The following is a 121896-nucleotide window of genomic DNA, read 5'->3' on the forward strand; positions in this document are numbered from 1 at the left end:
AGACATATTCCAATTTAGAGGTTGAAATAACAGTTAAAGAAAGCAGGATAAATTGGGAATTAGTGTGTGTGTGTATGTGTGTGTATGTGTGTGCGCGGTGTGTGATTCTATTAGAATTAAATTAAAGCATTTGATAGAGTGTAATATCAGTTGGTAGTGGGAGTCTAACTTAAGTGGATTTATAATGTCCAACAATCAGTCTATTGACAAGACACTCCCATTGGCTTTAATACTTTTACATTTATTCTTGGTGAGAAAGAGAATCATGACCTTCTTGATATTTTATTTCAGAACTGTTCTTCTAAAATTGGATCTGTCCAGCTTTATTCCTAGCCAGTCTACCCACAGATCCTGTTAAAGCAAATGTATTATCTCTGGTATGAGGTCCAAATACTCTACAGACATTTTATTTCAAGGTTTCTATGCTCTCCTGAAGACCTGGCTCCTAAAGTCCTAAAGTTCTAAGTCCCCAAAGTGAAGACAGCAGCCAGACTCATGGGTATTTGAGTCATGATGGGTGCTGAGAGTGCCGAATTTAGTTGGTTAATGTGACAGCAATTTAATGAAAAGAATCACTAATTTGGGGAGGTAAGGATTATCTAAAGAGAATCAAATATGGAGAAAACAACCTTTATTAGAAAACAAATACATATAGGTTATAGATCTTGTTTTATTTGCCTGGGCGTTAGCTTATAGAATAAAGTCAGGGAGACGGGGAGGTAAGGCTTCCCTTCTGGCCAGAGGACATCTCATCTAGCTGCTCTTTAATGGAACCATCCTTGTCTTTAATCCCGTGTCACACTGACCACTGTCTGAGGTATAGTGCAATGGTTAAGAGCATAGGTTCTGCAGCTAGACTGCCTGTGTTCAAATTTTGTCTCTGTTGCTTCCAAGCTGTGTGACCTTAGGCAGATAACTAAACCGCTCAGAACCTCAGGTTCATCCACTGTAAACAAAAAGGGGGGCAGCAATAATATCCATCTCTCTCTTTTTTCTTTCTTTTTGTTATTAAATGAGTTCATAAATATAAAGCAATTACAACAGAGCCTGGGACATATTAATAGCTCAATATATGGTAAGCCATTGCTATTGCTACCACTGTCGTTTCCTTCTTTCATTTGACTTCTTAACAAGAATTCAAAAGCCAATGTTAGAGAAAGCCCAAATTGAAGAACCAGACAAAGTAAGAAAATCATAGGCAATTTTTAAAAATTAAAATATTTACTAATTTTAACCATTTCTAAGTTAAATGCCGTTTTCTGCCTTTGTGTTCATTGCTCAGAACTATTCTGTGAATTCTGCTCATGCAAAAGTCATGGTTTATCTTATTGTCTAACTTAGATGGATGGACAGCCAAGAACTGTGGCATAAACTTTTTTCCAGGGACAGAATGAATCCTCCAGCTGGATTAAAGATGCCCTTCTATGTTGGAATGCTTTATCTTAGTATTTTTTATGATTGGTTCAGTTTACCAGAGAAAGGATGCCAGTTGGGTGGCTTTTATGGAAAAGGTGAGCTTCTGCTAAAGACACTCAATAACCTTTCACCTGACCTTTGCAGATCACTGGCTCCTGTATTACCCTTTCCAAGCAGTGTCTCCTTTATCTAACTTTTGCTCCCATACTCCCAGGCCCTTTTCATCTAATTTATAAGATGTACAAAGCATACATCAGTTTGTAATGGTCCCTGTGATTTCAGTATAGATGACTACTTCTCACGCATTAAATAGTGTTCCATAAAAGTATGTGTAAATGAAATAAAATGTGACTCTACTGGGGGATTTTAATGCTTCAACTATTGCAAGTCTTTCTTCTTTCAATGTGCCCTGTCTCACTTGTTCCATTACATCATGGAGACATGCAAAGTGAAAATTGCCCAGCATATTTTCCCTTCTGAGAAAATAATGGAGAAATTTCTGAGTTGCTGAGATTATTGGAATGTCTATCACCTAAGAGCTAGTGTTGCCAGTGGGACCAACGGTGTGAGACAGAGAGGGAGGGCAGAAGCAGGGAGAATGTTTAGTATCTAATTTATGTAATTCATTTTTATAACATGAAAACAGCCTAGATATTTAGCTAACAAAAGTTGATGTGACTCCTCTTAAAACTACAGATACACAGTACTCTTCCTATGAATATGAAACCATGAAAGATAGGGAGGTTCAAAATAGTTTGGAGTTTGTGGATGAAGCTTTTTAGTATTGGTATATGCAGCATTTTCAAAAAAGTTAGTATGGCTCTGTTTTAGTTTTGGAATGTATTGACCTTAATGGAATAAAATAACATTTAGTCATTTTTCATATAGTCTGGTGGCAAAAGGGAAATCTTTCTTTGTTGACCTTTGAAGGAATAAAAATCTACACATTTTAATGGCTTTGCGCTAACCTGTGGCTATATAGTTTTAAACTTTTATTAAAGTACTAATAAGTTAAATAATTATACCATTTTGTGCAAATTAAGTATGCCCTTTCCTTTTCAGCTTTTATTTTCCAAATTGTCTAGCACTTCCATCCCATGATATTCCAAACTTAAGGACACCAATCCAGGATGCCCAGTGACTCAGCAGAATAAGAAAAACGTCATTGGAGGCCAGTGACAATCCAGGGTATGATAGAAAGACAAAGCGCCTCTCCATCCAACCCCAGGAACATAAGTAAGGGGTCTCAAGTATTCAAATTACATCCTGGGAAAGGCACCAGAAATGGGCAGTGGTGAGATGACTTCTGAAGAGTGTGAGCAACAGCTATGGTTGATAATATAACCTTTAAAATGACTGAATATAAATCCAAAGCAGCCTTTTAAATAACAAGAGACTGGATTCCTCCTATTTAAAAAGCTTATTTTTGAGGGATCACATGTTAGTGGTAGTGATGTAGGGAATTCATGTAAAGGGTTGAAGATGGGGTGGATTTGCTAGACATCTGTAAAAATTCAAGGCTGCAAAGGTAAAGAAAATGGTCAATTATAGGGTTAGTTAACTATAAAAATAAAATTACTTTTTTGGTCATCTAAGTCAACGTATATAAATATTAGCCCAGTATAGATAGAAATATTGACAGAGCTTTCTTACTGGTGTTTCAGACTAGAAAAATAATACTGGCTTCATCTGCAAGATTTATAGGAAAGAGTGTAAGTTTCCAACCAGAGAGACTGAGCAAAGATAGAATGATAGGAATGTTTACATTAATAAGGGGGAGGGGGGGAGGGAGTATCCTCTGAACAGAAATTGCTTGTATTTTCATGAGTATAACCAGTAATTTATAAGAGAAGTCTTTTATTTTATTTATTTTAATTGGATTTATTGGGGTGACATTGGCTAATAAAATTATATAGGTTTCAGGTGTACAATTCTATAATACATCGACTACATATTGCATTGTGGGCTCACCACCCCAGGTCAAGTCTCCTGTCACCATTTACCCACCTATACCCTCTTCTATCTCCCCCCACCCCCTTCCCCTCTGGTAATCACCAGGTGCAAAAGAAGTCTTAAGAAGAGGGATTGGGGGGTGGCTAAATGACACAGTTTTAGTAAAATGTGACCAGCACTGCAGTATTCATCCATCTGGTGGATGAAGAGGGAAACATCCTGCCAGAGGCTTTCGAATGAGGAACTGCCTAGTAAGGGAGACAGTAACTATCTGTTATTAAATAGAGCTCAAACAATCCCATAATCTAGGTCTTGAATCTAGATGGGAAATGTCTGAATACTGCACCTGGATTCACCAGCTATTTTTAGGATTCAGAGCAGGGGAAATTGTTTTTATCTTGGGACTTATATTGATCCTGATTTAATGCTTTGTACTCCAGGGCTCCCAGAAAGAGGTAACACTTAAGAGCTACAAGAAGTAACATCATTTCCTGGTCTTGTCCAGAGTTCCTTTTTCTATAGCTCTACATCAAGGGATAGGAATATAAAGAAGGAAGCCTTTTCTTCCAAAGAGTAACCCAATAGAGAGTAGTTTCTGGGTCCTTGAAACTCTTGACAGTTACATTAAAACACTTAGCAATTTGATCTTTCTTTAAAAATACCCCCAGACCTTCTGGAAGATGAGAGATCTAATTGCAGTTTAGTCATCCAATAACTCCCAGAAAGCCAGCTGAGAATTCTATTCAATGTAGTCCTTTAAAAGCCTAAAGCGCTTTATGGAAACTGATTAGCTATTTTCTGTTTCTATTACAAACCAAATAGAGGGGGGGAAAGAAAAGCAAACCTCCAGGCACGAAGTAATCAGCATAATTTGAATCTTCAATATTTTCCCACCTTCAATATCTTTTACTTGTCTGGCCCACTTCCACCTTTCTTCTCTGTCATTCGCCAGTTTCCTCTCAGGTATACCACTGGACTTGAACTCTCAGAAGTAGCTTAAATGGGACCATTTTGTTTTGCACAAATTCAAGAAGGAAGAAGATTTGCCTTTTACAAAAGGAACTTTTATTAACATTTAATGGGAAATTTAAGTGATTCTGTATTGACCAAATGTAGAGTTGACCAAAAGGTGGTAGTATGGCTGGCAGAGCTTGCAAGATCTTGCCCTGTTTTCCTGTCTTAGACACAGTCTTTTTTCATGACCAGATGAAATTGTTCAGATTGCTATGATAAGACAGACATAGACTGTCTCCCTTGTCATATTGAGGCTTTTTTGTTTGTTTGTTTGTTTGTTTTTGATTTTGTATCAGAATGGCCACTTTGGTTCTAGGCTCTGTTGAGCTCCTGATCTACATTATCTTTGATTCTTGACTGTGATCTGACTTTTCCTTGGGTATCTGAATGAAAAAGGCACATATCTGGCCCCGAATAATGCTTTCTGAGATTCTGAAGCATCTCACACACCATTTATCCTTGCTGTTTGCCCTTTTGAATATTATTCAAGTTCTAGAGCCACTGGAGTTTCATGTTTTCTTGCATTTTGAATTTCTGTCCTGTCCAGTCTACTGAAACAATCTTCAGAGGCCAGTTATTAAGGTTATTTCTACCAGTAACAATTTACTTCCCATCGATGTTAGCAACCCAGTTCACCTTAGAGTCAGTTTTTAGTAAGTAGCCTCAGGCACGATACCTGTGATTTTTTTCCCCCTGCTATGGTTAAAAGGCCTCTTCCTATTATAAAGCTATTGCTGAATTTTAGGTTGTCTGAGGACTTTTGCTCAATGAATATGCACATAGATATTGTTGCTTATTTCCCCATATATAATAACCTTAAGTTAATTACCCTTTTATAATCTTGCCATAACCCCCAAATCTAGCATGGACCAAAAAAAATCATATCCTTTTCTTCGGTCAGGTGATATTTGAAATGCCTATTAGATCCCTGTAGAAATAAATATACAAGATTGAAATTCACTGCATTAATCAAAACTTGTGTCAGATTTTACTTTTCGAAGATGGCAGCAACAATCTCTCCCATCCCACAAGCTCTTCCCTATTTTGATCTTGGCAGTACACCCATCTAGAAGTGGAGCTATGTCTCTTCTTAAATATTGGCAGGCTTGTGACTTGCTTGTAATCAATAGCATGGGATGAAAGTGGTGCACATGACTTGTGAGGCTGGATAAGAAAAGGGAATGCAATTCTGCCTGTTCCTTAGAACACTCACTCTTAATGCCCTGAGCCACCAGGTAAAAAGTCCCAGTACCCTGAGGCTGACATGCCCTGAGGAAGTCAAGACACAGTCATTGGTCCTGGTCTTCTAATCCAAACATGTGAGTGATCAAACTGTCAGATGATTCCAGCCCTCAGGCTGCAAGTGATCCCCAGCCTGCAAATCATCCCAGCAGGGGAAAGCCTTCCTCTCTGTGCCCTTTCCAAGCTCCGGACGCACAGAGTATGTGAGCATAATAACAAAGCTGCTATTTTATGCCACTAAACTTGGAGCTTTTATCACTCCAAATGGTAACTGAAACAACTGGGGGTATAAACTCTGGAGTTCACAACACACATTTCATTTAAAGCTCTGGGACTAGATAGAATAAAAGATGGTCAGTGTCGGCAGAGAAAGACTAAGCAGAGCAGATTTAGAAGGAAAAGCCGGTGGGCTGGAAGGAGCACAGGGATGGTGTGGTGTCATGGAAGTCCAAGTAAGAGAACTGAGATTGGAAGTCGTGCATTTTTTGGTTTTTTTGGTGCTGAGACCACGAGTATGAATGCCATTTCTTCCCTTCCATCAGAGTGATTGACTTCAGTGATTGACTTCAGTAGGATTGAAGAAAAAAATCATTGAAGTTGAGAGATCAAATAAAAAAAACTTTTAAATATATACTTAAATAATTAGACTTCAGATCATTTATGTTTAGCATCAGTATCTTCTGGTTGTAATTTTCATTATTTATGTGTAATCCAAATGATAGATAGGCTTCCCATTCTTTCAAGATCTAGGTTAAATGAACTTAAGATCCTTTCCTAAACTTTCTATGGATTTTCAGGGACTTATGTTCTCATGGCCACTACCTCCATTCAAATATATGATAAAAAATGAACTAAATCTATTGTAAAATTACTATAGTCAAAAGAATATGGTGTTGACTGAGGAACAGACCTTCACATATGCAGCACTCTATATTCTGTGCGGCTATCACACGGGAACATTTAGTGTTAGTCTCCTGCTCAAGTGTCCAGTGACTCTCCATTGTCGATGGTAGTGCTGTCCATGAGAACATTTATGATGACAGAAAAATCCTATAACGTGTGCTGTCCAGTAGGGTGGCCACTAGCTACATGTGGCTATTGGGCATTTGAAACATGGCTCATGAAACTAAGGTACTGAATTTTGTGCTTAATTTCAATTAGTTGAAATGTAAATGTCACCAGTGGTTTGTGGCTACTGCACTGGGCAGCACGTTCTATAATGCCCTTATCAAGCATTTCAGATCCTTCATAATTTTATCTCAGACAACCTGAGCTCTGGCCCTATAGGGCTTAAGAATAAAAACTGAAAGAGGGTGGTACTGTAAACTCATGAAAGGAAAGTCTAAAAGCATGGCTCACCTGACACGTGGGACCACAGGTCCTACCTCTCATTTGTTTACATATAATCAACCCTATTCTTATCAAAAGCACAGCTTCTGGTTAAAAGCCATTTAGCCAGTTCCGCATCTTCCTTTTCCAGCTTGTGCTTTTGGTTATTGCAGGCATGTTAGTTGGGGGGAAGGAAGATAAATGTGCGACTATAGAGTGTGAATACGGTCTTATGATTCATTAACCTTTTATGATGCTTATATTAGGGGAATGGACAGGGCGGGACTAGAGGCCCTTTTGGCCAGCCAATATTAGGTTCTACTGCCTTCCATTTGATACATATTTACTTCCAGTTGTTTGGCAGCAGGACTCAACTAATTAACATCTCTGGAAGAGAGTTTATGGGGCCTGTTGAGATACTCAAAGATGACATTTTAAATGATTTTTTTGGTACCCTTGTCTTTCATTTATATAGACAATCAAGCATTATGTCTTTTGGACAAATACGTTCATGCTTTCTAATGGTCTTATATGTAAAGAATGCAAAGGACATAGATATTTGGTCTTGTTGTATATGTGATAGGTTTGCGATTCTATTTCCCTGAATACTTTTACTTTCAAAATTTCTATGTTGGTAATCGCTCTCCAGGGATTGTGCACTTACGAGTGCAAATGGCCCCCTGGTTGTTATAAAATAAAAACTAGCTCTTCCTGGGCAGGCAAAACGTTTCCAGTGAAGTGATTTCCTTTCTTACATTAGATAACAAAGATTGGATTTTTCTAAATGTTTTGTCTATGCAACAACATCTTTAACACTTTGTTTTAAAGGATCTTGGCCTTGTAAAGTGTGCTCACTAAATGGCTATGTTTTTCTTTTTCCTTTGAACCAGTGTAAGCTTTTTATAGCACCTGGTTCTTTGAAAAGCAGAACCCATGCCATACCTACTAGTTGGCACACTGCCAAGAAAGTCCTTTTGTGTGTGTTTGTGGTGAATCATTCACACTCCGTATTTTTATCAAAATTTCGCTGTTTGAAAACCTTGTTTTCCCTACTTTTTGTCTTCTGCTGACTCAGACTTTAGCGCTTTCATGTCTAGATTCTCTTTTCTTTCTTGTTTCTCATCATGTTCATTCAGAAGATGTTCTTTCTCTAGTTCCAAAATTTGTATTTCTATATTCTGTCAGTTTTCATCTTGAAACATACACACAGCAATATGCTCTGAATCATAAAATTCGGCATTAAATCCCTACACTTAGAAACCCCACAGATTCTCTGTACAGCTTTACCTGTGCTTCTGGTCCCATTTTCATTCAGTAAAAATTTATTAACATTTTAATTTCATTGGCCCTTGAAGGTTCTGGATGCAAGAAATGTAAAAATCAATGCTAAGTGACTTAAACAATAGTACACTTAACACCCCATGGATAAATATGAAAAGTATCCTGGCTTCAAGGTTAACTGAAGGAATACTTCAATAATGGTCTCAAGGACTCAGGTTCTTCCATCTTTCTCTTTAGCCATTCTTTTAAGTCAGTTTATTGAGGTATAATTTACATATAATACAACTCATAAATTTTAAGTGTACAATTAAATGAGTTTTGACAGATGTATAATCATGTAATCACTATATATAGTTTTACATTTCTCTTGGGTAAATACTTAGGAACAGGACCACTGGGTCATATGTTATTTATATGATTATACAAAACTGACAGTTTTTCAGTGGCTGTACCATTTTGGATCTTCACCAGCAATGTAAGAGAATTCCAGTTACTCCAAACACTTACCAAAACTTATCTTAACAGTGCTTTTTGAAGAGCAGTAAGTTTTTAGTTTTGATGAAGTTAATTTATCAGTTTCTTCTTTTAGGCTTTCAGCTTTTCTTTTTTTTTTTTTTTTTTTTGGTATATCCTAATTTTACAAATTCAAAGATCACAAAGATTTACCAAAACCAGAATTATAAAGACTATCTCCTAGGTTTTCTTCCAAAAATTTAAAAATTTTAGCTCTTATATTTAGATTTACATCTATATCAATTTCAAGACAATTTTTATGAGGTATATGAGTTAAGGGCTGAGGTTACAAATTTTGGTAGTCTAGGGACATTTTGGTGGTTATAACTTGCAGGGAAGGGAGTCCTGGGCAGGCCCGGGGTGCCTCTAAATAACCTACGATGAACGGAAGAGTCTACCTTGGACCATCTTCTCTTTCTCAACAAAGAATTACCTGGCCCAAATGTCAATAGTGCCAAGGTTGAAAACCACTGAGGACATAATAAGGACTGGCTAATGCTGATTGAGCTAGAATGACACTGAAATGTTTCGAGCAGAGAAATGATCTAATTTAAGCTTTTAAAAAGATCATGTGGCTGTTGTGAAAAGACTGAGGGGTTGATGGGTAGGGAATAGAATAGCCTTTAGGAGGGTACTGCAATTATCCAGGAAAGAAATGATGGTTTGGACCAGGGTGGTGAGGAGTGATGGATTCTGGATATGTTTTGAAGGTTGAGCTAACAGGACTTACTAACAATATTCCTCGTTAGTAAAATGCATATGTTGAAACCTAACCCCCACTGTGATGGTATCTGGAGATGAGACCTTTGGGAGTTGATTTGGTCATAAACTTCCCAGCCATCAGAAATGTGAGAAATACATTTTTGTTGTTTATATACCATGTAGTCTATGGTATTCTGTTTAGCAACCTGAAAGGACTGTGACACTAAAATACTGGGTATTTAGGTGTGAAAGAGAGGAGTATGTCCCCTCAAGAGTAATCTATCATGGCTGGTGCTGGAGCTAAATCTTCCCAAAGAAAGTAACTTGGAGAAATGGACAGAAACCTAAACAAATCTGGAACGTTTGGATAGGCAGCCAATAGTATCTGTTACATACAGATCTTATGGAAACAAGAATGGACGTTGTTGGATTTGTGAATGACTACCTCAAAGGGCACAATTACTCTACATAAAGACTGTGGAGTTTCTTTTAAAAATGTTTTAATGTTTTCATAGCCACAGCACGAAGTGCTTCTTAAGAAATGTCTCCTTATGTAATCTTTCACTTGGTGACAGTCTGAGGGATGTAGGAAGCCCTAAAACCTATTCCTTCAAAGTCATTCAAAGACTTTGATTTTCCTTTCAGTATTTGCATCCCAAGCACTGACTGACTTCCTACATAGGAACTTGATTTATTGCTTAATAATTGCTTTCTGAGCATGTTTTGTCTACCCCAAAATATTATAAGCTCTGAGTCATTATCTGTTAGAAACTACTTAATTGTCTCAATTATCGTAATAATCTTATAACTGGAACCTGACAAAGATCCTCTCCTTGACCAAACTCTAATTAGGCTTCCCTGAACTCTTCTTCAACTAGGCCTTGATTTTTAGACTTCCATGTTCTCTCTACAATTGTCCAATTTTAGCAATCATCCTGCTAGGTCAGTTTAGCCAGAATCCCCCATCCTCCATAACTGATTAGCTCTCAAATCCAGTGGAGATCTTCATCCCCTACAACCTCCCAGATGTCTGATCTCCCTGGCCTGCCACAGAATCCTCCCCTCATTCCTGCTGTTTCGTCTTAGTAATATTCTATCCACTGACTCCCACCTTGCTCCTTGGCTATAAATTCCCACTTTTTGTTGTTTTATTTGGAACTGGGGATAGCTCTTTCTCCTTTTGCAACAGTTTTGAATAAAATCTTCCTTACCATTTTAACAAGTGTCAGAAAAGTGTTTTTCTTTAACAAACCTTAAAACCCAAATAACTATGATTATTTCCATTTCACCTACAGCAAAATTGCAGTTTGTGAAGTAATTACATTTAATCAAGATTATCCAACTTGTAAATAGGGTGTTATTTATAAATAGCCAAGATATGGAAGCAACCCAAGTGCCCATCAATAGACAAGTGGACAAAAAAAAGTGGTAAGTATATACAATGGAATATTACTTGGCCATAAAAAGAATGAAATCTTACCATTTGTGAGAGCATGGATGGACCTACAGGGTATTACGCTAAGTGAAATAAATCAGACAGAGAAAGACAAACGCCGTATGATTTTACTTATAGGTGGAATCTAAAGAACAAAATAAACAAAAAAGAAACACACTCATAGATACAGAGAAGGGGCTGACAGTTGCCAGTAGGGGGGTTGAGGGCTGGGTGAAAAAGGTGAAGGGATTAACAAGTACAAATTGGTAGTTACAGAATAGTCCCAGGAATGTAAAGTACAGCATAGGGAATATAGTCAATAATATTGTAATAACTATATTGCCAGGTAGGTCCTGGAGACACCTGGGGGAAAACTTTGTAAAGTACTGTATGTGACTGTCTAACCGCTATGCTGTGCACCTGTAACTAATACAAAGTTCCACGGTCACAAATGCACGCCCGGCTGTTTCACACCGACCTTCCAGACTGCGGCGGGCGAGGGCGCAGGGCGCGAACGCAGCTCTCACGCCGCGTTTGGCTCCCCGGCGCCCTTTGCCTGGGCGGCCCGCAGCGCGCACAGGCCGCGGGAAGGCAGGCCCGGCCCCGGCCTCCGCCTGCCCGGGACCCCGCAGGCCCACGGCCGGCGCCTCCGCCCTGGGGAGGCGGTGCCCGCGCGCTGCGCCGCGGGCCGGGTGGCGACAGGTCGGTTTGGCCCCGTCCTGGGCCCGCCTCCCCGCGGGATTGGAGGCCCTCGGCCCCGCCCGGCCCAGACCGGCCCGCGGGAGCCGGCGCGCGCCGCGTGGACGCCCAGGCCTCGTCACCCCCTCCAGCGGCGGGTCCGGGGCTGGCCGCTCTGGCGGGACTCGCCACTTCCGCGGCCCGCATCTGTGCGCTGCGCCCCAGGCCCGGGAGGAGCAGCCTCCGGAGGGAGACGCCGGCCCGGGCGGGGTCCCTGCTTCCGCGGTTGGTGCCTCACTCTTCCCCAACTCGAGCGCCAACCCGGCGCCCCCTCCAACTCGCGCTCGCCCGCGGCGCCGGCGGGGAAGCGGGTACGGTTCCCTCTCTCCCGTCCCGAGAGAGCTCGAGACGGGCCGTTGGGCTGCAGGCGCGGGGGCCGGGGGCCGGGGGCCGCGCAGTGCGTGGGGGGGGGGGGGGTGCTGGGCCGCGCGCTCCCCCCGCCGCGGGCCCCGCGCCCAGTCCTCGCGAGCGTTCAGGCCGCTAGGTGCCCGTCCGTCCCGGAAGCTCCTGCTGCGCGCCTTTCTTCACAGCCCTGGAGGAAGCCGGGAGCAGGAGGGACCCGGGGGACCGGGATGTGCGTTTCAGAGTCAGTGACGCTTCGGGTCTCAAGTTCTGATGCCCCCAACTGTCTGTATCCTCTGTGGGCTTCTTTAGAATTGTTGCGCGGCTGGAGGTGGTTCTTTGGCGGGTTTAGGTTTGAAGCCGGCAGATACACTGTATATGAAGTGCCGGTCAAGGGGGCGCCCTCACGAAACTTTTTTTCACTTGAGGCTTATTCGCCCTCCGCCTGCCCAGCGTCCCCCGTGGCCCCCGCAGGAGGACAGGTGACTGTCATAAAGCTCTCACCCGCGCTCCTGGGCTCCACCAGGGACCTTGCTGCTGAGGAAATGACAGCGGGGCACTGGGCTGAAGTCAGTGAAGGGCAGAAAACCTATGAAAAGGAACTGAAACTTTCTCATTCGGAAGATGGGAAGGTGATCCAATGAGAACTTGACGTGAGCTTTCATTCAAAAGCACTCAACACATAAAGTTCTTCGGAAATATAGGATTGACGTTATCTTCGCATTTAAATTCGTTCCAGGCATATGTTCTGCCCCTCCCTCCCCTCCTCCCCAAGAAATTCTCTCTTCCAGCTCAAGATCTCTTGTGAAGTTCACTAACCTGCGTACAGTGATAATTAACTGATTAAAGTTGTGTGACTACTGTGGCGCCTGCGCTCTTGCCGTCGCAGCACCGCGCTAGTCTCTCAGGCGGGCGTTCTCCTTGGGGGGCGGGGAGGGACGGGGTGGAGAAACGGAGGAAGCAGGAAGAGTGTGCGGGCCTGGAACTCCGGGGGCCCAGCCTTCTGCTAAATTATAAACCGTGAGGCCTCTTCAACAAATACGCTGTCACTTGCTGTGTTTGGTGATGAGGAACGTTGCCATCTTGGTGGTTTTCCCAGTCCCTAGCTGTATTTTTTCCTAGTGACCCGGGACCTCATCTTTGACGCTTAGCATTCTCAATGAAAGGAGCACGTGAAACATTTTTTTCTCTTTGTCATCGGAAATTGTTAACTCAATTCTTAAGGTGTGACTAGATATTATAGACCCCAAAGGAATTTTGGAGATGTTAAGTTCAACAGGCTTGTTTTTTAAATACCAGCACCTCTTACATTTCAGTGTTATAATGTATGTGAATCTTCACTTTGAACAAACCCAATTGACTCCAGAATCCTAATTTCTAGAAACCTGGGAAAGTGCCCCATAGAAGACATTTTGAGAAATGTATTTTAACTGGAATTTTTTTTTCGCTGATGTTTTTATTTTTAACCACTGACCCTTCTGTCAGCAGAAGTGATGCCACCAAGAAGAAATGAGAAATACAAACTTCCTGTTCCGCTTCCAGAAGGCAAGGTTCTGGATGATATGGAAGGAAAGCAATGGGTGCTGGGCAAGATGATTGGTTCTGGAGGATTTGGATTGATATATTTAGGTAAAGTATAACTATAAATTACCATATATTCTTATGTATGTGACTAATATTTTGAAATTGAAACTTTGAAATAAAATTGAATAAATGTGTTTTATTAAGTGATATGAAGATAGTTAATGCTTAATAGAATCTTGGGCTCCTCATTAAACATTTCAAACTGTGGGGGAGGAAAGACTATCCCTCTGCCCTCCTAAGTTCTGTAGTTGGGTTTATGAAATGAATTGACAGGTAGGTTAACAGAAGAAAAGGTACACAAATTTATTAATTTTTAATGTTATGTACATGGGGATGTTATAGAAAAAAAAGTGAATGTCCCAAAAAGTAGTGAGATTTGAGAATCTATATACCATCTTAATAGGGAACAGGAGAAGGGATGTAGGCCACTTAAGGGAGAGTAGATGACTTTTAGGAAAGATGAATGAGCCCTTAGAAGAGTAGGTGGGGGATATGACAGTTTGTGACAAAGTTTGAGAGTGGTGTCAATTTCTAATCTCTTCTCCAGTGATAGTTTCTCCTGGCTGATGAAATTCCCCTGGAGGAGATTGATAACAATTGAGGTTTAATTGGGAAGATCTATGTTTAGGCAAATAATGGGAGAGCAGAGAAAGCCTCTCCCTGCATGTGCTGGTTTTCAAGTCCCTTCAGCTCATAATACAGTTAAACCTTGGACAACACGTGTTTGAATTGCATGGGTCCGCTTATACTGGAAATTTTTTCAATAAATACTATAAATGTATTTTTTCTTCCTTATGATTTTCTTGGACCCCACAGCTGATCAGACATACTTTTAGTTTTCTGTTTGAATTATTTGAGTAATTTCAAAGAACTACAGAAAAACATTGATTGCAATGATCTTATTCTCTTTTTAAAATGTAAATATTATATATGAGGATATGTATTTAAATTTAAGTAGATGTTTAAAGTTACTGTATGTCTATACACATAGCTATATCTGTACATATATATGTGCACATACTACTTGTGTGGTGAAAAAGAATTTGCTCAGGCATGTAACGTATTTGTGTCTTTTCAAATACAGAAATATTTTTGCTTCTTTCAGTCTAAGAAACATGCCACATATTTTTTACTTATTTTTTTCTCATTACCAAACAGTATTTGTTGTACAGCAATTTTCAAGGTTCTATATGTATGCAATACCTCCCACCATCTGAATTTTAGAACCTGAATCCTGGCAATATTAGCAAGTGAATACCAGTGGGGAAAGACCATTAAAAAAAGTGTAGCTATTTGAGGAAAAGGCTCCATACTTCCAAATCTATAATAAAGCTCTGTGTTCTTTGCAAATGTTGTCATTGTTCCATCACAAGTGGCACTCATGAATCATAGAATCAGCTTTTTAGTGAGATGCCATCAGCAATAACTTCATTAAACTAGTTTGTATTGATTCTTTTCAAAGCTATCTAAGCAAATCCTTAGGAAATTATATCATGCTTTTGCATTTTACCTTGGTTCTCATCACTTCTGTATATAAATGAAGAAGCTGGTAAATTCAACTTTTCCTTAATACCTTGTGTCCAGCTGCATTCATTTCTGCCACTGTTCTTTCCAGATACACTGTGTCGGCAGACACTTCATCAGCATTTGTTGCCTGAGGCTGAGGAGAAGCTGGCATCCATCTATGTCTAACTCATTGTACATGTACAACTGTCCTGTAGCTTTGAGACCAATAGCTAAGACCTTTCAGTGATCAGCAAAGGGCGGAGAAGTTTGTTGTGTAATCTTGGCTTGAAGAAAAATGTGCCTGGAGCAGTAATAGTCAAAGTTATAAGAGGGAAAAGTTTGAATACAAGAACAAAGCCAAGGTTCTTTTTTGTATATGAAAAGAGAGAGAGAAAAAAGGAAACTGGTTTAGGGGATGGGAAATATTGTGGTCATTTTAGTATAAAATAAGTGGAAAAGTTTCTAAAACTCTACAGGGAGAGAGAGAACTGAGTGTGAATTGTACCGTCATAGAATTGCATAAGTGAGAGCGTGGGTCTTGGTGTTTGGCAAATCTGGGTTGAATTCTGACCTTACTAAGCGTGACTTGAACCTAGTCACGAGTCTGTTTCTGTTTTGTGTCATTGGGATAATATTAATTGTGAGGATTGAGATAATGTTTTAAATAATTTAGGACTTGGGAAGCACTTAAATGCTTTAAAAGCACTTAAATTAATAAACAAATTAATTTGTGCATTTAATTAGAATTTCCCATTTTCAGTGATAATTGAACTCTTGGTTCAGTGTGTGGTGCCACGGGATGGCTGAGGGTAGTGACAGAGACATCTATTGAAGGGGTTTTACATTTATCCTGCCAAGGGTTGTGATGGATTTAGCTACTAATGTGGTATAACTAAGAACATAGAGAATGTCAGTGGAAGACTGTGACATTTTACTTACTGACTGATAACTCTTCTCACCCTTAAAGTTTACGATAGTAGCCACGATGACACAGTGGAAAGTTCTCATTTAAGCTATCTTACCTGCTCCAGATGTGAAAGCTAATGGGTCTCAGAAGTTAGTCAGAAATCGAGAAAAACAGAATCATAGGTAATAAACTTCAGCCAAAATTCCTTTGAAGACTTATATGGGTAAAAATAGAATCGATTTCTCTGTGGAAGTTTTAGTTTTTTGAAGTTGGGCATAGCGATGATTATTTCGCAGCTTTAGATTATCAAGCACAGAGTAGATGTTCAAGAGTGATTTGCCTGAGAGATTGAGACTGAGGTTGGGATATTTAACCCATACAAGCCAGTTTGCTGTAATCTCTTCCATAATTATAGGTGTCACCGTTAATTCCAGCCTGTAATCTTGGAGTCACAAGAAAAGCGGAAGCAAGTTAAATATGATGTCATCTGAGAGAATCTGTGTCTGCTTTATTGGTAGTGAGAATATATTACCATAACTAAAATGAACTCTAGTGGAGCCTTATGACTGAGCCCTTTATCTGTGGATAAGTATTTAGAATTCATCTAAGTGACCATCATTACATTTTTTGGGTCATGCTCTCCGATTAGCTCAATTTTGATCTTTAGAAACATAGAGGAAATGTTTTTTGAGGGGGTATGTGTATGAGGAAAGTGGGTAGGAATACTAGGATTTTTAGAAATTATCAAAATTTAACTCACTTATTTGATTATTAAGAAAACAGACTTCTACTTATGAAGAAATAGAAAAGTTTATGCCAATGTGGTTTTTACTTATTTTTTAGTCAGCTTTAATGGATTGATTTTTAAGATATGCAGAATAATGTCCAGAAGAGCCCTAGTGATAAGCTATCAACAAAGTGCACTTATTGGAGCACATATTGCTTCATTACACAGTGCTGTATTAAATGTTATTCTGGCAGAGTTTTACAGAGAAGGCTTTGAGATAAGCAGTTAGGCTCATGTGACACAGTGCAACATTATGGTGCCACCACAACTGTTACTAAGACATTTTGCAAATGATATAGTGGGGGTGAAAAGATGAAGGAAATAACATGAAACGAGGATACTTGTACTAGAAATTATATGTGATAAATTAGTTCACGGGTGATGGTGTAGCGAGATAACAGGTGAAATAAACTCAAACGAGGAAGGGATCACTTGGATTTTGTGAATTTAATAACTGGATCGTCCTATACATAAGAAATAAAAGTCCCTGGAAGTTGTATTTTAATTTTCCATGTGTTGTCCACAGGCTATTAAGCTTGAGTTTTTAAAGAGAGAGCACTGTTTATTTACCTATCAGTTAAGAAACCTAAGTATTTACAAAAGTTTGCCTTCTTTGTGTAAAAAAGGAGAGTTCTTCTAAGGCTTAGCCTTTGCTTGTATTTTTCATTTTTTTAAGTGCCCAACCTTTTTAACATATTTATATTATGGTTTTCATTTTCAACATTTTTGCTGTTAAACTCCCTTGCTTTAGGGAAGATCTACAAACTCTTCTGTTCTTCAGTGATTTATATATAATGTCTCTTCCACTGCACCTGTTACTATCTTGTAACTGTTTACAGTGGTCAAGGTTTTAAAATTTGAAACCTATTGCTATAAGGATGTGTCTTCTTCATGAAATGAGCTCACCTCTCTTGCCACACAATAAAAGAATTCTCAGTCTTTGAGAGCTTCTGGCTTCCTTATGAAATATGGATAGACTTTTGCTTCTGAAGTGTTTTCAGGGTTTTTCTTTAGATACAGAAGAAGAATAAATAGTAGGAGGTATGGTCCTTCTTCTAAGACATAAGAGTATCTGTGTTTATAAAATAAATGAAAAGTAAAATTCCAACACTCTAAATGGGAGAACTCATTAGAAATGAGCTACTTGGATGATGACAATTTGTCCACCATTCACATTTAACAGTGATACAAGAATGTTTATGGGTTTTATACTGCTTATGTCCTTGGTTCCGTAATTAGTGCTTCTTCAGAATGTTTGTCCCCTATAGCTCCATTCCATAGACTGAGTACACTTTGCAGTAGTCTAAGTGTAAGAGTATTTTAAGAGAAAAGAAAGAAAATTCAGCCGTTATTCCAAGACAGTTGTTGAAGATACCCATTATTTTTTTTAAAAGGATGGCCTTCACTTAGTCAGGTAGACTCTTTTTTTCTAACATTTCCAGTGAGAAAAAAGATTCCGTAGAATGACATCCATTGAAGGCCAGAAACATCTTCAGATGCAATGTGATCCCAAGCAATGAAGCATGTGGCCCTTCATTGGCATTATATGATAACAGGAGGATCTTCTGGCAGGAGAGCTGACTTTTGCTGCGTTCTGCATGCTGCCCCTCCAAACCCATCTTTGATTGGCACCTATGCCCTATTGAAACTGGCATCACACCTTCTGAGTGGGCATAGTGCCAGGCTAGCAGATGGGTATGGGCAAAAGCCTGCCAGAAACCCAGTATGTGCACCAAGTTTAAGTATCAGGGGCCCAAACTTCCATCCAGGGATATAAAAACTGCAGTCTGTTGAGAGCTTTTTGTGCTTAAGGTTAAAGGACATGCCATTTCTATTCTAGCTCAGAGGTTGATTAATTTTGAAAGTCAAACAGGAGCTCCTGTGTCTGTGTCAGGCAAAATTCTATCTTTGGTGCATGAGAATTACTACTACACGTAGGGAAGAGAAAGTATTGTAATGAAGTTTCCAAAGAGTTACTCTCCTGCAAGTGCCTCCAGCACTTAAGCAGCATGCATTCAGCTGAGATGAATATTTCTCTTCTCCAGCAGAGCCAGGTGCAATCAAAGCCAGATCTTCAACCTGCTGCAGCAAAGGACCCTAAATTTAGAAAGGGCAGACAAAGTTTGGAAGAACTCCGTGGTGGCAGCTCTCCCCATGAACTGATGAGACTTCACAAAAGTGTATAAAGGAGATGAAGGGAAATCTCCACAAATAAAAATGCTTCAGAATACTTCAGCCTGAAACAGAAAGATCTTTACCAAACCAAAGGAAAAGTTTAGTTCTTTCTCCTCAGTGCAGAAATTCTTCTGAATTTTATATCAATAAAAACTTAGTCTACCAAAATGTTAGAACCAACTTAATGCATAAGTAACAAAGCTTCCCATTCTAACATTTATTTCATTGCATGTCTATCATGTATATAAACTTCACTTCTTGAATAATGGATTTTGCATAAAATCTAGTTCTAAATATCATATTCCTTATGATCGTCTCACACCAACTACAGAACTAGACCAAAAAAAGAGGGCATCATTCCTTGTGATCACTTTAATCATATCCCCTAAATGCTCTTAAATTTACAGGAATGCCTGTAAGACCAGCTGTGGCCAAGAGAGGCTTTTCCTAATCGCCATATAGCCTTTGCTTTCTCTTTTCCACTGTGTAAACTTTATCTATGGAACAGATTCCACGAGACCGTTGTGAATACTTCAACGTATTCAAAACATATAACTGCCACAAATTAAACTACTAAAACTAAAGCTGGTGCATTGTAACTGCCAAGTGAAACTGGCACGTCCCTCTGTCAGACTGCGGGAGAGTGTGCCATACAGGCCTCAGAAAACACAATTCATCCAGAAGCACTCTTGTCACTTGCTCTGATATTAAACCAGAGAAAGTGACATTAATTAAAGAAGTGACACGAGCCAACAAAGGCAATGAAATTCTCAGCTTTGGCTCATGTGCAGACCTTAATCCAACTCGCTCTGCTTAGGTATTGTGGCCATTTCTGGAGAGTCCTGTGGCTACTTCCCCCCCCTCTTTTGCCCCCCCCTTCTGTCTTTCCATGCTGAAACATCATTTTCAAGCAACTAAAATTTCATAGCCAGTGTTGGACTAGCCAGTTGGTACACTGGTAGTCATTGCAGGGTTTCCCAAAATGGTAGTGTGATGGCATGTGATGCATTTACTGCACTTGGTAACTGCATGAGATGAACAGTCAGAGGCAGAGGAGAGTTGGTCTAATGAAAAGGCGAGCAGCAGCCACACAGAGCAGAGTCCCTAGGTTTGGTAGACTGGGAGTGAGGGGATCTGCTGCTAGGATCAGTTGTGAAAACACATGGCTGGTGGGCCTTATGGAAACTCCAGCATGCTAAAGAGGCAAGCAGGGGAGTAGTACCCACAGGTTTTCTTTCTCTTTGTTCTTCAGTGTGCTTTCTCACATGCTCATCCTGCTTCATATGATTGTTATTTGTATACTCCCCACCCTGCAACCAACATTAGACGATAAACTACTTGTAGGCATTTTCAGGGTGCTTAAACAAGGCCTTGCATGCAATAGTTTTCTAAAGTGAATGGGTTAAATTAACTCTAGAACTTGTTTGTTATGGAAGAATAATTTCCCCAGCAACATTCTGAGATGAAATTTTGTGCTATAACATGTGGTGTGAGGATGAGACACTGTACTTTTAGATTTAAAGACATTATTTAAAGAATTGAGGTGAGGAGGGAGAGAGAAGTATCTGTTTATTTTCTTTTCAAGCATAGTTTTTAAATACAAGAAGCCACGCACTTACTTCATAGATTATAGGATTTATTGGGAAAAGTCTCCTTTGCTCATGCATATAGTGCAGGGAGAGTTAAAAAATGGATATTGTATTAAGACTAAAACAGTTTTGTGTCTAGATTAAAACAGTTCTGCTGAGTAGCACTTATTTGAAGTAGACCTAATAGCAAGTATCAACTTGTGTGGAGGAAAGGGATGGCGTTTATTATTAAATGGATTGACTTGTAGGCATGTAACATGCATAAGAAATCCACTTTTCACAGAGTGTAAACACAACTTTAATGGGAAATAAATTATTGGAATTTCTTTTAAGTGAATGACAGGTTTGATGAAGAGTTTTGTACATAGTCAGAAGCTTTTGTTATGGTTGCTGGGCATAGGTATTTCATAGTGGAGAGCAGGAATTTTTATCTGTGTAATTAGTCATGAGGTTTAATGCACATTTTTCATACCGGGCAGACAATTGCTTCAAAGAGACAGCAGTGCTGCAAAGGAGCAAGGAAAGAAGGCCAAAGTTGACACACACGGAGGCAAAACAGTGTAGAAAAAAATCAACACGTTTTGCAAAATCAATCATTGAAAATGTGTCAGTGTTCAGGAGACTGTCTTTAATTTGCAATCCAAGTGAAAAAGAGTATTTAAATATGAGAGGCAGTATTATTGAGCCCAGCATGCCTGCTACCACTTGTTTGACTAGCTCAGAATAGAACACTGAGAGGCAAGGGCTCAAAGTTAAATGAACATTTATACATTTTAAAATCAAATGAAAGATTCAGAGTATATTCATGAATTAAAAAAAATTTTTTTTCAGAACCCTAAATTTAATCAGCTGGAATTACTTTTAAAGTGTCATTCTATTTAACTTTTGGGAATGATGAATTTGCCTTTTAATGGGGATGCTGTATTTTATCATGAAGATGAAACAAACTGTCTTTTGTTAATTATTCCCCACAGACACTGGCCATTTTTCTCTCCTATGCTTAGTGTGGAGTAAAGGCAGCTTCTGCAAATTTGTTTCAAGCAAGAGCAATCGGAAGCTACAACGTGTGTGAAATAAGCTCCTGGAGAGTGTAGCCTCCATTGTAGGCATTCCGAGGGCCACCTAATGAAATTCTTATAGGAAACGTTACCAAAGCTTCACTGAGGCAGCCGTGAACATAGAGCATAGAAAAGTAGAAAGGAATGAAAGGGCATCTCTGGTAGGGAGTAGCCGATGAGTCACATGTGTTTGTGGTATCTGATACCTATTAGGAACAGTTCTTGTCTTTTTTTTTTTTTTTTAGGGAACCGTCATCATCATCTACTACTAAAATTTTTTACTAGTGTGCCAAGCTCTGTGTTAAGTGCTTTACATGCATCATTTCATTTAATCCCCCCAGCAACTTAGTATGAAAGATTTTGAGGCCTTGGAGGTTAAGTAAGTTGCCTCCATGCCACAGTTTTAGTAATTGTCTCCATCTACTTTGAACTCAGATTTCTTTGCTCTACTGATTGATGTCCTTTGTCAAGAACACTTTGGATTAATTCTAGCCAGAGAAATAGTGGCAAATGACATGCTTATGACATCCTCGTTTCTAAAATAACAGTGAGATGTCTAATTGATAGTATTGGCAGCTAATTTGAGAAATCTGTTAGTGATGATGCTAATGGTGTCATTTTTATTCAGATTGACAACTCGAGGTGTGGAGCATCAGTGATATGTTTTTAATATTATTATGTTCATGAAATCTGTGAAAGAACATCTGATATTTATAGTAAATCTAATGTTAAGAACTAGAAAAATACATTAAAAATGTATGATACTTAGATCAAACAATATTTTTATGAAAAGTCAGAATGGACAACCAATAGTACATACAAACTGATGAGAAAAATTTGGTGGGTTTTCCTGCTTTTTTGAAGATGGGTAGATTTGTCTAGTTTATAGGGATTTTGTGTATTTGTTTTGAGTCTAATAAGCAACGGGAAGGTCAAAAGAGGCCTCTTCAAATCCCTATGGCACAGTTTTCATAAGCATCATGTAAAAATAGATATTTTTTCAAATACTGAATTATTCTTGACCATATCTTTTTTTATTGGATAATAATTTAAAGATACACCATTTAGAAATCTAGGTCTTTCAAAAAGTAAAACCAGCAACTACTTGGATAGACGGAATCTTGATAAACAAAATGTTTTCTTATAGAATTTGTTCAGATGCCAAAATATTTTATTTATAATAGAACTATAGTTTTTGAAAATTAGTCAAGTATTTCAAGATATATAATAGTCATGATTTATTACAGACCTCTGCATGATTTTATGGAAAAAATTATAACGTTTCATGTAGAGGCAAATTTTTAGGTATTTTTAATGGAGAAGAGATATTTATTAGCTAATATAATGCTAATTTTTATGCTAGATTATTTTTTCTTTGGTGTATATACATAGCAAGGGAAAAAAACGAACAAAGTATATTACATTGAATATGTGTTTTTGAGCACTTATGATATGAGGTTATAATTTTAATTTCTGGAGAATGTGAAGAAAAGCTATTCATTATACTTCATCTTTTTTCTAGTAAAGATCATGTGTTATAAGTCTAGCATAGATCTCTAATGTCAAGTGTGAAAATGTGAATATTACAGTTGAGATGGAGTATTACTTATGCAAACCTTCTATCTTACCAATTGTTAGGATGGTAGAAGGAAAAGTAGTAAAACCCACTAAAAAAATTCTCACACAATGCATCTCAAGAAAAGTGAGAAGAAAGCAAAACAGGTTGTGTATGTAATAGGCAAATGTTGCTCTGTGATACCAAGGGGAAGAAGAAAAATCGTATAGGATTTTATGATTTCAAAATTTCTACTCCAGCAGAAACTGGAGAACAGGCGCAAATGTTCTGAAATTATCTAGTTTAATGTAAATTGAATTCATTATGGAATCTTTATAAAAATAAGAGGTTTTTATTGGCATTAGAACTTTTTAGTTCCTCTGACCCTGAAAAGCTGTGAGATCCTGAAAGATGGTGAGAGATACAGAAACATGGGAACAGGATTTAAGAAAATAGTTGACTCAACTAAGCAAAGAATTAGTTGTGCTATCAATAAGCAAGCAAAGCAAATCTAAGTCACAGAAAAATAACATAAGAGATCATCAAGTAGAAAAAATAATGGTTCTATTATCTGTTTATGTAGTATATATATCTTTGGATAATAAGAATATCACATGAAAAGGTAAATACCTGTAAAATAGAGACCATAATGAAAGATACAAGAGAGATTTCCCATATTTGAATCCTAATTTCAGCATGAATATTAGAAAGTGTTTTGAAAAGTGAGGGTGGAGCTAAAGTTCTTATGTAGTGGGTTTTTAAACTTAAAATACAGAATTTACCATATCATTTCAGAAAGGGAGGTCAAGAACTACTTCAGACTTTAACTCATAGAATGAAAATAGAAAAGGTTCACGATAATTAAGAAATGTGGCTACTATTTCAATATGCTGTCTCCTAAGAGATAGAAGGAAACCTTTGAGGTCTTAGGAAATTCGATATGATTTCATAACAGATTAGCACAAAGATAAAGTAGACGTGAAAGTATATAACTGAAGGAGACTTACAAGAGATAATGAATTAAATTATTAAGAAAAGGTGATGATACAAAGTAAAAACAGGTTAGTAAAAATTGGACTTATGAATATAGAACTTCGTGATGCCGTTCCCATTTCTAAAGTATATTAATGAGAAAAAAAAAAAAGTATATTAATGAAAGTTGTTTAGGGAATATAGGGTTAAAAGTTTAAAAAGTTGCATTCTATATCAACCCTTTAGTCAAGCTCAAAATGTATTTAGGTAATAATACTAATAATGAAAACACCTGAATTAGAGTATATCACTGTTAAGAGTGTTTGAGAAATAGATAAATGAACTGAAAGATAGTCTCTTATAAAATGGAATAAAATGTGTAATATGTTGGACAACCAATAAGTAATTGGTGAAGGAGAAGCAAAGAAGAATAACAATAATATAAATTCATGGTGTTGGATTATAATATAATTGTCAGTTGCTACATTAGATAAAAACAGTCTGAAATCCTCCTTTAAAGAATATCATTGAAAGTAGGGTATCAGAGTCCCCTACTACTATTATATTGCTGTCTATTTCCCCTTTTAGTTTGGTTAATACTGGCTTTACATATTTAGGCACATCCATGTTGGGTACATAAATATTTACAATTTATACTCCCTTGATTAACTGATCCCTTTATTGTTATGTAAATGATATAAAATCTTTGTTCATTGTCTCATAACAGTTTTTGGTTTAAATTCTATTTTGTCAGAGATGAGTATAGCTTTTCCTGCATTACTCTGATTACCATTTACATAGAACATCGTTTTTCATTCTTTCACTTTTACTCTCTGTGTGTTTTTAAAGCTGATGTGAATCTCATGTAGGCATCACAGAATTGTGTCTTTTTTTCTTATCCAACCACTCTGTGTCTTTATTTGGAATATTAGTATATTTACATTTAAAGTAATTATTGATAGGTATGTGCTTACTATTGCCATTTTTGTAATTGTTTTTTGGTTGTTTTGTAGTATCTTTGTTTTTTTCTTCTCTTGCTGTCCTCATTTGTGATTTGATAATTTTTTTCATAGTGGTATGCTTTGATTTCTTTATCTTTTGTGCATCTACTATAAGTTTTTGTTTCATAATTACCATTCAGATAAAACATAACAATCTGTTTTAAGCTGATAATAGTTTAACTTTGAACACATACATAAGTTCTACATTTTTACACCCCCCTCCCTGCATTTTATATTTTCCTTTTCAAAATGTACATGTTTTTGTCCTGTGTATTTATTAAAAATTATTGTAGTTTTAAAATACTTTTGTCTTTTAACTTTTATACTAGTTATAAGTGATTTACCCACTATCTATATTAATGTATTTTGAATTTAACTGTATATTTACCTTTACTAGCTAGTTTTATACTTTCATATGTTTTTATTTTAATAATTCTCATTATTTCATGTCAGTTTAATAACTTATCTTAACATTTCTTTTAAGGCCAATCTAGTGGTTATAAATCTCTTCAGCTTTTGTTTGACTGGGAAACGCTTTCTCACCATTAATTCTGAAGAGCTTTGTCAATAGAGGATCCTTGGTTGGCAATTTTTTCCTTTGATCCCACTCTTTTCTGTCCTGCAAGGTTTCAGCTACAAGAAATCCACTGTTAGACTTATGGACTTTTTTTTGTGCATAACAAGTTGCTTTTCTCTTAATTCTTTTCTCTTTCTAAGATGTTGTCCTTGTCTGTAATTTTTGACAGTTTAATGGCAATGTGTCAGTGTGGGTCTCTTTGGATTAGCCTTATTTGGTACTAGGCTTCCTGGATCAGGATGTCTGTTCCTTTCCCCAAGCAGGGAAGGTTTTAGCCATTATTTCTTTGAATAAACTGCCTTTTTTTCTCACTTTTCTCTTTCTGGAACCTTTATAATGTGCATAATTGGTCTACTTGATGGTGTCCCATAAATCCCTTAAGCTTTATTCACTCTTTTTCATTTTGTTCCTCTGATTGTGTGAATTCTACTGCTTCGCCTTTGAGTTCATAGATCCTTTCTTTCACTTGAGTTAGTCTGCTGTTGAAACTCTTTATTAAATTTTCCAGTTCAGTTACTGTATGCTTCACTCTAAATTTGGTAATTTGTAATATTTTTTATCATTTCATTGAAATCTTGCTTTGTTTATGCATTGGCATCCTGACTTTGTTGTTTTCCTTATGAATCATTATTTTGAACTATCAGATAAATCACTTACCTCTTTTTCATAAGGATCTGTTTCTGGAGATTTCTCTTTTTCTTTTGTTTGGAACATATATATTTTTTTAATTTTCCTCAACTCTCTTCATCGTTTTCTGCATGTTAGGTAAAATACCCACTTCTCCCAGTCCTTCCAGTGGTCAGATGAACCTCATCAGCCAGCCTGGCCCAAACTCCTAGTTCTCTGTCAAACTTATGTGATTTTTTAAGCTGCCTTCCTTGTTCTTAGTAGAACTAGTACTTGAGGGTGTGCCAAGACCTGTCAGTATGGCTGAGGAGAGAGTCACAGTCAGCATCCCTTATTATATGTGTATTTTTTCATATGCCTGACATGTAGGAGTTGATCAGCTAATTTCTGAATCTCTTTCAGAGGGATTTGCTTCTTGTGTAACTACACATTCAATCAAGCTGTAACTTACCAAACTAGATCTCTTTCCCTCCATTGATAAATCCTGTCAGTTTCTGAAGTCTCTGGAATCTGTTCATTCTTTGTTATATCTAACATTGATGCTCTAGTCCAAGCTATAGTCCTCTCTTCTCTGATCTACCAAAATTAAATCCTTATTGACCTGTCAGTATCTACTGTGGTTCCCCTTCAGTCTGTTTTCCATAGTGCAGTCTGGTGATCTTTTCAGAATGCAAATCTAATTATGTGTTTCCTAGCTTCCATATATACCTCAAGCTTTTAAAAACCTTTCATTAGAAATTATTAACTAGATTTCCATCCAGCCCTTTACAATTTCTGCAACCAGTCTTGCTCGAGCATTTCCTTTTTATATAAATTAAATTATATATTCTCATAGCATCATCTACCTCTCCCTTTAACATTTATTATCATTACAGTTTTACATTTGTATACAAATATTTGATGAATGTCTGACTTCTCCACTGGACTATAAAAGCAGATACCATGTCTGTTTTCTGTGATCATTTAACTTCACTAGCTAGAATGTGGCTTGGCTTACAGTGGAAAATAAATATTTGTTTCATTAATTAACTGATTGATTACTGTAAAGAGAACTCCATGGTAACTAAGACAATTTATTTGTTTAACATCCATCTCCAAGAGCTTTCTAGTCAATTGATTTTGGATTTAGGCTCTCCAATATAATCTCACTTGGAAGTTTATAGACAACATTGTATAGCTGTGAAATGACAAGTACAGGGATGTTTTAAGTATATGTCAACACATGGTTATGTTCATGTGAAATAATGTGAAAGGAAGATTCAGATAGATGATACAGTGGTAGGGAATATACTGATTGAAATCGTCAAGGAGTAGGACTTTGGACTGGTTGGATATCTTTTTCCCCGATGGCAGCATTATACATTATTTACCTAGTTGAAATCCCCATTTTCCTTTTGTGCTTTTCTGCTTCTTACATCCTGTTTGGCTTAAAGATTTATTTGCTACTGTGGGCCACTTGCTTTTGGATAAGAGGCAGGAATTTTTTTACCAGCTTATACCTCAGAAAGCAAAGACCGTTGTCTAGTGTCCGTACTGTACTAAGTGGTCCAGTGTTAGGGCAGGGCAGTTTCTCCCCAGCCTTAGGGAACATCATACTAGTAAAAATAATTTATCATCAGATGGGAGGAAAGGCTATTCTCATCTCTTCTTTTATAGCAGGACTGGATCCCTTCTTCTGTGTATACTTTCTTTCCCCTTCCTTAGATGTGGATAATCCACTCCTCCTGCAATTCCCTTGGGATTATAGCATGAGTGAAAGTGAAATGACTTTATATGAATAAAGATGAAAATAGAGATTTAATTGATATAAGTTTAGTTTCTTTGCTACTGTAAAGAGGTCTGGGTTCACCATTTATCTGTAATATCCACTAAAGTTGAAGTAATAATTTCTTCAACTGGCTAATAGCATTGCTGACATCAAAATTTTGAAGACTGGTTAAGAAAATTGTGCATGTACACTTTATATACTTTAGTCAAGTTGTGATGTACTTTAAGGTACACTTTATATACTTTAGTCAAGTTGTGATGTACTTTTTACATCTGTCATGTGAATTAATAGAACAGTTGATGGAGTTAGGAGAAAGAAAAGGAAAAATGTTGGGAGTAGTGATAAGAGGACACAGCATTTTGGTAAACCTTAAGAATTTGATCTTGTTCCCATTCTAGGTGCTGATTTTCTATTGTATTCATATTAGTTTCGCCTTTTCCCCTTTCACTTTAAACATAGTCCTAATGCTTAACACAGTGCCTTGCGTATTCCAGCCTCTTGGTAAATAAATATCGGTTAGTTGGGTGAATGAAGGAATAAATGGATGAAGAGTGAACAGACGAATGACAAAATTCTAGACTTCACAATTCAAATAAGTACATACATCAACTTCCCTGATCAAGATTTGAAAGCAGAGGGATCTTTTAATAATTTAGATAATATAGAGGAAAGTATTGATTTGATCTAAAAATTTAACAATTGAGTTTTCAGAAATTGGATTACTGTGCCCAAAGTGCAAGTGGTAAACAATAAAATGAAGTAAGATAGCTTGAAATGAGCTTATATTATGAGATATGTATTCTTTAATGTTGGAATAATTGATGTCTAGGCTCAGAAGATAATTTTTAAAAGACTTTGCTCTTATTTTAACTTGGCTTATTTTAGAATTTTACCAAGTAGAAATTGGTTTGAACTTTCTACTTAAAATGAAGCAGTTTTTATTTCTGAATTATCATAGATTTTAATTTAGTAAGAGTGAATCAGTGGATTTTACTATATATCATTTATTGGGTTTAATGCTATATATCTAGAAAATATTTTTCCCTACATTTGGATCTGTGGGATTAATATCATTTGCTGGTTTTACTTGTTTGAATATTTGAATATGGTTTGTGGTAAAGAGTGTGGGCTATCGTGTCAGACAGATTTGAGTTTAAATCCCCAGTGTGCTACTTCTTAGCAAATTATTCAATTTGTCAAACCTTAGTAGAATCTTATGTAAAATGGAGATGATGCCTACTATTAAGAGGTTCTTGGGAGATATAATACACTAATATATGTGAAGTGCTTAGCACAGTGTCTGGAATATAGCAGGCATTCAGTAATTCGGAACAATCATTTTCCCCCGTTGTGTTTTGTTCTGCAGCTTTCCCCACAAATAAACCAGATAAAGATGCAAGACATGTAGTAAAAGTGGTAAGTATTGCTCCTAAATGTGTGTTTCACATATATTTGACTTTTTCTTTTCTGCTTTACTTTATTTTTGTAAAAATGTTTCTCATCATAGTTTTCATAATTTTACTTATGGTTAAACCTAATGTTATGATACAGTTTCACATTGTTAAAATGTAAAGACTAGAGAACTTTGTTCTTCTGTGTTAACACTCATAATCCTTGTACTGTGCAGCTATATATCCTCTCCTGCTCCCTCCCACACTTCCCATTTTCCTTTCTCTCTGCCCTAAATGGTATGGTCATTTCAGGTGGGGTGAGGTTTTATTTTTGTTTGTATCCCCTGTGCTTAGTGCAGTGGATGAAATATAGTGGATACTCAGGAAAGGTGTCACGTAGAATGAACCACCAGGTAGTCTGCAGTGTGCCATATCCCTGACGTGCAGGTTGGTACACATTGAGTGCCTGTGTATGTGTACAGTTCTCAGTGCTTTTAGTAAGTTCTTTCAAGAAGAAGACTACTTTCATGTGTAGGAGTGTATAGAGATAGCATTACAATATGTTAAATTTAAAAATGAGATTCTTCAAGTTTATTTAGTGCTCTTTTGGAGATTTTTTAGTGGAAATCTGCTGCCTGTGTTTTATAAGAAATGATTCAAGTACTATTGTATAATACATATGTATATTCATATTTTCACAGTTGCAATACCAATTTTATCTTTACAATTTTAAAAAAATAAAATTAATTGTTCTTTCTTTTATAGGAGTATCAAGAAAATGGCCCATTATTTTCAGAACTTAAATTTTACCAAAGAGCTGCCAAAAAAGAATGTAGTAAGTAAAATTAGCAAAGCAAGTTACTTCCATATATATGCTTGCTAAAGTGAGTGTAAATATTTTTGTCTTTTTCTAGCCTTCTGGAAAATTCTTTTCAATTAGAAATGTTATTGTAAAATGATTCAGTTAACTGTTAAAACATATAAAAAAGACAGATGGTGTACAAGTTTTGATATTATGTAATAATGGGTTATGCATTTCAAAGTTGTTTCTACTACTTTACATAAAATGTTGTGTTGTTGATCCAAGCTACCAAGAGTTCTCTAAGTGTAAAAGATAATAGGATGAAATTAATTTTTAAAAATCAAACCATTTGGATAGGAAGAATACAAGAAAAATAATTAAAATGGGCAGATATATAAACAAAAGGAATGATCTTAGAATGGATTAGGGTAAGGTGTATAGATATGATTAAATGTTAAGATTTAGAAATTAAGTTAAAAATGCTCAAATGTGAATGTCGGGAGGTTAATTGGAACTGAGTATCAGATATAAAAAGCTACCAATTAGAGGATTTGAATGTGAAGTGAATATGAGCAGAACTGAAGAATAAAAGCATTTAATAAGCACTGTAAGTTGTATATGGACTGAGTAAAGCTTTAAGGAAGCTGGTTTGAGTAACGACTTTATAGTCAAGGTCCTTTACATTATGCTTAGAAAAAAGAATGATGAGTCCTGCCTCAATAATTAACTTTTTTCTCCCTAATAAAACCTTCTAAGCATTAAGACTGTAGTCTTTACTGACTGTTTTAAGTATGTCAGGGTGACAAATAAAATTCATTAAACTTATTGTTTATCAGTAGAGATGTCTTAAACATTAAACATACATGGTAGAAAAGTGAAAAATTAAATAAGTTACCTGATTGTTTTAAGTGGATTTGATTTTTTTTAAAACTAAATTTAATCAAAACCATTTCTGTGTAATATGCTTTTAGAATACGATGATTTTTCTGCCCAATTTCTGTTATTTGACTACAGTGGCTTTAGATTTTTAAGTAATAAGGAAGAAAAAGCCATCTCTCTGCTGATCCTGTGGTGGTTAGCATGTTATATTTAAAAATTTAGCATATAAGGGAATTAATTTTTTTCATGAATAGAAACATTTGTGTATATGATAATGCATTTTATGACTGTGACTACTTTTGGTTATAATTTATTTAATTTGAAATTTCTCTATATGGCCTGACTGCCGTGGCTCAGTGGTTGAGCATCGACCTGTGATCCAGGAGATTGTGGTTTGATTCCCAGTCAGGGCATATGCCTGGGTTGCAGGCTCGATCCCCAGTAGGGGGTGTGCAGGAGATAGCTGATCAGTGACTCATCACTGACGTTTCTATCTCTCTTTCCCTCTCCCTTCCTCGCTCGGAAATCAATAAAAATATTTTTAAAAAAATAATAAAAAATAAAATTTATATGTATTTGTGTTAATTATAGTGATAAATGAAATTTGAAGCCATTAGATATATTTAATTTCTAAAAAAATTTTTTTAGGAAGGTCTAATTTTTATTTAGGTTAGCTAAATAGGTTTTAGCATTAATGTAAAAGTAAGAAATACCTTTATAAAAACTTTTTTTTTTCTGTTAAATTTGTCTTTGCAGTCAAAAAATGGATAGAACGAAAACAACTTGATTATTTAGGAATTCCTGTGTTTTATGGATCTGGTCTTACTGAATTCAATGGAAGAAGGTAAAATGGAATTATTATAATTAAATATCATCCAATCACTATTACTTATGTGGTCTCTTAATTATCTGTTGCTATATGACAAATTATCCAAACTGTAGTGGCTTCTAACAACAAACTGATATTATCTTAATTTCTGTGGGTCAGTTATCTGTACCTGGCTTAAGTGAATGGTTCTAGCTCAGGACTTCTTATGAGGATGTAGTCAGCTGTCTATTGGGCTGCAGTCATCTCAAGGCTAGACTGGGAAGGTTCTGCTTTAAAGGTCACTTATGTGGCTGTTGGCAGGCCTAAGATCTGCTTCTAAATGTACTCATGTAAGTGTTGGCAGTCCTCATAGTCTCACCATATAGGTCTCTCCGTAGGCTGCCCCATTGTGTTACAAAGACATGGCAGCTGGCTTCCCCTAAAGCAAATAACTGAAGAGAGGGAGGAAGAGAGCACATGCACATGCATACACACACACAAGCATGCATCCAAGAAGAAAGTCACAGTCTTTTTATGGTCTAATCTGAGAAGTAATAGCCTATCATTTCTACTGTATTCTCTTTTCGAGGAGCAAGTCACTAAATGTACCCCATACTCAAAAGACGAGAATTATGAAGTGCTATCTCTTGAAAAGAGGCAAAACAAATAATTTTTAGAAATAATTTTAAAACTACCAAATATAACTAATCATCATGTATAAATAAAAAACAAAATGAACAGTAGTCTTGTAACAAAGTAAAGGGCTGCCAAGAAGGGACTGAAGAGCTAATCAAGCTACATTCGTATCATGCAATATTATGCAGCTCATTAAGTAAATCAGTTAGAGCTATACCAGTTGCCTTGGAAGGATTTCACTGAGATGCTACTGAAAAACGTATGATGCAGTAAAGTGCATAAAATAAGATCACATTTTTATGGAAAAAAGACAAAGGTTTCTATATGCCTGTGTTTGTGTGTCTATACACAGATAGACTTAGACTAGGGTCCTATGTGGGTAAGTGAAGGGAAGAAAAGGGTAGAGGGTCCCAGACAGAAGAGAAGAAGGGTAGAGGGTGCCAGACAGAAGAAAGGGAAAAGTGCATTTCTAAAAAAGCATGTTTACAAATGTATAGAGACAGTAAATATGATTTTATAAGGTCAAAAACAAATATAAATATAATTTTATGTATAGACAGTTTGCTCAGGCTCTATGGTGAGAAGGTGATGGAGTCAAAATGAACTAGATTCAGGACTATTAGATTTAGAAAGACTTTTTTTCATGATCTCAGTGTGGGTGGTTCAGCCCAGCATTCTCCTCTAGGAAACTAACTGCAAAGTAAAATACTGAATAATATCTTTCTGCAAAAGGGCAGCATTATTAATGTACATTCATTCTCTCATGGTGCATATTGCATCGTTCTCTGTTGTTAGATTGGGTATATTTTTTCTTGTTTTAATTCATAACTAGAAAGTTTGAAACATTGCTATCTTAAGATCTCTTTTTTTAAGTTTGTTTTTTATTGTTGACAGTATTAAAGATGTCATCATCTTTTTACAGTTACAGATTTATGGTAATGGAAAGACTAGGAATGGATTTACAGAAGATCTCTGACCAGAATGGTACTTTTAAAAAGTCAACTGTCCTGCACCTAGGTGTTCGAATGGTAAGAAGGAATAACTTATTTCATGTGCTCTATTTTTAGATTATTTACTTGTTACAAATTGTTGCCCTTTGTGGAATTATCAGAGTGAAGGATTATTGCCCTAGAAATGTCAGTTATTGAGAGTAGAGGCTATTTTGGTGAAATTGATAACAGTGGGCTCTGTAAATGACAGAATGTGCTGTGTTTGGCTCTACAAACTCAATTAGGCATTGGTTCTACAGTCTGATTTTTCTGCACAGCTTTGTTTTACATATCAGAACAAGCTTGCATTGCTATACGAATAACATCTCTTTTGTCAGTTATATTTATAACAATGCAAACTACAGCAGATTATATTATTTTCCATACTAAACACATGATGGTATGGGGGTGCTATAAAGTTTTTATTGTGAGTTTGGGATAGTGGCAGTAATTAGTGTGGCAATGAATAATATATACTTTGCCAAATAAGAAGCAATGAAATCTTAATAGCACCCATGCACACATTTTGTTTATACCACATATTTGTCTTATCTTGTTTGTGTTTGGTTTGCCTAAGCTCCATTTTATTTTTTTCCATTTTAAATGGAATAAGACTATTTATGCCATGTTGGGATGTGGCAAGTAGAATTCATTAATTTTCCCATTTGTCCATTCATCCATCTAGCCAGCCAGCAAATGTTTATTGAGCACTGGATGTAGGTAACACGCAAGGCCCAAGGGATTCCAAGACGAAGCTAAGGTTTATTCTGTTACTACAGAGGGAGAATGCCTTTCTCTGTGCTCATGGACATGGTGTTTTGTCCTGCGGTCCCTGGAACTTGATTTATAATTATTCTTTGGATAAGGAATTGCTGAGCGGGCTTCTTAATTATTTCACTTTAGATCTCAGATTTTACTGTGTTTCTCCTCTTTGCACAGTATGATTTGGCCACCAGGCTCTCAGGAGCATAGGCATAGGTGCTGTTGAATCTTGGTTTCCTTTCGTCAGAAGTTCAGTTAAAACACTTGATATTTGAGGGTCATTTTATTCAACTTTTCCCAGGATGAGCAGCCAGGATATGTGATATTTAAGAAAAGATAAATAGCCTGGCTGGGCGTGGCTCAGCGGTTGAGCATCTGCCTATGATCCAGGTGATCAGGGTTCGAGTCCCGGTCAGGGCACATGCCCAGGTTGTGAGCTTGATCAGTGACTCTCTCATCATTGATGTTTCTGTCTCTCTCTCTCCCTCTCCTTTCCTCTCTCTGAAATCAATAAAGATATATTTAAAAAAAAAAAGAAAAAAAAAAAAGATAAATAAAGAATTGTGAAGTATGTCACTTTGTCATTGTTAATATGAAAAAATAAAATTACGTGTTATTCTAAACTCAAATGTGCAAGTTGATCATAGGTTCTAAATAGACATCGGTATAACCTTATGCAATTCTTTTCACAGTTGGATGTACTGGAATATATACATGAAAATGAATATGTTCATGGTGACATAAAAGCAGCAAATCTACTTTTGGGTTACAAAAATCCAGATCAGGTAAATATTAAGCTTTGCTTTCATAAAGAAAGGGTCCTCAGAGCACCATACTGAGATATTCAAGAAACAAACTCCTAACTGAGACAGGTTTACAAATGAGGACTTAATATGATGAATGTTGTAATTTATCTTACCTTGCTTATCTAGCTTAATGCACTAAACTAATAAGTAATTAAGATGGGGAACTTGAGACTCAGAAGGGTTAAATAATTTGTTAATGGGCAAATAGTTAAGAAGTGGCTGAATAGGAATTTGACCTTCTGAGCAAATACAAAGACCCGTCAATATCCAGTGGGAGAAGAGATGGATTTTATGCAGAGAAAAAAATAAAAAGCTATCACATTAGCTTCTCTACTATGTAAATAATTAAGTTTTAAATAGAGCAGCATTTCCAATATAACTTTCTTTGTTGATGGACATACTCTGTATATTACTGTCCAGTACCGTTGCCACTACCTGCATGTGGCCATTACACATTTAAAATGTGGCTACACCCCCAAATGCTGGCAGGAACTTGGAGCAACAGGAACTCTTACTCATTGCTGTTGGGAGTGCAGAATGGCTTGACCACTGTGGGAGATGATTTGGTGGTTTATTACAAAGTGAACATATTTTTAATATATGATCTAGCAGTTATACTCCTTGGTGTTTCCCCAAAGCTGAACACTTCAAACTATACAGAAACCTACACATAGATGTGTATAGCAGCTTTATTTGTAACTGCCAAAAAATGAAGCTACCAAGATGTCCTTTAATAAGTGAATGGATAAATAAACTGTGGCATGTCGAGATAGGGCAGTAATACTCAGTGTTAAGAAGAAATGAGCAAGACAGTGAACAGACGTGGAGGAACCATAAGTAGTGCATGTTACTAAATGAAAACCTGTATAACTCTAGTTACATAACATTTTAGAAAAGGCAAAACTATGGAGACATTAAAAAGATCAGTGACTGCCAAGAGTTAGAGGGGAGGGAGCGATGAATAGGTGGAGCACAGGATTTTTAGGGAAATGAAACTTCTGTATTATACTGCAGTGGCGTATACATGTCATTATACATTTGTCAAAGCCCACAGAATGTACAACATCAAGAGTGAACTCTGACGTATACTGTAAACTTTTGGTGACGATGTGTCAATGTAGAATTACCCGTTGTAACATATGTATACTGTGGTGTGGGATGTTGTTGGTGGGGGAGGCTGTTTTTGAGGTGGGGGGAGGTAGTGGGTATATGAGAACTCACTGTACTTTCTGCTCAGTTTTGCCTAAGTTGTTCTAAATTTACCAAAATTGAATCTAAAACTGTTCTAAAAAATTTTTAAAGTGATTCCATAATCAAGTTAGCACATTCATTGCCTTACATAGTTAACCTTTTTTCCATTTAGTTTTGTGGTAAGAACACTTAAGACGTACTCTTTTAGCAAATTTGAAGTATACAGCATTATTAACAATCATCGCCGTGCTATACATTAGATTCTCAGAACTTACTCATCTTCTAACTAAAAGCTTGTACCCTTTGCCCAGCATCTCCCCATTTCCTCCACCCCCCAGCCTCTGATAGCCACTGTTCTACTCTCTGGTTCTTTAAGTTTCACTTCTCCACATCCCGCATATAAGGAGATCATACAGTATTTGTCTTTCTGTGTCTGGCTTATTTCCTTAGCATATGTCCTCTGGGTTCTTTCATGGTGTCACGAATAACATATTTCTTTCTTTTTTACGGCTGAATAATATTCCACTGCACGTTATATATGTCACATTTTCTTGATTCATTTATCCATCAGTGGACACTAAGTTTTGTTTCCATGTCTTTTATGAATAATGATGCAGTAACATGGGAGTGCAGATATCTCTTCAAGATAGTGATTTCTTTAACTTTGGATATATACCAGAAGTGGGGTTGTTGGATCATATGGTAGTACTATTTTTTACATTTTTTTTGAGGAGCCTCCATATTGTTTTCTATAATAACTACTAATCTACATTCCCACCAGCAGTACACAGGGTTCCCTTTTCTCCACACCCTCACCAATCTTATCTCTTGTATTTTTGATAATAGCCACCCTAACAGGTGTGAGGTGATGTCTTATTGTGGCTTTGATTTTCATTTCTTGGCTATTAATAATGTTGAGCACCTTTTCATATACCTGTTGACCATTTGCATGTCTTCTTTAGGAAAATGTCACTCAGGTTCCTTGCCCAGTCTTTAATTGGGTTATTTGGGTTTGTTTTTGTTGTTGTTAATGAGTTCTTATGTATTTTGGCTATTAACCCCTTATTAGATATATGGTTTGTAAATATTTTCTCCCATTCCATAGATTGCCCTTTTTTTGTAGATGGTTTTCTTTGCTGTGTACAATTTTTTAGTTTGATGTAGTCTTACTTGTTTGTTTTGTTTTGTTGCTTTTGCTTTTGGTGTAAATTGCAAAAAATCATTGCTAAAACTTGTGTTTATAGATTGGAAGAATTAATATTATTAAAATAACCATACTACCCAAAGCAATCTACAGATTCAGTGCAATCCCTATCAAAATTTCAATGTCATTTTTTATAGAAATAGAAAATACAATCTTAAAATTTGTAAGGAACCACATAAAACCCTGAATAGTCAAAGAACTCTGGAGAAAGGAAAAAGCTGGGGACATTATAGTTCCTGATTTTAAACTATGTTACAATGCTAAAGTAATTAAAACAGTATGCTATTGGTATAAAAACAGACAGACCAATGGAACAGAACAGGGAGCTCAGAAATAAACCCAGGCATACAGGATCAAATGATCTTTGACCAGGGCACTAAGAATATACAGTGAGAAAGCTGGGTATCCACTTGCAAAAGAATGAAATTAAACTCTTATCTTACACTATACATAGAAATTAGCTCCAAGTGGATTAAAGACTTAAATGTAAGACCTGAAATGATAAAACTAGTAGAAAACATAAGGGAAAAGCTTAATGGTAATTAATTTAAATTTTAATAACCACGTGTGGCTAGTAGCCACCGTATTAGGAAAGATTTAAAAAGTTAAAAAAAATAGTCTTTAAAAGAAAGTTACAAAAAATATAGTTGAATGTTTAACTGAACTTTACATGAGGAAAGAAGTTTCTAAATGTACAACAGAAAAAAATCTTAGAAAATACTGAGAAGTTTCCAATTTTAAGCTGTCTGTATATTTTAAAAATTGAAAAAATAAAAGGCAAATGAGAAAGTGGGAACTTACATTACAACACATATTTGAGGATATATAGCAAGATCTAGAAAGTTAATAAAAACACCACATACTTTGTTAAAATAGTGACTAAAAGGAATGAATAGACAGAACAGAGAAGAAATAGGACTCTCCAAGAAATGGATGAGAAAAAGTTCACTATCACTAAAAACTAAGAGACAAGCAAATCAAAACAGTGAGGCAACATTTTAAAAGAACTTATCAGTTGGAAACTAACGAATCTCTGAGGGAAGGGGGCATTAACCAAAGAATTATATGTGTCCACACATAACCCATGGACACAGACAGTAGTGTGGTGAGGGCCTGGGGGTGCAGTGGGGGTGGGAGAGAGGGTCAGTGGGGTAAAAAGGGGACGTCTGTAATACTTTTAACAATAAAGGTAAAAAAAAAAAAAACAGTTGGGAAAGGTCTAAAAATAATAATCTGATTAGATCAAGGCTGATGAGATATAGAATGCCAGTGGGAATGTAAATCAGTGGGAGTAGAAGAAATTAAGTTAATGAAAGGGCAATTTGGCAATATGTATTAAGAGCCTTTACAAGTCTGCATACTTTTTTAAAGGATAGGTTTATTAATATGTAATTTACAAACAGTAATATTCACCCTTTCAAATATATAGTTTGATGTGTTTTGACACATGTATGTCATATAACCACCATTATAATCAAGATACAGAGCATTTCTGTCATTCTCAAAAGTTCTCTTATTTACTCCGCTGCAGTCAGTACCCTTGTCTCACCCCCAGTCCCTGGGAGTGATTTCTGCCCCGATATTTTTTGCATTTTTAGGGATGTCATATAAATTAAGTTACTGGATATGTACTCTTTTTTGTCTTGCTTCCTTCATTTAGCCAGATGTTTTTTATCTTTTATTTTGTTATTATTATTTTTAACCCCTCACCCTAGGATATTTTTTCCCGTTGTTTTTCAGAGAGAGTGGAAGGGAGAGACTTTGGAATATAATATAGTGTTGCCCAATTGATTGTTAGAAAGTTACGCTTATGGATTCTGATGTAGCATTTGGAAAATGAATGTGCTTTCTGATTTCATTGCTTATAATGGTATTACCAGGAATGATATTGAGTGGTGGTTTTGCCAACTAAGTACTACCCATTTAGTTGTGCCACCAGTGTCACTAGTGAAGCAAGTTGAACTGTTTTAAGTAAAGCAAGGTTTCTACACACTTTTTAATTTCAGTGGTGCAGGTGCTTTCACATATGGAACGCCACGCCTTGGTTGATCAGAAGCACATTGTTTTCGCACCAGCTTCTATTCCTCCTCTTACGTGAAGCCTTTCTTAATGGTTTTGGTCTCTACTGATCTCCTTTTGTGATTTCCTTTAGCTTCTAATGTGTACTTAAACACAGGAGCACTCAGGTCTCACTTGTCTGTGTTGTCTTATGTCCTGAACTAGAATGAACTCCTTGAGGCCTGTAGGTAGGTGCACTTCTTTCTTTTGTATTCCTCACAACACATAGCTTGGTGTCCTTTTGGAATAGTCCTTCAAGAAATACTTCACTGACTTCTCGGGACAGGAGGCCAGTCTCGATGCAGGTACCCGTCGTGTCACTTAGTGGCCGGACCCCACCACGCTTCAGGTTTTTCTGCCCCCAAACCGCCTGTTCAGTTGAAGAGGAGGCCTCAGAGATAGAGAAGGACAGTTTTTTCATGTCCGTATCTGGGGTGATAAATGTGACCTAGGAAACCTGTCATGACTTCAGGTTGTGCTGTACTGAAAGTCAGGAGATCCAGCTGTAGTCCCAGGTCTGATATTGAGCACGATTGCGGTCTTCAGCAAATGATTTAAATCTCTGTGGATTTTGGCTTTCTAGTGTATAAAATGTGGGATTTTGAATAGGTGATTTCAAAAGTCCCTCCTAGCTCTAAAATTCTGTGATTGTCTGCAAACGTCTTTTTCAAGCTCATTGCAGAAGGAAATGTTTCTAATAATGTTTCCTAGTGTCTTGCCTATTGTTGCATAGCTAAGGAAGTTAAAAAGTTTACATTTAGGCAAAATTTAATGTTCTGGGAGCAGTTGTAGCAACTGACCTGTATCTTGTGACAGATACTCACTTTTAGATTCCCTAGGATATCCGCAGGGTAGGGTCATAAGCCTCATTAAAGCTGTGTGTTCACTGTTTGCTAGAGGGAATTCTAACACAATCCATTTATCAATCACAGTTACTTGTAAGATGGAGTGTGAATGTGTTTGTAAGAATTTTACATGATATGTGTACATGATATGTTTACCATTTAGAGGTAGCATTTCCTTTGTCGAACACACATAAAATTTACTCCTGGTAACACATATGTCTGTATTTCATTATCTCCAGAGCAGTCCTCTATGTCTTAGCCTGATACTACTGTAATATTACTAGATGGCACAGCTGGTACAGCCACTTTATTTTTTTATTTTTTTAAAAATATATCTTTATTGATTTCAGAGAGAGGGAAGGCGAGGGAGAGAGAGAGATAGAAACATCAATGATGAGAGAGTCATTGATCGAGCCCGCAACCCGGGCATGTGCCCTGACTGGGAATCGAATGCCGATCGCCTGGATCCCAGGTCGACGCTCAACCACTGAGCCACGCCCAGCCTGGCTGGTATGGCCACTTTAAAGTGTTGTGATATCAGGTGGATAGGATTATACTCTGGATTCAATCACGGGGTTGTGTTTGTAGTAACTTGTTGCTCTCTTTGCCTCCCTTCCTTTGCTCACCAGTACCCTAGTCTATTCTCCCATTGCCTCCTGCCTGGACTGTTTATTATATTCTCCTAAATGGACTCTCTGCTTCCATTTACTCATGATGCTGCCACTGCTGATAATACTGTTCCTTGAAAAAACCTTCAGGGACTTCTGTTTGCCCAGCTTCTTGGTGTGGTTTCCAAAGCTTTCTGTACGCTGACGTTAACCAGACTTTCTCGCTTGTGTTGTGTCCAATAACCTCTCGGCTCCCAGCACACGCTGACCCATGCCCTGGCTTTCCTTCTTGTGTTATTTCTTCTTCCCTGTTTCCATTTGTGGAAATATTAGATATTTTTCAAGGCCCAACTCTTTTTTCTCTGAGGCCCCAATTAGAAATAACCTCTCCTTGCTCTAAAATACTATTAAATGTAAATCTAATATACTTTTGTGAGAGAACCTGTTACCTCTAGGCTTGTGGATGTGATTATGTCATCTCCCCTTCCTGTATGTGGGAAAGTACTCAGTCTTCCAGTCAAACTGATTGAGATTCAGATCTCAGCTTTGCCAGTTATTATAAGTTTATTCTGCACAGAGCACCTAACCTTACTCATCCTATTTTTCATCCTCGAGTATCTTAAAATAACTCCCTCGAGGGTCACGAGGGTCAAATGATTTGACTTCTGTAAAGCACTGAATGCTTTCACATAGCAGGTACAGTTGGCACTTGAACAGTGTGGGGCACTGACACCTCCTACCCCCGCTTCTGTGTAGTCGAAAATCTGCTTATGACTGTTGACTTCAAAACAAGAGCCTATTGTTGACCGGAAGACTTACTGATAACAGAAACAGTTGGTTAAGACATATTTTGTACGTTACATGTATTGTATACTGTACTCTTACAATAAAGTAAGCCAGGGAAAAGAAAATGTTATTTTATTAAGAAAATCATGAGAGAAAATACATAAACAGTATTTATTGAAAAACTGCATATAAGTGCACCTGCTTAGCTCAAACCTGTGTTGTTCAAGGGTCAACTATATTTAAAAAAATACACATTCATTTTTCTTTTTCTTTTTTAAATTTACAGTTGTCAGTAATTTATCATGCTTGGCACTCAGGTGTCTATTGAAAAGAATTTACGTCAGTTTGCCCAATTATCGTCAAATCAATAAAAATGTGTTTAAACCTACTATGTACAAGGCTTTAGATTGGGTGCTGTCTTGGATACAAATGTGTTATACAACATTGTCCTGGCCTCTTGTCCGCTAGGGGCTTACATCGTGTCAATGTGGGGCCAAGGCATAAATAAAAGAAGAGCAGAATAACTGTGCATTTTAAGATAGTAAATCCATGTGGACACAAATGAAAACTCAATCAATTGCCTTGTGATTAAAGGGACCCACATACCAGAGTAGGATTCAGGTATAAGGTGAGTCCAGGAGGTATAAATTGTGAATCCAGGAGGTGTGGTAGGAAATAGAGGAGAGCACTTGAGATGCCAAGTTGAAGACAGAGGCCCTTTCCATGCAAATCACTGCAAAGGAGAGTTATCTCAGGGCTTCTTTCATTGTTAGTTTCACTCATCCATTTGGGAAATTAAAGCAGTGTAAGAGCCTACAACGTTAGGAAGCAAAGGAGATGGGAAGTAAAGATTTAACTAAGTACAGAACTTGAGGATGTGGCATAAGTGGGCGCAAACCTAGCTAGGTAAAACAGCATGCTGATTTTTGAGACAGGCTTGTTTAGTATGGGAAAGTTATATTTCTCATGGTCATCAAAGGCAGCTTTGTTTTCATCTTCATTTGCTTAGGGTTTTTAATCAAGGCTATGATTTACAGGCCATCTGTGTCAGATCCAGTTCTCAGAGAAGCAGATGCTGAGATGAATTAGGAGTGCAAGGGCTTTAGGGGGAAGGGGGGAGTGTAGAGGAAGTATATTACCTATGAGAGAGAAAGGCGAAGCAGCAGGATTGGACGGAGAATGCTTTCAGAGTGGAATGTTGATATGACACTCGTGAAAGGAAAGGGGACAAGAAGGATTGAGCAGGGAGAGCTCAGTCTGTGATACAGTTCTAAGGCGTAGCTAGCCCATTAGAGAGCAGCAGAACAAAGAATGCCCACGAGAAGAATCTCTGATCAGATAGAATTGGCCACACAGAATCCCCACCATGATCATTGTTTGGCAGGAGCTGCTCAGGAAGAGAGTGGCCTCGGCTCACATGCTCTGGTGGTTCCTAATGGTCCTACCACCGGAGGTTTTCAGCTTATTGCACCCCTCATAGGTGAAAGGCCAGTTCTTTCTTGATGGGATTACACCTCAGTGGCTGCCACACTATCTTCAGTAATAAGATATTAAAATCAAAAGTCCATGAAAGCATTAGCTCAGATTAGGTGGTATTGGGGGGTACTAAGAAATTCATTAAAACAAAACCCTTTGTAGAAGCAGGACTTGGTGAGTGTTGGGTGACTTGGCATTATTTGGGTTTATTGCATTATTTTTCACCTATTAAATGTGGATAATGACACACATTATCTCTACCTATCTTACAGAGTTATAAAAAATAAAGCATATCTAAGGTGAGAAAAAAATGAGTTCCATGTAGAAATGCAAGGGGCAGTACAGTGTAATGAAAAGATCTATGGAAAGGGAAGCAGGTAGGGCTGTCCTTTTACTCCTGGAGAAAGGAAATGGTTACTAAATTCAGAAAAGTTGCATAAAAATAAAATCATTTAAAATGCATTAGGGAGCTAGATTTTATATCATCCTATGTCTAGTCTTATTATAATGCAAATAATCGTCCTTCACCTGATTGGTGAACTTGAGTTTCCAACTACAAGCTTCTAAAACGAGGCATATTACATGTATTTATACTTAAAGTAAAAAATATTAGTTGTTATTTTTTATTTCACAGGAAAAAAAAGGATAATATAAAAACAGTTAACTAAAACCAAGTTTTTCTCTAGATTAGAGGTTGGCAAACTTTTTCTGTAAAGAGCCAGGTAGTAAATATTTTAGGCCTTACGGGCTCTGGGGGCCACACATGGGTCTCTGTTGCCTATTCTTTTTCTGTTTTACAATCCTATAAAAATGCAGAAATTATTCATGGCTCAAGGGCATGCAAAACAGGGCCTAAACTGCAAACCCTACTGTAGATTAAGTTCTGCTTAGACTTATATTTTACTTCAACAAAATTTCAGAAATGAGCAGATTTCCAAATTGTTTGTTGTATAAAACAAACAAAAAAAAGACAATGGACTTCGAAGTCATATTGGCATGGATTTGAATCCTGTTTCTCTTCTTTACTAGCACATGGGCAAGTTATTTAATTACTCAGATGCTCAGCTTTCTCATATCTAGAATGAAACCAATGCTACCTGGCTGGGTGTTTGATAAGATTTAATGAAGTAATTTGTGAAAGGTATTTTGCTCAGTGATTATCACATAATTAGAACTTTAACAAATGTTACTTCCTTTTTACCTTCCTTATCATGTTTGACATTTCCTAGCCTTTTTTTTTCTTATTTTTAATTGTTCTAACACAATTCTAGACTGTATTTCTATTAAGTTATCTTTGTAGAAACTCTCACTTTGACCAAATTTGAGACAAAATAATTTGTCAATATTTTGATTAGTTTGTACAAATTATTGGTTTTACTTCCTTTTACATCATATCTCTACCCACCAAATGCAATCACTCCTAAATTTCTTTATTAGTGCTTCACAACCTGTCATTTAAAAATATTGATAGATTCTGGTAGTAAAACTTTCATGAGAATTTAATTCTCATTGAATCCATAAGAATATAAATATTTTCAATTATAGGCTTTACTAGTAGATAAAAGTCCAAACAACAACAACAAAAGATTTATATAGTGGGGTGAAGATAGATACTTGTTTGTTTTATTATTTTGTTTAGCAGCCTTCTGTGCTTATTTGACTTCTACCCACAACTCTGTTAAGACCACCAACTATGCACCCAATATCAGAACACTTAATAAATAAAGCATATACTAACAGATCTGAAAGGAAAAATAGACAGGAATACAATAATTGTCAGGGGCTTCAATACCCCACTTTCAACATGGATAGATTGTCCAGACAGAAAATTAATGGGGAAACATTGAACTTAAACTACATGTTAAACCAGATGGGCTTGATAGTCATACAATACATTCCATCCAACAACGACAGAATATACATTCTTCTCAAGTGTCATGGAGCAATCTTTAGAATGGATTGCCTTAGGCCACAGAACAAGTCTTAGCAAATTTAAGAGGATTGAAATCATATCAAGCATCTTTTCTAACCATAGTGGTATGAAACTTGAGATCAGTTACAAGAGGAAAACTGTAATATTCACAAGTATGTGGAGATGAAACAGTGTGCTCATGAACAACCAGTATATCAAAGAAGGAATCAAAAAGAAAATAAAAAAATACCTTCAGACAAATGGAAATGAAAACACAGAATTCTAAAATTTATGGGATGCAGCAAAAGCAGTTCTAAGAGGGAAGTTTATAGCAATAAACTCCTACATTAAGAATAAAGGAAGATCTCAAATAAAACAACCCAACTTTACACATAAAGGACATAGGAAAAGAACAAACTAAGCACAAAATAATTAAAAGGAAGGGAGTAATAAATTTCAGAATGAAAATAAGTGAAATAGAGACCAGTAAGACAATAGAAAAGATGAATGAGATTGTTAGCTGTTTTTTTCGAAACATAAACAAAATAGATAAACATTTAGCTAGACTAAGAAAAAAGGGAAGACTCAAATAAATGAAATCAGGAATGAGAGAAGAGATATTACAGCTGATAACACAAGTAAGAATCATAAGAAACTATTATGAACAGTTATCCGCCAACAAATTAGACAACTTAGAGGAAATGGATAAATTCCTAGAAACATACAACCTTCCAAGACTGAATCATGAAGAAATAAAAAAATCTGAGCAGAACAATTACCAGTAAGGAGATTTATCCAGTAATAATAAAACCTCTCAGCAAAGAAAAGGCCTTCTCTAGGACCTGGGAGTTATTCCTTTAAAATGTAATCTCTGAGAAACATAGTGCTCCTATCTCTTCAGTCTCTGAAGGAGGGTAGGAGCCTAAGCACCAACTAGCAAACGTAGATAACCTAGGCACATTGACCAACCTTCCCTAATGTCCTCCAGTACTTTTCACTAGCTTGCCCCAGGGCTTAAAAACTTCCCCATCTTTGTTTCAGTGGAGTTGAGTTTATCTCTCTCCCCTATTGCAATGGCCTTGAATAAAATCTTCCTTGTCTTTTTAACTTATGCAGTGCAATTTCCCTCCCACAGTGACTGAAAGTAAAAACTCTGGAGTCAGACTCTGGCTCCATTTTACTACCCAAGTCACATAACCTCACTGAGCCGCAGTTTGCATGAGTGAACTGGAGATGATAGTACCTACGTGCAGGATTTCTGTGAAGATGGGTTGGGTCAATGAATGTAAAGCTCTTAGCATGCTCTCATGTATACTAGGTACTCCATGAAGTTTAGGTCTTTTTGGCTAATGACTACATGAAAATATTCTTGATAGTTTTTGTTTGTTTTTAGTAAACTAGTGTATTTACTATACTGTTCCATTTGCTAAGTTATCAATATGTACATATCTGGGATATTTTCTTTGTAAGTGAAGCCTATCAATTTAGTTCTTGAAATAAAGATAAAAATGCATCATATATAGTGAAAGTAAGCAACCAGTTACAATCTCATCCTTAAGCCTAGTTACTTAGGGCAGAGGGATCAGTTACTTCTGAAGCCATCTGTGGGAGAAACAGCATCTGTGGGAGAGAGAGACAAAACTGAAATACCATGTTTTCAGACACTGTAGCAAGCTATGTTCTCCAACAAATGAAGAAAACTCTGTGCTGTTTCTATTTTGAAGTCCTAAAACCAAAAGGTTAAAGAAACTAAAAAATAAATACTAAATTTTAATAGATATATTTTAAAATACAAGTTGTTTTGTAATGCTCTCTTGCCTTGTAGCTACATCATGAAATGTTGCCTCAACCCCTAAATTAAAAAAAAAAAAAAAGTGAAACAACATGTTTTAAAAGTTGCAACTGCTTTTTTGTGGGGGTGAGCATGGTAAGATATAGTTGGCAACTACTGTATTTTGACTTCATGTCAGAATAAATATCGAGTCATAATAGTCCTCCCTATTCAATGTATGCCACATCTGTAAAACTACTTCTCCCTCCTCCAAAGTAATCTGAGAAAAATTCACTTGAATTGCCTTCTGACTTTTATCAACTTATATTCTGTTTGGAAACCCTGCTTGCAATTCTGACTGACTGACAAAGATAACAGTGATGATATGGATCGGTCTGAGTACTGCGCTGATGTTCCGTTCTTAAATACACACAACATGCTGGTGGTTTTTGCAAAGAGTCATTACCTCTTACAGTCTGATCACTATTTTTATACCTCCTGTTAATGGAGACTCCTATAACATTAGGTTTATATTTTTAGATTGTTGGCTCTCACCTCCTCCTCCCTGCTTGAAACAGTTTTATGTTGCAGGGTGGAGGTTACGAGAAAAGGCAGAGCCTCATAAGCTGCATGAATACTGATAAAAAGACAAGTTGCAGTTTATGATGTCTAGATGCCCACATGGAGGGAAGGGAGTTTGGGAGCAAAGTAAAAAGACTAAGAATCTAAGTTAACTCAGAAAAGATATGCCTATGATGAAGTCAAGATTTAAGTTGGGAAGTTAGTTATTATGGTCCCTAGTTGTATATATTTTATCCTAAGGCACCATTTGGTTTAATAAAATGTAGATCTAAGACTGTTCTTAACAGTTTCTTAAGACATAATTATAAAGGTTGTATTTTCAGAGGACAAAAGCACGATTCATTTGTCTGTTCGTGTCTTCCAGGTTTATCTTGCAGATTATGGACTTGCCTACAGATATTGTCCCAATGGGAACCACAAACAGTATCAGGAAAATCCTAGAAAAGGCCATAATGGGACAATGGAGTTTACCAGCTTGGATGCCCACAAGGGAGTACGTAAGTTTCTTTTTACTTTTTCTTATTTTTATTTCACAAGAATAATTAAAGAGTAATAAGACTCCATGAAATGACCTTTGCATAGTAACTCTGAGGAGGAGAGCACTGCTGAGATTTTTATTGAAAAGAGTGAATTCCTCTATGCCAGTGAGTATTGTCTTAACAAGGGGAGGAGATACAGACTGTGACAAGTGAGAAAATAGCAAAAGGATGTCAAGAAAGCAAAGCTTGATGCTCATTTTGGGTAGGAAATTACTAGTTTGTGTAGGTTAAACTTGGAGGTCAGCAACTGAGTTTTTATGCTGTAGTGAACATTACAGACTTGGTAAAGTACACGTATGAAGAATTGTTCCTATTTTTCATTGTGCCCTTATCTGAGCTATGGAAGATACCATCTCTCAACAATAAGAAAATCTTTTCCGAAACTATAAAGTGTTAATTTGTGGAAATCTCTCCTAGTCGCCTTTCATATATCTTACTTATTTAAACTCACTTTGATGGTATTGGAAACACATTTGCAGGTAAATTACATACATAGTCCTTTTATTGGATATTGATTGTACTGCCTTGCATTCCAAGGCAGACTTAATTCAACAATTCCCTAATTAGTTAAAGTCATAACCTATGTCTTGTATTCATTTACCATTAATTAAACCTTAGCTGTTTATTACACTGCAGTCCAAATCCAATAGCCGACCCAGAAAGCCATGGAAAAGGAAGTAGGAGGTCAATATTGAAAATATATGGTGCAGAGTCCCACTGATGGTTGCTTTGTTCACAATCAATATGGTCAATGCAACAGTACTTTCTTAGTTGCTCTGTCAGCAAGACAAAAAGTCAATTCTAATGTTATGCTAGTAAAAAAAAGGGTGATTATTGAAGAACTTTGGCTTTCAAAATTATATTCTTTAAACTTTGTTTATAAAAGTATTTTCAAGTATGCTAAACCATACAAATAATTTTAAACAGCTTTGAAAGAACCACATTTGCACTAAAAGGCAATTAGACATTTGCACTTGTTAATGGCTGTTGAACTGTTACCCTAAACTGAGACTTCCTAACGAGTTTTAGTTGGTGCGAACAGCTGTATATTATTGCCTTTTCTATTAAAAGGACCACTGGCCATGTAATGTAGAAGGGTCCTGATCATTTTCCAGAGCAGTTAAAGCCCATCCTAGTTTAAGGTAGGCCAAGGAAGAAGTGAGACAAGTGTGTCAGTTGTATCCTTGCTTCCTTTCTGGGAGAATCATAGGTTAAATTTTCTGAAATGGAAATTAGCTTTTACGCTTTGGATTAGAGTGAAAGAAATCACTACATTACTTTTCAAGGATAGTTTGGTTAGAAAAGTAATGATCACTCAGAAATTAAGAAATCTTGTGTATTTTTTCACCATTTGCATTGTTAATGAATCAGTGAGCACTGAAAGATATAAATGGGACATTGGTTTAAATAAATTAAGAAATGTAAGAATCAAATGCCTTTGACAGTGGGGTACGCGTTCAGTTCAAGTTCTTTTACTCTCAGTGAGTTTTCTTCACTTTTGCCAGATTCATTAGTATGAAAGGATTTCCGGAAACCTGGGAGTACTTTTTCGATAGTAGTGTAACTGGAAATTCATCATACAGGTTTTTAAGCATTGGTCCAGTTATGGTAGTAATGATATTAACTTATTTCACTGGCTAGTTCTAACCCTGATGCACATGGCTGTGGCCGTGGAAACAGCTGAGAAACCAGTGTGACTGTTGAATGGGAGGAATAGTTGTTGCGTGTTCATCTGGCCAGTGTCTGGACTGGTAATTCTGAAAGTCCTCTACAGTTATTCCATAGGTTAGGGCAGTGTTTTTTTGTGCCGTCTTCATAAAAGATTTGAACGAATTTTAATTCTGTAGTTTGCTTAAGTTTTTTCCTTCCTAAATAATAATACATGTGATGAGTTGGGTAGATTCACCATACTAGGGTTTGGGGGGAGAATATTGAACTAAGAATGATGGTAGAAAGACACTATCTCCCTGGGAGGATAATTCAGGGAAGAGTCTATATTACCTATTTTTGGTATTTGCTGGAAAGTTACATGCTGGAGTGAATGTTCATTTTTATAGGTTTCATAAGATTCCTATAAAAATATTCCCTTAATGCATTTAAAATTGTATTTTCACTAAACTTCTGTGCATATGTATATCTACATATAGATATATATACCTGCCTATGTACACACATACACATATGTACACACATACATACATAGCTACATACACACATAAATATATATTTGCTAAAGTTTTAATATATACTTTTAGTCTGGTATATAAAGTGAAGGGTTTGATGTCCTCAAATGTTTGAATTCATTCCTAATAGTTTGTATTTAATTTTCTAAAATATTTCACATTAAGAATTTATTAGAAATGAAATAATCATTTAGTCATATCTAGGAACCTGAATAAACACAGCCATAAATCCTGTAGGTTAATGCAGAAGGTCAAATTCACAAATATGTATGTGTTTACTTTCGGTACAGTCACTACGTAGTTTAATCTCAGAAAAACCTTTTCTATACCAGCCCAACCATGAGATCAAATAACTACTTAGAAAGATAATGCAAAGGAAAACATAAAGAACAAAACAAGTTGTCACTGGAAATGGAATTCTAGTTGTCAAAGCATCCGTCTGGTGTCAGGTGTGTCTGTGTCTGGTCAGGCCCAGGGAATATCCAGGCTTCAGGGTGAAACTGATTTGTGAATTAGCCATTTAACTGACACTGTTAACCTGATCAGACTAGCTGGTCTCTGCACTTTTCATAGTGGTTATTCATAAACTGTAGCTAACCCTCTTCTTTCTGTGGATTAGTTGGGTTTTTATAATGGAGGAGCTCGTATAAGGTGCCAATCGGCAGTTTTACCCAAGCATTTTCTAGTTCAACTTTATGTAAAAGCAGAGTAGCTTGTGTTATTACAAACCAAAAAGATATATAGAAATGGGCAGATAGATTGACAGAGGAATGGATAAATAACTATTTCTGGAACTATCATGTATATATCTGTATGTTTTTAAAAAATCGCAATTATTCTTTCAAACTCAATTCTCTTGTATGACCTAAAGGTATTGTCTGAGAGGCTGAAGTGCTTCATTTGGTGTAAAATTAGAGTAATGCATGCTGGGCTTATCTCTTCTATTATTATTTTTTTATTCTTCATAAAAACTAACATGTATAAACATTGACATATTTTGGGCTCGTTGCCTGATAATTAAAGAGAATTATATCTGTGTCAAATATACTATTTTAAAATTTGTTACATTCTTAGCAATGTTAAAAAAGCAATATTTGGATCAATGTGTAGTATGGATTTTTGTAGATTTTTCTACTCACTGAGGCATGCAGTCAATACCTAATTTCTCTAGAGATATACTGCATTTAACATATTGAGCTTTTTTAAATACTTCAGACCTGTGCATTGAGTGTATAATACCTGTTTTAATTTGACATCATGGTTGACTGTAAAATAGGATATCTAAATTGCATTTTAAATGTCTATTTGTTTATGTAATATATTCAGTATCAAGGAAAGATATATTACATACTTTTTTATTTTTGCCAATCGCTACCATGTATGAAATCCAAGTCTTGTGCTATTTCTTGCATGGCTTCATTTCACTCTAATTCAGCACTCCAACTTACAAAATATATGTGAAATAAACTGAGAATGTATTTTCATGTTACCAAACTTGGGGAAGTGACATGAAATTTATCTTCTTAAACAATAATTCACAAAAGGAACCCATTTTTCAATGATAAGATGTCAAGGGGAGCCATCAAGTTATTGATATGCTCTGTTGGATCTGTTAGTAATCAGAAAAAAATACTGTTGATTTCTATTTTTAGGTAAATTTAACTTCTGTAAATAGTCTTGGGTTGATGTGTCAATAAACAATAATGGAGACACTATTCCCCCTGCATGGTACAACCCAACTGTGACATTTAGACGTGACTTTTAAAGTCATGACATAGGTCTTGAACTGTTCGGTTGGGTTAAGAATATGCATTGACGAAATGTATCCTACCTTTACCTTCGCTCTGTTGAATAACTTTTCCTAAGCACCCCCACTGTAGTGTTTCATAAAAAGCTAAGGCTTAGAATTTAAAAGGTACAGGAAAAACAAGGGAGACCTGGGTTTAGTATTTTATTTGCAGTGTCACAGATTGCATTCTTTTTTCCTCACATCCTTTTTGAAATGGCAAAACTTTGTGGCCACCATAACATTTTCCAGCTCATTATATATCTGAATTTACAAAATACTGAATAACATAGGTTACTAGCTAGAAAAATTAAAATGAAGTTTAGATTTGTTTCGCACAGTCACCCTTCGCTTGCTCAGGTGAGCATCTTACTCAGATGTGTTCTGCGCTCTCATTGTCATTGCCCAGCCTATGAAGTAGTATTTTGGGCATTTAAACCCGTTTGCTTTAGGACAAAGTTTTCAAGTTCACTTTATTATTTCCTACTAAACTTCTTTTTCTTCACAGTTTTCATTACTCTATATAAGAAATAAAACTAAACAGAAAACCCCTTAGGCAAATGATCAGATTAATTTTAGAATTAACACTTGCACTTTCCCTGTTCCCCCAATTCCTCTCTCATTCCATTTGAGGAACTGGGCCTGGATGATTTCACTACAGTTTGTTGTTAGAATAAAGACCAGTTCTCCAAGGCAACTCCTCTGTTTTTGTTCCAGCTCGGAAGGACCATTTAACACTTTATGATATAACGTTTTTACTAGACACCCTTCTTCATTAGAATGAAATAGTTTGAAAGAAATAGTATCTTGAAAGGATAGTTGCATGAAAAATGTTGTTAGTGCTGTAGCTTACACCTCAGGATCTGCTGCTGGTTTATTCCTTGCAAAAGAACTGTCTTTGTATCAGTATATCTTTCTGTGTTTTAAATTACAATGCCTACTTCAGGTAATTCCCTAACTGTAGAAGTAGTATATGTAATGTTTGAATGGTGTTGAAACTAATGGTAGAGGCAAAGTAATTATTAGACTGAGTGTGGACTTTGGATTCTGAAATACGGATTTCACTGTAGAGCTCTGTCAGATTTTGCTCTGTGATACTGAGCAAGTTATTTAACCTCTCTGAGCCTCTAATTTCTTATTTGCCATCGGGGTTAATAATACTTACCTTATATTTTTAGGATGATTAAATGAGATAATATAAAAGGAGCTAGAGTGTCTGGCACAATAGCAGCTCCATAAATCACATCAATTCTTTTAATTTTAATCATGCATTTCAGTGTCAACTGTTTCTATAATCAGCTTTCTAGTGAAATAGAATTCAAGACCCTACCTGTGCCTTTTTTTTCAATTGTTGTTACTCTTGGCAATACTTTATAATTTAGAAATGCTGAGCAATTGAGAACACTGCAGGCTTTCCATGAAAAGAGACATTTACATTGCTCCATATTTATAAATAAAAATTGGATGCTAAATTATATTTGGAAACTAACACAAGAGTGTAGAAGAAAAATATTAATAACTAAATTTTGCTGCATTCCCGTAGCACCATAAGTAATAGTTTGATTTTTTTGAAGATGTCTATGTGAAAATATACTGTTAATTATATTAATTATCAAATATAACTGAAGAACCCTATAAGTTACAGTAAATTATACAGAAATGCAAATTATGTAGAAACAAAAGAATCCATATATATTTCAACTTTCAAATTAAAAAAAAATTTTCATACGTAGACATTAATAGTCCTCTTCAACTATAAGGAATTCTTGTGTTTCTTTTTATTTTCAGCAGTTTATTTAATTCTTTTGAAATACAAAGGAATTAGAATAAATGTAGTAAATATCAAAATATTCATTTCCTAAATTATAATTATTATTTTGTCATGTCATTTATATTTTGATGTATTTTAAAGTCAATTAAAGATATATGATCAATGTCTTGTGTTAGTTACACACATATTGTCATCAAGAGTATTTTTAATTAACAGGTATTAAAATTATTTTTCTGTGTACAGTAGATGGAAAGAAGACATAATTGTTGGTAGAATCTTAGGGTTTAATTTCACTAAAACGCATCAGACTTCGCAATTTGTTTTTTGGGGAGGGAATTCCAGGGAGGATATGTACTTAGAAACATTTTTAATACTTTTATCTCCTTAATAGTGAGAAAGAGAAACTATAGGATGTTACATTACATGTATTTCTACAGAACTGAATGGAAACAGTGGTAAAATACCTAAGCATAGTTATTAATGTATGTATGCAGTAAAAGAAAATAAGTAAAAAGTTGAAAAATGTGATAATGTACTTTACTTAGGTAAGACCAGACTGTAACAGTGAGGTAAAGTTAACTCTCAAAGGGCTATTTCAAAGGAAGACCAGTTCATGAAAGATTGGCTTCAGAAATCTGAATGAATTGTCATTACTGCTGCTTCAGATCAATTAATCCCACTGTCGGAGGGTGGGGAACAGTGACCAGGAAGGTTCATTCCATTTTAATTCTCTATTGTTTTTCTTCAGAGGGCCTCTTGTGTGTAGCCTCTGTCATCCAAACAGGTGCCAGAATATAATTTTTTGAAAATTAGAGGATGTGAATTTTTTTTTAAATGGTGGTAATCAGGAGTTACCAACCAGAATGGAAAAGGGACTTGTGAACACATCTGTACAAATGGAACCATTCCATTATTAATGGGAGATTTATTACTGGAGAAGTCACTACAAAACAGTGTGGTAGAGGCTGTGTTTTTATTTGAATACAAGAGCCAGGACTTGCATTAGGACATTGTGGAAGCTTGTGCAGAAAGTAAATGGCACCCGTGGGATCGCAGCATTCTGCTAGGCTGAAGGGCCTTTAATAATCCTACTCTCACAGCAGTTAAGATAGAGTATGTGTAAGAGCTAATCTTGTCTTCTGCTTTTATAACAACTTATGTATGGTGACCAAAAGTAGTTATGACATACTGGCAGCATTGTTCTTAGTAGATGACTTTTTAAACTAAAAACTTAAGTTTACTGAGCAAGATTTTTTTGGACTTTATTTAATGAAAGGTAATAAAATAGGATACCTGTTTACAGAAAGTTTAACAGCCACAAAATACACTTTGGAGGTTGTGTATCCCTGCACAGATGAGCAGTCAAGTCATGGTAGAAATGTAAACACCAACCTGTCGTTTTATAACAGTTTGGAATGGTTAAAAACATGAGTTTAGTTTGTTGGGTTTTGTTAATGTTTTAATCATTTTTTTCAGTAATATTTGTTATATTTGACATGTTTCTTAGATTTCATTGTCTATCTTTTGAAATGAGGCACTTTAAAAAATATAAAATTGTGATGGCATTAGTCTACAGCATTTAGTAGTTTGATATAAATGATATTTGCAGTGGCTTAAAATTGTTCTTTTACTGCATTTTGTATAAAAAGCCATCTTGTAAATGCTGAAAGCCTCTGTTGGCTTCAAAATCTACTTCCTACCACCTCCACCCACACTCCCATGAACATCATTGCCTCGTCTTTATATTTTCTATTCAGGGTATTTGACCAGAATCTTAGTTTAACACTGCTTATATCTAAAAATAATATTTGTAAAACCATAGAACTGTGTACCCCAAACAGTAGGCATATTTTGCCCCTCACTCTCACGAATGGGAAAATCTCCCGACAGCCCTGGTTTTTATACTGCACACTAGATGGCAGTTTTGTCATACTCTTCCAGCTTCACATGCTGCAGTGCGAGTGGAACAGAAAAGGCCATCGATGTTTAGTCTGCGCTCAAAGGGTCTCCGCGTGACCAATGCAGACCCCATGGGCTTCCCGGAACATATGTTAGCAATTTAGCCGCAGACATTTATTTCTTTGTTTTACTGCTTGGCTCTTTGAGAAAGTGTTGGTGCCAGGTTATGGGTTGTCTGGATCATGTCAGAGGCCATGGAGATCAAGTTCATGTGACAGGCTAGACTAAGGAAGGATGAAGGCGGAGGAGGCGAGGAAGCTGACCCTCACTTTCAGCAGCAGCAAGTCCCTGCCTGTCTGTGGCCTGGAGCCAAGCGCCCAGGCGGTTAAGTTTTACTCCAGCTGAACAAACAAAACACGTCTCCCATTTGGCTTTTTCATATTTCATCGATGGTAGTTAAATCAGTGGTTCCTCCATTTCTCAAAACCTGCTTCTCCCTCCTCTCTGTCTCAATGCTGACCCCTCTAGCCCTGTCCCGACGAAGTGACCTGGAGATCCTCGGCTACTGCCTGCTGCGCTGGCACTGTGGGCCGCTGCCCTGGGAGCGGAGCCTGCGCGACCCGGCGGCCGTCCAGACTGCGAAAACCAAGTACAGTTTCCAGACTCTCCATCAGCACACAGCAGCCCTGCAGGGGCCCATCAGGGGAGGCAGTATCCCAGAGGAGACTGCCAGTCACCCAACATGATAACCAAAGCAAATTTCTTAAATTTGAAAAATACTGTTTAAAAGGCTGCACAGCCTACAGACATAAAATTCATTAAAATGACGCCGCCTATGAAATCACATGTACACGAATCATAATACAAAATGTAAAGTGAAGTAGTTCTTCCTTTCCATGGTGTTTTCCAAAACTTAGGTTCTAGGTGGTGGTGGTTTCAAGGGAGAGTATTTTCAGATGAGCGCTGTATAAGTATATGCAGGTAGTTTGAGCTCCATGTGATCGATATTAACTGCGCAGAGCGACGATGTGAAATGGGACAAATATGGCCCATATTTTTCAAGTGAGAGCAGCACACCTCTTTCTTAATCCTGTGTCTTGGTGGGAGTATGTTTTGTTTCTGAAAGAAGAAACAAACAATTTTTATATGAGGTGTTTATATAAAAGATGATCCTGCAGCCATATAAACATTTTTAATATTTCACATTCCATTTTTCTCAGCTAGAATCTGTTAGCATGAAAATTAGGTCAGCCTGAGAACAGAGTGTGTTGCTATTTTACTATTTTCTCACTTATCAAGCCTAAGAAAAAGTCAATTGCATGTAGCACGGAATAGCCAATTTTTTATTATATACCAAGATATGCTCAACAGTCCTCACCCACAGATACAATATCACAATTGGGGAAGGCAGGTATGTCCTAAGAAGGGCATGTCACAACAGAAGTTTATGAGAGGGGCAGCTGATTCATAGGAATCAATCTTCAAGTTCATTGTGGCATCTGTTCTTAGGAGAGAGAGAGGCTGGCCTGCAGATGCAGATCACATTTGTAAACACTGACGTACTATATATTATATAAGATGTTTGTCCACTTGGAATCTTCATCATCCTATTCCCTCACCCAAAATGAACACATTTATATAAGTCAATATTAGAACTATCTAATTAGTTACTTACTGCAGTGATCGATGTGTCCATATTAACCCCCATGTAACTGACATTTTCTAATATATGGGTCAAGTCAAAATACAGTAATGGGTATAAACAAACAGTTCTGGTACACAATTTTCCACCTCAGTTTACTGAATTTCAAAAATGTATTTTATTACAAAGATTAGCATTTTAATTCTAATGATTATATGTATGGTTTTTTTATTAAGATTTACTAATGATTTTAGTCTTTTATCAATATGCATATATAGATTTCTTTAATGAATATGCCTACATATGTGTATTCAGATATAATAATAGGGGATCATATAAAATAATAGAATATAATGCTAATAAATATAACCTTTATTTACATTTTGGAGATCCTAACATGTTAATATCTTCATTTTGATGTGATTATTAGTAAAAAACCTATAGATCAATAAAGCTAATATATTATGAAGTGTATTATTAAGGTAAACTGTAGACATTTTCAAACTTCTTATAGTGTATAATACATAATCATAATTTATTCAATTGCTGAGAAGGCATAACACTGAATTTTCCATAAGGGCATGCTTGCATATTCAACCATGATACCATATCTCCCTTATGCCCTTTATTTCCCTGACACAGGGTGATATTTGATCAGTGCATTTATTGTTGCATTTCTGCCTGTGCCTGAGTTTATGAGTCAGACATCCATATCAGTAATTTTAGTTGAATGTTCATATATTTGTGGCTGAAGCATCTTAAGAGAGTTGTATTTGTTCAGTCTAACACACTGGCAATTGTTAGAATAATGGATGTTGTGTTTTGTTTTTTGGATATTTCTTGTTGGCCTGTTTAATCATTGGGTAGCATAAAACACTGCCCAATCGAGAACATTATATGTAAGTAATTAAATAATTTACCCCCCAATGGTAAATGCTTGAGGAAAAATACCCTCAGAATCCAGATACAATTTTTCTATGTATTTTTTTCTTGTTTTTAAGAAAAAAATATGACAGATATTGCTACTTCTACATTTTTACCTGTGTAAACCTTGAATTAAAGCATTTATATTGTAATTCTACATTATTTAGTCTCTAGGTGACTGATATAAAATTGGTCCACTTTTCTTCTAACCTATTACCGGTGGGTGAAAAACAGTATTAAAAGTCAAGGTATTGGTGACTCACCAACACAGAATTTGAGTTTTGTTTTCTAATCAGAACAGTGAATCACAGAATGGCAAACAGATTCATTGTTGTTACTCTATTTGTTTCAGTCTGTTGGATGAGCTCCCCGAGTCGGTGCTGAGATGGGCTCCTTCTGGAAGCAGTTGCTGTAAGTTACACAATAACTTCTGCCCTCTCCGATATCCTCTACAGGTCACCACATTCGTCACTCTTGTTTTACAACTTTTTAATTCACCCACTCCCATTCCACAGGGATGGGAGGAAACTCTCAGGGTTATAGATAGGTTGCTCGAGCAAAGACTATTTGGATCCTTTTTGACATTAGAACACAAGGACGCTGCACGAAAGCATTTAGGCAGCTTTCTAGGCTCTGCTGACTGAATTATTATTATTGTTTTTTAGATATATATATTATGGGGATCATGCCCAGGTTTAATAGTCAGCTTTATCTGGTATTTCTAGAGGTGACTTTCTATCTTTGTTTAGATAAAATTGACCTAAGACTACTTTCAGTAATTTTAAAAAAACCCCACAAATAAACCCTTGAATGCTGTTTAGACCGTGGGTTACACTCTGGCTGGACAGCCAGCAACCAAATTTTGAATTGGCATATGACGTTGGGGTTTGCAGGTATATATTTCATTAAATGGTTTTTCCTTCCAAGTTAGTATAGACCATTTTTGGAGTTCTTTAATTGACAGTATTATTAGTAAAAATAGTAAGTCAATTCAGTTACCCAAGTGCCTATCTGCAGTGCACGCAGGGCACATTGAGCACCAATTTAACAACTGGGTTACAGTGTCTCATAGAAAGACCCCTTTGGCTGCTGGGTCTGCTTTTGCTCAGAGACAGATAAGCAGAGTGAATCTTGATCTCTGTTTATATGGCACCGTCTCAAAGGGAGCTTTTAGCTGACTTACGAAGGTGAGTATGAACACTGACCCCTACCTAAGGTCAAATAGTGTCAATTTTCACCTGAGAATTTGAATTAAATCACCTTAAACTTATATTCATAGCCCTTCTTTGACATGACACCAAAGTTTTCGTTTTCATAGGAAACAAAGGAGGAACAAACCAGATCTGCTTTTCTACCTCCATTTCCTAAGACCATGAGCCTGTCTTCCCACTGCCTCGTGGAGGGGGAAGAACAAGAGAGGGCTCTCATTTGCGGGGGCTGGGTTGAAAGAGAAAAAGTGTTTCCTTTTTTTTTTTTTAGCAACTTGGTCCAAATGCTAATAATACTTTTTGGCTAATATTCTTATTGACATTTTTACCAAGTCATACAGCTTGTGTTTTACTCAACAGGATAGCAAAAAAGAGAGCTGGGGAGATGTCAGAAATTTTTAAAAATTGTTTATCTCCTTTCCTATCCCTCCTGCGTAGAGAGTAACTGTTCAGTTTTGGGTCAGGAAAGAAAGCCCAGATGCCATGGGTTATACAAGATAACCTTCTGTGACCCTTCTTTTGCTAGAGTGAGGTTCAAAGAAGAAGTGAGTGATACGGGAACTCAAGGGATCAGTGCCAGATTCCTCTTTTACAGTACAAACCATTTGAGTCTATAGTAGTATTTTATAAAATGCAGATTTCTATTTCTAAAGCACAAAACATTGAACCTTTAATATTAAGTGAAGGTCTCTTAAGTTGGTTATGCTTAGGAGAATGGGTATTGTAAGCAGGAAAATTAAACTGATTTATAAAAGGTTTATTACTAAGACACTTTATGAAATGAAACAGCCAAGAAATTTGCAGTGTGCATGCCCAACTCAGTGTAACAATAATAGTTTCAAAAGTTTCTCTCTCTTGAAATGATACTCAGTAATGATACTTAATATTCCACTAGCCTAAAAAGCAGATGATTCAAGAATATCATAATTTCATACCTCTCAAAGTGTTTTGTTTTATAGCTCTGGAAATATGCTAGTAAATTAGAAAGTATACTGAATATAATACATCCAGATCTTGAAAGGCTGACGTCTAAAGCAGTGCTGCCTCACAAAAGGCTAAGCTTCAGGTTTGTGATAGTAAATTTGTAACAGAGGTGGCTTTTATTTTTCTCCCTCTCCTACCTCACTGGTACCCAGTTTTTTCAAACCCCAGACCCATGAAGGCTTCACTGAGCAGCTGCTGTCAGTTGGTGGGATGCCAGGAGACTTCCATTGTCTTCCAACAGTGATTTGTGAAAAGCGTTCCCAACATAGTCAGCTCTGTTCTCCATTTGGGATATTTTGGTTAATAGAATTGTAATGTATACCAAACTTGGCTTACCAATCTGTAAAGGCCCAAAGAACGACAGGATATTTATGTTAAAATAGCAGTGAATGCGATTTCATCTTTTTTTTCCTTGATCATCCCTTCAGGAATTGGATGCTCCCAAAGGGCTCCTGCAAACATGAGTTATAAATATGATGGGACCACAGCACTTGCTAGTTAATAGAAAGCTGGGTGATCGAATGCTAGATGACATATTTTATATATCTTATATATTAGAGAGGAAAAAGGTGGGATGCATAATTGTCACTGTATCCAAAACAAACAAACAAATGAAACACCCTGGAGCCAAGAGTTCTCGGTTTAGTCACATTAGCCTTGCGTTCCTAGAGAACAGCTGGGGACAGTGTGGTGTACAATGGTCATTCTGACTTTCAGAAGGGAAAACAGATGATGGCTATTCCTTTTGGAATTTTCCTTTTGGGCAGCGAAACCCAGGTTCTCTGCCTTTCCCCACTTGAACGGAGGTCAGCCTGGAGGGCAAGAGAAGGGTTAGGAAACCACTCCTGCCAGGCTTCCCAGATTGTCTTGCCCCGGGATATAAACGGCTTAGTGCTAATGTAAGAAGGACTTGTGTCTGGGTCAGTAATACGTTTTTGAAGCGGAAAGGCTTGTAAAGACTAGTTTGTGGAGCATCTAAACATTGCCATAAACAAATGAAAACATGCCCGTTTTTAAACAGTGTATGGTCTTGTATCTAGATTTTAGATTGAACTTGCATGAAACAAATGCAAAAATTACATTTGTTTTAAGGCTCTGCTATGCTTGTAACTTGGTTACTAATTCTACTTGTATTTAAAAGTTTATAGTCCTTAAATTCCTTTTTTGGAGGGGGGAGAGTTACCTTATAGTCCTAGGCAGGAGATTACAGTAGAGAAAAACATAAAAGGTAGCAAGTTGTCGTCCTTTTGCACTAAATCTGACTGTGACGCGGATGCGCTGGGCTGGCCAGGTATGGAGGCTTAGCGACTTCCACAGACAGGCCCGGCTGAACGCGTACAGTTCAAGGTCGTTTCTAAATGAACTGCTATAATCTCAAAACCAAAGCCTTAATTGAAACTTGGAATGTTTTTTTTTTCCTTTGAAGGAGGTCTATAGTAAGTACCAAGTGTTTTTAACTGAATTTTTAAAACTTCAACATAAAGTAAAAGCATCTACTATGCTCCTCAGGTGGTTCTTAGTAGTTGCAAGGTATAAATCAAAATCACTAACTGTAATTTTAAAATTTGCTTCCTTTGATAAGATTAGTGAATTAATGACTATATACAAAAATGTATTAAAAATTACATTTCTCTCACCTTGCCAAACCTATAGGTCACTATATAGTTGAGTCATTATTGGATATCATTTGAAAAGTGATTTTCATTGAACTGCTCATTCTTAGTTTCTTTAGAGTATGTGTGTGTGTGTGTGTGTAAGAGAGAAAAGAGAGATTTTGAGGATACGGGGTCTTGACATTCCTTGCCAATTATGAATGACATGTAAAAAAATTTAATACTTTACAGGTGAAATAGCCCAATATTTGACATGTGCTCGTAATTTAGCATATGATGAAAAGCCAGACTACCAAATGCTCAAGAAAATTCTGAACCCAGGTGGAATACCTTTAGGACCATTGGAATTTTCCCCTAAAGGAGAGGGTGTAAATGTACATACTCCAAACTATCAAAAAGTAAGTAACAGTCCCTGGGATCTTATGATTACCTTCTGTGAAGCTTGCTTCCAAGTGAGGTTGTTTTAGGTTTCAAATGAATTTGACAATCCAGTTTCTTGTGTATTATATTTAATTCCTATTTCCTCTACTCAACCCCAAGAAATTTTGTTGGAAGTTCTTTTGACATATTGTTTCTTACAGGAAAATAGTAGAATCTGTGGTCTATTGTACAGATTAAAGAAGTCAAGCAGTCACTGTCATCATAGAGATATGACGAGGTTGAGTCTAATCTGGCGTTATTTATGAGAACTTTATTTGCTGCTTTTCTTCAGATTCCCTTTAGTTATTTCCCTTGGTTTTCACATAGCAAGTTGGCCATAATTTGGTGGAAATTATAATAACCTTAGATTTAAGCAGATTATTTGTATGTGCTGATATTTCGATTTATAAGAAACAATTATTTTTTAAAGTTTTTTTTTTAAAGTTGTATCTCCTCCTTTACTCTGCTGTCTTTCAACTGACTCCCTCATACCAACGTAAAAAAATGAGAATTATCACTTGAAAAAAGATTTAAACTTGAAACAATACAAAAGAATTAGGACAAAACATTTTTTAAGAGAGAAGCCTGAGACTGCTATCAGGACATGACTGGAAAGGCGACTCAGTGGCTGTTTCTCCCTTGACACTCTCCACATACACAAAAAAGTAGGAGGGTTTTTCTCCCCTCATGCGTGTATAATAAGGTAGGGTCAGGATGCCATTCATTTTTAATATTTCTTATGAACTTTGGATCATCACGAGCGTTCATGAGCCAAGAATGCAGGATGCAAACTAACGTGACGGATAGGCTGCTAGATGAACGGTGAGTCAGGTACTGGAGCACAGATGGTTCTGATTTGCTGAATTTTGTAGCTGCTGCAACTGAAGACATAAAATATCCTTCTAGTCATAAATTAGCTCTTTGGAAGCAAAACCTTGACACCAGAGCTTTACAACCTTCAATTAGTAGGGAAAGAAGTATTTGAATGACTGTGGTATTGACATCTGTAGGCCTGCATAGTAATCATTCCTAATAGAAGAGAATATCTGTTTGAGGAGGTTTTGCATGGCTAATTAACTACCAGCGAGAATATGTAATTTTTTCATGATCTCCTGATTGTCACCTTTCTCTCATGATACAATTACATTTTATTGTAGCAAGTGCCTCACAAACCAATTGTCAGCACTATTTACGTATTGCAGAAGGCAGAACAAAAGTTCATGTTTAATAAAAAGCCACTGGATTTTGATCTTGGTAATTACTGAGACTTATTTTAACAGTTTTATTGACTTCTGTGTTTTTATCACTTTCGTAACAAAACAAAGAGCCATTTCCTTGACATAGTATTTCCCTTGCAATAATGGTCACCATTTAATCTACACTAATTTAAATAGGGTTTTTTTTTCCGTTTTTTGTAGATTTTCACTTTCATAAACTTAATCGAAATATAAAAAACCCATTTTAAAACCTGATAGCTGTATCCTCTGATATAAAATTTTAATTATTCACCAGAATTTTTGGTTTCAGCAAGTTCTAAGGATGTTGTGAAAACATTTTAATATGCAGAGAATATACCATAAAACTTTTTTCCAATGAGCCTCAATCAAAAATATTTTATTCTTTTCTTTTGATTAGAGCACTTTGATTATGAGTAAAAAGAAAACAGAATAATATACATTCTTAAGATAATTTCTGTTAACAATATGATCAGCCTCATTGTTACAGAAAGTATGATGATTTGGGATATATTTCACAGCATATCAATATTGTATAATGACTTTATTTCCCTAACATTTTAAATATACAGATACATTTAGTAATTAGGTGGCTAAACCTTAGTATTTTAATATTTATTTTTAAAGCTTACAGATTTTGTAATGCTAAAAAAACCAAACTTGAAAATGTTCAAAAGCCAAGTATGATAATATATACTGTCCTATGTTCCGTCCCTTTGCGTGATACAGTATCGGATAGTTTCCGCAACTGATCGCTTCCATTTACAAATACAATTTTAAGTCCAAAATGAATATAATTACATGGCCCCAAATTTCTCTTTTTAGTCACAGAGTCCCTTTAAAATCCCCTTAACATTTCCTCTGACTCTATACACTTGTCCCTCTAGTTATTTAACAGACTAGTGAATGAACTTTGGATTTGTGCTTTCTAGACAAAGATCCTTAAAAAGCAGCCAGTGGACCAGAAAATGTATCCCGTCAGATAAATGTTTCTATCATTCAGTATTCAAAGGAAAGCTATGAATGTTTAATTTTTAAGAATGTTGTTTCCCTCAGTAATAAGCGGTTGTGCCTTGTAAACTTAGGCTGCTTCAGACTGTTTCGGCTGCGTGTTAGAGATGAGCCCATCGCCGCAAGAATCTCGCCAACTCCCACCCTCTTTTTGCAAAAGAAAAATGAGCTATTTTTTTTCAGTACGAGGTTTTACTGGGCATCATAAACTCTTCTCCGTAAACGGAACCTTCTGAAGTCCTCAAATACTGTTACTGGAGTGAAAGAGGGAATGAATTTTGTCAAGATAGTAGAGACGTTGCTATTTTTCCCTGAGAAGCAAATCTTTGCGGGTATTTGCCTCGATCAAAATGACGGTGCGTGTAGCTGGAGTCACCCTCCGGTGGAGCTGACGGCCCCTGAGGTAGCACTGACGGATTAGGGGAATCTGTCATCAGGGCTACCTCAGTCTATTTATGCCACCCACGGGGACCTAATGTCCAGAACTCACTGAAGGAAACCATATTTCAGTAGGCATGCTTGCCGAGTGAGCTAAGCTCGGCAGTTCCCAGGTGAGAACCTAACGCCAAATTGAAAAGCCAGCGTCACTGAAGCCTCAGCTCAGCCCTTGAATAAGCGGCTTCCTCAGGAGCCAGCGCACTGGATCCTTTTCTCAGTTTATCAGTATCTCCTTTCTTAAGATGATACCTGAATCCATATTTGAACAGTGTAGACGCCTGGGCATAAGGAGCTGCCCGTCCTTCCCAAACGCTTCCCCTTGGCAGCGGAGTAGCTGTAGGTCAGAGTCAAAACGTCCCAGCTAACCCACACTTAAGACGGAAAATGTTTCTTCCTACGTCCACCCTAAGTTGGAGGCTCCCACGGCAAAGCTAGGGGTGAATATACCATTATTGGTAGTAGTAATCTTTAATGAACTTAAAACGCTTACAGAATTCTTCCTTGAGCTTTAATTCTCAAAATAATTCTATTAAACTTCAAGTTTATTTTCTGTGAGAGCAAAATATAAATTCTCCATCATAAGCACGTATTTGGCATATTAAATTTTAAGGGTCCAAAAGTATTCCTGATTTTGTAGAACAGTGTGAAGCACTAGTGGAAATTTAAATAAAACGTACGTTGTTTGAATAGCCACTTTCTCAAAATGACACACATTTGGATGGCATCCTTTTACTTGATTGTGGGGGATGCCAAGTGTTTTCTGTATTTGTATAAACTTTGAGAAAAATGTTTACTTCATCATCCTTTATTCTTACCATTGTAAACACTCCCTAGAAATAGAACTTTCGCATAAACTGGGTGTCATTTGATTAGGTAGAGGTGCCCATGCAGTACAGCCTGACCATCCAGGCCCAGCCTCAGGGCCGAATCCGTTAGGCCAAGACTTGGCGCGTCGGAGGCTCCCAGAGCAAGAGCCGTCAGAGCTCAGGTGCCTGGCACATAGGAGGCACCAAACACTCAGGATCTCAACTAACCCTTCATGCCACAGGACACATTTTCACGGTGACTGGCCAGCCAGTGTTTATTAGGATAAAACTGCGTGCAACAGCCTTGGGAAACTCCGTTTCACACTAGTGGGATGATGGACATTTATTACCAGGATGCAAGAGGGGCTCAGGAGGAGGGCACACACGAATTCCCCAGCAGTTTGGGAGAGTTGAGTGGTGGAAATAAAACCCAAGTGATTAGGAAGCAATTTCAGTTTTCAGGTTACTGAAAGGCATAGCCTTGTCCTTTGAGAAGCTGGGATCGGAAAGGAGGGATGGATAAAGACTGATGTTGCGACGCTTAGACCTAGCCACAAGCACCAGCATGTTTTAAAGGGAAAGTGAGCACATTTGGCAATAGAAGCTAAAAACTGAGAGACTACAAATTAAGGCTCTGCTTGCCCAGCCAGTGTAATTCATTCTGTTTTGGCACTGGCTACTCCATTATTTCCCCTCGTACTGTTCTATCTTCTGCCCTCTGTTTAACCCATGAGAAAAGGTGATGGCACTTTCAGTTGCTATAAACATGAAGCTGCTGAGCAAATACTTCACATGAGGGTCTTCACTGTAGCTTTCAATCTTCCAGCTGTATTGAGGGATCTGTGCTTCTGTTTCCCCGTCTACTTCAGGTTTATTAAGTCAGACATCCCCCAGATAACACCACGGTGTGAAAAAGAAACCTTAGAAACAAGCTTGTTGTAGAACTTAACCTCTGATACTGGTACACAGGATTAGGTGACATGAACTGTTATTCTTCTGCTTAAAGGTTAAATTACCTGTATAAAAAGTAAGCAACATCATAAGCTTCTGTTACACATTCAGTTTAATTAGGCTCACTTCAGTGATAGAAAACGAAGATTCTAATTAATAAGAATTTAAACTAAAACGATATACCGGATCCACTCCCAGCAAAGGTTAATAATGAATTCATGTGCAGTTTCAAAATGTGACAGTTTTCTGTAAAAATGCTGTTTTCAATAAGCAAGTTATCTGTAGAGATAATTTCCAAAGAGTGCACAACAGAGCCACTAATTTTAATTGGTCTTGTCCTACTGATGAGAGAGGGTCAGGATCTTGCCAACTACTATCTTTTTTCTGTAACGTTTATTTGTTGGTTTCCTCTCTATTTTTTTCAAAGCTTGGCAAGTTCAGAGTTTTCAAGAATCTGGATATGAATGCATTTTTAGTTTTGCATGTCAAAAGTTTTCAATATATATTATTACTTATTCTATATCAACAGGTTGATTCACAAAAGGCTGCAACAAAGCAAGTCAATCAGATGCAAAATAGGGTAGTAGAAAAAAGTGTCCACAGTGAGAGAAGTGCTGAGTCCCACGCAACACGGAGAAAAGTGCAGAAAGAGGAGAAGCTGATTGGATTGCCTAACAAAGAAACGGCTCAGGTGAGAGGGTTGTTAATTTTTCTCCTCTCCTTAATGTTACATTAGAATATGCCCTTTGGGAAGAAAGACGTTTTATTTTCTTCTGAGGGCCAAGGTTATATAGTTTTGCTAAAGGAGAAGGGACAAGAAAGTGTCCTATCCAGAAGATAAAATCAAAGCCGCCAACACCAGTTATAGAAGAATGACAGTGAACATACTGGCGTACAGATCTGATTTCTTCCTGTAGCCTAAGAATGTAATGAAGTGCACTTAAATTTTTATGCCATCTATGATCCATTAGAGACTCTTAACATATTCCATACTTTTACATGGGTTCCTCCAGTCTAACCATTATAATCCAATGTAAGGGAAGTGTTTCTCTGTCAATATAGTTGTATTTTAAAATGATGTCTTTTCTGCATTATTTGATAATTTGGTTGGATAGTGACTCACCTTTTGTAGATCACTCACTCAGTCAAGTCTTTCCTAATCTAACCTTTTTGACAAGAAGAGTACAATGTGTTTATATCTGCAGTGAAAAAAATTATTTTTTCAGAAAGACCAATATTTTTTTTCCAGAATGATTTGAGGTAGTTTACAGTGTGCAATAGAATAATTTAATGCCCCCACTCCCAAATTGGTATATCAGGCAGCTGGGATGTTAATCACTAAACTAGTGCTGAATTTGGCTCTGAACTTCTTGGGAGCCAAGGCAAAAATTAGAAGCGTACTAGTTAGGTATTTCTTGTCCTGCCAGTAAGCATACAGGTTTATCTAGAGAGATATATATATATTTTAATACTAATAGGAATCTTTTGCATTTATTGTTACAAAATAATAGTGGCATCGATTTTTTAATTGTAGTCTACTTCAAATGTCATAACTTATAGTTCCTAATTGTAAAAGACAAATATTGCTTGGTGACAAAATAGAGATTCTTGAATGCTCTTTTTCCACCCTTATTGTGCACCAGAATTACCGTGCATGGGAGAGAGAGGGACTATGAAAATACTGATGCCCAGGTTCCAAGCGAGGAAACGGATTCACTTTCATTGGGATGGCAATACGATGTGTGTGTGTAGCTTTATCACTCCGGAAAGTTGTTTGTTCCCTTTCTCAGTCCCTTTCCCTTAGAGACAACCACTGTTTTGATATTCTGATTCTCATCACTAGATTAGTTTTGCCTCTTCCAGAATTTCACATACATGTAGTCATACAATATGCATGCTTTTGTGTCTGGCTTAAAATGTGTCAGCATGTTTTGTGAGATTTCTCCATACTGTTGTATGTATTAGTAATTTGCTTTTTTTCTTGTTGAGTAGTACTCCATTGTATAACTAGATCATAATTCACATATCCATTCTCTTATGAATAGACACTAGGGCTTCTGGGCTGTAGCCACCACAAATATAGTTGCTATAGACATTCTCACACAAGTCCTTCTAAGGACATGTTCTTCCTGAGGGATGGAATTGCTGGGTCATAGGACAGATGCATATTCAGTTTTATAAAAAGCTGACAAATGGTCCCAACCATTTTGTACTTCTACCAGGAATGTACAAGACTTCCAGCCATTCCACATCCTTCCCAACATTTGGCGGCGTCAGTCTTTTTTAGCCATTCCAACATGTGTATATTAGTATTTCATGGTGAGTCTAATTATCACTTACCTGATGACTAGTGATTTTGAGCAACTTTTCATGTGCTAAATGCCCATTCATATATCTTTTGTGAATTGCCTTTTCAAGTGTTTTGATCCATTTTTATTTAGTCAATTGTCTTTTTATTACCGAGTCATAAGAATTCCATGTATAATTTACATATACATCTCCTGTCGTATCTTTACATGTATAGCGAAAATGCCAGTCATCCTACAGAACTGTTGCATGATCACAGAAACTCCTCATGTTGCTTTATGATAATACCCCCCATCATTATGATTTTGTTGTTTTGAGCATGTCCTCTATATCAGACTATGTAGTATGTAACTGGTTGAGATGGGCTTTATTTCACTCACCATAATGTCCATGAGATCTATCCATGTTTTGCATGTGTAAATAGTTCATTCCTTTTCATTGCTAAGTAGTATTCTGAAGTATGAATCTAGTTTTGAAGAACATGTGAGTTTCCAGTTTTTTGCCTTTCACCATTTTAGTATGGTAGGTTTTTGGTAGCTGTTCTTTATCAAGTTGATGATATTTCTAGTGTACTGAGCATTATGAAATGGGTGTTGAATTCTGTTAAATGCCTTTTCTGTATCAGTTAATATCGTGATTTTTAATCTTTATACTACTAACATGGTGATGACATTGATTAGTGTTTGAATATTGAACTAGTCTTTCATTTCTCAAATCAATCCCTCTTGGTCATGGTTTACTATTTTCATGTGTTGTTGGATTCAGTTTGCTGGTATTTTGTCGAGGACTTTTGCACCTGTTCATGAGGAGTATTTACCTGTAGTTTTCTTTTTATTCTCCACTGTCTTTGTCTGGTTTTGATATCAGGGTAATACTGGCTTTGTAACGTGAGCTGAGAAGTTTTCCTTCTAATTTCTAGAAAAGAATGAGTAGAATTGGTGGTGTTTCTTTTTAGAGAATTCTCCAGTTAACCACCTGGGCCTAAAGATTTCTTTTACTTTTTAGCTAGGAATTAAATTTCTTTACAAAGACTGTGCAGATGATCTATTTCAAGAGTTGGCAAAATTTTCTGTAAAGAGCCAAATAGAAAATAGGTTTTATAGGTCCTGTGGTCTCTGTCACACTATTCAACTCTGCATTATAGCATGAAAGCATCATAACACAATCCATAAACAAATGAGTATAGCTGCTCCCAACAAAACTTTATTTATGGCACTGAAATTTGAATTCCATATAATTTTCAAGTCTCACAAATTTTTTCCTACCATTTAAAAATGTAGCCCAGCCAGAGTGGCTCAGTGGTTGAGCGTTGACCAGTGATTCAGTAGATCACAATTAGATCCCTGGTCAAGGCACATGCCCGGGTTGTGGGCTTGATCCCTGGTGGGGGGTTTGCAGGAGGCAGCCGATCAATTACTCTCTCATCACTGATGTTTCTCTCTCTCTCCCCCTTCCTCTTTCAGAAATCAATATATATATTTTTTTAAATGTTAAAACTATTCTTAGTTGGTAGGCTCTATGAAAACAGGTAGTGCGCAAGATATGGCCTTCTGACCAGTTTACTCTATTTCATCTTGAGTTGTTTTTGATAATTTGTGGTTTTCTAAAAATTGGGCCATTTCACCTAAGCTGTCATATTTTTATGTTTAGAATTATTCATAGTATTCCCTTATTTAAATCCTTTAAATACTGTGGAATTTGTAGTAGAATTTCTTTCTAGCTATGGTTGTTTTTCTTTTTTAATTTTTTTTTGGTCAGGTTATCAATTCTATTGGTCTTTTTGCAGAACCAGCTTTTGTTTGTTTGATTTTTCCCTATTTTTCTGTTGTCAATTTCATTGATTTCTGCTCTTGGATTTATTTTCTCTTTTTCTAGTTTCCTGAAGTGGAAATTTAAGTCTCAATTATTGAATTAAGACTTTTCTTCTTTTCCAATATAGGTATTTAGTATTATAGATTTCCCTTCCTAGCACTGTGTTAACCACGTCTCACATATTTTGATATATTTTCATTCAGTTCAATATATTTTTAAGTTTCTCTTTGACCCATTCAGAAGTGTTTTTAAATTTTCAAATGGTTGGCGATTTCCCTTTTATATTTTTCAGCTTGATTTTGGTTTATTTTCATTTTCTTTTTCTAGTTTAGGTGGATGGTTTAACTATTGATACGAACCCTTCATTTTTTCTAATATAAGCATTTAATGCTATAAATGTCCTGCTAAGCCCCAGTCGCATCCTATGAATCCTTACATATTGTATTTTTATTTTGTTTAGTTCAAGACATTTTGTACTTTTTCTTGAGACTTCTTTTGTGATGCCTTGGTTATTAGGTATTTCTGTTATCTGTTATTGATCTCTAACTTATATTGTCTGAGAACATACTTTATATAATTTTAAATTTGTTAAGGTTTATTTTATGACCCAGGATAATTGTCTATCTTGGTGAATGTTCCAGTTGCAATTGAAAAGAATAGCTATTTCTCCTGTTTTGGGGTGGAGTACTCTAAATATCAGTCAGATCCCATTGGTTTTTGGTGTCATTAATTCTTTTATAGCTTTGCTGATTTTTCTCAAGGAGTTCTACTAATTACTGAGGACAAGGTTTTCTAGTTAGGAGGATGTAGGGTGCTGCCTCTTTGCTGTCATTTGCTTAATGCATAGCAGTGATGGGTCAATAGGGCTCCTTCCCATAGTACTTGACAGTTGATGTCTCTTTGCTGATGTTTGCTTGACACAGGTTGGGCACGGTCAGTAGGACTCTACTGCACAGTCTCTACAGTGTCTGGTGGGGTGCAGGAGAGGCACTGCCTCCTTCTGCCTGTGTTCGTGCAGGAAAGGATAGTCTCCAGAGTACCTCGTGGGGAGGGCAGGTGTCACCTCAGTAGCAGTCTGGGAATGGCTAACATGGCTTTCATCATTTCTGTAACACCCGCTGGGACAGGGTACTGCCTTGTTAGTGTGGGGATGGCTGATAGGGCTCCACTTGTCTGTCTCCTTAGTGGTCCTCGGTTTGTACAGGGTAGTGATGCTTGACAAGGCTCCACCCCAGTTACCAAAGCACCTGGTGGGAAGTGGGAGAGGTACAGTTTATTTCATGGTTTTCACCTAGAGTAGAACAGGTATAGTCAGGATCCTGTCCTATAATCCTGCCATTCCCCTGGTCCATTGCTTAGACAGAGCAGGGTTTTTGGACCTTTTTTGGTCTGTGCATATTGTTTTCAAGTTGCAGGCTGCTTAATGGCGAGGATGGTATACATAAGATGAACCAAAAAGAGGGAGTTTGAGGGTGAGACTCATGGCTAGGTCATTCCTCATGTCCCGAGTTCTCTATCCAGTCTGCCTTCTACTGTACAACTTTCAGAATGTTCTATCCGTTGCTTTTTGTTCAAAATCTTTGGTTGTAATTAGCAGGAAATGTAACTTAGAACACTCTTACTCTGTCTTGTCTATTAACAGATGCCCCTTACCTTCATTTTGAAGGCTTCATTGGATATGGAATTTTTCGTTCTGAACCTTAAAAATGTTTCCCTTTTTGGGTGTGTTTTTTTTCTGACAAGAAGTTAGCAATTTTTCTTACTGATCCTGGATATAATGTATCTTTACATTATATTCTGGCTGCTTTTAAGATTTGTTTTTTATCTTTGGTTTCTTAGTGTTGGCTGTCTTGTGTTTATTCTGCTCGGGTTCATTTAGCTTCTTTTATCATTGGGTTGATATTTGTCATCAAACTGAAGAAGTTTCAGCTATGATTTCTTTGATTTGTTTCCTGCCTTAATCCCTTTTAACTTCTGAGAGCCAACTATATGCAGATTAGAATGCTTTACCTTTTCTAACAGATAACTGAAGCTCTGTTCATTTTTCAAATCAGTCTTTTATCTTGCTGTATTTCAGTTTGGATATTGTTTTGCTGGGCCTGTCATTGATTGTCAAATTAGCTGTTAAATCTAGCCAGTGAATTTTTCATGTCATATTTTTGAGTTTTAGAAGTGCATTATATTTCCCAAGTCTCTGCTGAGACCCTCTTCTGTTCACTAATTATGTTTAATTTTTCCTTTAAGTCTTTGAACATATTTATGTAGATGTTTTATTGTTGTTTGATAATTCTACCATCTGGGTCATATCTGAATCTATTTCGGTCAAATTTTCCTGCTTATGTGTAGTAGTTTTATTGAACATTCTAAATGCTAAGTTCTTGAGATTCCAGGTTTTATTAAAGAGTGTTGAATTTTGTCTTGGTAGGCAGTTAATTTATTGGTAAATATCTTTAAGTTGTAGCCTTTCTAGGGTCTGGGTTATTCTCCCTTCCTCAACAATCACAGCCTTGTTTATTTCCTATGACTCGTAAGTTGCTACATGTATTTTGCCCAGCCTGATTGTTTATTCCACGGTTTTCACAGCAGGGGGGGAAGTCTAATACCCATTACTCATGACCAGATCTACAAGGGGTGCTCATATTTTTCATAGCTTCCTAATTGATTCTGATGTGCACTCAAGGCTAATAACTGCTCATAATGCATGGTTTCCTGATATCATCACTATTTGCATGTTGGGTGAGGATATTTGTTGTTAGGGACTGTTATGTACATTGTAGGCCACTATCCCTGGCCTTTATCCAATAGATGTCAATAGTACCTCTTCCCAGTTGTGACAACCCAAAATGTATCCAGAAATTGCTAAATGGCCCCGTGGGACAACCACTGGTTGAGAACCACTGTCCTTGCAGAATAAATTATTGCATACCTTAAGTCTCCTGAATGAGGTCTGCATCTTAACAAGACCCCAAAATGATTTGTATGCTTTTTGGTGTTTGAAAAAGAATGCCATAGACCAGGGGCCAGCAAATTTTTCTTAAGCCTAAAATATGTACTATTTGGACCTTTAAGGTCCAGTCAGAACAATTCAGCATTGTTGCTGTAGTGTAAAAGCAGCCATGCATAATATGTAAAATAATGGGGTGTGGCTGTGTTCCAATAAAATTTATTCACAAAACAGGCAGCTAGCCAGTGAGCCACACTTTTCTAACCTAAGTGATAAACTATCCCAATCAGATCTCTCAATAAAGTGAAGACAACTGGTGGTTAAATCCTTTGATGAGTACCTTCGCATTTGATATCGTTTGTTGCTTAAAGAGATGTATAGGTTAAACACTTGTTTAGTAGCTTGACTTCTTATCTAGGTGGGGATACTGCCTAAGTTAGCTTACTGGTGGCTCTCAGCCTTCAGAAATATTTGATTTGGTGGCAAATTTCTTTTTCTTTGTGAAGAACAATAATATATTATTGGCCCAGTGACATAACTATTCACTTATTTTGCCTTAGCAAATTCAGCTGCCAGAGCTTTAGGAAAATGGCCTTAGTGTGACTTTAATATTAGAGCTGTTTCGGGTTCGTTCTCTTGCGGGCCAGGCCACGTTCCACGTCCTCAGCCACGGCACGAGGGTTTCTCTTGGCCGCGCCTCTGGGCAGATTTTGTTGTACGCTCCTAGGCATTCAGCTTCGACATTATAAAACTTTAATTTGTAGAGACAGCTTGTCTGTTTCCTTCTTTGCTAGGAGATAAGAGTGGGCATCTTTCCCTAGATCAACATTCTGGACAAATAGAATTTTAACCAGCTGTCTTCTTGAGGCCTGTTATGGGAAGAGGTCAACCTCCGGAGTCCAGGCAGGAGGCTGCAGGGTCAAGCGGCAGCCAGTCCACTCAGTGAGTGTGTGCAGCCATCTCGCTCCCCTAGAATCACTATATTAATAACCAGAAAGCTTTCTAATTAGGACTGCCTGACACCCATAAGATTAAATGTTTTTCTGTCTTGCCAAGAAAATTAAGTTTTCATATTCTATCTTATTTTTGGATTATAAGTTAAGAGATGGCTTACTTACTGGTTTAAAAGAACCAATCAAATTAACCAGATTTGACTGATGCTGGTAAGTACTTTATAAACTCCTAAAATCCAGGATCTAAAAATAACTTATCAGGTAAAATAAACACACAAAAACTTATTTAGCATTCTTACAGAGCACACACATAAATACTTGATAACTCAAATCTCACACACTGTATATGTATTTTCCCATAGGAAAGCACAAGAAGACGACAAAAATATCGTGAGTCGCAAGAATTTTTGAATGAAGTAAAAAGTTCTCCACAAAAAGACAGCTTTATGCAGTTCCCAGACTCATTTTATGAACCCCATCCAGATAAATTCAACAAGTCAAGACATCCATCGTGGTACGCATGCACTGCTTCAGCTGGTATGGAAGTCACAGACTTAGAAAGTTCTACAGGATTTTGGCCTGTAATTTCCCAGTTTACCCTTAGTGAAGAGACAAAGGCAGATGTATATTATTATGGCTTCACCATTCTTTGTCTTTTGACGTTAGTAGGTCTTGCTTTATATTTTCTTTGAAGATAGCAAAATCATTTTGATAGTTTTTAAAGTTCCAGTTCTTCACAGAAACGTTTCATTCTTACTTCAGGGCTTCCTCCCAGACATTTTCAAGGTAATTGGCTTATAAAAAGAGAATACGTTTTAAACAAAGTAAGTTTGTGAACATTCCAAAAAAAAAAAAATGCTGTATACTAGAAATGGTGTCATGATACAGTTTGGAAAATATTTTTCTGAAGTTTCAGATTACAGAGAAAATTAAAATGTTATTTATCGGGACAATTTACCTTACAGAAACTTTTCTTTTTTAAATATATGTTAATATCTCAAAAAGTTTTAGATAAGCTGATATATGGATATCTTCTAAAACACATAACTAAAAGCTAAGGACATTTTATGAAATGTGATTAACTGCTTACCTTACTACAATACGGACATTCACCAAATAAGATGTTAAAACTCTGTCTACTTGTCTGTAGACCTCTCAACCACTGAAGTTGTTTAAAAGAGAAGATAAAGGAAGCAATGTTAATATGATTAGATACTCCGGAAATAATTTTTCTTTTTGAATGCATCATATTTTTATTCCAGAAGATTTACCTTCTTAATTTTCTTTTGCAAGAAGAGTATGGGGAACATTTTCTGACCCAGTACCGGACTGTGTGTGTGCTGAATAACCAGGGGAAACCAGCATGGTTTTCAGGGCCTATACAAACTGGTGTTCAACCAAATTGTGGGCCCATTAGAGTCTGATGAAAACTATTCACCATTTCTACCCTGAAATACACAAAAATAATGCCTACAGGTCTAGGGGTTCACAGATCTACCTAGATCCATTAGTCACAAATGAAGAACTAAGGCTGTGAAAAATACCATAGGCCTTGAAAATTTAGGTCTTAATTCTGGTGTTAATCACCAATAGTGGGTTAATTCTCAACCATTAATTACAAGCATGATACAGTTCATTTTTAAAAATTAAATGAATCTATGTAAGACTTTCTTTGTATTCTATACCCAGAAGTACAACTGCCGAGTTATGGGGTATATGTATATACACACACACACAGAGGCACATACATATTAAATAGTGCTAGATTATTTTCTAGACTACCTCCACTAGCATACCCTCCCACTAGCAGTTACTGAGGATTTCTTTGCCCTCAAATCTCTGCCAATTGTTTAATGTATCCAGATTTCTACATTTCTTAGTCTAATAAGTATTAAGTGATACATCAGTATTTTAATAGGCATTTCTCTGAATACTACGTTTGAAGACTACTTAGTATACTAGTTCACTTTTTTGGCTCTTATCCTCCCAACGTTCATATCCTTTACTTTTATTCCTGTATTTTTATTGTTGAATTATAAGAAATTACATATATTCTAGATATTAATCCCTCGTTAGTTTTAGGCACTGCAAAGAAATTCTTGTATTTTATCATCTAAAAAAATTAAATGAATATTCATTATTATAAAAGAAAGCACGTTTCCTTAAGAGTATCTCTATAATTAGAACTGATATTTTATGATTTTATATAAGGTAAACGGACATCTCTACCTCAACTCTCCCTTGTTAAAATACAGGTAGCACCAACTACTATATCTAATCACAAAAATCAGGTAGGTATACTAGGGAAGACTTAGAAAATTGAAAGCACCATACAACTGCAAGGTGTTTTGTATATCGGTGCACATGTACTTTATCGTATGTCAACTGTGCCCTAAGACGAATGCTTTGCAGAACAAATGACTAGAGATAGGAATAAAAGCAGACTTCACATATAGTAAATAAAATGTCACTGAGAGTGCTGTGAGAAAACGTGTTCTCAATATCAAAAGGAAGATTATTACATTTATTCTATACTTAAATATAGCCTGAAAAGTAACAGATGTTCCATAGTGCTAGTTCCTCTTCACCTCACTGTCACCACTACTCCCAACTGGATGAGTCTACAGTTTGCATGTGGTTACACGAGGTATTTACTAAAAGACTGCAATGTACTGTCAGTTTATGTGTCACTAGTAGTTCATGAATGTATTCTGGACACGTCTTCACTCATGAGAAAACATGATGAAGAAATGAAGCACATGGACATCTGAATGAACTAGTAATGCAGGAGCTAAGGGCAAAACAGAAGATCATTTTGAAATAGATTTTATAGTCTATTTCAACTATGCACCCTTCCTATGCTGTGTTAGCTGAAAAAAGTCTTGCTCATGTTATTTTACCTCATATAAGCATATCTGATGGAAAGGCTGTCCACACTGGGAATTATCACACACTTGGTCAGGAATGGCACCATCAAGTTGATAGGCATAACAAATTCCACAATCCATAGAAAAATCCTTCAAAAGAAAATAAGTATTTAAAGTGTATGTGTTTAAAACATACAGGATAAGAGAGAATGAATAATATGGTATAGACAATACTAAATGTCTGTAATTACAGTTTTTATAAAGGTAACTATATTATAGAAAATAGCCACATTACTATTTAACACTTAAGAAAAGCTGTTTGTATGAGTGCTCCCTTTTTTCATCCAATACATTATACATACAGATATATAAAAAACAGATTCTATTTTTGCCTCACAAGATGTTTGGGTTTAAGTAATTTTCCCATATTGTACATCAATATACACTAGTATGTAAAAACAGAAACTGGTATCACTGGTGATTACTAACTAGCAGTCTACAATTTAGCAGCTTTGTCAAAAATCAATCCTAAGTTTATTTGCAATGTAGTGGTGTGTGTTCAATTTTGAAAAACCGTAATGCCACCCTTCACAAACACTTATATTAAGCTCATCAGAACTTCATCTCAATCATCCAGAAGCAGATAGTATAGAAAATCCAAACATCTCATTAGCTACTTTGGACCCTTCCTCCTATTTTTAATAAATAAAGATGTTTGTCATTAATCAATTTACTGTCACAAAGACCATGAAAAAGTACACTTATAACCACCAATCAAAGGTTAACAAGTTCTTTGGTGCAACTTGCTTGCAGTTTAAAAGTCTGTTATAATATTCTTCCAATTTCCTCACTTTCAGCCTTATTTTCCTCTGGTACCTAAAAGAACATTTAATTTTCATTATGCAATGCTGTTTGGAATATCAAAGCAAAGAAAAAACTTACAGATTTTTCCAGGATAGCACGAGCTGGAAAATCAATTTCTAAGACATCTTTCAAATTCTGTAATAGAGTATTTTCTGGATCCCTGAAAGCATGAAAAAAAATTTTTTAATTAAATTTGTAAAATCGCAGAAAAGTAACAATTCTATTGCAAAGATACCTACCATAAATGTATGTTTCTGCTCAGCTTAATTCCCAGAGGTTTCACCACTTCAGATATTTAAATAAAAAAAAGTTTAATAATTTAGGGGTTGCTGTTCTCATTTTGTAAAATGGCACAGAATTTGTTTCTAAGTTACTCTGATATATAACACTATTAGTTTTAGATGTACAACATTATGATCTGGTATATGTATATATTGTGAAATGGTTACTACAAGTTAACATCCATCACCACACGTAATTACAGATTTTTTTTCTTATGATGAAAACTTTTAAGATCTCACAGTAACTTTCAAATACAGTATTGTTAACTAACAATACAGTATTGTTAACTAACAGTACAGTATTGTTAACTATAGAATTTGTTTAACTACTTGAATAGAAAATTAATTAAAACCACAAAAGTACACAGTTCAAAATGATGAGACATTTTCATTTAAAATAATTACCATTAATATTTTATAATAATACTTTAACAGTAGTAGACAAGGATTTTATGATTCTGTTAAAACATTTAAATCTGAGATCTCACACCATGGTCAGCTCCAAGAAAGCAGCACTCGGGAAGCATAGTAGGGTGCCTGGGGTCCACCTCCACATGTACTGAAGCATTATTCCCTAGAGTAAAAGAATATTAAAGTTTTTACAAAAAATAAGTGAATATCTGGCTGGGTGCTTACTTCATTATATACACAAGGGAAGAGTAACCAAATGCTTTATAAATGTGTCATAAACGTCAATATATCACTATATTATAAAAAGCAAATTTTGAAATTATAATTGTGGCTAAAAATCTGGGGACCCTAAATTTCAAAAAACAGAGTCAATCCATAAGTTAATATAATTAATTTAGATTAGGATCCTGGTCAGAATCCTATTAAAGTTTAAATAAAAGGTTTTATGGAGTGATAAAGATCTTTAATATAAAAAATTCACAAATCAAAAATTTAAGAAATTTTTAAATTACTTTGCATGACTTTCTTGGAAAGAAATAGAAATATGGTCAAATATATAGACAAATACAATAAATGGTAAAAAATAAACATGTTTAAGATTTGAGTTTTATGAAGGTTTATAATAATACTTTCTGAATTCTTTTGCTCCATGTGAAGTTTTCCTCTGTAACTTAAAGGATTCAATTCCTACTAAATTTAAAACAGTTTATTTAGTGAAAACAAATAACCTTGCTTGCACAATCTATGAAAAAGTTACTTTTATTTGGCACTAGATTCTTTTATAAATTTTAACTGTACTAGAGTACTGAACAAACTTCAGAAATTTTACTATTTTTAAGGTGCACAGTGTAATTGTTTAAAGTCTATTTAAATTTCATTTTTATGGTAAAAATGTCTTGATAAATTCTATATACTATAGTTTATAAACCTTTGGCTAAGGTTGACAACAATATAAACAGAGTTACTACAGATCTGGCAAAAAGGTAACCAAGTAAAATAAATGACTATAAGTCATTCAATGAGAAAGACAAAAAGGGAACTTGTAATCTCAATTGTTAATACATTCTTTATCATAAACACAAATTCCATATTAGTCTCTGGCAAAGTCATCTAATGACTCCAGAAAATACTTTCACTTAACAATGGCTATATTAACTAATCTTTTAATTAATTTGCTGAAAACTTGGTCTTAAAAAGGCAAATCAGTGCCTAAAGAGGGGGAAAGCACCTAAAAGGTAAACAGAGAGAAGAGAAAATGAATGAAAACCAGGCTGTTTTTGCTGAACAATGAGAAATAGGATAAGAAGTATATTTAATCATATAACCTGATAAAAATAATTATTTTAATGATGACATGAAGATAAGTTATTATACTTCTTTGAAGAAAATATTTTCATTCTTAATATTTACTTGTTCACAGATATACCAAAATTTGGTTAATTATTCCAAATTAAATACTGTTGGACTTTAACAAACTGGGTAACAATATCATTTGTAGAACTGCTGTACAATTATACTTCCTCTTCTAATAACATGTCACTATTTTCCCCCCAGATAATCTAGTATGCCTAGGTAAAAACTATAAAAATTGCTCACTAACTGGGATATGATTCACATCAGAAATTCAAAATATCCTTTGGGATATATGATTTGAAACAACATATCTATTTGGGCTAGGAAAAAGGGGAGGAAAGATATAAATAGGTATCTTCTAACCACCCAACTAACAGTATTTAGTGTGAACTCAACTATGGTTTAAAACATCTACAATCTTGAGAGAGGCAGAACTTGGAAACTGTTTTGCTTGCTCGTAATGAAACACTTAAAACAATCATTTTATAGTAAAGAATATGGTGATATTTAAAGGATATTTATAGTTATATATAACATCTTTTCCATTTATTTCATATATTTATAATGGCAATACTTCAAATATATTATTATTTTGTGCCTTGTGTTTACTCTTCAGTGGCATGCATGGACCATTTCAGGTTCTTTCATTCTCTGTATTTTTTTCCAGAAAATATTTCCAGATTTGTTCACACTCATCTTCTCTAGCTTCATGGATGAAGACTTCATTATTTCTGACATAGTTCTTTTTCCTAAATAATGTAAGTTTCGAAAAACCTGTTCCACTATTTCTGTGCTAATTAAAAGCTAATTTAACACCATCTTTGAATGCCGCTTCCATCGGATTATCACCTTTTATAATGAGACATTGCCCTTTCCCCCAGAGATATTTACATTTAAATACATTGTAATAAAAAAAAGTTTTAATAGTTTACTTCATGCAGAAAAGTCTGACCTAAGAGTCCAATGTTATCTTTAGATTCATTTTCCTAAGTAATACAAAATATAATCAAACACCTTAAAAAGAAAAAAGCCCTCCTGAATCCTTTTTCCCCACCTACTGCAATTCTGCGTGTGGTTGCACTCCATGTAGGTTTTTCTGGCTCAAGTACCCAAGTCTTCTCATCGATTTCATCCATAACATCCCAGAATGTCTTCAGTGATTCCAATGCTGCCAAAAACTGGCTATGAATGCTTATTATGGAGCTCTGTAAAAGAAAGATGAAAGCTGAATAAGTTATATGGCACTATCAATTGCAGATAATCTTTCACTTAAAACCCAATTTAGAAATTTTAAGCCGTTTTATTTCAGCTTGACCTAGACTTTAGTAAACAAGAGTCAACTTGCCACACCTCTTCACCTCCATCAATATTAACAGAATTCCTTTGTCATTGGACTATGCAATTCTCAAGAAAGAATGGCTTTTTTCCTAAATGGTGATGGAAAAGAAAGAAAATAAACCATATTTATGATGAATTTTGTATTATATGTATGACAGTAGTTACTAATACAAGAAGATGTGTATGTACAACTTTACGAATGTATATTATATATTGGGCATAGTGTACACAATTTTATAATGAAAATATTTTCATTTTTGCTGTACTTATCTAGTTAAATGCAGTACTGTTTGTGACTTGATTAAATTACTTTTAAACATTATGGATAAATAACTTTTCAGACTTAATTAGGCAAAAAGTATAAAAGGTTTTACACTTAAAAAAAAAAAAATCAAACAAATTACAAGAAGATTTCTTTTAATGTTAAACTTTTAGCCAATCTCTGAATTCAGTATTTTAGACATTAATCCTTTATAGGAGGTAAGTACATTTTCACTAAGCAATAAGAACTAAAGCCATCACTGATTTAAAAAATCAATTTATATTTCAAACAAAGTCAAAAGTTTCTCATAAAATAATGTAATATGTTTAAAAATTACTTACTAAATACTTTCATATAAAAAGGAATCAAATCTAAAATAGTTTTAAAAAGAAGGATTTTGTTTCAAAAAAGGAAAACATAAAAAGTCACTGAAAATACTACAAATGCATTCATCCAAAATAACTGATAGAAGCCAACAACGCAAGAATATCATACTCCCTGGGTAAGATGAAAGGAAAGCACTCCTTTCCTCAAACTGTTGTTTGTACTATGAACTTAAAGAAAGCCCACTTCATTTCATCACTTCAGTTGGGGTTTACACTTAGAAGAATTCGTGGCTCAGGTTCACAGAGCTAGTTTCAACTCCTCTAACCTTCTATACATGGAAGTTTAAGTGTAGGAACTAGAGTTTAATGTCTGAAAGAACCTTTTACAATACTGAAGGTAAAATATCTGTACTTTCCTAGTACAGCACACTTACCTACACATTTAGATGTCAGAATCCAGAAGTCAGAAAACTCAAATCACAAGTTGTTGTTTTTTTACTATGGGCTATATATTTTATTATTTTTTCACTAAATGCACCACAATTTTTAAGATATACAAACAAGAAACCAGTTGTGACCCTTATAGATTTCCTCTCTTACACCTAATAAATTTAATAAGTTAACATAGAACCTGACTCTATTTTTAAATATTTCTTGACAACTTCATTACCCTAGCATTACTATATACCATTAGAATAATCCCCTAGTTCTTGCTTCCATACCCAGACTAGCCATCCTTGACTTCAACTACCTTACTGCAGAGTATCCAATCTAAAATGTAAAACTGAACATACCAGTTTCTCTCCTAAAACCATTCAAATCAACCTTCTAACTGGATTTTTTCCATCTAGTTATATTCCCATAAAATCCATTACTTATATTGCAGTTAAGCTGATTTTTGTATTCTCCAAACCTGATACTTGTGTAATTTCCTGTTTTACAATAAAACAGTCTAGGTGCAGTTTTCTCAAAGTGATATTTTTTCTTTGTAATACCATTAAATATAAATAGAAATCATATGATTTAATGTACAGCAATAATTTCTTTAATCAAAAGAACTACACATCAGAATCAAAATATTTGGGTTACATTTTATAGGTCCATGTATTTAAGGAAGACGTGAAAGATGCATTGTATGACTACTATTATTTTCTAAAATACAGGAGAAAATTCAGTCTTCCAAAACTTCTGAGTTTTTGGAAGTGGTTTGGAACCACAAATTCCTAGCAGGAATAACAAAGCAATTATATAGCTTAAATGTAGTGAAGATCCAAAAATAACACCCAAAGTATTGCAACTGGTTAATTTACTAATCAAAGGAAAATGCCATCCTTCTTTGCACACATGCATAGACCATGATTAGAGGAAATGAAACAGAGGAACAAAGATACAAGACAAATAACAAAGGAACAACAACCTTGGAGAACAAAAGATATTAGAAATTAGTATCTTAAAAAACTATAAAACACACAAAAGGCTTCGTGTCCCAAAAGCAATCAGCTATCACAGAGATGAAAAATAGCCCAGAAATGAAGATAATGATGCATGATGCAGAGGCCTCTCACCGCTCGCCTCTTGCCTCACTGTGGTGGGAAAGAGGAGAGGAGAGGATAGGAAAAAACCTCAACAACCTCTTGTCTTTAAAATGTAAAAAAAAGGAAATTCTGAGAAAGTTAGAAAATATAAAACAAGGTGAGAAGAGCACATTCAACACAACACCTCCAAAGATTTGCAGCAAGGACCCATGTTGAGGGCATTCCAACCACAACAGGTTAGTTTATCTTTGTCTGTCTGTCTTTTGGTCTATATTTACGTGGGGTAGGACTATAACAAGAAAAAATGACCCGCACTGAACAGCAGAAGTTAGAAAACTACCTCTATAACATGACATGTACAGGGAGCAGAAGAACTAAGTTTAACAGGGGAGCTATTGCTTGATATGGAGTCCAATTTCCTGTGTTAAAAGCAAAGGTCAGAAGAATAAAAAGAATGTATTAATCTTGATGTAAATCGCTTCTCGGCCTTTTGGCTAAGATCAAGTGTAATCTTCAGGGGAGAAAATAGACATCACACATGATTTCAAAATAGCAGGCATAAAAATATTAAGAGATCAGTCTAATATTAGGTTCACCTAAGGCACTTAGTGAAATTCTCTGCACTGAAATCCGAATATCTGGACTGTTCTGTATATGGGCTTTTCCGTGAGAAGATCTGTATGTGGTCTCCCTGCATTGATTCACTGGAAATTTCTGAACAAACAACGGGAAAGATTTCTGAACACTCTTGTTCAGTACGATAGATTCAGCATCTAAACCTTGAAATCATGAACCATTAGAAAGTCTGTTCAAAGTCACCAAATCATGACCTTACAAAATAACTAGCAGGCTTCTTGTTTTCTCCACCCAGTTTCATAATGCTGAAGCAGTCCATTTTGGCAATGCTTACCAATTTTGTGTTGGAAGGCATGTATGAACCAAGTACCCCAAGACTGAAGCAGGGAAAGGTCAGGCTGGTTATTCTCATTCATGTTTAACAAACCATCAGAAGACTAAGTTGTATCATTATGCAAAAACCTTAAAAGGGGTCACATTTCCTTATGAAACATAGCCAATAAGTAAATAGGGAAGTAGATGGAGTAGTTCTCATTGGCTCCATGGCTAGAGACTGTATCTTTAATGAAAGAAGTCAGCGGTCTGGTTTCCACACTGTCAGTATCCACTGGTGAATTTTTGTATGCTTAAGTCTAAACTCTTTTCAAAAACATACTGGTACCAATTAATGAAATAGAAACAATGTTTTTTATATTCTGCAAAGAAGCTAGGAACCAAAAAACTAGGTACTAGTACAAGCTAAGTGGGATTAGTCCTCCAACTTTGTTCTTCTTTTTCAGAGTCTTAGAATATAGCTCTGTTATATTTAAATATGAATTTTAGAATCATTTTGTCAGTTTCTTAAAAAATCTGTTGGGATTTTGACTGGGATTGCATTAAATCTATAGGTCAACTTGGACACAACTGACATGTTAACAATATTGAGTCTTTTAACCCATGCATGTGGTACATATCTCCATTTACTTAGGACTTTAGAAAAAAAATTGCAGACATTTCACCAAAAAAGATGTATGGATGACAAGCACATGAAGATATACTCAACATCATTGATCAGTAAGGAAATGCAAATTAAAATCACAGTGAGCTACCACTGCGTACCTATTAGAACGGCTAAAATAAAAACGACTGACCATAACAAATATCAGCAAGGATGTAGAGAAACAGGAACTCTCAGACACTATTGTTGGAAATGTAAAATGGCAAAACCTCTTTGGGAAACTGATCAGCAGTTTCTTAAAAAGTTAAACACACTCCTCCTATATGATCCAGCCATCCCACTCCTAGGTATTTCCGAAGAGAAATGAAAGCATATGGTTCATGTAATGACATCCACATAATGTTAATAGCAGTTTATTTGTAACAGCCAAATCTTGAAAACAACCTTTATGTCCACCAACAGGTAAATGGACAATATGTAGTATACCCATACAATGAAATAGTACTATTACTCAGCATAACAAAATGAACTATTATTACATGCTACAACGTGATTAATCTCTATGCTGAGGAAAGAAACCTGAAATAGAAGAGTACATAGAATTACATAACATTTTAGAAAGCAGATCAGTAGTTGCCTAAGGACCAGACAAGAGGGAGAGAAGGGGAGGATTAAAAAGGGAAAGGAGGAAACTTGGGTGTAATGGAAACGTTTATTATCTTGATTGTGGGGATGATTTCATGGGAGTAAACATTTGTTCAACTCACCAGATTATTTACACTTTAAATATGTTGGTTTACTGTATAGCAATTATACCTCAAAAAAGTTGTTTAAAAGAACACTCATTCGGATTCCTGGAGAGGAATGGATCTACATAGCAGTACCTTCTTTGCAGTAGACTTCTCAACAATCAGAAGCTTTAAAAAACTTAGAAAATGAAACCATTTCTAACAGCAAGGACGAATGCAGGACAGTAACTGTTCATAAACCCACCACTTAGAGAGTGAAATTTTATCACTTTTATATGTATATATAGATATATAAAATGTGTATAAATCGAAGAAGGAGAAAAGATATATATGGGAACCAAGATGTTAGCTATTCCCCTATAACTGTTATTAAATTATGCTAAACTAGGAAAGCACTTAAGCAGAAAAGTGTGAACACTGCCAATCTCAAAATGTAACGCTTATTATCTTTAAAAGCATTTTGTTACTTTTATAATACCTGAAGTGATATAATAATGTCAGTCACTTAACCAGATCTTAGAGTATAATATCTTCATCTTAAGTACTATTATTTCCAGTATTTTAATAATTTTCTTACAGTCCCGAAATGTGATCTTTTGTGCTCTGATGGCACTTAAATTAATAGCATAATTTTCTGGTACTTGCAACAGATGCTTTCCATTCTGATTTTTTTATACTTTCCTATAATACTTCAAGATAAATCCTCTAATAATCATTTTTGTCTTTATCTCTGAGGGATTCAAAAGGCTTCAATAGAATAAGGAAATATCAAGAGATTAAACTTTTTAAAAAATTTAATTTTAATATTAATTGCAATATTTCCAATCAGATATCATTAAAGAGATGATAACTCTCTTAACTATTCGGTTCATTTGATCTTATTTGCAAGCTTCATTGATGTTCTCAACTTTTTGTAGGTACCACTATAACTAAATCTATTTAATCAAATGCTATTTTCTGTCAAGCGGTCCATACAGAACATTTCACCTCTTCTTATTCTTAAGTTTATTTAACTATAACTGACCACTAGTGATTTAAAAGAATTGCCTCTATTTTTAAGTCATGTGAAAAAGGTCTCTGCCCACAAGGTCAAAGGAAACATTAATTTTGTGTGCAGCCATTACAGAATGATCATAGCAACTATATTCAGAAAATGATTAAAGAACCCTGGCCAGTGTGGCACACTGGTTAGAGCGTGGGCCTGTGCTCGGGAGGGTTGAGGGTTCAATTTCTGGTCAAGGGCAGTACCTGGGTTGCAGGTCTGATTCCCACCCCCGATTGGGGGTGCATGTGGGAGGCAACCAATCGATGTGTCTCTGTCACATCAATGTTTCTCTTGTCTCCCTCTCTCTCTCCCCCTCTCCCACCCTTCCACTCTAAAATCAATGGAAAAAAATATCCTCGGGTGAGGATTTTTTAAAAGAGAGAGAGAGTAAAGAAAGGAGGAAATATCTGTCAAGTATATGTTGAAAATAAGTGCTTTCAATTTAGTCCTTAGCTATCCTATATTGGCTACCCCACATTTTAGATCATTAAAAACAATTAAAAAAATGAGGCCAATTAGTAGAGGATTCTGGGTAGATGGTTGAATAGGAAGGATCAGGAATCTCTCGCCCCACCTACACAACAATTGCACTAACAGAATCAGTCTGATGTACCAATTTTAAACCTCGAGTCTACTGAAGGATTGTAGCTTTGGTTAATTTCAGTTCTTAGCTTGGGAGGGGCTACCCATCACCCAACCTCCAAGCCCATGACACACAGCACACACCCCAGAAGCATTTGCACACAGCTTGTAAGAGCCAGTGTGGGCAAAAAGGGCCCTGTATTTCAAACAGCAGGGATCTGTACCCTAATCACCTATTGCTACTTTGGATCTCAGAGGGGCAGACAGACTGTTGGCCATCGCTGAAGCACCTCCCCACCACCACCACCATTGCAAGCCCTTCCCCCTACTGAAGTGACTTTTGGGGTATTTAAAGAGCCAGTGCCCTTTTATTTATCCCTTCATTGTTCTCTTTTCTTTCCCTTTTGGGAGCCAGATATTAAAGAGTAGAATATTCGAAAGCAACTGCATATACAGGGGAAATTCAGAAGACACCGAAGTCACTATGTATGCCCAGGAAAAGATGGAGGTTCAGAAAGGACCAGAGAAGACCTTAAGCTTAAACCTCAGGCTAATCCTTGGCACAGAGACAGCCTACAACAATAATAAAATTAAACAAAAAACACAGGGGATTTTGTTCTTCTCTGAGGAAAGAAGAATCTGATTTCTAGAATTACTGCATTACTAGATCAAAATTTCCAGCTTTCAACAATAAAAAATCACAAAACATAAAAAGAAACAGGAAAGTGTAGCCCTGATTCCAAGGGAAAAAATAAATTAACAGAAACGGTACCTAAAAAAAGACCTGATAGTAAATCTAATAGAATTTAAAACAATAGTATGCTTTAAAAAGTTAAGATGTGGAAAAAGAAAAAGATATATGAACAAAATGAAAATATCAATAAAGAGAAAGCAAGCCTAAACAGGAACCAAAAAGTTAAAACAGAACTGAAAAATTCACTGAAAGAATTCAAAGGCAGATCTGAGGAGGCAAAAGAAAGAATTTGCAAACTTAGGGCAATGGAAATTATCGAGTCTAAGGAACAGAAAGAAAAAGATTGAAAAAAAGGTGGACAAAGCTTAAGGCACCAGTGGAATACCAGCAAGAGGACTGAAATATGCATTGTGTGACCCCAGAAGAGGAGTGAAAGTAGCAGAGAGAATAAAGAAAAAGATGATGGAAAAATGTCCAAATTTGATGAAAGACATGAATATAAACATCTAAGAAGCTCAATGAAATCTAAGTCAGATGAACTCAAGGAGACCCACAATGAGACACATTATAAAGAAAGCCTGACAAAGAGTGAATCTTGAAAGCAGCAAGAAGTGACTCATCATATACAAGGGATCCTCAATAAGACTATAAGCAGATGTTTCATCAGAAACTTTGAAGGCCACAGGCAGTAGCTGATATATTCAGTACCATCAGATCTGCCCCCCAGGAAATAGTAATGGTAGTCTTGCAGGTTGAAATGAAAAAATACTAGACAGTAACTTAAAGCCCTAAGAAGAAATAAAGATCTCAGTAAATGTAAGCACATGGATAACTATAAAAACTAGCATTGCTGTAACAATGGTTTTTAAGTCTACTTTTTGTTTTGTGCATGGCTTGAGACTAATACATTTTTAAAACAATTATTAGTCTAAAAGCTAGGATTATAACTGGTTTGAAACTCCACATTTTGCTTTCTATATAATTTAAGAGACAAATGAAATTTAAAAATTACTCATTTATGGTTTGAGGCACATGATGTTGTGATACCAACAACTGAAAAGGGTGGGTATAGAGCTATAAAGGACCAGAATTTGTGTATGTTTTTGAAGATAGTATAAATTCAAATAAGAGTGTTATAACTTTAGGATGTTAAATGTAATTCCCATTATAACCACAGAGAAAATACGATTTTTGATAAGGGTGCCAAGACCACTCAGTGGGGGAAAGGACAATCTTTTCAACAAATGCTACTAGAAAAACTGAACATCCAAATGCAAAAGAATGAAGTCTGACCATTCCTTAACACCATGTATAATACAAAAAGTAACTTAAAATGGGTCAAAGACCTAAATGTAATAGATAAAAGTATAAAACTTTTAGAAGAAAATGTAGGGCACAAGCTTCATGACACTGGATTTAGCAAGGATTAATTGGATATGCCAACAAAAGCAGAGGCAACAGTAGAAAAAACAGATAAATTGGATTTTATAAAAATTAAAAATTTTTGTTGCATCAAAAGACAGTATCAACAAAGTAAAAGGGCAACCCAAAGAATGGGAGAAAATATTTGCAAATCATATACCTAATAAGGCATTAATATCCAGAATATACAGAGATCCCCTAAAACTCAACAACAACAAAACCATCACCTAATGGGCAAAGGAACTAAATAGGTATTTTTGCAAAGATACACAAATGGCCAATAAGTACATGAAAAGATGCTCAACATCACTTAGGGAAATACAAACCAAAACTACAATGAGATACCACCTCACGCCCATTAGAATGGCTAGTATCATCAACAAAACAAAACAATAAGTGTTGGTGAAGATGTGGAGAAACTAGAATTCTTGTGCACTGTTGGTGGGAATATAAAATGGCATAGCCACTGGGCAAGAAAGTATGGCAGTTCCTAAAAAAACTTAAAAAAGAATAACCATATGATACCCCAAAGAACTGGAAGTAGGAACACAAAAAGATATTTGTACACCCTGTTCATAGCAGCATTATTCACAACAGCTAAAACATTAAAGCATCTCAAGTGTCCATGAACGGATGAATGAACAAAATATGGTGTGTGTATGCATGTGTATGCAATGGAATATTTTCAGCCTTAAGAAGGAAGAAATTCTGACATATGCTACAACATGTATGAACCCTGAAGATATTATGTTACGTGAGTGAAGTAAACCAGTCAGAAAATACAAATGCCGTATAAATTCCACTTATACGGGATACTTAGAAGAGTCAAAATCATAAAGTCAGAAAATACAATGGTGGTTGCTAGGAGCTGGTGGGAAGGGGGATAGGGGAGTTTCTAAATAAAAGGTAGAGTTTCAGTTTTACAAGATGAAAAGCATTCTGGAGATGGATAGTGGTGATAGTAACACATTATGAATATATTTAATACCACTGAGCCGTACCTTTAAAAAATGGTTAAGATGGTAAATTTTGTTATGTGTATTTTACCATAATTGTTTTTAAAAAAGAAAGTGAAATGCTAAAAGTGCCAGCATGGGGCTTAGATGGTGGCATCCTGACTCAACTGATGAACAAACCCCTGTGATTATCTATTTCTTTCTCTTCTTAATTCTGAGAAAAATCACTTCTGTACATTGCTGTTTAAGACCCTTAATGTATGATTTTAACTCACTTCTAATATACTCTGTTTTTAACTTCCTTTACTTTGTATTAAAATAAACATAAAGGTGTACATAATTTTAAAAAATCAAGCCAATTAGTAAAAAACCAACTAGTCTAGCTTTTGTTCCACTTAGGTCATAGTGAGAAAAGGGTGCTACTCTCCTTGACAAGAAAGGTTGGTTATACCTAATTTTTCATTACATTAAAAACAACAACAAAAATCTTTACTTCAGGTAAGTCAAAACTAAGAGAGAATAGCAGCATGGCTACCATCCCATAAAAGTATTTCATGTGCTCACAATGCACAGATCTCAAATCTTCTACAAAATGTAAACTAACTTTGATAATCCCTAGAAATTGAAATTATAATGATACAGATTCCAAGTCATAACCAACTGTCCAATAAACACAATTACTTATATATACCATCGCATATCAAAATAATCAAATTCCAAACTGAACTTGTGTCTACACCCTTTCTTCCTGCATGCTCTAGACTAGTCACCCATACCAGCAGCACTGGGAGTAATTCATGAGGTTTTTGTGCCCAATCTTAATCGCCAAGTTCTATCAATGTAACGTGAAATTTTCTCAATCTCCTTTTCTCTTACTCAGCAACCATTAACCTAGAACCTAATTACTTCCTGCATGGAAGTACACAGCAGCCTCTCAATCAGCTTCCTTCACTATAGTCCTGCCATCCTCACTTAGAACCCTCCTCTATGCTGACAAGAGTGTTTTGCTGAAATCTAATTCAGAGAGGTGATTTGAGGTGGGGGAAAAAGCCATGCTGAAAAGTTATAACACATGTTGGCATCTTAAGAAATCTGAGAAGTTGTCCAAGTCAAGAAATAGCAGAAATTAAATCTTCAATTTCATAAATTTATTAGATCATAGAGTCCTTTCTTCACCTTAACCGTATTAATAACCAAAACCAAAGCAAACCAAAAAAAAATTACAGAAATGCTATCATAAAACAAGATTCTGATCATGTCACACTTCTTCCGTTTAACCCCAGCACTCAGGATAAAGCTCACGTTCATCAGAATTAGTACGGCAGACCTGGCCTAACTATAGCAACAGCTCCAGTCCGCCGAGTACCAAATGATGTGTAATTCATGCGTTATCTCCTACAATTTCATGCCTTTGTTCTTTGGCTAATGCAGTTCTCTCCTGAAGTATCCTCTCTTCTCCCAGTCCTTACTTCTCATTCCTTAAGACTCACTGAGCTTAAGTAATATCTTATCCAGAAAACTTGCTTGAACACGTAAGGTTAGATTATATGCCTCTCTTCCATCTTATCAAAACAGCTCATCATATCACTCAACATATTTAACTGAAATTATCTTTTTAAATACTTCTCTCCTTATCAGACTGAGAGTTTCTCCTACTAACTTAGGGTATCAAAACCTGTCTAATTCACCATAATATCCTCAGGATCCAGCTCAGTGCGCCATACTTAGTGGATAAAAAAAATAAAAAAAAGTCTGCTGCATTTAAATTGTTTCCTACTGAAAACTATTGCTTCCTGCTTTTCCGTTTATGTACTTTTACAAGTTAACTATTAAGAGAAGACTTGACCATGACAGCTATACAATTTTATCTAATAAAGCACTAAAATTAGGATATAACTTCGTAATTTGTGAGTCAGTTCCCTTACTTACCTTATGTTCTACAAATGTCCAAAGAACCCTCAACTTTCCACACTAACCCCTAAGAAATTACATAAATGGGTGGGGAAAATAAATCGGAGAGTTTATTTCTTTTGTCACTTGCCTCTAGTTGAAAATGTGAAACTCCATTCATATTTAGCATATTTATTTAAAATTTCAATACTTCTCTTTAACTAGAGGCCACTGGTAAAAGCTATGAAAAAAAATTAACATGTTCATCAGAATTCAAATATAGTTAAATCTACACATTTCAGATTATATAAAAATAGGGTTAAAGCTACTAGGTAAGAAAGGTAGGTGGGTTAAATACAAACATCTAATTTCACTCTCTCCCCAAAACTCACTATCACTATACCTATGTTGTTGTTTTTTTCCTTTCCAATTGATTGATCAATTGATTGACTGATATAAAATACATTATGACCTAATTGGGCTTATTTCAAGAATGCAAGATTGGTTTAACATTAGGAAATCAAAATATAATTTATCCCATTAAGAGATTAAAAAAGAAAAATCATTTCATTATCTTAATATAGAGAATATGTTTGATAAAGTTCAACCTTCATTCAAAACAAACTCTTAGCAAACTAGAAACAGAAATAAAAATAAATTCCATTAATTATTGATATCAGGAACCTAAATAAATGCAGGGATAACCAGCTCTAGATTGTGAACATATCAGTTCTTAATTTGGTGGGTAAATGAAAACCCAATTGTGACTAAAAACTTAAATGATTCTAAGGATTACTTGGAAAAAAACCTGAAATATTTTGGTAAGTGTTGAGTATAATTTCAAAACTATTATTCAGTGAAATCCCAATTCTAAATGAAGGAATTAAAGGTGATTTTATATTTTCTTAACTTGGCTTGTTCTCTCTCTCTCATGGTTGAAAGGCACTTTTAAAATAAACGATGTTATTGAAAAAAAAAGGGGGCAATTAATAGGTCACTGGGTCCAATAGGTCACATTGCTACCTTTTCTACATATCATATAATCTCAATAATGAATTAAATTTCTTTGTTTGAGTGCTGTGATGCCTTTTTATCTATAGCATTGTGGCAAAAATAAGATTACCAAGAAGACAAAAGCATATTTAATCAACCAACTTAAAAGTGGACAAAAATCCAGTACTATGAGTTCTCCAACAAAGACAACAAAGGGAAAATGGTAAGAAAGATAATCCAGTAGGTCAGAAAAGGAGAACTTCCACAGGATTATTACAGTGGATACTGAGGGTCTTTTTCCCCCCTGACATTCTGTTTGTTTAAACCAAATTTACTTTTCTTAACATCTCTATGAAAGAGAAAAAGTTCATTATTCCATATACCTATGAACGGAGGTAAAGGGAAGTCATATGACTTGTTTGAAATTATACAATTAAGTCAATGGCTGAACTGTAAACAGAATGTAGGATACCCAACTGCTAGTCTGCTGCTCTAATGGATCATGCTCCCTGCTATGTAATAGGACTGTTTCCTTTAATTACAAATTCTTCATTCACCATCAGATTATCAGCCAGAGGCTTTATCATTAGTTTTGCTCTTCTTGCATTTATGGCGTTATTCCAAGAATATAAAAGTTCCATGTTAAAAATATAAAGACCACTGCTTACTGTTATCACACCAAATCTGAAAATTCCCACTGCCCTGGCAATACTTCACCAAGCCCACACTGAATGGCACAATTATAGGCAGAACTGCAATATTAACATCCATTTTGGGTTAGTCAGTGACTGGAGAAAAGAAATTTTGATTTTTATAGAATCATTAATATTAGTGCACTTAAAATCTTACATTAGGGAATTCTATGGTCTTATTAATCAACAATATTCACATTATATGACCTGTATGTAAAAGTCTAAAAGATAGCAAGATTGTTAAAGATATATTTTGGAGCATTTGTCATGTTGGAAAGTAGGATAAGATTAAAATCATGGTATACTCTTACATTCTATATTAAAATCTAGGGAAAAAAATGCAATGGAGTAAACAAACTAAATATCTGAAAAGAGGTGTGCAGTCACTTGTCTTTGAGAAGCACTTTGTGTTTCTTTGGCACATATCACAGCAGCAGTAGTAGCAGCAGCCTTGCCCTTGGTGCTGATTTCTTACTACTCTAAATGTCTCCTCTGAGCCAGAATACACTGGCTGTTGCTGATCATGCTGTGAGACACCTGCACTGGCTACTAGGCTTGTCATGACGCACAAAACCCTACCATCTTCAGCTTGACATTGTGCAAGTTATAATTATTCATCCAAATGAATATGTCAGAGCAGCAGCAGCAGACCTCTCATCAGAGCAAAAGAAAAATACATCAAAACATTATCAACCCAGCAGGAAGACAGGGACCATAAGGAAAATTACCCATTTTTAATATGGATGCCACAAAGCCATGTCTATTATTTTACAAAAAGAAAGGAAAATAAAGATCTTCCAAGTTTAAAGTCCAGAAACACTGAATCCAAGGAAAAAAATGTACAAAAGCAGATAAGGAATGTTTGTTTTTAAATCAATTATCTAGAACCTACTAACAGTCTCTTAAATATAAGTTTGCTATTAGACTACAACAGTAACATTTATTTTGCTTAAGAAACGCAATTGTTTAAAAATTGTTTTTAAAAAAATAATTCCCACAAGCAGAATTGTTTCCAACAAGTCAATGGGAAAAGGTCAAAAACGGCAAAGAAGTCTGCTATTGCTTCTTACTTTCAAAACACTCTTATCATGTCTAAAAGACTCAAGAGTTCGTACCCCTGGTAACATCACCAAAATATTTATGACGTATGGCTAGACTTTAAAAGAATAGGTAAATACTATATTTTGAAAATTTTCTAAAGTTTAATGGCATGCATAAAAGGAAAACTGAAATCACCCCTGATCTCCACAAATGAAGATGGCACATCCAAATTCTATGAGCATATACAAAATAGGCAAGTGTAAATGCAGATTTCCTATCTCATACTTAAATACTTAAATAAATATGACAAATAAATATGAAAAAGTATAACTTTTAGAACAAACTATAAGAATATATTTTCAGAACAAGATATGAAAGATTTTTCCATTCAAGACAAAAAAGCAGAAATCACAAGGATGAGACTGATAAATGTGACTACATGAAAGTTAAACTTTTGATTGACAAAATATATTATATACAAAGTTAAAAGACATGTCACAGGGATAAGATACTTAAATCCCAAAATAATCAACAAAGAATTTATATCCAAAATATGTAAGGAATGCTTATAATAAAAGAAAAAAATTAAAGAGGCTAAGGTATAAAGACAATAATAATGATTTATCATTCCTGATAAGAATTAGGGTCACACTAAAATCAGACAAAGATTTGGAAGGGATTTGGAAAAGTAGGAATTACTATGCACTGCTGGATAGAAGTATAAACTTACACAAGCAATTGGCAATGTTTAGTAACCTCAAAATGATACATTTCCCTACAATCCTGCATTTTCACTTCTAGGCATAACCCACACTAAAAGTCTCACATGTTTCCAAAGAAACATGTTAAGATATTAACTGCAGCAAGAAATTTAGTAAGAAAATTGTGAACAACCTTATCAGTATGGCAACAGATACATTAACTGGTAGATTCATATAATAGAATGATATAAAGCACTTAAAATAAATGTACTACACATACATGGATCATTGGTAAACCTCAGAAACAATGTTGTGTAAAAAAAGTGAGACTGCAAAATGTTATAGAATATGGCATAAACAAATGTAGCAAAAATATGCATAGATAGCATATATATCAATTTCAGGGAAGTGGCTACTTCTAGAAAGGAAGAGAGGGGAAGAAAGGAGAAACAGAAAAGAGGGGTAAGTCTTAGTTATTCCAAAAACATTGTATTCCTGAGAGACAGAAACAGGGAGAGAGAGATCTGAAGCAAATGTGACAAAATATTAGCACTTGTCAAATTTGAACTGTGGATAAAAAAAGTGTCCAAATTTCTTTCTGTACTTTGCTAAGAATTTTAGTATATTCTGTAACTTAAAAAATAACTTGTGACATTCCATTTACTACTAATTAAGTCTATTTTCTTGGAGCTAGTACAAAACAGAAAACTTATATGATGCAATTAAGTCTAAAGCTTGAATTTGTAGTATTATAAACACTTACTCCATACTTATATGTGCAAGGCAGTTGAACTAGTGTTAAGTAGGATACAGAATTTTTTTAAAAAGTCTTCAAAGGTTTTCCAGCCTAGCAGAGTCACACACTAACGTTGCTAAGTGGCAAAATAAGGTAAGTGCATTTTTCTGTGGAGATGCAAACCTTGTTCACAGATTAAAATATGGGGAAAACCTGTATGGTTATCTACATTAAAAAAACAAAACTAAGACACATCAAAAACATATTCTTCAACCTTGGGTTTTGATAAGTATTACAGTATAATTTAGGGAGAGCATATCTGGAAAGAGTAATACAATCTAAAGTATAATGTTATCTCCTTATCTCATATAAAACAAAGACTAAGCTTATAGAGCCAAAGAGACAATGTATATTTTTTTAAAAAAGGAAAGCTATACAATTTACACATAATTCCAATTCTTTTTTAAAAAAATCAACAGTATTTCTTATATATTTATAATATATAACAGAATACCAAGAGCAAGTCACATGATTTTTCCTATCCTTTATTTTGCTTTTTTCTCTTTCTATTGAAAGGAGATTTTGTTTGTTTTTAAAGTAGAAAATGAGAAAAATAATTTTTGAATATATATGTATGATTAAAATGACATTTGAGCCTTCACAAGACTATTTAAATCCTGTTAGGCTTTTTTCAAAAAACTTCATATACAGGACAATTACTTTATATAACTGTATTATAAAATATAAGCATACATTTTCACTTGAACCTATCAAAATTTCATAAAAAAAAAAGATAGAAAGCCTCTACTTAGAAAATATTTGTAAAATGTCACTAAGAATTTTTTTCTCTTTGCATAAGAACAGAAACATTCTATTTGCTTTCAACTGACACAATTTACCAGTGAAAACAATTTACAGGTGAAAGAAGGACCATGCCCACCATCATTAGATTGTTCTTATAACTGCTACTATTCTGCCAGATCTTTAGAAATTACACACAAAATGTTGATGATGGTACTACTGATAATCAGACCATTTTATAACTATATAATGCACTTCTAAATACACTATTTTGTTACATACCACCAGTGTATTGAGAAATTCAACTGACAAGAGCAGGAGAAAGAACCTCCTATATTCTTTATTCAAAGTTCAAAGCACATACAAAAAGAAAATTGTCTAAGTTCAAGGATGAATGAAGGAGAAACACTTTAAAACAATAAAAACTGAGTTGAAATGGCAAGGTTTATAGCTTAAGTCATAGCTCATTCTCCTTTGACAAAGATTATTTGATATTATGCCATCAATGTTAAAAGTTTTAGCAATCTGAAAAATTTCACCTAATTTTCCACTTACTGCTCACTGCTTTTTAAGAGTCCTTTAGAATTTAAATTTAAAGCAAAATTTCTGTCAACAGAGCTCCTTCATGTTTACCTAAACTGAAGCATAAAGATCAAAAGGCTGAATGGGGTGTGTGTGTGTGTGTGTGTGTTCAGAGAGAAAAATGAACATTAACTACTAGGAAATATGAAAGCAGCACTCTAGAAGTGCTGTTTATAAACAAATGCTTAAAGAAAACAAAAAGAAAAATCACTCTACAACCTATAATGGCCATTTATAAATAAACAGAATATGCTTTTTTAGCTACTTAAAATAAATTTAAGAATGTACCTGTGGTGTCCAGGAAACAGAAAATGAAACAGGAAAATCCACAAAGCAATCTGGTGATTCTGCAGGGTACTATGTAAAAGCAAAAAAATAGGTTATTTTTACTTCTGTGTGACAATTTCATATGAGGTACTTTAGAAAAACTGATTAGCAAAAGTATAAATGCAAATGTATTATATATAAATATTTTAATTCTACTCATAGAGATGTCAAGAACTGATTAGTAAAGTTATGCTGAAGAGGTACAAAGTTTGGTGATTTGGGGGTAACAATGCAGTCAGTTTTGAGAAAAGAGGAATGAATAAGGTCAGTGGTAGGTCAGCTGCTAATGTGATTTAAGGGGTAAACCAAACTGCACCTCAGTTTCTTACCTATAAATAAAATAAAAGATCAAACTAATTGGTATTAGTTTCCTATCTAAAATTTAATCTCAAAGAGCCTCAGTTACTATAAAGAGGCAGTATCAGAATCAAGAAATACACAAAAATACAAACAATTATCCATTATAAAAAGTATTTTCTAGCCGGGCCAGTGTGCCTTATCAGTTGAGCATTGACCTATGATCCAGAAGATTGAGGTTTGATTTCCAGTCAGGGCACATGCCTGGATTGCAGACTGGATCCCCAGTGCGGGGAGTTCCTCCGCAAGAGGCAATGGATCAATGACTCTCTCATCACTGATGTTTCTATCTCTCTCTTTCCCTCCCCCTTCCTCTCTTTGAAATCAATACATATATTTTTTTTAAAAGTATTTTCCACAATTAAGCAATTACTTTCAATAAGAAGATAAATAAAAAACAAAAAATAAAATGCCTTCTTTATTAAGGAGAAACAAAAGTAATAGTTTTAAGCCAGAAAACATTTTCATGGCTGATAAACAGAAAATCAATTCCTCAACAGTTTTATACAAAAAGTGATAGTCATTAGGACAAAACAGGTTTTTAAGTCAACAAAGACAAAATGCAGTTTTTCTTAAAGTCAATTTTGTTATTAGAAAATTATACTACATGGTTCCTCTAAAAGGCAATTCTCGATTTTTAGTTGCATGTAATTTAAAAAATACTCATTTCTGTCCATTAAAAAGCTAAATTTACTAAAAGAAAATTAGCTTTAGGAAAACTCATTTCTCTCATTTGACAAAATGTTTAAAATAAGTTTTAGGCTCACTTTTTTCAGCTTATTTTTCACTACTTTGCTGAATAAAGCAAAAAGGGGCAAAAATTATCACTATAGTATTTAAAAAACATCAGCCCACTGAAGTCAATGCTCTGAAATGAATTAACATTTAGTTATAATGATCTCTTGAGAAACTTATCGCAGATTCTGACTAATGGTATCTGGCTATGTAGAACTGGTAACACAAAGGCAAATACACAGGAACCTATATAAAAATATAAGTAGGCTCTAATTTGGAAAAAATGAAGAAAGGCCAGGCTGAAATTAAGGAGGGAGCTCTATTTCAAACAATTAAAATATCAGATGATGTATTTAAGAATGTATCTGCTGCAGTCACTGGAACAACAATTTGTATGCCATTTTTATAAGTCATGTGATTATCTCATAGTGACTGCAGCCAGAGACTTGAGCTTTCGCTGGTTTTCAGGCTGCTAACTAATTTGTGTGATCTTGGACAAGTCAGTAAACTTCTGTTTTATAAGTAAAAATGATGAAACTTAACTAAAAGTGTTATAAAATCTCTTTTCCCTCTAAAATGTTAACATTCCATAAAACTAATAATGCACACTTGAAACCTCCATGGATCAAAAATGGAGTATTTAGTCTGCTTTGACATGCTATTTATCTCCCACTGATGCTGAAAATGAACAATATCAACTCTCTAACTTAAACAAATCGTCAATGTGAGTAAGAGTATGAAGTTAATGAAGTGTTTACTGTATTTAGAGTAGATAACCCAAGTAAAGTACCTATGACTTTAGAAGTCATTAAGTACATACAACTCATTATGTTAAAAGAGAATATGATCTTATATTTAAGTAGGACTCAGTACAGTAAATGGTACATATGTACTGACATAGAGACCTAATAGTTGAACAAAAAAGCAAGTTATAAAAAAAATAATATGATCCCACATATATAAATGTAGGATAGTTTCTGAGATAAATATCTTTTAAATATATTTTATGTGTAATTATGCAAACATATAAACATAAACCAGACTGATCTATTTGTAGGTTGCTTTACTATATATCTATGATAAGTTAATGCATATATATATATATATATATATATATATAGTATATGTTAATTACATTCACATTTAAGATCTATTTTATTTATGTAATAAATTTTACATAACTGCACAGAACCTAAAAAGCACAAACTTATATACCTGTGGATAATTTAACATGAATTATGAAGCAGTATCCTAGATATTCATATTCAGAATCATTTGTATTGTAGTACTAACTACAACATGAACAACTAAAAATAATATTGTAAAATAACTACCAAAATTCAGACAGTTTCAGTAAGTAATATAGGTATACATAAAATCACCAGAGACTAATTGCCAAAAGTGTCTTTGTAGAAGTGTAATTGACGATAAAAGCTCCACATAAAGGATATTAATTGAAAAATAAGTACAGTAATTATTTTAAATTAAAATATAGTTTAAAAATTCACTTGAAACCATTCAATTAAGTAACTATAAAATAATACAATTATAAAATTACAAAAGTATATATTTTTGTCACATGCAATATATTTAGACTCTAATATAGTTCTAAGAAAAATTTTAACCCAAACTGTCCTGTGACTGGATCATCTAAGAGGCTCCCCAAGTGAATATATACAAATTGAGGATTACAAATCGGCCATCAGAGACAGAGTGCTCAGCCTCTGATACACATCTGTGAGTTGTTTTTCAAGTAGTTCTGATGTTGGCCAAAACTGAGAAGGCCTACGCTACTTTTTTCAAGGAGAAATGATAATTACATCCCATGGTTCAGGATATATTATAAGTAATGCATAAAAATACACCTATAAAAACAACAAATTTTAACTGTTTCCCTTATCACATTTCTTTTTGATTTATATATTTATTTTTAATAGTGGGTGTCTAGTCAATGCTGGTACTGTTTTCTTTAAGCAGAATTGAAAGTATATATACCAGAATAAAAATACTTATACTATTGTAAAGTGTGCTGCTATGAACATAGGGGTGTATAGATTCTTTCTAACTGGTGTTTCAGGTTTTGGATATTGTATATGTTAATCTATATATGTGTATATTTAGAGTAAACCCTGGAATATTAAAAAAATACTTAAACTAATGAATTTCTTTACAATATATAAAAACAGGTTTATAAATTTACAAAAATAAGTCTGCTTTAAGTTTGTTAAAAAAAAATCAGCTTGACCCTTTATTTAAAATTTAATTTGGATTAAGATTTTGCATTATGTACTTTAACACAGTTTCAGCTATCACTATTTTTAATTGACAATAGGAGACCCAAATATTCCTAGAAAATAAATTATCACATGTAAAAGAGAACTTGGGTCTGCCTCTATGAAAACTAAACTAAATGGACAATTAAAGACTTTAGTAAATCACACCAACATAAGATTCATTCAGTTCCACTCTGTCCTTTCAAAAAGAAAAGAAACAAACATTTTTTTCTTTCTAACTTCTTCCCAACTCAAATAAAGCTCTCTCTTCTCTCTTGCGAGGGCATCCATGATAGTGCTTCATAGCTATCAATACTGCAAAAACTGACATTTAGAAACATTCTCCAGAGAAATATTAAAAGAGTCAGCTTATCTACCTTGTGAAGACATAGGAAAAAGTGAACAGACTAGTAGTACATCCTCACTCTCAATACTACCAATAACATTATTAACTGGAATTAATAATAAAATCTTGAAGGTATAGATATAGGTAGTGTAGGCTTAAAGAATTATCTCTTCAATAACTAGAAATGCTTGCAAAAATTAGGGTATTAAACCAGAATCAAGACAGGATATATTTAAAATCTTTCATTTTGGTCTTCATAGCAGCCAATAATTTTTTATCAATGTACAAATTATAAACAAATAAAGCTTTGAAGGAAATGACAGAATTTTTGCCACTGGCAGTATGTGACCTTTGGAAAGATAAGGAAGATTTCTCCCTGTTCTTAAAGAAAGCACACCTTAAAAAATTTAAAGGGAAAATAATTTTTTTAAACGAAAATATCCATGTAACTTCTTTTACAAATAAGATTTCTAGTACGCTAATTTTTTTAGCACTTCTCACATGAGTCTTAAAATTATACCTAAACATTCTGTGTGTGAGAAAGAGAGAAGGAGTAATTTCTCAACTTGCCTGATACTGAGGCATTGTAAGATACCAACTTTTCTGTGTCACCCAGCACAGCTTTATATATTAATTCTCTCTCATGGAAAGCTTAAATGCCAGGCACATTTTTAAAAGGACAAACACAATTGATCTTTTCATCACTACAATCTTCTGAAATAGAGTTGATTGATGACTCCTGGGAACAATAAAAAAAAGAGATGTACTGGTTTTCTCAAATTCTAATGTTTCCCTAGTGATTACTAAATAAATGATTAATATGCTGTACTTCCTTATTGTACTTATTTCTCAAAATTCCCAATCTAGAACTAAAAAATAAAGATGAAACAGCTATGTTTTGTGCCAATAAATTAATGAGTAGTTACAGATATCTAGCCTGTAAAGGCCCTATAGAGGCAAAATTTTAAAATAACAAAAGTAAAAAAAAATTCAGCCAAAACAAACAATAAAAAATATGCATATGTGTGTGTCTGTTTTGGGGTGGAGGTCAGGAGTGGGTCAGAAATAACTAGAAAGGTAATTCATAGTAAGAGTTGAAGACAAAAGACCTTCAGTAGAACTTTACTTGGGAGAGTGGTAACTTCCAACTCTTTTCAATACTGGATGTTACAAAAATAACATGTTGGTGCTTTGAGGCTGCTGAATCTTATTGCAATACTTCCTTTTTATGAAGTCTATATTTTTATCAGATTTGAATTAAAATAGTGACATGAAATTATATCTAGGCTTTTGAAAACCTGGTGAATTTTCTTTTAGGCTTTCCAAAATAATTTTTTAAAGTACCATATGTATATTTTTTAGAAGCAGCTGGCACCTCATTACATTGAAAACATTTATAGAGGTCATTTCACAGAGTATTTCCTGACCACAATAACAGTTTAACAAAGCACATACCTTTGCCTTCAACTTGAGAGTGATTAGATGCTCTCTACCAGAAGCATCTTCAGCTTTTAACTTGATGGTACTGAAGCAAGAATCCGCATACACAAGTCTGGTGAGTAGAAGAGAATAAATGATCACACTGGGGAGGGCAGGACTGGGGGGAGGGGGAAAGAATGGTAGGATTAGAAATGAAAATATATGCTATATTCCTATTAATCCACTACAAAATTAATCAGAAGGATTTCTGCATGCCAGCCCTTTATGCTGCTATATAGATTTACTGCCGTTAATACACCAGCCTAGTGCTTAATGCAGTCATAGATCTCTGGATTATTTACAATGTGTGTCAAGGCTCATGCTGTGGTCAGTGAGCACTATGTTTCGGTTTTCCATCACTGGAACCTTTGGCACACACAGCATGTTCCTGTCAGCCTCTACTTATGTACACATTAAACTTCCTGTCAAACTCTTTGATCCATTTCTGTAGTTTCATACAGTATGAGACTTTTATGCTTCCTTTATTTGTTTTCTCCGCGATGAACTTTTCCTTTATTATCAATAATGTTACTGTACAAAAATCTGGCTGATATTAGTTCATATACTCAAATTGATGCTCCAAGGAAAATGCTGTATAAGCACAGGTACAGCCTGGTCTCCTAACAATAAATTTTCTTTTTGTGCGATATATAGCTTCTGACACTTAACCTGGGCATGCATTCAAGATGACTAATATTTTAAACATATAGCACAAGCACAGTTGTTTTGGCTTTAAGTTGCTCTAAATGCATGAATTTTCTACAACGGAAACCAATACCCTTTGAAATACATCATTCTGTAAAACTATGGTCCCTTGAGTAGCATAAGCTACTGCCAAAAATGTTCAAATTTAGTAGTATATTTACTAGTGAACTGGGCATGTGGATATTTTTTGACATTTTTACAATACTATTCTCTTGTAAAGATAAAAAGTAGCCTAAGAGTATTGCACAACTTATCACCCAGACTGATGGTAAGACCCATTTAGAGTTCAGAACTAACATTAGCCTTCTAACCCAGGAAACATTTTTTTAACATCACTATATGCTGTTTAGTCACTGGCTAGGTATAATAGTAAAAGTGGGTCAATTTCAAAAAAAAAAAAAAAAATGCTGGGCAATAAAGTTGTGGAACACTGTTTGTAATGGAAAATAGATCTAAATCTGAAAAAGACACATATCTTCAACAACAGACTAAAAGATAAAACAACCTTTATCAACAGAAGGAATGTTTATCAAAATCTATATAAAAAGTTTCAGAAAACAAAAGTAATCTTATTCCAGAAAAAAATGTTTATTTACATAAAAATATCAATGATTTTATATAAAAATGTTTAATAATTAATTTCTTTCAGTTATATCTGTAAACATCTCAAACCCCCTCCCCCAAAATATTTAGAACATGAGACTTTATCACACATTTTATCAATACAACTCTAAGTTCAGATATACAGGCACCTAACTCTTTGAAAACATTAACACTTCAGATTCAAGATGCTGATATAAGCACATGCGTTTATATCCACTCACTAAAAAATGAAAAAAAAACCACAACCCCACAATTACAAAAAGAGCAAGAAGAAAATGGCATCGACTAAAGCAAATTTTCGACAAACTTTATAAAAATAAAAATAGGTTTGAAGAACATTAGCTGACAAAACACGGAAGACAGAAAAAGGAGGTTCCAGGAGAGAGAGAGCTGGCAAAAAAGAAGTCAGTCAGTCTACAGAACAGAGGGTATGACATATATGAGGAGAAATTCAGGGAATACTTTTAAAAAAATAAGAAACCAAAAAGTAAAGAAGAAAATTTAACCTAAATTATAAACAATGAAGCTATGTTAAAATTGTAATTGTTCTACCATTAACTTTTCAATGAAAAGTATTTATGTAGTCATAAAAAAATCAAACTGCTTACTAATTACAATTTTAAAAACCCAGCAATAGACAATGCTAAAAGAATTACAGCTACAAATACTAATGTAAATATATTTGACCACTGCAAAAGATGACAAAAATTGAGAGGTAGAAAGGGGGAAGAGATGAGAAGGAAAGATTAGGAACACTAAAATTTCTAACTGCTAATTTGAAGGTAAAAGAATGCATATCATTAACTGAATGGACATGAAAGAAGTTTAACAAATATTAACCCTAATTGAAGAAAAAAGAACAGTAAAGAAGGGAGAGAGGTGGTAGTGTAGAAGCTAAATCCTTTCTAATTATAGTAATCAGTATGTAATTCCTAAAACTAATAAATCAAGCAATATTGAACATAGGCATATTATTAAAAAATATGGAAGTTGCAAGCATGAATATTTCAGAGTGTTTGTCTCAAAGAATAAGACTGGGGATAAGAAACGGTGTGGGAAAACTCTGCTGCTCTTCTTTCTAAGCCTTATAACCATGGTGAATATACACAAAAAGAGAACAAGAAGGGTGGGAAGAGAATAGAAACAAATCACCAACTAGTACTTTTCATACTTCACATTGCTGCTCCTTATCCAGATGTTCAAAATCATTACTGAACATCTAAAAAATTAGACAGAAATAAACAAAAGTTCTAGTCTTTTGTTTCCAGTCACACAAACAAAGATTATCATCTTTCCACACAGTTTAAGACATGGAGATAATACATTAGAGAAAATGTCATGCTCAAAACATGGCCTTGCAGTCAAAATGGTAAGATTAATTTTATTAAACTTTAAGAAGTCAAATAAAACAGTAAAAACATTTATAATTTTAGGTTAATCTTAGCCTAGTCATTTAAAATTAAACATTTTACCCATGTTGGTTTCTGTCTACTTTGTTTCGGGGACACGGAGAAACCTCATTATGATTATTAACACTTTGATTACATGTGACCTAGACTGCCACATGTCTCCTAGTATTTCCTCTCGCCTTCTTCCTTTTGGCAATAGAACCCCTGCCTCTACAGCACCCCCGACTACACCGAGTTTTAGCAGGTACACTCCATCCAGCTAGCAACCCTTCCTAGCTGCCCCTGCATATCTGCGTATCACTAAATTTTGGCCAATGGACTGCAAACAAAAATGATTGATATGTGCATCTTTTGGATCATGTTTATTAACAAAACTGTGTCTTCTCCTCTCCAGTGCCCTCTCACTCTCCCTTCCTTTAGACTAGATCTGAGACAGGCCAATATGAGCCAGCAAAGACCATACAGACAAGAACAACTCTCAGAGCAGCTCTGACGACTGGCACGTTCTGCAGTGATGGAGGTACTCTACATCTGCACCGTCCAAAACAGCAGCCACTGGTGATGTGGGACTTAAAATATAGTTAGTATAGACACTGACATTTTAATTTAGTTTAAATATAAATATATAGATATAAATATAAACACCAATAGCCACCAGAGATGAGTAGCTACTATACTAGCTACTGACCAATGCAGTCACAGTAGATGGTTGCGAAACAAATGAAAGAAATGTGGGTTCTTGGATGACCTTGTGGAACAGAGCCACCTGGACTCACTCTTGATCATCTGCACACCTCTGAACTGTTAATGAGAGATGAATAAAATTCTATCCTGTTTGAAATAGTGAGGATTTGGGGTTCTCTTTGCTAATAGTAGCTTAACCTATATCTTAACTAAAAGAACATATTTCTATCTATTCACAATAGAAAAGAAAATCTTAGAGTCTGGTCTATAAAAAAGATATTAATGAGGAAAATAAAATAGTGATAAGCTCTTACAAGTAATTTAAAAATCAGTCTTAAAAAAGTCTATTTCAAATGTTCTGCTTTATTGTTACAGTGGGTATCTTGATTTAAACAATATGGATTAATTGTACTCATTTAAATAAGATAAATAATTCACTTAATATATTTAGAAAACTTCCATCATTGGAAAGCTCAAATTTTTTTAATGTTATGAAATCACATTTAAAATTTATATCTAGAAGGAGTTTGGGTATTATTACTTAGCTAGGCATATTCAAATTTGACTAAAAATATAACAACACAAATATAAAATCTAAAGAAATAAAATATACCTTTGGCATTTTACTTCGTATTTGTAATCTGCTGCATTTCTTTGCAAGTATGCTTGCAATAAGCAAAATGGCACTAAACTTGACAGTTAAGTTTTATAAACATTTAAAAAGGATATTAGTTGCTTTAGGGAGGTTTTTGTTCTTGTTAGTGGATGAATGTTATCAGTACCGAGCAGCAAAAGGAATGAGCTTTATCTCTTGAAATACTGTACCTATTTTGACCAACAGCCTAAGTCATATAATTTTTCTTTCTTTAAATATCTAGATATATTTATATAGTAATAACATCGAACGGCAAACTGAGACCTTCATGGTTTAATAAAGCATCAAAATTTCCATTTTTACCACTACTCTCAAGTTTAAGCATTAATACTTCAAACCCACATTTCAAAAAACAACCTCCCTAATTGGTGTCTTTACTTCCTGTCTCTTCTGTACACCAACCTATCCTGCCTTCCATGACTAAATTAATCTTCCTAAGTATCTTTTTAACCATATCAACACCTTGCTAAAAGTACTCAATGAGTCCCCATTACCTGGGTATAAAGAATCCTCAGCCTAGCAGTCAAGACCCTTCAGTCTGGCCCTGATATTAATCCTCTTATGTGAGCAACTTATTTACTCCAAAATCCAAAAATGAATTGTCCATTTCCATCATTATAGCCTTGCCTTTACCAATCCCTCCCTTTTAAGGCTCTCTATATTCCTTCCAAGCTTATCCCCAAACCCACCTCATCTAAGAACCTTCTTAAATTATCTGTAGCCCAAAAGGACCTCACCTTTCCTGAAACTCTCACACTGCTCCTTTTCATGTAAGTTTTTGCTTTTTTATAAGGAACATAAAACGTTTTATACTTCAATGAATATGCCAATGCTCTATGTATTAAATGAACATGGAGAAGCTTTTGTGAGACTGGTTCATATTTATTGCTTCACATGCATGTTCTAAACAGCTGAATGCAAATTCTATTTAAATTAGATACTATCAACACATTACAAATTTAGAAAAAAACAATATTTTCACTATTAGATAACCTGCAGTTATTCAGTGGTTTGGATATGAATGAGGAAAAAACACTATTTATAAAGGTACTTTAGAATGAAAATCATATTATTAGCATCTATGTCCTTTTGTGTTATATAACAAAAGTTATTACTGGTTATAATTAAATCATAACACAAATTAAAACTCTGTAAAACTCATATACAGTCTAACATTTTGGGGTAAAGTAGTATCTCAACAACTTTATATCTACTTGACACAGGGATTATTTGAGTCACATAACATGTTTCTTTTCAACACTTACTATTAAGTATTATTAGTTTCAATTGAAAATGAAGAAAATGTGGCTCAGGTAGGTTATGTTACTTGACGAAGGTGACACAGCTGATGAGCATAATCAATGTCCTTGTCTAGTTATTCGAATTAATTTAGTATAAACAAGTATCTCCATTTAACAGAAATAAAACTAGAAGATTTCCTTTTCCCTTTCCAATGCCTTCCTACATTCTTAACTATTTTAAAAACTAAGGTCTTAACACTGAAGCACCTGAAAATAAGTCAAAATGATTTTTCTCTATTCTATCACTTTACATCCAAAAAATGACACATGATCCATGTCATCAATGCCTTGAAACAGTTCAACTAAAAACAGGTATAAAATAAATTGCTGAACATCTAATTGAAATGTGTAAAAAAAAGGCATTTCTAAAACATATTTTAAAATAGACATACTTATCCCAACCAAGAATTCCTATCTCTTCAATAAGGCTTGAGTAGAATTGGGGAGGAGGAGGTAGTGCATGTATCTCTTCTTTATTCTTTAAAGCAACTTCCTGTTTAAAAGAAAAAAACTTGAATTGGCTAAGGAATGCTAGACAATGAAATGTTAGCACCTGATTACACAACACAATTTCATAATCTTCTTTGTGCCTAACTAAAGTATCCATTGTTTTTACAGAAAATCCAACCAACTCTTTCCATTTCTTATCAAAAAAGACACATGAAAAAGTTAAAAGATTACACTGAAGATCATATAAAAATGTCAATTATTATACCTTCAACCGTAAGACTTTAATATTCTCCTAGACTATGACATCTATCAAAGATGAAAAAAGTTAAAAAAAAAAAACTCATCCCCAAGGCTTCACCACTATCTTACTACTCCTGTGAACATAAAGTTTGATAGAAAGAAACATGTACCTTTAAAGAAAAGCCTGAACTCTAAGTACATTGCCTAAACTGATATATTTGTACACCATTATGAATCACCTTATAAACAAAAACCTTTCATTATCACAATAAATACCTGCTAATTTCTTTTTTCATTTTATGTAAATCCGAGACCAGGTAAGTCTAAGTGTTTTGCCATCTGATTAGATCATAGTTTCTTTTTCTACTAGGCTCACGTTATGATATCTTTAAGATGGTTTATGTTCCCCCAAACAAAACTGAAATTACGTTTTTATTTTATTATATTTTATTATTTTATTTATTTTTTAAATATAACTTTATTTCAGAGAGGAATGGAGAGAGAGAGAGGGAAAGAGAGAGAGAAACATCAATGATGAGAGAGTCATCATGGATAGGCTGCTTCCTGCACACCCAGACTGGGGATCGAGCTTGCAACCTGGGTGCGCCCTGACCGGGAATCAAACAGCAATCTCCTGGATCACAGGTCGATGCTCAACCTCTGAGCCATGCCAGCAGGGCTAAAATTACATTTAAAGAAGCAATACAAAAATCACTAGAATTGCTGAGGCCAAAAATTACCAATTACTTCAAAGGTGCTATCCTAGACAAATATCTTATTTGGAAAGTAAAAATAAAAGTATCTACAATTTATATAGATGTTCATATGGCCTGGATTACCAAATGGTATTGTAAAAACTAAACAAATAAAATTTTAAAAAAAAAATCGGATACTATAACTAACAAAGCCATATGGAAACAAACACAAAAATTATAAATGTTTCTGGTAAATGTAACGCTAATAAAAGGTATAAAATTTAACCCTTTAAGTATATGTTTAATCTATTAGCCCTTATACCTTTTTCTTTTTCAACATGGATAGGATACTATCAAATTAAGGTAACACTAGAAAGAAACAGATTTTACAAAACAGTATTTCAAAATCAGAACTACTATTAGCTGAAAGTACTTTAATAAAGTTCTAAATTTGTTTTATGATTTAAAAAATAAAATTAAAATTAGAAAACTCTGTGAAACCAGATTTATAAAGCCCAGAATATCAATTTGGATTTAATTAGAAGGTAAGCTCCTAGAAGACAAGGAAAATATTGCCTTTTTTACAAACTAAATACCTCATATCTGTAATTAGCCTGCTGGTCCATAAAAATAAATCTGTATTATGAAGATTATCCTCTGTTTCTAAAAAAATAAATAAGTCAGTATAGTTCCTGTATTTATAACAGCTATACAGTATTTTCTTTGAAATTTCTATTTTTATTCAGAAATATTAATTACTGCTACCCACAAATATTGAAAATAAAAAGAAACTTGGATAATAATAAAAATGTATTTTAATCCTAAATTTATGATATTTGTAAACTCTGCCTTCTACCTTAGGTCAGACAAGTTACTCCTATTCTAGAAGCATAACAGGAAAAAAGGAAAAGTCAGAGAAACAAAGCATTCTTTACAAAGAAGGAGGCAAAGGTATATAGAAGGAAGAACACAAGCTTTACACACACAGGTTTTAAATCCTAGTACATTTAACTTGAACATTTCCTAGTATTGAGGCCTAAGGCAGTTAATGACTTAGCTCTAAAATGGGAATAAAATAGCCTACACCTCACACAGTTTTTTAAAATATGGGTAATTGTTCATTTATTAAATATATACAGAACACCTACCATATGCCCAATTATTACTAAGAAATTCCATGGGAGATTTACAGAATTTCCTGACAAATTCAGTAACTACTGATTTCATTTGGGTATCAATACTTTCATCAGTGATTATATTATAGGAACCCTATTACTGACAACACACCCCAACAAATGAACTAATAATTATTCTATTTCTAGGTACACTGTCATAATTGTGTAATAATATAACCAACACTGTCCATAATTTATTTAGAAAGCTAAAAAATAGGATCTCATTTTATTTAGAATTGCAGTAACAAATGTACTGAGGAGAATATTGTGACTCAGAAATTAACTTGATAGTTTTGGTTTTAATCAACGATTGTTTCTTCAAAATTAAATAATCGATAGGCCAAAAATAATAATTATGTTAACAGCAGAAACCAAGATTTTCACAGTAAGATAAAAAACATACGAGAAGTACAAAAACAATCAAGACTTACAGGATATGGTAACAGTGTTAGAAAACAAATGCTTACCAAAACCATTTTCAACTCCATCATAAAGCTCATTAGATCAGGAGAGTGCTTCATTCTCTAGATCAAAATAACATTTCCAATTAATTTCACTTGTACAATGAATATTCCAGTCACTGAAACTGAAATAAAATACAGGTCCCTGTGAATGTGAAAAAAATATTAGCTATATCTATAGCATAAAAGTATAAGAATTGGAATATTGGTCATTGTCTTTACTATTTCTACCAATTTCATTTTGAAAGAGTAATTAAAGCTTAAAAATCTACTCTGGTGAGATATACTGAACTGAGTAAGAATTTCACTTAAAACCTCACACACTCCTCTCGTCCTTTAGCACTGATTACTATTAAGTTTAGCAAATCTAGCAAACCACACCATTATTTTTTGTAAGTGATATAGGAGTGAAGAACGTGAAAATAGGAGCATAAAATATAAAAATCAGGCAAATCTATACAACTATAAAAAAACTAGTTAGAGCAATTAATTAATAATTATAAACAATACTATCTATTTTTATTTTTTATTGACCTTAAAGACCACCTATAATAATTATTTTTGTCCTTTCACAATTAATCCACATTAATTCAAAAGGAATCAATCTTTCAATAAGGTAAAACCAATATAACAAAATGGCAAAAAAACCCCACCACTTCTAAAGTAGAATGAATATTTAAGAATCATGGTTCCATTTCTTAGAAATCATTCTTAAAATAACTATATAATAAAAGAAATTAAATTTAAATTCTAATTTGAAATTGTTCTTAGATAAAACTATATCATTTCTCTGCTTGAAGTCAAAATACTGTATCTGTGTTACTTTTTGTGATGCTCTGTGCTACAGCCACACAGTTCTGGGCAAAGTCAGTATGTGAATTTGTTCACTCTCTTTAGATACAAAAATAATAACCTAAGATATTTCAGCAATGTATGAGACATATGATTCACATATTAACATAGCTTTGAGTGGGTACATGTTTGTAGAACAAATCTTTGATTTTCCCTTCTTCTGTACAATATCTACCCCCCACCCCTTAGTTTAGTGGAGATGAGTAATAAATTATATCCAGGGTTTGCAACCTATAGTCCAGAGGCTAAATTCAGCCAATGCATGCTTTTGTAAATGAATTTGTACTGAAATGCAGTGAAGTCATTCCTTTTACCTCTTGTCATGGCTGCTTTGGAGCTACAGGGCAGAGCTGAGTGGCTGCAATAGAGATCTTATGGTCCACGAAACCTGAAAAATTTACTATCTGGCCCGTCACTGAAAAAGACTGTTGATCCCCCTGACCCATATTTACTACTTAAAAATGATACAAGGCAAGAATAGTAATATTCATCTGGACTTTGGAATAAAACAAAGACTCAACTAATACTGGGTTCTACGTTACCAACTGGAGGGCAGAGAGGAGATTGGGACTTTTTCTAGGGACCTTCTTGGTGAATTGGTGAAGAAAAACAGAAATTTTATTATACTTAGTCTTTATTAAAAAGTTTTTTCAGGCTATTTAAATATCTCAATAGATTCATTTCTTAAACTTTAATATATAATATAAATAGTCATAGGGGATCGGGAGGGGGCAATGGAGAGAAAACAGAAATAATTTAAACATCCTCTTAAAACACTGCTGTAATTATACTGCCAGCAATGACAGCCTACATTCTACAAATCAAATAGTTTATCTCCTATTATTTCTTTGTGGTTCAGTGATGCTTTATGTGTGAGTTTCTGTCACTGTCAGTTATCATAGATAATAACCTGCCTTTTAGATTGAGAAAATATAGGAGGGAAAAACATACAAATGAAATGCAATTCTACTTAATTTATTTTTCTACAAGAGGCATTTCATTATTTTCAGTTGCTTCAGTAACAGTGATTTTGCTTTAAAGTTTCTTAACTCTTTAAAGGAATTTTTAGGTAGAGGAAGCTAAACATTAACAGTAACTAAACTTGGGTGCAGGGGGTGGGCAAAATGGGTGAAGGTGGTTGAAAGGTACACACTTCCAGTTATAAAATGATTTTAAAAGAGTAACTAAAATAATCCTGCCTGTATCTCACTGATGGAGCCTTTACAACTACTCCTATTATATGCACATACATGATCCCAAGTGATTTCCACACCTTTTCTGTTATTAATCTAGAACCACAATCCTATTTTGGGCACAAATATCCTATGACTCCTAAATGGGTCCTGGCATTTTTTCATACCACTACTATTCTGTCTTAGCAGAAAAATCACTCAAAAAGTGATGGATCCGGATAAGGGTGAATGCACTTGAAGACCCTAAAATCTCAAGGATGGAAATCAGTTTCAACACAAATGCTGACAGTAGATGTGCTAAGGATTCTGAGACAGAAAAACATTTTATATAATGTATAGATCCTTAAAATATTTCATAGAGATGAAGCCTACAAAATTTAGCAACTAGTTTGTTACAATATTCTGCAAAGTAAGTCTTTAAAAAAGAGTAAACTTAGTAATTTCTTATCCTTGCTTAAAACATAAACCTTTCAAAGGACTTACCTGTTGTATTATTTGATGGTATCCACTAAGTATTGTCCTCAGCTTCCAACTACATAGTAATCTAAAATTTTAATGGAATAAAATAATGTATTCATTGTTCAGAATAGGAAAAAGCTTACATGTATGCTAACACAAACAGGCATAAGCATAGAAAAGAATGACAAACATAATTCTGACGACAAAATTTTTACCACTTATATAGAGTTAAAAGCCCTTCAAACTGACAATACTAATTTTATTTCAAAATGTAAATAACTGCAATCAGCAAATAATAGGCAAACAGTACATCCTTTTTTAAACATAGCAAAGTTTTCTACTGAACTAGATTCTGCTCCAAGGAAGGTTAAATAGAACCAACAGTTTAGATCATAATATACAGAACTTGTATTTGAGAAAGTATATGTAGCAATATAATCTTCTTCAAATTCCAGAGTAATATAACTAAAAGGATACAGACTTTTAATTGTGTTAGTGATAGTTAATGTTCATCTGTCTACTGGATCACCTCAGCTGTGCTCTCAACATTGCTAGGCAAGTAACTCTTCTAGGAAGAGATTTAACTTACCTAGAAGTAGGAGGCCTGAGTTTTCATAGTGTTGGCCACTCTTTTTCTTTTCTTAAAGTAGTTTATACTATTTACATTTCCTTTCTACCCACTCTAAAACCCAATAAACCTGGCTTCTGTCTACATAAAACCTAAGCATATCTAAAACGATCCCTTTGCAACACTCAGCACTGTTAATCACTCCTTCTTTAAGTCTCTCTTTGTTCGGCTTCAGATTTTCCTCTTACCTTTCTGGTCAACCCTTAGCCTTCTTCCAAGGTACTCTTTATTTACCAGTCCTTTAAGTGGTGGTATGCCTTCAAGAGTATGTCATTGGCTTTCTCTTTTCACCCCATACATGCAGGCACTGGGAAGTATATCCGTACTCAAGAGTCCCAAACCCCATGCCTACTGTGACTTCCACATACACCTCAATTCCAAGTCTCACACTCGAATTCCACACCAACAGAACTACTACCTACTAAATAACTCCTCTTGATATTTCACACCTGCTATGTCTTAAAACAATTTCTCTTCTAGTTCTCCATTAGTGTTCTCTTCTCTAGCTTTGGGATCTAAGCCAGAAACTTGGAAAGCATCATCCATTCCTCTTTACCTTTCATTTCCCGCTTCTAATCACAACACAGCTTTCTATTTCTAATTCTTTTGTAGCCTCCCTTTATACTTCAGTTCAATACTTGTTAGTGAAATTTACACAACTCCAGTTTACTGCTTTGAATTAAAAAGAAAATTAGAGAATTAATATGTCACCTCTGAAAAGTACTACAGCACGAGGGAAAAATCATTTACAAATGCACACTGACTTGGAAAAATCAGAAATGACTAATAAGCATTTTAGGCCAAACTCTACTGACTAAAATCAGTTTGTACCAGATTAACTGACTGCCCATCCCACAAAGATGCATGTATAGAACAAAACACCACATCACCTTGCATTCTTCAGTTGCAAATCTTCGGGCAACAATATTCTAAGATGGAAATCTCTTCCCTGTGGAAAATATTGAAAAGGTTCAAATTTCCATCTTTCACATAATGTTATGAATTTCACTTAATTTTAGAATCACATAGAAAAGGCAATGTTTACTTTACTTTCTAAAAGGTATCAACTTTATCCAAATGTTTATACTTATTAAAATATAAGCAACAGAATACTGCATTTGAGAGAAAATAACTGTCAGTAACTTTGTAATGACTGGGAAATCAAAACACTGAGATTGTTTTCAAAGATACAGTCACTCACATAACCATAAGAACTATAAGAAATTGTTAATGTAGACATAAAAAAGATTTTTAAATGTTATTTCTTAGGAAATAAATTTTTGAAAAGAAAATTCCTTCAAATTGCTTTGAATATAGAAGAAAAAGCCCAAAATATTGATAAGTAAAAATAAGAATATGTGATACATTATGGGCTTCATATTTTCAATTTTCTATATTTTATAAAATAAAAATATATTTAAATAATCTAAACATACAAATATCAGAGAAATGTTTTCATAAATCAGAATGTATTTAATTCTCCCACACTTGCAGACATTTAATAAGTAAAACTGCTAACATATTATTTACTTCTCTTAATTTAAATATTCACTAGCTATATATTCAAGTATACCAAGTATATTCAAGAGTCTTTCTAAGGAAGGAAGAACTGTTTTCTGAGAAATACATTCAGTTTTACTTTCTTGAGAAAGTGAATGAGTAAGCAGCTTAAACTTTGTACCTTAAATAGGATAATACACATGAAATCTGAGCAAAGGTAAGCAGAAAAAAGACAAACAGAATTATAATCTTTTACTCCAACAGTATAAAATGAAAAAGAGTAATAAAATTCTCGAAAAACAATTACCACGAGAATTTGAGCACAGTCTCCCTTAAAGCAGTTTCAAAAATAGAGGAACACAATTAAATGTACCCCATAACCTTTACTTTCATGGTAATATTACAGTTCTGACTTTCATTACATTTAAATGTCCTTTAAAAAAATGAAACAAAATGTACTACTGACCTTTTCAAAAGGTCAAGTAACAATAATTCACTATTTCATTAAAGCACTAAAAGGTATTATGTAGTAACTTTAACCTAACTTTATAGACATCCCACACATAGGTGTAAGAACAATCTGGAATTCAAAATTTACATGAAAAATAGTAAAACTTCTCTACTGATCTGTTATCTGAAAGAATAAAATTCCAAAGTCCCTTATTTGCAAAAATCCAGCCATTTTAAAAGGTCAAATGTCATGTCACATGCCATCATACTTTTCTGATTAAAAAAAAATATATCCTAAATTAGCTCTTTTTAGTTAATTGCTCTCAAGAAGCAGATTTCCCAGGCTTAGAGGAAACAAAAGTACTGACAGTTGCCTAAATGTGATCCTCTCTATACATCCTTCCAAAAGACTATATAGATCAATATTAAGAACAAAAGAACCCACAAAAATCTCATGTCTTCAGCAAAATCAGAATACAGAGAACACTGTAACTTTCAAATTACCTGTAGAAAAAATATATAGACCACTTTCCAGTTCTGTTCAGTTGGAAAACCTTGTACTTTAAAAGCCAACAAATAGAAGAGTGTTTACTGGCAGAGCCAAATTAGTGTAGGCTAACGTCTGCTCTGTTTCTGCTTAACAAAGCTTAAAAGCAAACCCTGAAAAGATCAAACTATTTCCAAGTAACTTAACTGCCACTTAGAACAAATCTCAAGAATATTTAAGAGAATAAAATATATCTAGCACACAACAGGTAGAATGCACAATGTCTGGCATTCAATCAAAATATACCAGGTAGGCAGAGAAGCAGGACAATAAGATTCATAACAAAAAGAGAAATCAAGACAAATAAATATAAAAATGGCAGAAAGAACTGCTTTAAAAATTTTTAAACAGTTATAATATTACATATATTCAAAGTTGAGGAAAGCATGAGTATGCTAAACAGACACAGGAAAGATATAAAGAAAGACATAAATTTAATAGATAAAAAATGCAATGTCTGAAATGAAAAATATCCTAGATGGTATTAACAGCAGATTAAATCTTGCAAAAGAAGATATTCGTGTACCTGAACCATAGAAATAGAACATCCAAAAAAAAGCCCACCAAAAAAACAGAGAGACTGTTAAAAAAAAGAACAGACCATCAACAAATTATACAACAACTTAAATTGGCTTAATATGCATGTATTTGGAGTCTACAATACAGGTGAGAGAGAGGGGAAAACAAAACAAAATACTGAAGAAATAATGGCTGAATTATTTCCAAATTAAATGAAAATAGTCTCACGGATCTGGGGGGTAAGTGCACAAATTCTATGGAGAAAATATATGAAGAAAACTACACCAAGGTACATCATTATCAAATTGACAGAAACCAATGACAAAGAGAAAAATCTTAAAAGCAGCCAAAGGAAAAATAACACACTATTCACAGAGAAAAAAATAAGAAGAAAGAGGTCTCATAGAAAATAATTCAACACAATGAACATCTTTTAAAGCACTAAAAGGAAAAAAGTCAACCTAGCATCTTATACCCAGTGAAAGTATCTTTCAAAAGCCCAATCAATTTTTCAGACATGAAGCAGCTGAAAGAATCAGCAGCAGACACACACTGTGTGAAATATTAAAGGAAGAACCTCAGGAAGATAGAAAATGAAATGAGGTGGAAATCTGGTATACAACAAAAAATACCAGAAACAGTCAGTGTACAAGTAAATATAAAGGCATCTTTTCTTGTTTTTAGAAGTCTCTTTAAAGGATAACTGACAGTGCCAAAGCTGGAACAGTTTGAACAACAAATAAAGTAAGACAGAATAAAGTGGTATCTTGGATGGGATCCTGCAACAGAAAAAAATTATTAGGTTAAAAACTAAGAAAATCTGAATAAAGTATGGACTTGAGTTAATAATAACATATGGTATTGGTTCATTAATTGTAACGAATGTACCATACTAATGTAAGATGTTAATAAAATAGGACAAACTGTGTTTGTGTGGGGAAGGGGATGGTATATGGGAACTCTCTGTGCCATTTGCTCAATTTTTGCATAACTCTAAAACTGTTCTTAAAAAATATAAGTCTATTGATAAAAAAGAATTGACTGTTTAAGAGAAAATTAATAGCAGTCTATTTGGAGGGTTACAAGATAAAGAGAAATAAAATATATGACAACAATAGCACAAAAGCCAGGAAATGACAAATAGATGTTGATGTAAGATTCTTATACTATAAGTGGTAGAATTGAAAGTAGATGGTAAGTTAAACCCTAGAGCAACCACTAAACAAGAGAGACAAAAATAATATAGCTGACAAATAAACAGTGTGTATAAAATGGAATCTTAATATTACTTTAAGGTAAACCATGAAAGGTTTAAAATGTATACTATAAACCCTAAAGCAACTACCTAGGGAAAAAGAAAAGCTAGTAAGCTGACAGAAGAGATAAGTGCAATTATAAAAAACCAACAACAATGTAAATTACAGAAAGATAGGAAAAAGATAAAAAATAAATAACACATGGAATAAAGAGAAAATATTCAGGATATTAGATTTAAACCCAACCATACCAATAATCATTTAAATGTAAATGGTTATTAGATTGGTTGTGTATGTGTGTCACTGTTCTCATGAAATATACCTGGAGTATTTAGGAATAAAAGGGCACTACGTATGCAACTTAATCTCAAACTGTTCAGCACCTAACATTCTTAGGGATAGGTAAAAGTTTCATTTAGCAAGTGATTTTGATAATTCACTCAATATTTTTGAGAGGTTATGTTTAAAGAACTGCACACAAAAAATGAAGTCTTCGAAACATATGGTGATTCCTAGGATATAGCCCCAATCCTGAAAGAATATGTGTTCTGGGGAGGGGGCACGATGTTGACTGTAATGGTCAGGGAACAAAAGTCTATACTCAAAATTCTGACCTAAGGTATCTTGGTGCAAATACAGAGGGGGGGAAATCCAGGCGTGGAATCAGCCTGAGTTTAAGGGGGTCTGTTGCGATCATGGACAAGAAACTTAAAACCTCTCCATTTCCCATGCCTTGATTTATTCAACTATGAAATGAGAATAATGATTTTTTTTTGAATTTCCGTCTCAAAGGGCTGAGGTTAATATTAAGTGAGATAGTGTACTTGGAAAGCGCTTTGTAAACTACAAAGCCCTACACGTGTGTCATAACTCCACATGAGAGGCTACTTGGAATCAGCAGACGTAATTAACTGCTGTTAACTTTCCTACAAAACGTGCCAAGTAGATGTGGGCGGGTGCACACCACTTGACAGGGCGGCAAAACGAGGTTTCCGTCCAAAATGTTCTTTCTTCAGGAAACACCAACATAATAATTAGCAGGGATTCCCGTGAACGGCCACCGACCCTCGTGGATGTGGGCGGGTGAGAACAGAGATAAGCAAAAAAATTTCCAAAACCAAAAAAGTGTACGCGCGGGTCAGAGGCTGAATTAGGACGGAAGCAACCCCGAGAGGGGAGGGCAGGGGGCGTGGCCCTGCGCCCCGCCCCGCCCCCGCGCCGGCCCCGCGCGCGCGCCCGTCTCAGGGCGCCCGGCCCCGCGCGGGGACCGGGTCCGGGCTTGCGGGTTTAGGCGCGGCAGCGGCGGCGAGCAACGGGCTCCCAGCGACGCCGTCGGTGCCCAAACCTCCCGTCTCCGCGGAGTCCTTACTCGCCGCCCCTCTCAACCCCAGAAGTCAGGGCTCCCGACCGCCTCCGCTCGCAGGCTCCACGGGGCGGCGCCGCGCCGCGGGACGGGGGTTCTCCTCGCGAGGGAGCGGCGCCGGGCGAGTACCTGAGCAGTGACGAAGCCCTCATACACGGTTCTCGCTCGGTTCTGCGGCAGCAGCAACGGGAACTGGCGCCACAGGCCGGTTCCCGTCTCCTCCATGGCCCGCGGTCCGGGAGCCTCAGGGGCCCGTCCGCCGGCCGGGCGGCGCACATGCGCAGTTCCGCCCGCGCCCGGCGCGCTGGGGGGGCGGGACGCCCGGCGTTGGCGGGAAAAGGCCTCGAGGAGCCCGCGCGCGGAGCTGAAGGTCTGGCGCTGGGGGGACGCCTGGGCGTGAGCCCCGCCCGCACAGGGGGGGCTCACTGGGAGGCGGCATTGGCCCCCACGAGAGGCGGGAGGGGGGTGCTCCCAGCGTCACGGCGCTGGCTGAACGGGGCCATTCTAGCCCCGACTTAGCAGAGCCCTCTCGGTGATTTTGCCCAATCTTATTGAAATGCTGCTGCAGCTTTGGAGTTGCGTTCCTCCTCGAGTACC

General features: G+C 35.3%; 2 protein-coding genes across 3 annotated transcripts; one reads left to right on the top strand and one right to left on the bottom strand.

Annotated features, from left to right (window-relative positions):
- The first annotated feature begins 12547 nt into the window (after window positions 1–12547).
- VRK2 (VRK serine/threonine kinase 2) lies at window positions 12548–81597 on the top strand. Of its 2 annotated transcripts, XM_087823579.1 has the most exons (13): window positions 12990–13594; window positions 29438–29487; window positions 30228–30297; window positions 31900–31987; window positions 33510–33615; window positions 35031–35123; window positions 47942–48074; window positions 56284–56404; window positions 58674–58732; window positions 62358–62524; window positions 67517–67678; window positions 75366–75517; window positions 81447–81597. In XM_087823579.1, coding segments are annotated over exons 1-13 (1338 nt in total). In that variant the 5' UTR covers window positions 12990–13458; the 3' UTR covers window positions 81448–81597. The 2 variants fall into 2 exon arrangements, with proteins under 2 accessions (XP_016057326.1, XP_087679705.1); XM_016201840.2 differs by lacking the exon at window positions 81447–81597 and having other exon boundaries at window positions 12548–13594; window positions 75366–77397.
- On the bottom strand, window positions 75200–121528 carry FANCL (FA complementation group L). Its single transcript, XM_087823580.1, has 14 exons — window positions 121429–121528; window positions 116555–116613; window positions 115061–115121; window positions 112539–112595; window positions 109904–110004; window positions 104131–104227; window positions 98926–98994; window positions 81834–81984; window positions 79506–79589; window positions 78974–79019; window positions 78813–78894; window positions 77904–78020; window positions 76094–76165; window positions 75200–75797 (listed from the first exon to the last, which is right to left on the bottom strand). Exons 1-14 carry the CDS (start codon window positions 121522–121524, stop codon window positions 75762–75764), a joined length of 1128 nt encoding a protein of 375 aa, XP_087679706.1. The 5' UTR covers window positions 121525–121528; the 3' UTR covers window positions 75200–75761.
- Window positions 121529–121896: the final 368 nt, after the last annotated feature.

Source organism: Miniopterus natalensis, chromosome 13, assembly GCF_054644295.1.
Source record: "Miniopterus natalensis isolate mMinNat1 chromosome 13, mMinNat1.hap1, whole genome shotgun sequence".
NCBI classification, from domain to species: Eukaryota; Metazoa; Chordata; class Mammalia; order Chiroptera; family Miniopteridae; genus Miniopterus; species Miniopterus natalensis.

What these genes read in the sequence shown, in the direction of transcription:
- FANCL (XM_087823580.1), bottom strand. Translation starts at nt 121,524, where the DNA reads ATGGAGGAGACGGGAACCGGCCTGTGGCGCCAGTTCCCGTTGCTGCTG. An exon ending in CTTTCTTGGAGCTGACCATG is followed by an intron (nt 79,020 to 79,505) that starts GTGTGAGATCTC and finishes AAATATCTGAAG; the next exon opens with TGGTGAAACCTCTGGGAATT. An exon ending in AGCAGAAACATACATTTATG is followed by an intron (nt 78,895 to 78,973) that starts GTAGGTATCTTT and finishes TCATGCTTTCAG; the next exon opens with GGATCCAGAAAATACTCTAT.
- VRK2 (XM_016201840.2), top strand. Translation starts at nt 13,459, where the DNA reads ATGCCACCAAGAAGAAATGAGAAATACAAACTTCCTGTTCCGCTTCCA. An exon ending in GTTACAAAAATCCAGATCAG is followed by an intron (nt 35,124 to 47,941) that starts GTAAATATTAAG and finishes CGTGTCTTCCAG; the next exon opens with GTTTATCTTGCAGATTATGG. An exon ending in GGATGCCCACAAGGGAGTAC is followed by an intron (nt 48,075 to 56,283) that starts GTAAGTTTCTTT and finishes TGACCCCTCTAG; the next exon opens with CCCTGTCCCGACGAAGTGAC.